Source organism: Hyperolius riggenbachi, chromosome 11 (assembly GCF_040937935.1).
Source record: "Hyperolius riggenbachi isolate aHypRig1 chromosome 11, aHypRig1.pri, whole genome shotgun sequence".
NCBI classification, from domain to species: Eukaryota; Metazoa; Chordata; class Amphibia; order Anura; family Hyperoliidae; genus Hyperolius; species Hyperolius riggenbachi.
The window spans coordinates 104,552,974-104,697,152 of NC_090656.1; the positions used below are offsets into that span (position 1 = coordinate 104,552,974).

A 144,179-nucleotide genomic window follows, 5' to 3' on the forward strand; every position below is an offset into this window, starting at 1 on the left:
TCTTAGTCAGAGTTCCTGCTTATGTCATATATCGGTTCATTGCCAATATATACATATGTTAGTCAGACGTTACGAATAGTTTCATTGATAGCTGTAATTGTAATACGCTAGGAAAACATACTTATTGTATATTTATCTGTGTTACGTTCATCTATCTCGATCCTGCTATTTCCTGTCTCTCCTGTCCTGTCTTTGTGAGGCACGCCATCGCCGCAACACATTGGCTGCCTCATTCCAGTCTGTCTGGTTTTGGACGCTTGCTGTCGCTAAGTAATCGCTAGCTAGCAAGCGTTCATTCTGTCTACCTGTCCTGATCTCCTCAGTCCTGGTTTATGCGCTCAGCGCTACCTTGCGCTGAGACGTTATTACGAAAGTGTTTGTGGCTGTTCAGATCTGCACCGGCTCTGTGCACCACAATCTCCTATTGGAGTCAGTCCTCTGCTCCACTAAACTGGGGATATCCTGATCCCTTGTGCTGGTGTGTGTACCTCCTTTACGTCAGCTTATGTGTTGTATGCTGACTGTGGAGATTACACCCCCAAGCTTAACACCTGGTATCACCGCTAGGTACCAGGGCTATTATGTCACGCTGCCTACCTGCTGCCACACTCACACCACTCCTCCATACCTCCTCCTCCTGCTGCTGCTGCTGCTGTCTGTCTGTGTTTCCCACTGCCAGGGTACACTACACAGATGATTTACCTTCTGCTGCCACTCTGCCACCAGCTATTACGTCAAACAATAGCTGCTCACATTACTCCTCCATTCCTCCTGCTGCTGTTGCTGTCTGTCTGTGTTTCCCACTGCCAGGGTACACAGAATTACCTTCTGCTGCCACTCTGCCACCAGCTATTACGTCAAACAATAGCTATATTGGTTGCAAAACCAAAACCAAACAAACCATTAAAAAAAAAAAAAAAAGGTTTAATTTTTCTGAGGTGCCCGGGTTGAAAACTGTGTTGTCCCAGTTGTGTATTGGACACAATGTGGGCTGCACGACCGCTGTCTGGGACCTCCTGTTGTGTTTATTTACAGCCCTGGTATCACCGCTAGGTACCAGGGCTATTATGTCACGCTGCCTACCTGCTGCCACGCTCACACTACTCCTCCATACCTCCTCCTGCTGCTGCTGCTGCTGTCTGTCTGTGTTTCCCACTGCCAGGGTACACAGATGATTTACCTTCTGCTGCCACTCTGCCACCAGCTATTACGTCAAACAATAGCTGCTCGCCTACTCCTCCATTCCTCCTCCTGCTGCTGCTGTCTGTCTGTGTTTCCCACTGCCAGGGTACACAGAATTACCTTCTTCTGCTGCCACTCTGCCACCAGCTATTACGTCAAACAATAGCTATATTGGTTGCAAAACCAAAACCAAACAAACCATTAAAAAAAAAAAAAGGTTTAATTTTTCTGAGGTGCCCGGGTTGAAAACTGTGTTGTCCCAGTTGTGTATTGGACACAATGTGGGCTGCACGACCGCTGTCTGGGACCTCCTGTTGTGTTTATTTACAGCCCTGGTATCACCGCTAGGTACCAGGGCTATTATGTCACGCTGCCTACCTGCTGCCTTACTCACACTGCTCCTCCATACCTCCTCCTGCTGCTGCTGTCTGTCTGTGTTTCCCACTGCCAGGGTACACAGATGATTTACCTTCTGCTGCCACTCTGCCACCAGCTATTACGTCAAACAATAGCTGCTCGCCTACTCCTCCATTCCTCCTCCTGCTGCTGCTGTCTGTCTGTGTTTCCCACTGCCAGGGTACACAGAATTACCTTCTGCTGCCACTCTGCCACCAGCTATTATGTCAAACAATAGCTATATTGGTTGCAAAACCAAAACCAAACAAACCATTAAAAAAAAAAAAAAAAAGGTTTAATTTTTCTGAGGTGCCCGGGTTGAAAACTGTGTTGTCCCAGTTGTGTATTGGACACAATGTGGGCTGCACGACCGCTGTCTGGGACCTCCTGTTGTGTTTATTTACAGCCCTGGTATCACCGCTAGGTACCAGGGCTATTATGTCACGGCGAGCTGCCTGCCTCATTGACTGCCTGCTGCCACACACTCATCCTCCTCCTCCTGCTGCTGAATTTACCTCCTGCTGTCTTTGTGTTTCCACTGCCAGGGAGCACATACAATGGCGCTTCCAACATGCGTGCGCCCACCAGCTATTTGTTACGCTCAAAAATAGCTGCATTTCTTTAAAAAAAAATTGAAAAGAGAAATACGTGAAGAAGAAGAAGACGATATTGAAAAAGGAGAAGGAGAAGATGAAGATGAAGAAGAAGATGAAGAAGAAGATGAAGAAGATGATGAAGAAGAAGATGAAAAAGAAGAAGAAGATGAAGAAGATGAAGAAGAAGAAGAAGATGATGAAGATGATGAAGAAGATGATGAAGAAGATTAAGAAGATGATGAAGAAGATGAAGAAGAAGAAGAAGAAGAAGATGAAGAAGAAGAAGAAGATGAAGAAGAAGAAGAAGAAGAAGATGAAGATGAAGATGAAGAAGAAGAAGATGAAGAAGAAGAAGATGAAGAAGAAGAAGATGATGAAGAAGATGATGAAGAAGATGAAGAAGATGAAGAAGAAGAAGAAGAAGATGAAGATGAAGATGAAGAAGAAGAAGATGAAGATGAAGATGAAGATGAAGATGAAGAAGAAGAAGATGAAGAAGAAGAAGATGATGAAGAAGATGATGAAGAAGATGAAGAAGAAGAAGAAGATGAAGAAGAAGAAGAAGAAGAAGATGAAGATGAAGATGAAGAAGAAGAAGATGAAGAAGATGAAGATGAAGATGAAGAAGAAGAAGAAGATGAAGATGAAGAAGAAGAAGAAGATGAAGAAGATGAAGAAGAAGATGATGAAGAAGACAATATAGAAGAAGAAGAAGAAGATATAGAAGAAGAAGATCGAGAAGAAGAAGAAGAAAGATAAAGAAGAAGAAGAACAAGTATATACAGTAACACTACTGAACAAAATTAAGGACACAACTTCTCTTTCCACATTTTTTTTTAAAGGAACATCCCCACATAATCACTTGCTGTTGTTACTTGGAAAAAAAGATGTTTCTTGCATCATTCACCCTCAAAACAAGTGTTGGAAGCTATTTAAGGCCAATTCGAATAGTCAGCTCGAATAGTGAGCTCGAATACCGACTCGAATAGTGAGCTCGAAGTCCGAGGTCGAATCGAATAGTAAAAATTATTCGACTCGAATATTCGACTGACCTCGAATAATTTACTATTCGAATTCGACCAAACTCGAATTTTAAAAAGGGGTATTTGAGCATCACTAATCAGCACTGGCTATTCTCAGGCCACGAAAATAGCACAAATTCCTGCTTCAGAATTCCAGCATCCAATAGCCACTACGGACCCCCGATGCCCTCCTGTGCCCACACAGATGCAAATGCCTCCTGATGTCCGGGATTCCACCCCATGAGGCAAAAAACCCAAACCTCTTGCATGATGGGGGCATCAGATAAGAATACAACATGTACATATATGAAGAGGAGTGGGGCCCAGATCTTCAATCTGACAAACTTGAGTTTAAAAAGAAAAGCATCCATATAGCAAAAAGTATAATAATAAATGCAAAAAGTACCGTAAATAATGAACAATTTATTAGGGACTTGTCCCTTTAAAAGCAAGTAAAACACATAGTAGGGGATACAGGTCAGATGTCATAATGAGATGACTCATACAATAATGATCAACATCCCAGTACAATACATAATCATAATATAATACATCGACTGGAAACCTGGGCAAGTAAATGTAACAACACCAATCTTTCAACACAGTGTATATGACTACAGCGTCCTGTTTGTACAGCCACTGCTATATAAGTATATGCATCACCCAAAGAGTAAGGAGATTAGAAGAAAGAAAGGAGGAATGCTTACCACCAGACCAGTGCTGACACCCTGCCTGTGCCCCCGCTAGACCTCACATGTATCGCAGACCCCTCTGCTTCATCGGAGATTACGGAATCTCCGACGAAGCAGAGGGGTCTGCGATACATGTGAGGTCTAGCGGGGGCACAGGCAGGGTGTCAGCACTGGTCTGGTGGTAAGCATTCCTCCTTTCTTTCTTCTAATCTCCTTACTCTTTGGGTGATGCATATACTTATATAGCAGTGGCTGTACAAACAGGACGCTGTAGTCATATACACTGTGTTGAAAGATTGGTGTTGTTACATTTACTTGCCCAGGTTTCCAGTCGATGTATTATATTATGATTATGTATTGTACTGGGATGTTGATCATTATTGTATGAGTCATCTCATTATGACATCTGACCTGTATCCCCTACTATGTGTTTTACTTGCTTTTAAAGGGACAAGTCCCTAATAAATTGTTCATTATTTACGGTACTTTTTGCATTTATTATTATACTTTTTGCTATATGGATGCTTTTCTTTTTAAACTCAAGTTTGATACTATATATCCATGGCACTGATGAATATAATTTGGCTCTTTTGCTGTTGTTTGCCTTCAATCTGACAAACTCGTATATTGTAACAGGCCAAGCTCTCAAATAAACCCAAACAGCGTGTCGCTGAAAAAGAGACAGTTGGGAGCTATGCTGCATACCAGGTCTGCTGCCAGTGTACCTATGGTACTCTAGCTGAAGGTACAGAAGGTTTATCCCTTGCCTGATATACAGTGCATGCTCTGTGTAGCTAATGCCTGATAAAGGAATATGGGAGTGTGTGGGTTGTCCTTACCCCAAACAGAACTGTTGCAATTGTTAAAAATAACTGCAACTTAAACTTACTATCTTCCCTGGAATTTCACAACCAGCTAGAAAACTGAAGTAGAAAAGAAAATTAATAACAGTAAATTACAGCAAGATTTGTGAGGCACTGACATATGTTTATAGCAATTCTAAAACGAAAGCGGAAATTCTTTTTAAGTCATTTACAGCCTGAAAGTGTATTTGGCCATGGGAATTTGCAATATACCTGAGGACACATTTAATCTAAGCCTTTAGCTGGAGATAAAATGAGTAATCTAGTTTTGCCATTAAGTTCCTTTGTTACTCGCCTCCAATAAATCTTAAGTCCCAATTGGCAAATTCTGCTCTCACATGCTATTTTTTATTGCTGGCCATTTCATCCTTCTTCATCTATCTGTGTTTGTAAAAGCAGGCACATCCCTAGGCACATGGTAAGGAATGTAATCAAGCAAGATTAGGCACCGCATTTGCTGAAAATGTTCTCACCATATTAACCTCTACTCCCCTCCACCTGATGTGCGATCACTATCTAACATGTAGCTTTCTCCGGGGGAAATACAGCTGTTAACCCCATCGTAATAGCCCAAGGGCTCGGTTATACATAGGCATTTACAAGTGCCAGGCGTTAAAAACGCCAGCTTTGTGAAGCATTGTGAACCATTTCTAAGTGGTGGGAAGGTCAATAGGATAAAAGGTAATGAAAAAGATAGTCCAAAATGCCAGTAATTAATGTGTGTGGTGCATGTAAATGGCCATTTATGAACATGCTTAAATAAACTGTGTGTCAGTATGCTAATGCCTGTGTGTGAACATGCTATTACAGTAACCTGAGGGCTTGTACACACAAAGGGCTGGTGCACACCAAAACCCGCTAGCAGATCCGCAAAATGCTAGCAGATTTTTAAACGCTTTTTTTTATTTTTATGAGGCGTTTTGCTAGCGTTTTGCGGATTGCTGCTGCGGTTTTCAGTATAGTAGATTTCATATATTGTTACAGTAAAGCTGTTACTGAACAGCTTTTGTAACAAAAACGCCTGCAAAACCGCTCTGAAGTGCCGTTTTTCAGAGCGGTTTGCGTTTTTCCTATACCTAACATTGAGGCAGAAACGCATCCGAAATCCAAAAAATGCCTCACCCAGGCATTTTTCGTTTCTGCAAAACGCCTGCCGCTCTGGTGTGCACCACCCCATTGAGATACATTGACCAAGCAGATCCGCAACCGCAAGCGGATCTGAAAACGCCCAAAAAGCCGCTCGGTGTGCACCAGCCCATAGGGGTGGATTTACTAAAGTTTTCGCAGCAATTTTACCCATTAAGAAAGGCATATAACATGCACAAATAATGTAAGCAGGGGTGCAGCTAAGGTTTTTGTGGCCCCAAGCGGACTGTAGGAAGTGGCCCTAGGCGAAAAGTGGGTGTGGCTATCCCGCATGAGTGGGCGTGGCCATGACATGTGGGTGGAGCTGGAGGGCGGATTGGGGCGGGGCTGTTTGCGGGGAAAAATGGATGTGGGGGTGATTGAGGCCGCTCCGAAAGATGGATTTGGCCATGACATTGTATGGGCGGAGCTTAACCGTAGCACAGCAAATATAGCCAACTATGACCATTAAATAATAAATGCAGCAACAGTTACCCCAGACACCAGAAAATAAAAACGCAATTTGTGCATTATTTCAACAGAAAACAAACAGAATTTGGGCCACATTTCAGCAGAAATCAAACGCAATTTGGGCTACGTTTCAGCAGAAATCAAACGAAATTTGGGCACATTTTCAGCAGAAATCAAACGCAATTAGGGCCACATTTCAGCAGAAATCAAATGCAATTTGGGCACATTTTCAGCAGAAATCAAACGCAATTAGGGCCACATTTCAGCAGATATCAAACGCAATTTGGGCACATTTTCAGCAGAAATCAAACGCAATTAGGGCACATTTTCAGCAGAAATCAAACGCAATTTGGGCCACATTTCAGCAGAAATCAAACGCAATTTGGGCCACATTTCAGCAGAAATCAAACGCAATTAGGGCCACATTTCAGCAGAAATCAAACGCAATTAGGGCACAGTTCAGCAGAAATCAAACGCAATTAGGGCACATTTTCAGCAGAAATCAAACGCAATTAGGGCACATTTTCAGCAGATATCAAACGCAATTAGGGCACATTTTTAGCAGATATTAAACGCAATTAGGGCACATTTTCAGCAGAAATCAAACGCAATTTGGGCCACATTTCAGCAGAAATCAAACGCAATTTGGGCACATTTTTAGCAGAAATCAAACGCAATTTGGGCACATTTCAGCAGAAATCAAACGCAATTTGGGCACATTTTCAGCAGAAATCAAACGCAATTAGGGCACAGTTCAGCAGAAATCAAATGCAATTAGGGCCCATTTTCAGCAGAAATCAAACGCAATTTGGGCACATTTTTAGCAGTAATCAAACGCAATTAGGGCACATTTTCAGCAGAAATCAAACGCAATTAGGGTACATTTTCAGCAGATATCAAACGCAATTAGGGCACATTTTCAGCAGAAATCAAACGCAATTAGGGCACATTTTCAGCAGAAATCAAACGCAATTAGGGCACATTTTCAGCAGAAATCAAACACAATTAGGGCACATTTTCAGCAGATATCAAACACAATTAGGGCACATTTTTCAGCAGAAATCAAACGCAATTAGGGCACAGATCAGCAGAAATCAAACACAATTAGGGAACAGTTCAGCAGATATCAAACGCAATTAGGGCACATTTTCAGCAGAAATCAAACGCAATTAGGGCACATTTTCAGCAGAAATCAAACGCAATTAGGGCACATTTTCAGCAGAAATCAAACGCAATTAGGGCACATTTTCAGCAGATTCAAACGCAATTAGGGCACATTTTCAGCAGAAATCAAACGCAATTTGGGCCACATTTCAGCAGAAATCAAACGCAATTAGGGCACAGTTCAGCAGAAATAAAACGCAATTAGGGCACATTTTCAGTAGAAATCAAACGCAATTAGGGCACATTTTCAGCAGATATCAAACGCAATTAGGGCACATTTTCAGCAGAAATCAAACACAATTAGGGCACATTTTCAGCAGATATCAAACGCAATTAGGGCACATTTTCAGCAGAAATCAAACACAATTAGGGAACAGTTCAGCAGATATCAAACGCAATTAGGGCACATTTTCAGCAGAAATCAAATGCAATTAGGGCACATTTTCAGCAGAAATCAAACGCAATTAGGGCACATTTTCAGCAGAAATCAAACGCAATTAGGGCACATTTTCAGCAGAAATCAAACGCAATTAGGGCACATTTTCAGCAGAAATCAAACGCAATTAGGGCACATTTTCAGCAGATATCAAACGCAATTAGGGCACATTTTCAGCAGAAATCAAACGCAATTTGGGCCACATTTCAGCAGATATCAAACGCAATTAGGGCACATTTTCAGCAGAAATCAAACGCAATTAGGGCACAGTTCAGCAGAAATCAAACACAATTAGGGAACAGTTCAGCAGAAATCAAACGCAATTAGGGCACATTTTTAGCAGATATTAAACGCAATTAGGGCACATTTTCAGCAGAAATCAAACGCAATTTGGGCCACATTTCAGCAGAAATCAAACGCAATTTGGGCACATTTTCAGCAGAAATCAAACACAATTAGGGCACATTTTCAGCAGAAATCAAACGCAATTTGGGCCACATTTCAGCAGAAATCAAACGCAATTTGGGCCACATTTCAGCAGAAATCAAACGCAATTAGGGCCACATTTCAGCAGAAATCAAACGCAATTAGGGCCACATTTCAGCAGAAATCAAACGCAATTAGGGCACAATTCAGCAGAAATCAAACACAATTAGGGCACATTTTCAGCAGAAATCAAACGCAATTAGGGCACATTTTCAGCAGATATCAAACGCAATTAGGGCACATTTTTAGCAGATATTAAACGCAATTAGGGCACATTTTCAGCAGAAATAATTAGGGCACATTTTCAGCAGAAATCAAACGCAATTTGGGCCACATTTCAGCAGAAATCAAACGCAATTTGGGCACATTTTTAGCAGAAATCAAACGCAATTTGGGCACAGTTCAGCAGAAATCAAATGCAATTAGGGCCCATTTTCAGCAGAAATCAAACGCAATTTGGGCACATTTTCAGCAGATATCAAACGCAATTAGGGCACATTTTCAGCAGAAATCAAAAGCAATTAGGGTACATTTTCAGCAGATATCAAACGCAATTAGGGCACATTTTCAGCAGAAATCAAACGCAATTAGGGCACATTTTCAGCAGAAATCAAACGCAATTAGGGCACATTTTCAGCAGAAATCAAACGCAATTAGGGCACATTTTCAGCAGATATCAAACACAATTAGGGCACATTTTTCAGCAGAAATCAAACGCAATTAGGGCACAGATCAGCAGAAATCAAACACAATTAGGGAACAGTTCAGCAGATATCAAACGCAATTAGGGCACATTTTCAGCAGAAATCAAACGCAATTAGGGCACATTTTCAGCAGAAATCAAACGCAATTAGGGCACATTTTCAGCAGAAATCAAACGCAATTAGGGCACATTTTCAGCAGATTCAAACGCAATTAGGGCACATTTTCAGCAGAAATCAAACGCAATTTGGGCCACATTTCAGCAGAACTCAAACGCAATTTGGGCACATTTTCAGCAGAAATCAAACGCAATTTGGGCCACATTTCAGCAGAAATAAAACGCAATTAGGGCACATTTTCAGTAGAAATCAAACGCAATTAGGGCACATTTTCAGCAGATATCAAACGAAATTAGGGCACATTTTCAGCAGAAATCAAACACAATTAGGGCACATTTTCAGCAGATATCAAACGCAATTAGGGCACATTTTCAGCAGAAATCAAACACAATTAGGGAACAGTTCAGCAGATATCAAACGCAATTAGGGCACATTTTCAGCAGAAATCAAATGCAATTAGGGCACATTTTCAGCAGAAATCAAACGCAATTAGGGCACATTTTCAGCAGAAATCAAACGCAATTAGGGCACATTTTCAGCAGAAATCAAACGCAATTAGGACACATTTTCAGCAGATATCAAACGCAATTAGGGCACATTTTCAGCAGAAATCAAACGCAATTTGGGCCACATTTCAGCAGAAATCAAACGCAATTTGGGCACATTTTCAGCAGAAATCAAACGCAATTTGGGCCACATTTCAGCAGAAATCAAACGCAATTTGGGCCACATTTCAGCAGAAATCAAACGCAATTTGGGCACATTTTCAGCAGAAATCAATCGCAATTAGGGCACAGTTCAGCAGAAATCAAATGCAATTAGGGCACATTTTCAGCAGAAATCAAACGCAATTTGGGCACATTTTCAGCAGATATCAAACGCAATTAGGGCACATTTTCAGCAGAAATCAAACGCAATTAGGGCACAGTTAAGCAGAAATAAAACGCAATTAGGGCACATTTTCAGCAGAAATCAAACGCAATTGGGGCACATTTTCAGCAGAAATCAAACGCAATTAGGGCACATTTTCAGCAGAAATCAAACGCAATTAGGGCACAGTTAAGCAGAAATAAAACGCAATTAGGGCACAGTTAAGCAGAAATAAAACGCAATTTGGGCACATTTTCAGCAGATATTAAACGCAATTAGGGCACATTTTCAGCAGAAATCAAACACAATTTGGGCACATTTTCAGCAGATATCAAACGCAATTAGGGCACATTTTCAGCAGAAATCAAACGCAATTAGGGCACATTTTCAACAGAAATCAAACGCAATTAGGGAACATTTTCAGCAGATATCAAACGCAATTAGGGCACATTTTCAGCAGATATCAAACGCAATTAGGGCACATTTTCAGCAGAAATCAAACGCAATTAGGGCCACATTTCAGCAGAAATCAAACGCAATTTGGGCACATTTTCAGCAGAAATCAAACGCAATTTGGGCCACATTTCAGCAGAAATCAAATGCAATTTGGGCACATTTTCAGCAGAAATCAAACGCAATTAGGGCACAGTTCAGCAGAAATAAAACGCAATTAGGGCACATTTTCAGCAGAAATCAAACGCAATTTGGGCACATTTTCAGCAGATATCAAACGCAATTAGGGCACATTTTCAGCAGATATCAAACGCAATTAGGGCACATTTTCAGCAGAAATCAAACGCAATTAGGGCACAGTTCAGCAGAAATCAAACACAATTAGGGAACAGTTCAGCAGAAATCAAACGCAATTAGGGTACATTTTCAGCAGAAATCAAACGCAATTAGGGCACAGTTCAGCAGAAATCAAACACAATTAGGGAACAGTTCAGCAGATATCAAACGCAATTAGGGCACATTTTCAGCAGATAAACGCAATTAGAGCGTTTATCTGCTGAAAAGTCCTATGCGCGCCCCAAGTCCCATAGGCTTTAATAGGCACTTCGCGCAGAGCGCACGTAAATTTTTACGCGCATAAAGTTTTACGCACGAAAAGCTCGTTTAGACGTGCTAAGGGGGTTTTCACAGGTGTGCTAACAGTTAGCACCGCTTTGTGAATCAAGCCCAATATGGTAGAAAAAAAACTGTGGATATCACAAGTAAATCATATAGCACTGGGTTCAAGCCACATTTGAACAGCATTTTTAAAATATAATCTGTACTTTCCTTATGCGGGGAGCATGGTCACTGAGGAGAAGACACTCTGTAGTAAACTGTAATTAAACTTCAAAGTCCAACAAAACCCCAAACTGAAGTTGTTTGTTTCTGAAGCACATATGCGGTTAAGTATACATTTTAAGTATTACATTTTGGCCTTGAAAATCTATTTTATAATTGTTCTTAGTACAGCTGTACACCTATCCAACTACACTAGATGCTAGATCACTGCACTGGTTTGCTTCCTGTTCAGAATGTGAAGTTATGCAATCCAACTTCCTGTAAACACAAGCCTACGGCATACACTGCCAGCTTAGTGACTGACACAAGCTCTTTTGCATAACCATGAATATGAATTAAGTGGGTGATAAAATATGTAGCATAGGAAACAAATGTGCAAAACATACCTATTCTACCCTCGCCACTGCCTCTGTCACATTACTTGCGTACACTTTAAGCTGCTGCACTGTGGGTTCACTTTAAAAACTACACTGAAGTGGTGTAAATACAGGGTAGCAGCCCCTGTAACTTCGGGGGGGGGGGGGGGGGGGGGGAACAGAGCTGTGAGGGGGCCCATACTAATCTTCCCTCCCTCCAATTAGAGCGTTTATCTGCTGAAAAGTCCTATGCGCGCCCCAAGTCCCATAGGCTTTAATAGGCACTTCGCGCAGAGCGCACGTAAATTTTTACGCGCATAAAGTTTTACGCACGAAAAGCTCGTTTAGACGTGCTAAGGGGGTTTTCACAGGTGTGCTAACAGTTAGCACCGCTTTGTGAATCAAGCCCAATATGGTAGAAAAAAAACTGTGGATATCACAAGTAAATCATATAGCACTGGGTTCAAGCCACATTTGAACAGCATTTTTAAAATATAATCTGTACTTTCCTTATGCGGGGAGCATGGTCACTGAGGAGAAGACACTCTGTAGTAAACTGTAATTAAACTTCAAAGTCCAACAAAACCCCAAACTGAAGTTGTTTGTTTCTGAAGCACATATGCGGTTAAGTATACATTTTAAGTATTACATTTTGGCCTTGAAAATCTATTTTATAATTGTTCTTAGTACAGCTGTACACCTATCCAACTACACTAGATGCTAGATCACTGCACTGGTTTGCTTCCTGTTCAGAATGTGAAGTTATGCAATCCAACTTCCTGTAAACACAAGCCTACGGCATACACTGCCAGCTTAGTGACTGACACAAGCTCTTTTGCATAACCATGAATATGAATTAAGTGGGTGATAAAATATGTAGCATAGGAAACAAATGTGCAAAACATACCTATTCTACCCTCGCCACTGCCTCTGTCACATTACTTGCGTACACTTTAAGCTGCTGCACTGTGGGTTCACTTTAAAAACTACACTGAAGTGGTGTAAATACAGGGTAGCAGCCCCTGTAACTTCGGGGGGGGGGGGGGGGGGAACAGAGCTGTGAGGGGGCCCATACTAATCTTCCCTCCCTCCAATAAAGAGGCCCATCCCTCAACTCAGGTGTTTTTGTGGCTACACTTGTGTATGTAAGTGGTTGACTCAGTCCTGACTCGCGAACGAACGCAAACTTTATGGTGGTTCAACCCGCCCCCTATACTATATCATTAGGGTCAACTTTGACCCTATACATCACAGTCAGCAGGCACAGAGTAGCCAATCAGGCTACACTCCCTCCTGGAGCCCCACCCCCTTATAAAAAGCAGGCAGCGTCAGCCATTTCACTCACTCGTGTGAATGCAGTAATTAGAGAAGGGAGAGGTGCTGCAGAGACATTAGGGAAAGCTTAGTTAGGCTACAGTTAAGCTTGTTAGGTTGCTCTTTTTTGCTGATACTTATTGCTAAAAAGCACTCCTCATCCTCAACAGCTCTTTTGAGAGCTAATGTTGTTCTTGTGATCTATTTTTTTGTGTGTGTGTGTCACAGACACTTGTGTTGCATATACAGCCCTGTCAGTCAGTCTTAGCTGCTGGACCTTGACCCCTTGGTAATTCCTACTGTGCCACTGCCAGACCCAGCACATTCAGTGACTACCTGTGTGTGTGACAGCTGCACATTTGTAATACCTATCACTGCACATACCTACCTGTTGTTCAGTGCACCCACCTACCTACGTGACCGCACGCAGTGTCACTGCACCTGTTCACGGTACCTGTGTGTGTGACAGGTGCAAATTTGTAATACCAATCACTGCATACCCACCTGTTGTTCAGTGCACCTACCTACCTATCTACATGAGCGCACGCAGTGTTATATACCACCAGTCACTGCACCTGTTCACGGTACCTGTGTGTGTGTGTGACAGCTGCACATTTGTAATACCAGTCACTGCATACCTGTTCACTGCACCTGTGTGACCGCACGCTGTTTTATATCCCAGTCCGTGCATACCTGTTAACTGCACCTGTGTAACCGCACATTGTTGTACCAGCAGTCACTGCAACCTGTTCACTGCACCTGTGTAACCACACATTGTTATACCAGCAGTCACTGCAACCTCTTCACTGCACCTGTGTAACCGTACATTGTATTCGCCAAGTCAGTGCATACCTTTCACTTCATCCCCCCCAATATGAACCAAACAAGAGGTAGAGCCAGAGGTAGGCCGCCTGGCAGGTCTGTTCGAGGTTGCGCTGTTGTGATTTCGTGCAGCCCTCGACCAAAGTACAGTGTTCAGAAGAAGGCACATGCCATCAACCCCCAATATTGTCAGGACGTACTTGACTATTTAACACAAAACACCTCATCTTCCTCAGCTTCCGCACGGAAGCGTGACAGATCTTCCTCCTCCTCCTCTGATTCTGGCACCCCACTTAACACTCCATAGGCAGCCATGACCAAAGTGCCATCATCCCAGGGCTCAGCGGTGTGAAAAAATGTTTGTGTATCTGCCTCAGATGAGAGCAATGCCATCTGTACACTCTGCCACCGAAAGTTGAGCCGTGGAAAGACGAAGACCCGCGTAGGGACAACTACCTTACGAAGGCACATGATTATAAAGCACAAACTGCAATGGGATGACCACCTGAGGAAAAGCAGCACACAAAAGCAAAGCCACACACCGCAATGGAAGATATCAGGCTGCAATTATTTTTCATAAAAGGTGATACCTATACTGTACCATGATGTTGAAAGGCAAGTGGTGACATCTCTGGCACACAGCGTTGGGTCAAGGGGTCATCTGACCATGGATGCCTGGTCTGCAAGGCATGCTCAGGCCTGCCCGAAGACTAAGTCAGTCCCCACACACAGCATCTCTGTGTGTAGGGGGGTCGGAGAAAAATGAGTTGAACTTACCAGGGGCTTCTAATGGTCCCCTGCAGACATCCTGTGCCTGCGCAGCCACTCACCGATGCTCCGGCCCCGCCTCCGGTTCACTTCTGGAATTTCAGACTTTAAAGTCTGAAAACCACTGCGCCTGCATTGCCGTGTCCTCGATCCCGCTGATGTCACCAGGAGCATACTGCGCAGGCCCAGTATAGTCTGTGTCTGCGCAGTATGCTCCTGGTGACATCAGCGGGATTGAGGACATGGCAACGTAGGCGCAGTGGTTTTTTCAGACTTTAAAGTCTGAAATTCCAGAAGTGAACCGGAGGCGGGGCCGGAGCATCGGTGAGACGCTGCGCGGGCACAGGATGTCTGCGGGGGACCGTTAGAAGCCCCGGGTAAGTTCAACTCATTTTCCCCGACCCCCTACAGTGTCCCTTTAAACATAAAATAAAATTGTGGAATATCTTAAAAAGTCATTTTTAGGACAAGGAAGATAGATACAATAATTTACTTAATTAGTTTATTTTCTCCTCGGGTGTCCTTTAAGTTCCAATAACTTAATATTTTGAGCCTCACAGACTTGCTGATAGCAATGACAATGACTTCAATGTCCAGACTAGACTTGTCTAATTGCTTGCTCCTCCAATTATCAAAGTGTCATCAGAAAATGATGTGAATATACCCTCTCAAATCATATATACTATATATATATATATATATATATATATATATATATATATATATATATATATATATATTTATATATGTATATATATATACATACACACACATATATATATATATATATATATATATATATATATATATATATATATATATATATATATATATATAGTTCCAGCTACTCTGCCCTATCGAGGGAACCAGCTTCATCAACACAGGAATGATAATAGTCTTCATCTCAGCACCATAGAGTCTTTGATAATGAATATTTATGCAAAACTACTGTTTTGCTCTTTAAAATTTCATCTGTGAAAAAATGTACTACTACTTTAGCAGCAACTTATCATCAAATATTTGCATTACCGTTTTAACTCCTAGGATTAAATGATGTTTCCGAGCTTGGCACAGTTTCCAGATCTGCCTTTCCCTTGAGTATCTCCTTTCATTCCCTGTGCTCCCCACTGTATATATTCTTCACTTGTAATGTTTGCAGTTCATTATTGCCTTTGTATCATTTTTCAGAATCAGACACTTGACTACAGGCTACGTAGGCTGACAGACCTCCACAAGTCTTTGTGGGAAGTGATGTATGGCAACCATGATGTGTTTTGAGTACCATACTAATGTTAGCTCCACTCTCAGTAATTATCTGCCATCATCTCCTATCTGATTGATTCATGGTGAGGGGGGGGGGGGGGGGGTTTGTTTGGATCTTTGTCAGTTGAGCATTTGCGTTGTTGGCTGTTCTTGAGAATAATGCATTGCAATGTTTAATTAAGCAGCAACATATAGCATATTCTATTTCAGTACCTATGAACATGTATTAAAAAGTAGAAAGTCAAAGTTATTTAGAAAAAAATAAGACTTGTGTATATAGTTAGTAGTGTTATTTTAACATGTGGATTTACATGTTTTTTTAAGCTTTTTCTATTTCTTGTCCACATAAGTAACTTGTTTATAAGGGGTGCCCCGCAAAACAGGTAAAAAAAAGGCTCCAGGAGCATCCTGGTCGACACAAAAGGTGGCAATGTTACGGTAATTGCACTGATTTGGGCACTGGAGACGGATAGGGTTAGGTGGCAGGGGAGTCTTTAGCGTTACACACCGGTGAGGGGGTCCTTAGTGCTAGGCATGGAGGGGGTGTTTTAAGATTAGGTACCGCCAGGGGAGTTTAAGGGCTAGCAAGCACCAGGGGGTCCTTAGTGTTAGACACCAGGGGTGAGGGGATTGATTATTGTTAGGCATCAAAAGGAAAGGATTAGTTGCTACATATTTTTACATTTTGCCTAAAAAAATGTAGAAAATCTAAAAAAATGTGTTTTTGTTTTGTTTTTGTTTTTTAAATAAATCTGCACACAATAACATACCTGAGCCTGGTCAACCACTGAAGCGGACGAGTAAAAGCTGTATTAGGAGCATCTCTATTAGATATGGCCTGAACTGTTCGTCCAGCAAATAATTTGCAGCAAACAAGGGGTGCTTGCGCTCGCATCGTCAGACAAACACTTGGCGTGTTTGACCTGCCCCCTAAACATTATAATGGAGCCAAAAATGTACCCATCACCCCAGAGTCAGCAGACACATGGCAGCCATTCAGCTATCCCTCTGACCTGGACCACTCCCTACCTATCAGAAAGCCAGCACAGCAGCCATTTTGCAGTCTGTGTTTGGCTTCTGTGCAAGGCAGATCAGGGAGAGTGTGCTGCTGACAGGAAGATCTTTAGGTAGGCCTGTGTTCTGTGTCCTCAGTGCAGATTATTGCTGCCACCACATTGTCCTGAACAGCTAAGCCCTTCTTAGGGCTGTTACATTGTTTTTCTTGCTATTGTATTGCTGCTCTGTGGCCAGTGCACAAGTTAGCTGTTGGAGACAGGTCTGCAGGTCCTAGTAGTGCACCAACCATAACCCAATAATCATTCACCACCACTACTGGCATCTAGTATCTACTACTGCCCCCTGTATAAGGCCTCAGTGCAGAATCAATGTTTTTTTTTTTTGTAACTTAACGGTCAATGAACTACCTTAGTCTGACCATAGAGGCTGAAAAACCACAATCGCCTGCACTTGAATGAATGTGCGCACTAGCACAGCAGTCACTACACACCACTACACAAAGATTGCCGCAGAGAGTACTAATATTTATGTCCTGCAGGTGTCAACTAGCAAAAACAATGATTTGCTCACCTGACGTTATCACTAAAGCTGTTTGCGGTGCATTAAATACTGTGTTTCATCCGTCAATGTGAACCGGGCCTAACCCTTACACTACCTTATCGCCGTGTGCACACGCCGGAGGTTTTAAAACACTTAATTCCACAAATTTTGGAATGTACTGTGATTTCTGCCCTTTAGAGATTAAAACACGACTCTGCGTCAACTCCGGCATGCCACTGTCCAGGCCCCTTGCAACAACTTTTCTATCACTTTTGTGTCCCTATAGGTTTTAAAATTCGCCTGCCCATTAAAGTCTATGGCAGTTTGCCAAATTTGCCTGTACGCAAAGATTTGCGGAAATTCCCATTCGAAGTTCATGAACGTGAAATTCGATGTTTGGACCATCACTAATCTCTATCTATAGGAAAGGTGGGTGACTTTCCCCAATTAACTTTTAACCCTCGAAAACGTACCTATTAAATCTAAAGTAAAAAGTGTAGTTTGCAGAGACCCCTCTGCATCCCCCAGGAAGAGAAGGAGATCATGAGCATAAAGGGAAACCTTTTCCTCTAGTTTACCTAGCTTCAGACCTCTGATGTCCTTCTCCGCCCAGATCTGCATAGCTAATGGCTCTACTGCCAACCCGAAGAGGTATGAAGACGGGGCAGCCAAAGCTACGTAGCACCAGCCAGAAATAGGGCCATTTGATGAGCCAAATGCCTTCTCGCAATCAATTGAAACTTAAAATCTTGATCCTGTGTTATCATGCGGTGCCCCGGCTTGGCATCAAATCTGTCTGATCCGCCTGGATACCACAGGACAGCCCCCAATCTAATTGCAAGAAAATGGTTCTTTATTATTTGACAAAAAATACTCAGAAATGTAAAAGCACTTGAAAAGATTAGATAACTACCTAGCATTTCATGCATCCGCTGTCTGATTGTCTGATGGTGTACACTCAGCACAGAACTGCCATTAACCCTCTGAGCCTTCCATGCTGCCTGTTTTAGTCTGTGAGACTGATTTTCACTGTTGGTTTGTATGTTTTCTGAAATTAATCTCTGACAACTGCTTGCAAGCCAGCCATGCTATTGGCACTGTCCTCTAAGTAACTTTCTCATTTGCAGTTCTCTGATGCTAACTTGACTAAGTCTAACTTAGGAGGGGGTCCATCTAAAAATAGCGCAGGTAGAAAAATGGCACACCGTTCTGCCGATAAATGTATCATAAAATGCTATTTACCATTTTAATGTAAATACATTAAAACTGTTAAATAGTGTTTTCTGATACATTTATTGCAGAACGGTGGGCCATTAAAAAGTGCAGGGGGCTAGTATAGGCAGCAGGGTCGGTGGGGAGAGAGGCAGCAGGACACTGGAGGTAATAGACTTCTTCCATTCGTTTGCTGTAGTCCTGCAGCCGGCCAATCACCATGTGGAGACTGAAACCACATGGTGATTGGCCGGCTGCAGGACTACAGCAAACAAATGGAAGAAGTGAAGGAGCGGAGGGAAGGAGTGATCTTCGGCCGGAACAAGGTAATGTATGCATATTACACACATCCTCCCCCGATGCGTATTCCCTTCAGTGTCTGCTGCCTCTCTGACCCCCCCTTCCTGACCCCGCCTGCATTTTTGAAGACTTATAACGCTATTTAGCGTTATAAGTGTAAGGCACACTGCCTGCGCCATTTTATAACACTTATAACGCTAAATAGCGTTATATAATGTAAGTCTATGTGGCGCCCTTTTCATTCTTCGTGCCTTATTTACCTTATCTCTTTTTCAGTGTCATTAGGGTTACATCAACCCTTGCAGGATGCTCTGGTAAAGATCAGTCTGAACTTAGATGCAGCTCCCTGGGAGAGCCCACACCAACTACCAGTGCCTGGGTCAATTATAACACCCATTGGCTCCCTTTCTATTTATCTCCTCTCTCACTCCAAATTTCCTTCAGTAATAACTCTGTCCCTCCCTGTTGATGTTCCACAAGGCTCATAACTTATGCCTGTGTTCTTTTCACAGCTCCTCCGTAGGCATATCCTTCTTCAGTCTACAATACTATTTCTATAAAGATAACACCCAAATTCACCAGTCTGCTCATGATATGTCATACTCTGTCTTGAATTAGGTCTCAAGCTGCATTTAAGTGACCTCATTGTGGATGAAGGACCCCCCCCCCCCACACACACACACACACACACACACACAAAATTCCCCCTTTAAGTAACACAGTAATTTTCCCACCCCTGCTCGAAAAACATCTTGCCGCTGGCTCCTCCTCTGTTTATTGACTCAAAAAGATCAAGTGGCAGGGATGCATGGTCAAGTCTATAAAAAGAGATAGAAACGGCAGTGAGCTTTTAGCAGAAGAGCTTGAATGGACCTCATCCAAACCTTTTGTAAGCAAGATCGAAGAATGCAGGCAAAATGAGACAAGCACTTTAACCACTTGAGGACCACAGTGGTAAACCCCCCTAAAGATCAGGCACATTTTTACTAAAATGGCCACTGCAGCTTTAAGGCCAAGCTGCAGGGCCGCACAACACAGAACACGAGTGATTCCCCCCCTTTCCTTCCACCAACAGAGCTCTCTGTTGGTGGGGTCTGATCGCCCCCAAGTTGTTTATTTTTTTTAAATAAATATTTATATCTTTATTTTTATATTATTTTTTAACTTTTTTTTTTTTTTACAAACCCTCCCTCCCTCCAGCTATCCAATTCTGGTGATCGTCTGTAATAGGCTTCTGCCTATGAGAGCGATCACTCAAGTGCCCCAGGGGGACAGCCAGGTCACACGGCTGTCCCCAGTACAGCGCTGCTGCTGTTCGCAATGCTGTACTAACAGAAACGCCGCTCGGAGACTGAAGAAGGGGCGGAACTCCGCCCACCATGCAGGAGATGCGCGCGCAGCCTGAGCACGATCTCCTGCAGTAGCCGGCTTCAGGATCTGACGCCAATTGGCGTTAGACGGTCCTGGGGCTGCCGCCGCGTTCACCCCCGTTGGCATGACGCGGTCGTTAGGTAGTTAAACATGACTGGGGCTATACAGCAATCAAGGCTGTTGATAAAGAAAGGTCCCAGCGAAAAGCCCCAGACTTCAGAATTAAATACTATTATGACTTGTGTGTGTGTGTCTATTGACACTACACTGTGCAAATGTGTATTGGCTCTATTGAACCCCCCATACACAGTAGCCAGAGTGTAGGTGCATAACTGATCACTTTTAGTTTCATGGAGATAAACTCTCATTTGTATAATTTCACAGGGATTTGCCAAAAGTGCCTTTGTGCCTAGCTATAGTAATGAGAAAGCACTTGAAAAAGGGGGACATGGTGGTGGAGAAAAGCCCCCCCAGCCTCACCACTGGGACTGGGAAGTGGGGCAAATGCTGGTAATAAGCAAAGTGTGAGTACAACCATATCATTTATAATGTAACTGGGAAACAGAGGTGCCAGAACAATAAAAATCTCTAAAGGGGAAAATGCAACGCATTTTACAGGTATGACCCAGCTTCATCAGGCAATAGGTAGGAGTAGGTACAGTGCAGGTCTGTAGCTGGGTCAAGCGCCTCTGTCATAATAATAATAACAACAACAACAACAAATAACATTTGTAAAGCGCTTTTCTCCCGTGGGACTCAAAGCGCATAAGCATGGCTCCGACCATCGTGGTACAGAGGAAGAATTTTATAAATCTGGAAATGCCAGGCTAAACAGGTGGCTTTTCAGTCTGGATTTGAATAGCTCCAGGGATGGTGCTGTCTTTACTGGGTGTGGTAGGGAGTTCCAAATAGTAGGGGCAGCATGACAGAAGGCTCTGTCTCCAGATTTTTTGAGGTGCACTCTGGGAGTGACCAAGTTTATAGAACTTGCTGATCTGAGGTTGTGAGAGGTGTGGTGCAGCTTCAGCAAATCCTTCATGTACCCAGGGCCCAGATTGTGCAGGGATTTGAATGTCAGCAGTCCAATCTTGAAGAGTATTCTCCATTCTACTGGTAGCCAGTGCAGTGAGCGAAGGATCGGTGTAATGTGACAGTGGCGAGGCTGGTTTGTTAGCAATCTGGCAGCAGCATTCTGCACTAATTGCAGGCGACGCAGGTCCTTTTTGGGGAGGCCAGCATAAAGGGCATTGCAGTAGTCCAGCCGTGATGTGATGAAGGCGTGGACTAGGGTTTGAAGATCCTCTGGGGGAATCAGATGTTTAATCTTTGCAATGTTCTTCAGATGAAAGAAGGAAGATTTAACTACAGATGAAATTTGGTTTCTGAAACTCAATTCCCCATCGATTAGTACGCCAAGGCTGCGCACAAGGTTGGAGCTGTTTATGTCTGAATTCCCAATCCTGATTGGTGTTGCTTTAGGATAGAGCTGTTTTGATGGCGAGCACTGGCTTTGGACAAACAGGACCTCAGTTTTGTCAGCATTCAGTTTCAACCAGTTATCATTCATCCATGCCTGAAGCTCAGCTAAGCAAGAGTTTATTTTTGGGGTAGGGTCTGTTCCACCAGGTTTGAAGGACAGGTATAGCTGTGTGTCATCGGCGTAGCAGTGGTACGTCAGGCCATGTCGTTGGATAAGTGTACCGATTGGCAACATGTAGATTGCAAACAGCAGAGGGGATAGGATTGATCCTTGTGGCACTCCGAATTGTAGAGGTGCAGGTTTGGACATTATAGGTCCTAGGGATACTCTCTGTGTTCTGTCAGTCAGGAATGATCTGAACCACTGGAGGACTGATCCACTGATGCCACAGTACTCCTGCAGTCTGTTAAGCAGGATTGTATGGTCAACTGTATCAAAAGCAGCTGAGAGATCCAACAGGATTAGGATGGAGCATTCCCCTCTGTCCCTTGCCATGAGCAGATCGTTGCAGACTTGGATGAGGGCTGTTTCACAGCTGTGGTGTTTCTTAAAGCCAGATTGTAGAGGGTCCAGGATGTTGTTTACTGACAGCCTGGTTTCAAGTTGCAGATAGACAGCCTTTTCAATAACTTTACCTAAGAAGGGGAGGTTGGAGACAGGTCTGTAGCTGCTCATAGCATCTGGATCCATGGAAGGTTTTTTAAGAAGGGGCTTGATGATTCCTTCTTTTAGAGAGGTAGGAAACCTCCCTGCTTGCAGAGAGCAATTTACTATTTTGTGAAATGCTGGACCAAGCAGGTCAGGGCATTTCAGCATATGTTTAGTTGGTCCAGGGTCCAGGTCGCAGGTTGTCTGGCGGAGACGACAGAGGATGTCTGAGATCTCTTCCTCACTAATACTTTTGAAGTCAGTCCAGGGTGTTAGGTTGTTTTTGCAGCTATTTCCATTAGTTGCATGAGTCTTGGGTGCTGTAAACTGAATGAGAGACCGAATAGAAGATACTTTGTCAGCAAAGTAGCAAGCAAATTTCTCACATAGCTCCTTTGAGGGAGTTAGGCCTCTTGCACACTGCAAGCAATTCAGATTCAGATTCCGCTTTTTAATCAGTTTTTACCTCCGTTTCAGATTCAGATTTGCAGTGTGCAAGGAGCAAACTGCAAATCTGAATCTGAATCGGAAGTAAAAACAGATTAAAAAGCGGAATCTGAATCTGAATTGCTTGCAGTGTGCAAGAGGCCTTATAGTGGGTTTTAGACAGGATGGATTACATAGTCTATCAACTGTGCGGAATAGTTGGGCTGGTCTGTTGGCGGCCTTTGCGATCTCCTGTGATAGGTAGGAGGATTTTTTCTTGGTGATCGCATTTTGGTAGCTTTCCAGGTGAGAGACAAGGGTGTGTTTATCTTTTGAATTCTGAGATTTTCGCCACTTCCTTTCTAGTCTGCGCACTTCTTTCTTTATGTCCTTTAGTGAGCTGTCAAACCACCGTGCATGGTGAAGTGGTGTAGATCGTTTGATGCGAACTGGAGTGAGGGCGTCATAGGCAGATGACACTGCATGGTTGTATATCAGGACCATGGAGTCTGGGTCTGCGCAATGATTGGTTAATGCGTCGAAGTTGAGGATATTCTGAACGTGCTGGGGTGAGACATCTTTCAGTGAACGGTATTTTATGAGTTCTTTCCCTCTGTGTTTTATCGCTGGTGCTGTCAGAGAGAAGTGGATGGTGTGGTGGTCTGACCATACCACTGGGTTTATATCCATGTGTGATATTAAAAGTCCGGAATGAAATATAAGATCCAGGGTGTGCCCTTTCGTGTGGGTGGGGAGGTTGACAGCCTGACAGAGACCCAGTTCACTCATTATGAGAAGTAGTTCACTTCCTAGCTGGGAGTCGTGATCATCCACCCATGCATTGAAGTCTCCCAGGATGATCCATCTAGGGTGTTCCACTGTTACGCAGGATAAGAGTTCAGATATTTCCTTAAGAAAGGCTGGACCATTTTTTGGGGGGCGGTATATGAGCAATATGTTGATGTTTACTTCTGCTGACAGTTGAGCTGCAAGACATTCAAAGGTTTCAGTGGGGCCTATGGGCAGGGGCCTTATGTTCAAAGAGGATCTGAAGCATATGGCAACCCCCCCACCCTTGCCGACTTGTCTCTCACAGTGCAAGATTGAATAATTGGCCGGCACGGTTGCTTCAAGAGTTGGGCCTGCATGCTTCCCAAGCCAGGTCTCTGTCAAAAAGGTCAAATCAGAGAGCTCTATTAGGTCATGTATAGTTGCAGTCTTATTATTTATCGATCTGGCATTGCAGAGTGTAGCTGTGATTAAGCTTTTCTGAGGGCAAATATGTTTTTTATACTTGGATCCACTACCTCTCCGCCCCCTTCTGCATTTCCTGAGTATCCCAAAGGATTTTAAGCGGAGAGCTAGTGAGGTGTTAATTTGTAATTGTTCCTTGGGAGGGCAGGCAGAGAGAAGGTCCTTTGATGAGTATTTGTATGTTGACATTAGAGACAATAGACTTGTTCAGATAGCTTGTACTTCTGGAGTCCTGCTGAGATCAAAGGGGATCTGTGCAAACTCCTTTCATTCCTACACAGAGTTGGATCATAGATTTATTTTAAGTAAAGTTCCTTGTTTTAGAGTTAGAAGATAAATGATAACATAAATGTGGAAAATAGTCACTTGGTGCATATGCCTTGGATAATGAATAAAGGATTACTCACAGGGTGGAGTGAGGGCAATCACAGGCAATCAAGTCTTCAGAGAGGTTGAGGGTCTTATTTCAGGTCACCTGTTAGAAGGCTTGGTGTGTTCAGCAGAGGTAAACTTCATGGAGGATTTCAATCCAGTTTAAATCTCTGCCATCCAAAGTAATCCGATTGTTCTGGTTGGTTGTAGTTGTAGTCTTGGTCGTGGTGGGTGGAATTCCTCTGTATTTTGAGTCCAGTTTCAGCACAAATAGGTTTAAGGGTGTAGAAATCTGAGACAAGGTCTGGAGCAGCTTAAGAGAGCTTATAATAATAATAATAATAAGTTACACTCTACCCCGTTATGTTCAGGGGCGGTTGGCCCATGACACCAACTGACACATTGCGTCTAGCGGCATGGGCCCTGTGGCGTAATTCGACCTGGTTTCCCTCCCCCCTGTGACCACCTCTCACCCCGTCCCCCCATGGCCGCGGATCATGTTACCTTATAAGCTGGCGGCCACTTCCTCCTTTAGAGTTCCCGCCGCCGCCGGTCCCCTCTCCTCTATGCCAGATCTGTCCTTCCCGCAGCAGCGCATCCTGCGGGTGCTGTGAAGCAGAAGGAAGCAGGACTGCAGCTCCCTTTATACCACGTTGCCCCTCTGGGCATTCCATCTGTTCTGTTGCTTTTTACTGCATCCATAAAACACTCACCTTAATTTTTATCTGACATGTTTATTTTTTTCAGTACAAAAATCTAGGAAAGCTAAGAAAAAAACCAATAATTGTTATCTCTTCAATTTGCTAGTTAATATATTGGACTCCTATATGTTGCACCACTGTGAGTGATAAAGGCTTGACTCACACATTAACCAGGTTTAATTGAGGATAATTTCAGCAACAGCAGCAAAAGCGAAAAATGCTTCTTTTACTGAAGAGATGCTTAACACCCATGTGAATGGCAAAACACATTTTACCTTACACAGCTGTGCAAAATATGATAGCAGATGGACTACATGCTTAACTACTATTACGGGGAGCTGGCTTCTGGGATGTTTCGAGTCTAGCACTCATCAAGTTGAATGAATAAAATAAGGAATGTATATATTCTTTAAAGCTAACCTGTACCAAAAACATATGCTAAATGTATGCATAAATTTGAAGTGTACCTGAGCCAAAGCTTAGGTTTAAAAGGAAAAACTTATCTAAGAAGACGGAAGTCTCTGGACCTTGTAAAGGCTTCCCACGGCATTTTCTAGCCCCCATTGCTGCTCATGGACCTCTCAAAGAGTACCAACAAAGGTTGATCGGGGTCATGCTCCTCTTCAAGCACATGCATGGCTGTACTGCACCAGCACAACAACTGCTGCACCTGCGCAGTAAGCCAGAGCTACTTGTGCAATGGTGGCTCCATGCTACTGTGCAGGTGCCGCATGGCCGCGCTCATGTTTGAAGAGGAATGTGGCCCCCATGTGTCTCCCAGGAAATTGCATGTGGGTATAGCAGGGAACATTGGTTTCAACTTCCCCCCCCCCCAAAAAAGAATACTTCAGAAGCAGAATATGGACTGGCATGCCATATTCTGTTGCTTCCACCAGGCACTGAAAGCCATTAAAAGTAAAGATGGGACGAATCCACAATTTCTTCGAATCCGAATCCGGATCCGAATCTAAAAAGGTTCTCGAATATCTCGAACCTTTCGAATCCCGAATCTAACGAATCCTGCACATAAGAATTGTGCGATCCATGGTATAGTTGCCCGCAGTATAGGTACCCAGGCATAGGTAGCGAGGTAAAGGTGCCTTCAGTATAGCTAGCTAGGTATGGGTGCCTTTAATATTGGTAGCTTTCAGTATAGGTAGCAAGGTATAGGGGCCTTCAGTATAGGTAGCAGGGTTTATGGGCCTTCAGTATAGGTAGCAGGGTATATGGGCCTTCAGTATAGGTAGCAGGGTATATGGGCCTTCAGTATAGGTAGCAGGGTATATGGGCCTTCAGTATAGGTAGCAGGGTATATGGGCCTTCAGTATAGGTAGCAGGGTATATGGGCCTTCAGTATAGGTAGCAGGGTATATGGGCCTTCAGTATAGGTAGCAGGGTATATGGGCCTTCAGTATAGGTAGCAGGGTATATGGGCCTTCAGTATAGGTAGCAGGGTATATGGGCCTTCAGTATCGGTAGCAGGGTACATGTGCCTTCAGTATCGGTAGCAGGGTACATGTGCCTTCAGTATCGGTAGCAAGGTATAGGGGCCTTCAGTATTGGTAGGTAACTAGGTATAGGGGCCTTCAGTATAGGTAGCAGGGTATATGTGCCTTCAGTATAGGTAGCAGGGTATATGTGCCTTCAGTATAGGTAGGTAGCTAGGTATAGGGGCCTTCAGTATAGGTAGTAAGGTACATGTGCCTTCAGTGTAGGTAGGTAGGTAGGTAGGTAAAGGGACCTTCAGTATAGGTAGCAGGGTATAGGGCCTTAAGTATAGGTAGGTATGTAGGTAGGTAGGTATAGGGGCCTTTAGGTAGGTAGGTAGGTAAAGGGACCTTCAGTATAGGTAGCAGGGTATAGGGCCTTAAGTATAGGTAAGTATGTAGGTAGGCAGGTATAGGTGCCTTTAGGTAGGTAGGTACGTATAGGGGGCCTGTAGGTAGGTAGGTAGGTAGGTATTGAGGCCTGTAGGTAGGTATAGTGGCCTGTAGGTAGGTATAGGGGCCTTTAGGTAGGTAGGTAGGTATAGGGGCCTTTAGGTAGGTAGGTAGGTACGTATAGGGGGCCTTTAGGTAGGTATAGGGGGCCTTTAGGTAGGTGGGTATAGCGGCCTGTAGGTAGGTAGGTAGGTAGGTATAGCAGCCTGTAGGTAGGTAAGGATAGTGGCCGGTAGGTAGGTAGGTAGGTATAGTGGCCTGTAGGTAGGTAGGTAGGTAGGTATAGCAGCCTGTAGGTAGGTAGGTATAGCAGCCTGTAGGTAGGTAAGGATAATGGCCGGTAGGTAGGTAGGTATAGTGGCCTGTAGGTAGGTATAGTTGCCTGTAGGTAGGTATAGTGTCCGGTAGGTAGGTAGGTATAGGTGCCTTTAGGTAGGTAGGTATGTATAGGGGGCCTGTAGGTAGGTAGGTGGGTAGGTAGGTAGGTATAGTGGCCTGTAGGTAGGTAGGTATAGGGGCCATTAGGTAGGTAGGTAGGTAGGTATAGGGGCCTTTAGGTAGGTATAGGGGCCTTTAGGTAGGTATAGGGGCCTTTAGGTAGGCAGGTAGGTGCGTATAGGGGGCCTTTAGGTAGGTATAGGGGCCTGTAGGTAGGTAGCTATAGCGGCCTGTAGGTAGGTAGGGATAGTGTTAGGTCGGTAGGTAGGTAGGTAGATAGAACCCCCCTCCCCCGCCAACCCCCCCATGGCCCCCTCCGTCCCCCGTGCCTCCTCCGTCCCCCGTGCCTCCTCCGCTCACCCCTGCATAATCTACTCACCTTTCCCGTGGAGCTCAGAGCGGCAGACCTCTTCGTTACTTCCTTGTTCCCTCTAGTGGCCGGACCGGCTCTTACTAATGACGTCATTGTAAGAGCCGGTCACTAGGGGGAACCAGGAAGTCGGCGAGAGGTCTGCCGCTCTGCGCTCCGCTATGGATAGGTGAGTGGATGCGGGCAGGGGGGGTCGAGCGGAGGAGGCACGGGCGGTCGGAGGAGGACGAGTGCGAGCGGCGGATGCGCGGCGATGCGGCGTCGGGATTCGGCGGATTCGTATAGTGGAAAATGGCGTCGGGATTCGAATCCACGAATCTCGAATATTTCCTAATATTCGAGGGATTCGTGGATTCGCCGGATTCGTCGTCCCACCCCTAATTAAAAGCCTTCCAAAGTCAGTAAAAGCTTAGTGGCTTAACGCTGGCGTTCTTTGAAAAAAAATGCCAGCGTTTGAACGCGGAAGTGGGGAGAATCTGGTAAGCCTCTATAGGATCCAGGGATTTCCCTCTTCGGTAAGTATATCCTTTTTCATCTGAACTTTGTTCCGGGTTCACTTTAAACATGTCCTTCCTCCCTTCTGACTCACAGAAAGATGGGCCCCCATAACCTTTAAAAAACACTCTGACAATCATTTATGAAAGTCCTCAACACTAATGGTCCAAATATTATTATGACTCACTGTGGTGGGTATAACTTTATTCAATGGGAAAAAGTCACGTTAAATACATATTTGACATGTATGGAGTGCATATTAATGTTACGTAATAACCGTTATGCTAATGAAATGAGATGCTAATATATGTATAGCACTTTCCTTTTATCAGATTCAAACTGCTTAAAGGAAACACAAAGTGAAAATAAACTGATGAGATAAACCATTGTATTTATCCTCCTTCTCCTAAAAATGACTTTTTAGATATCCAACAGTTTTATTTTATTTTTGAATCTACTTTTTAAGTTTTTATAGTCTCAGTGTCTTCGCTCAATGACACATGCATTGAATTATGCCAGACCTAAAATCTATGAACTACTGACCCCTTTTATCTAATTCCTGCTCTCTGAAGCCATTTTCTGCCAGGAAAGTGTTTTATGGCTGCAATTCCTTATCAGTGAGGGTAAAGTTATAGTCCGACCCAGATAGAAACTGTCACTTGCATACCTAATGTTTAACCCTTTCAGGCAGAGAAAGAAAAAAAAAAGAAACACAGCATAGTTATTTGCGTGCTTGTCATTGCACATACACATGTCTATCTCAGCATGTCTCATGTCACCTCGTGTATCCTTTGCAGACTCTAGGTGGGCCAACTTAGAGTGTTAAGCCTGGTACACACCTTTATTTTTAATTGGCCAATGACTGGCCAATTTTAGCCCCTCCATGGAGTATGAGGGTCAACAGACTATGAGCAGATTGTGTAGGTAAACTCTCATACTACATGGAGGTGGTAAAATTGGTCAATCAAAATTGAAGGTTTATACCAGGCTTTAGGCTTTAGTGCCTTGTGGTACAGTGCTCCTTCGTGCAAGAAAATGCACAGATCATATAAGCTAATTGTTGGGAGAAGATGTTCTTGCAGGATGTTTTGATACCATTCTTCACTCATGGTATTGTTCTTGGGCAAAAATGTGAGTGAGCTAACTTCATAGGAAAAGAAGCAACCCAACACATGGATTGTCTGAAAATGATTTACTGTTAGCATGACACAAGACTCGTAGTAATGTTCTGCCTATGTTTTCTGAACAATCAATATTCCAGAAATCCCAAACAGTTGGAAGGGGAATTCATCTGGGAAAATAGCTTTGCGCCAGTCTGTCCTTGATGTTTTTCTTAGCTTCTTTGCTGCTCTTCTTGACACAAGACTGTTTTTCAAAAGTCTGTGTCTTACTGTTGATGCAGATACACTCACACCTACCTACTGACAATATTCAGCAAGTTTTGCAACAAGATTCTGTAGCTGACTTCTCAGTGGGATGTTGGTCCTGGTGTTTGCTGGGCAGTCTTGGATGTCCTGAAGCCTTCTTCAAGTCCAAACAAAACAGGCAATCTCACTGCTTTAATTCTTTCACCAGGGACTCAACCAGTCCACACCCGGATTCACCAAAGATGTGAGAGTGCACTGAAATGTAAGGAAGATGACTGGGTCTCCACCTGGATTTATGCAATATATGCTTTCCTTCATTTAAGTACCATCCCTATTTATTGTCCAGCGCTGCGTAATATGTTGGCGCTTTATAAATATAATAAATAAATAACAAAAAGTGCACAAAGTTTCAGCCAAAAGACCTTTCCCAAGTGCCCTTTAAAAAGGCCCTCTGCTCATAGTATTCCATACATTGCTGAAACCTTCTTCACCCTAACTAAACCTCTCACTTTGAAGTTTTTGATGATCCAATCCATGATTTTTGTATACAATTTCTTGTGTATAAGATCATTTTGATCCAAAGTATTGATGACTGCATGCATTTCTTCAGAAGCAGCCATTGCTAACAAATAAGACAATAAAATAATGCATTAAAATTCAAATGGGGGCTGACTGGATCATGTAGCGTCCATTACCGCCTCTCCCACCTATGTGCTGTATTACAGCACTTTCAGTTCTGTGAACTCTGGAATCACAATGCTGCAAATGCAGCTCTGTGGTTGCCTCCGAGAGCACAGAGCGGTGGTTGACATGGAAGGAGTGGGGGGGAGAGGTGGGGAACAGGCAGAGGAGATCCATCAAGAGGCTCTTAGAAGCAGGGAAGGGGTGTTACGCAGGAGTTTCTCTCCTGCAAGGGATGCCCCTCTACTCCACCGATAAGCTCCTTGTCACCAGATTCAGGGGGGGGGGGAGGAGGGTAGTGTGGCATGGGCGTCTGAAAGTGGTGTGGAGGGCACACAGAGGCATGTTATTCTTATAGGAACTAGCCTCAGTGTCCTTTTTTTTACATTAAAAATTGCCTCAGGTAGGCTTTAACAATACCGGTTGCCTGGCAATTTTTGCTGTCACTTCTGTCATCGATAATGTATGAATCACACACCTGAAGCAAGCATATGGAAAATTTTGTCAGACTTCAGCCAGCCCAGAATCATCTGATCTTGTTGCTTGTTCTGGCCCTGTTCACAGTGGTCAGTTGCGTTGCATAATAATTCTACAAGGCAACTCACTGCCCATACAATTCTATGGGCCTGTTCACAGTACTGTGTTGTAACGGACTGCATTACTTTAACTTGCTGCATGCAGGATTTGCATTAAACTCTATGTCCAGTCTTCATTGCAGTTCACAGTCATTATAACACATTATAACATTTGCATTATTGCAACTGACCACTGTGAACCTTGCCCCAGGGTCTATGGCTAACACTATTAAAAGCAGAGGATCATCAGGAAAGCCAGGGAATTTGCATTTTCAGAAAACAAATACTGTATACCAGTCTCCATATCTTTCTTACTTCAGGTTTTATTTAACTTTTTATGCTAATAAAACTTTTTGCGCCTGATCACACTGTACAGTAGACTGAAAATACTGTGCTTTTCCAACACAAAAAAAACTCAAACCAAATGTTTTGTAACAACACTACCAAAATTTCTGGTCATATCTATAAATACAGTAGAATCAGATGAGATCTTAAACACTGGTAAAATGGTAGGACCCTGTTTTTGACCTACTAACTTGCAAACAGCAATTTAGCTCAGAAAATACAAAATCAAACTTTTACACAGCACTGTCTTCCCTATACGATGTTTGTGAGATCTAATAATGATATTACTACAGTACATATAATAATATACTATACATTTCACTGTAACTACGATGAATTCTGTGCTGTCCTTATTTAGTGACTAGGCTGCCCTTTAATTTTAGGCTGACTGTTGCAGCTAGTTAACTGGGATTCTTTTCTGGGCTGCAATGCCTTGACGTAGCGAGGCCATTACCATCATATTTCTCAATTAGTACCATCCACTTATGTTTAACAAGTTAATTTTGCAGCTTGTCAGCTTAATATGTTGACATGTCAGATTGGTAATTGCTTTCACACATACCGTTGTCAGGCAGAAAATATTGATGACAAACGTCCAACTGGCTAACGCGATAACATTCATTTAAAGAATGCTCTTTGACCTGTTAGCATTGCTGTCCAGCGCTACAAGCTTATTTGTAAAATGATGACACATAGCAGGGATTCGTCTCTGTGTTTTGAAGAGCTTTCACACGGGCAGTCAACACGACTGACACCACGTTGAGATACGGTATACAGAGAGCGAGAGTGGGTGGCAATTTTCTTGCATTGCTTTTTTCGCAGGAGTTGATTAACTTCTCCTTGGCCGGAAGAGAAAATGACTCAAGTGGGTTGATAAAAACTGCTTTCTGCATTAGCACATCTTTAATTCAAGGTAAGAGAAACTACGGAGGTCACACAGATGAAGTAAGTCAAGAAAGGTTCATGGAGTTTTGTAAGAAGAAATAAAAAGTAACTTTGTCTCTTCTTCCTGAAGAGTGGTAATCTTTATAATCATCTTGTAAGTAGGGATGAGCTTCTGAATTCTGAAGATTTCGAATTTCCAAGCTTCCAATTAAGTGATTAAATCAGTGAGCGGAAATCCACAGAATACCGATTTGCCAGGACCCAGAAATTTTAAGCCAATCAGAAGACTCATGCATAGGACCAGAACAGAGCATGCAGAATTTTACCAGGAAAATCAGATTACCATGGAAATTTTAGGCTAAAGACGTGGACGTTTTAGGTCAATCAGAGAATGCAGAAGTTTACAGCTTTTTCTGATCGGAAATGTGGAACAACCCTTATTGAGAAAAAAATGTAATATTCGGAAAATTCCAATACCAATTTCTGCGTAATCGGAAAGACAATTATCAGAAAGCGGAAATCCATCGGAATCAGAAATCGACATTTCCGCCCTTCCCTACTTGGGGATGAGGGATTGGCTGCTACTCGGGGCATAGCAATATCAAACTTGGTGGAAAAAGGAGTGGGGTTCTCATTTGTTCTTAATCTGAGTTCAGCCTGATCATTTTAAGTTTTTAACCCTCCAGCCATCAGTTAAGGCCCCCTTTCTGGTATACCTGGTTTAACTTTTGGCCAAGAAGACATGACATATTTTATTATTTACAACTGACAGGGCTGAATGGGTCACCAGGTTGCAATAGCTCAGCAATCTTAGATCTGAAATCTATTTTGCTTTTTAATGCACTATGGGAGCAGCAAACAAATACCTTATTTTTCAGGATATAAAACACACTTTTTCTGCCCCACAAATTTTGGGAGAAAAGTAGGTGTATCTTTTATTCCAAAAATATGGAAAAATGAATGCAATGTGTGCCGAGGGTCACGTATGACCTCCAGCGCAAGCATGCCGGTAGTGTACAGGGACAGCGTGGACGTTGCCAGCGGTATGGAGGACACGGCTGTTCAGCACAGCGGAAGGCGGCCTGTGCCTCTGCCTACTACTGCCACTGCCAAACTCATGTTTGTGGCTCTTCTGAGGGATCTGTTATGTCGCTATGCTTGTCCTTTTTTTTTTTTCCCCTTAAAAGCATACCATTACCGCTTTCACATACAGCAGTCGTACCTCCTGGAGAATGATCAGCCAATTAATATCAAGGGCAGATTCTTGGTCTTTTGGAGTTCTGTCTTGATCTCGCTGCCCTTCTGAAATCACAGCTTTGCAAAAGATTTACGTCTTTTCTTTTCATCAGAAGATTTAGAAAGAAATGTGAAGGCACTTTCATGAGCTGACTTTTCTGTCTGATTAATTAAATTACATCAGCAAAAAAAGTCACAAAGTTAGATTTGGTTTTCTTTGTTTCTCATTGCTGTAAATCTAAGATCTATAAATCTTGGACATAAATGTAAAATCTGGCTACCCCTCAGCTCTCTTACTGTGATAATTTATTAATTTGTATATTTCACGCAGGTTGCATAGTTTGCAATGACTAGTCGTGTTGCTGTCAAATATTGGCAGTTTGGCTTGGAGTGACCCAACCTGAATAATGCCCATATATAATAAGGCTGGGCTCAGAAGGCTGTGCCATGGGCCAACAATCATCACTGTGGAAAGACCAGGAAACGGTGTCCACCATCTTGTAGGTGGCAGCCATTTTATTGTTAAGATGCCAAAATATCACCTAGGAGAAAATGTAGAAGAAAAAGTGAATTGAATCTGGCCCAAAGTGTCTTAAGGTGGCCATACACTGGATGCTATGACCAACAAATAGGTTCCTCTTCGATCATTATCTGATCAGAGAGGGATCTATCTGCTTGAACTCACTACACACTACACACAGATGTTCAATCAATTTCTGCATGAAGTCTCTGAAAACCCCTGTGCACCTGTTGGGTCTCCCAATCCCCCCTGATCCATGTGGCGTAGCTCACCTGTCCACTGCATGTTCCCAGTCTCTGCTCTCCCCACACGCTGGTGTTGCCTCTCTCCCGGGTCCTGGGTACCTGTGTAATGTGAGGACAGACACTAGGGGCGGTGTTGCACGTTACTTACACTAAAGGCCTCTAGCGTTTTAGTTACATCACACAGGGGCCGGGGAAACTTTTATGGTTGTAATTTGCTTATCAGTGATGTTTACTATATTGCTGACAAGGTACCGACAAGACAGAAGCTGTCACTTCTATGCCTAAAAATTAGCTCTTTCAGGCAGCAAAAGAAAACAAGTAAAACAGCCTGGTTATTAATATGTTTTGTACTGTACATACACGTTTATCTCATCATGTCACTTGTTGCCTTGGGTACACTTTAGGTACCTTCCACACTTTTAGTGTTATTAACTTTTCTGCCTATTTGTCTATCCAGTAACAAATGGATATTTTCTAGGCCATATAGTACTGAACATTGAGAGCTTGATTTATGCAACACACTGACTTACGACAAGTCTACTTTTACATATTACTTAAAACTTTGCTAGGCTACTAATAGTAAATGAGAATTATACAGCAGTTGAATTGCACAGTGCTGGCTTCCCCTTTACGACCATGAAGCAGTCAGGTAGGACATTAGAGAGATTGTCCTCGGCACACTGATCTCGCAAGCAGACTCTATTTACTTATTGATGTCGCACCAGGAATTCACTGTAAGTGATGCTCTGGGGAGATCAAGTCTATTGAATGACACAGACCACACAGAGCTGCCATTGATTTCCAGGGGGCCTGATCATTCTTTATTGGCCATTGATCGTCTTCCTGGAGAACAGCACTTTACATTTGTCAAGGCTTATCACAGTTAAGTAAGAAACTCTCCAGTCCAAGATGGACTGATCCCATTTTACCCTTGCTGGGCGGTTTAACGCTTTTATCTCTCATCTCCTGACAAAGATCTGCAATCGTTAGGACATCATACAGGTTAATGTCTCTCTTTTATTAACAGAGCAGTTTCAATTAAAAGTTAATTTCCCAGCTGATCCTCTTGCAAGCTTTACTAGCTAGTAAACAAGCCGGACGTAAAAATAAAACAGATTTTATCTGGCTTGTTAATAATAACTGAAGCCTGGGCATCACTGATTGGAGAGTGAGGCGCTGGTTCTTCACCACTGAGAAAGTTACCAGGAGTAAATTCAGCATAAATATTGAGAAAATCGCCTTTTTTTGAAATTGTTGACAGAATTTGGTTTCTTATTATTGTCTGCAAGAAAAGTTTATGGTCAATTTGAGTTCTTTCAACCTAAACTAAAATTGAATCCATGCTGTATTGGGCAAAATTGAAAAAAAAAATCACACTTGTTAAACAGACCCATCTAACATAGGCCTTACTGTCCATGAAGTAACTTCTCATGAGGCCTGCAAACGAAAACAATTGTTGCATTTACATGATGGAAACAGCCATATTGGTTATGCTCCAAGGACCTGGGATAGCATCTACAGTGTTATGATGCACCCCATTTTTCTTTACTTTCTGACTTTGCTTCCCTAGTTTACAAGTTTAAAAGTGACATAGATGGTGCTGCCAGGGCCGGGCCGAGGCAGAGGCTGGAGAGGCTCCAGCCTCAGGGTGCAGTGTAGGAGGGGACGCACAATTCATTCAGCTGTCATTCCCAATTGGGTTTGAAGCAGAAAGAAACAAGAAAAGGGGATACATGACAGTGACAGCAAGCCAGATAACTAGAGATTAAGGTGTTGGGGAGGTTGGGGGCCTTGGGGCACCTATTAGTCTAATAGCAATCAGTGTGTGACGGCTGGGGTGGGAGGGATGGGGGGGCGCACTTTGGTGTCTCAGCCTTGGGTGCTGAAGGACCTTGTCCCGCCTCTGGGTGCTGCACTCCCACAATACTGTTGGGAGGTGGAGTCTGCCTCGGAAAAGCTCATAGGATGTTTTTTACTTATATCTGTCAGTGGATTTCTGCAGTTCTTGAATATGAGTAAATGCACCTCCTCCTCTCTGCAGTTGACAACTTATCCAGCACACACATTCAACATTTATCCTCATACGTAAGAGACTCAATTAGTCTGCTTAATGTACTAGTTGATTTACATACCCCCTCTGTAGCTCTCCTGGTTGGATTACATGTAGAGGTGCTGCCTTACTCCAGTGTTCCGTACGAGAAAGGTGCAGCTGCTGTTAAAGCGGATCTGAGATGAAAAACTAACTATTGCAAAAAGGGTGTGTGCATCAAACACCAAGTGAACCCTTATATACCTGGATTTGCAGATAAGGCCTAATTAGCTTATTCATGAGACACTGCTCAAGCAAATCTGCATTCGCTTTCGCATGCCAGGATATGCACGGTTTTGCCAACGAACTCACCGCAAATTTTTTGCCCAAATTAGTTTGCGCAGCATTTAGCACTTATCCAGGATCGCCACGTGGAGGCCCCCTTCCCCCAGGATCCCAGAAAAAGGGGGGCCAACAGGGCACTCCAAGCACACTCACTGCTCAGAGACCCTGCAGCCGCCCTCCTGGGGGGGAGGTTAAGAAGTGCGGGGCGCCCCCTCCCAAGCGCTGCCACCGCCAGGGAGGGCCGCCCGCACCCACCTCCCAAAGGATAGGACCTACCTTATTTCGTATTGCGTCCAAGTGCATTATTATGCCAGGCCAAAAGTGCGCGACTTGGGAGCACTCCGACAAGGGGGGAGTGAAGCATAGGTCACCCCAAGCCTGGTAAAAAAAAAAGTAAAACTAACTATAACAAGTAACTTGTCTATATATCTTATCTAAAGTTTAGATAGTTTACACAGCAAATCTAGCTGCAAATAGCTTAAATAGAATATGATTATTTCTTCCTGTGATACAATTACAGCAGCCATGTTGTTTGTAAATATTACACACAGGCAAGCTTATGTGCATCTTGAGCACTCAGCCTGTGAAAAAAACCTAATCCCCCCTCATCCTCCCCTCTGCCTCTGAAATCTCTGGCTAGTAATACCTCCCCATCCTTCTGCCCAGACTGAGATCCCATGAGCCCTTGCTACTGTCTAAAAATGCCTTGGCTCTCTGAAAACCTGTGGGTGAGGCTTGTTTAGTTTATAGGGAATAAGAGTATTAAAACAAAACAAAAAAGTATTTGGCTTGAGGAATGCCCTATAAACAATAGGAAAGGAACACAATTATGCAATGAGTAAAAGGTTAAGGGCCCGTTTCCACTATCGCGAATCCGCATGCGGGCAACGCATGTGGATTCGCACAGTCAGTACAAGTGGATGGGACTGTTTCCACTTGTGCGTTTCCCCGCACGTTTTTCTGTGCAGAAAAAATCTGCAGGGTAGGGGCCTCAGAATTCGCCTGCGTGTGGAATGCAGGCGAATCGCACGCAATGTATTTAATAGGGAAATCGCATGCGTTTTCCCAATGCGTTTTTTGCCGCGATTTCGCATGCGATTTCGCATAGGTACCCATGTTAATTCACACAGGCAGTGACATGGTTAAAATCGCATACAGCCTTACCTATGCGAAATCGCATGTGAAATCGCGGCAAAAAACGCATGCGGAATCGCACCCGCATGCGATTTGCCTGCGGTGATTCGCCGGCGATTTCGTAACGCTATAGTGGAAACGGGCCCTAAGACATTCTTGACTGAGATGGAGGCAGAGAGAAGACCCTAAACTCATCCATAATTGAATTACTTCATTTTGGCCCATGACTCTTGTTTTCAGTGAAACCCACTACCTCCAGGTGCATGGGGTGGCTATGGGCATGAAACGTGCACCATCTTATGCCAACCTGTACCTGGGGGGGGGGGGGGGGGTGGGGGAAAGACAATTATTTATGAATGAGGACATGCAAAAATATTTAAAGGGATACATAAGTCAGTTTAAAAAATGCAATTTTACTTACCTGGGGCTTCTACCGACCCCCTGCAGTCAGTCTGTGCCTGCCCGCAGCGGTACTCTAGGATTCTCCAGTCCCCCACCGCAGCTCAGTTTTGGCAACTGAGCCTTTCATCAGCCACTGCACATGTGGGGCGCTGGCCGTGTGCATCCTTGTTTACGCTCCGATCACCGGGAGCTTCCTGCGCAGATGAGAAAATCTCTACCACATCGACGCTGGATGCTCCAGGCACTAGGAACAAGAATGAGAACTCGCACGGCCCGGGCTGCACAGGTGCAGTGGCCTGTCATCGCCAAAAGCTAAACTGATCCGTGGCAGGGGACCGGAGCATCCTAGAGTACTAGTGCAGGCACAGGTAGACTGTAGGGGGCCGATAGAGGCCCCAGGTAAGTAAAACTGCATTTTTTAGATTGACTTAAATCTCACTTTAATCACTTGGCACAGATTCATTGATGATGTCCTGTTTATATGGACTGGGATGCTGGGTGACCATCAGGAGTTCATTACATCTTTGAATTATGGGTAATTTGGGCACCAAACTGCGACAACAAATATCGGGCGCACCCATGTTATCAGCGATTAGACATCAGCAGAGGGGTAGGGTCTTAGGGTTAGGCATCAAGAGGGAGAGCTTGTTTAAGAGTAAGGTTAGATTAGGCCATAGTAAAGTATTGGTAAAGATTACTAATATTTGACTACTAGAATTAAGTGGTGGAATATCAGTAATTTTACCAATATTCCACTAGAGGCTTTCTTCCGCTAGGTGCCCTTTTTAAATGTACAATGACAGACACAGTCTTGAGACCCACCTTATCACTGGCAGTTAAAGGGTTTGGGTGCTGCAGGAAGGAAAGATTGTGTATAGGCTGTTAGATATAAATATGACCCTGACTATATTGCTCTCAACCCATTTAACCCCCCCCAACCCTTTTTTTTAAAATATTTTTTTTCCTTGTTGCAGTTTTCTCTTATACTAGCTCGTTTTCAGAACATCAAAATGAGAAGACATTACAACTTTTTCATGCCTCCAACAAGTTAACAGTGATATAAAAGCACAATGTATCTTACTTGTCACATCAAGAGCGCAGTGCCAGCTAGGAGCCGGGACCACTACTGGCAGCCGTGGCATGTGACTCTGAACATCACAAAACTGCTAATGCTACACATTTCATCTTCACACCATTTCCATCAGAACCCCATTAAGCAGCACAGCTTGATCTGTCAAGGTTCCGATGACCAGTAACCGTGTGACTTTCTCTCCTATTTCAGCACAGGCAAGTGCAATTATGATTTAGCTCTGCGTGTGCCTTATAATGAAAGCAGAAGCAACGCTAAACAGTATTTTTAGGAGCCAGTTTGCATAAAAGATAATGGATTTCATGTTCAGACACCTAATCTGTTAGAAATACAACAGGGAAATACATAGGCAACATACTATATAATGTTTGTAGCTAATAAATAGTGATTATCAGATTTAAAGGGAGACTGTAATGAATAGTGACATGTCAGCTGTGGTGGATAGCAGTACCACCGCAGCTGCTTCTGGTTCTCTGCCTGCCAGTCTCCCTGCGCCTCGGGCGTCTAGCACGTCGAGGACGGGTGTGGGGAGTAATTGCATGTTGACTGCGGTGGACGGTGGGTCCACCGCGGTCATTGCTAGGTCCCTGCCTGCTAATTTTTCCCAGGCGTCTAGTACGCCGAGGATGCGTGTCTCTGCTGGGCTCTGGGGTACATTAGCGCGTGCGCACGCTCACCGTCAGGATCTTTATGCCAGGAGGAGGCGCGTCAGCTGACCGGCTGGTCGGCTGACGTCAGAGGGCACGCTCGCCGCTCCTGATTGGCCAAGGCTGTAGGGCTTGCCTTGGGGGGTCTCCTCCGCTTCTTAAGCCTCTTGGCTTCACTTGCTAGTTGTCTGCTGTCGTGAATACTTCGTATTAGCGCTCAGACCTTAGATAGTTCCGGTGTGCTTTGATCTGGGTGGAAACCAGGGATTTCACACAAGACTAGGAATTATTATTACTACTGTTATTACTGCTTGATTATCTGTGTATGACTCTGGCTAGTTCTGACCAATCTTACTTTCAGTGATTTTGTACCTCTGCCCATCTGACCTTGTTGCCAACCTTGCCTGATACTCGTTCTGTCTCTGTCTGTCGATTCTGTACCTGACCTGTCTGTCTGTTGCCGATTTGATGTGTCTGACCATTCTACTCTCACCAGGGACCCCCTGTCTCTGGTGAGAGGTTCTGTACAGGTAGTGCCCACCAGCTCCTCTGATGAGGTAGTGCAAATACTGCCAGTACTACTGTTACACTAATCACTACACTTAGTGCATTAAAGTGTGATTAGGTTACGTCACTTCTTAGTGACATATTAGCATTGCTTAGCTAACACTTCAGTATCTATATATCTGTATTATTGGTGATTCTGCAGATCATCATATAATCAGGTATATATCTGTATTATAGGTGATACTGCAGATCACCTGATAATCAGAAACTTTGTTCTTCCTTCTTGCTATTGTTCCAATCGTTACAGAGACTTAAGTGTAAAAAAAAGTTGTTTTAACTTACCTGGGGCTTCTTGTAGCCCCCTGGAGTCATCCTGTTTCCACGCCATCCAAGTCCCTCCGGCCAGCCGTGATGACCTGTTAAGCTGGCCGGTCGCTGCCAGTTGGGGGCCACAGCACATGCGCACCGTAATCACTCTTCTGCGCATGTGCAGTAGCGATTTCCGCTTACTACACATGCGCAGTATGCTCCTAGCATCGGGAGTGTGGTCAGGAAGCGCATGGGCGACCAGCTTTGCGGTGGCCGAAGGGACTGAGAAGGACGGCGATGGAACAGGATTACTCCAGGAGGCTGCAAGAAGCCCCAGGTAAGTTAAAATATTTTTTTTTAAACACACTTAAGATTTCATTTAAGTCAAATGTTTATTCTAAATATGGCAGCCGGATGATTGGTGCAATACATTTTGGTAAAATCTTTAAGCCATTCACAAATAAACTGAACAATATGGACTTAAAGACAAAGAGCAATTTTACTGAATGATAATAGTATCTAGGAAACAAAAAAAAAAGCCAAAGCAAAGTAAAAACTTCAAAAAATAGAAGATAGATCAAGAAATGATTGATACTTGCAGTGCAATTTGTTCTTTTTGTTTGATGCTTCGTGCACCTGCAGGTCATCATCTTTAGTGCTTGCAGGCATAAAAAACACAAGCAACACCAAATTCCTTTATCTGTAAACACACCCACTAACAATGTGATATTCTTAAAGGTTGTTTTTCATGCACAGGGGGAGGTACAGCTTCCTTGACAACAGCACATCATCTCCCACAATGCAACAAAGTTCACAGCCAGGAAATTATCATAGTCCATGTTAAAACATGACATCACTGCGGGAGGGATTTCACCTCAATATTACCCACACAGATGTCCCTGTCGAGTGCTTACACAATAGGTAAACATTTCTTGAGGGGAAGGGGGTATGTTGACATAAGGTTCAATCCCGGGTTGAAGTTGCTCTTAAATTCACTTATATTCTTCAGCGCCAAAGTACTGTGTATCTAATTAATCCAACAAACCTTGCTTGAAATTATTAAAGCCCCATTACATGCACACATTTTTTCTAAGTATTTCATAGGTATTTCATAGCAGAGCTGGTTTTCATCTGCCTGTAAGCTCCTTGATTTGCTGATGTCAAATAAAATACCTTTTAGGAGTTCTGAAACTGGATACTTTATGCATAACAGACTCTCAGTGCTATAAGCTGCAATCTTCCCAGGCATATTTAGTCTGTGCCTGCCCCCTTGCCTTCTTCACAGTGAGGTTGATGCAATCAAAGGAACAGCACACCAACAGAGTTTTACATTTACTAATCTTCTTTGCATTATGCAATCAACTTTTTAGCTGTAGAAGCCACACTTCTCACAAAAAAAAGGTATTAAAGGAAATGTTTAATTCTGTGGAGGAGATGGGTTTTTAAAACTGTATACTATTACTTGAAAAAGTTTTCAGCATTGGCGTAGCAATCACCATAGCAGCTTTAGTGGCTGCTATGGGGCCCATAACCACTGGGGTCCCAGTGTACATGGGCAGCTGTGAAATGGGGTTCCGCCATGGGCTTCGTATTGGCAGTGAGACTGGTAAGCAACAAGTGACTCACCTCTCCAGGCTCCACCACCAATATGCAGTCTCCAGGAATCCCCATCTCCATGACTACAGTGCTAGAGGGAGCTCTAATCATAGAGACTGGAATGCTTGGAGAAGATAGATTGTCAGCGTAGCCTGGAGATGTGGGTCACTTGTTGCTTCTGCATCCTGCTGCTGCTACTCTGCCCTTTGGGGGGAGGGGGCTATATTTGGCTACCAATACTGGGTCCTTCGGGCTACCAATACAGGGGGACTACCTCTGCGCTGCAGTGAAAAGTGGGGGGACTGAGGAGCGCATAGCGACGAAGACTGGGGGCGGGCCGAAAAATGGGCGTGGCAATGACATTGTATGGGCGGAGCTAACGTAATGATGTAACAGCGAGGCATAAGAAAGCAGTGTTTACGCTATGATGTGGTCAAACGAGACTTTGCATCATGGGTGTGCAGAAACTGTGTGAGGCTAATAGTATACCGTAACCACAAAGCAGCAAACATAGCCATCCATGACCATTAAATGATAAATGCAGTAACCGTTACCCCGGACACCAGAAAATAAACGCAATGGGCAACATGTCAGTACAAAATAAACGCAATGCGGGCAACATGTGAGTACAAAATAAACGCAATGTGGGCAAACATGTCAGTACAAAATAAACGCAATGCGGGCAAACATGTCAGCACAAAATAAAAGCAATTAGAGAATCATGTCAGCACAAAATAAACGCAATGTGGGCAACATGTCAGCACAAAATAAACGCAATGTGGGCAACATGTCATCACAAAATAAACGCTAGGAGGACACTGACTGTGTGGGTGAGGGTGACAATGACTGGGTGGAGGAGGGTGACACTAGGTGAGGAGGGTGGCAAGAACTGAGTGGGGGAGGGTGACAAGGACTGGGTGGGGGAGGGTGACACTAGGTGAGGAGGGTAACAAGGACTGGGTGGGGGAGGGTGACACTGGGGGAAAAGGGTGACAATGACTGGGTGGGGGAGGGTGACACTAGGTGAGGAGGGTGACAAGGACTGGGTGGGGGAGGGTGACACTGGGGGAGAAGGGTGACAAGGACTGGGTGGGGGAGGGTGACACTGGGGGAGAAGAGTGAAAACGACTGGGTAGGGGAGGGTGACACTGGGGGAGAAAGGTGACAAGGACTGGGTGGGAGAGGTTGACACTGGTGGAGAAGGGTGACAACGACTGGGTGGGGGAGGGTGACACTGGGGGAAAAGGGTGACAACGACTGGGTGGGGGAGGGTGACACTAGGTGAGGAGGGTGACACTGGGGGAGAAGGGTGACAACGACTGGGTGGAGGAGGGTGACACTAGGTGAGGAGGGTGACAAGGACTGGGTGGGGGAGGGTGACACTAGGTGAGGAGGGTGACAAGGACTGGGTGGGGGAGGGTGACACTGGGGGAGAAGGGTGACAACGACTGGGTGGGGGAGGGTGGCACTAGGTGAGGAGGGTGACAACGACTGGGTGGAGGAGGGTGGCACTAGGTGAGGAGGGTGACAAGGACTGGGTGGGGGAGGGTGACACTAGGTGAGGAGGGTGACAAGGACTGGGTGGGGGAGGGTGACACTGGGGGAGAAGGGTGACAACGACTGGGTGGGGGAGGGTGGCACTAGGTGAGGAGGGTGACAAGGACTGGGTGGGGGAGGGTGATACTAGATGAGGAGGGTGACAGGGACCGGGTGGGGGAGGGTGACACTAGGTGAGGAGGGTGACAACGACTGGGTGGGGGAGGGTGACACTAGGTGAGGAGGGTGACAACTAGTGTTGGGCGAACAGTGTTCGCCACTGTTCGGGTTCTGCAGAACATCACCCTGTTCGGGTGATGTTCGAGTTCGGCCGAACACCTGACGGTGCTCGGCCAAACCGTTCGGCCATATGGCCGAACTAAGAGCGCATGGCCGAACGTTCCCCGAACGTTCGGCTAGCGCTGTGATTGGCCGAACGGGTCACGTGGTTCGGACCCGAACGCGCTCTGATTGGCCGAACGGTCACGTGGTTCGGGTAAATAAATACCCGAACCACGTCATATCTCCGCCATTTGTCTGTGGGTTTAGCTTTGGGTAGGCAGGCAGGGTAGTTCGCGCTCCAGCCACGCTAGCCAGGGTCCCCCCTGTCATTGTGTCACTGCTGGGAACAGTAGTACACCGCTTGCTCAGCCACACTATATAGCATTCTGTTTACTGCCACTCTGTGTACCTCGCTCAGCCACACTATATAGCATTCTGTTTACTGCCACTCTGTGTCTGCTGGGAATAGTAGTACACCGCTTGCTCAGCCACACTATATAGCATTCTGTTTACTGCCACTCTGTGTACCTCGCTCAGCCACACTATATAGCATTCTGTTTACTGCCACTCTGTGTCTGCTGGGAATAGTGGTACACCGCTCGCTCAGCCACACTATATAGCATTCTGTTCACTGTTCTGTGTCTGCTTGGAATAGTGGTACACCGCTCGCTCAGCCACACTATATAGCATTCTGTTTACTGTTCTGTGTCTGCTGGGAATAGTGGTACACCGCTCGCTCAGCCACACTATATAGCATTCTGTTTACTGTTCTGTGTCTGCTGGGAATAGTGGTACACCGCTCGCTCAGCCACACTATATAGCATTCTGTGCACTGTTCTGTGTCTGCTGGGAATAGTGGTACACCGCTCGCTCAGCCACACTATATAGCATTCTGTTCACTGTTCTGTGTCTGCTGGGAATAGTGGTACACCGCTCGCTCAGCCACACTATATAGCATTCTGTTTACTGTTCTGTGTCTGCTGGGAATAGTGGTACACCGCTCGCTCATCCACACTATATAGCATTCTGTTCACTGTTCTGTGTCTGCTGGGAATAGTGGTACACCGCCCGCTCAGCCACACTATATAGCATTCTGTTCACTGTTCTGTGTCTGCTGGGAATAGTGGTACACCGCTCGCTCAGCCACACTATATAGCATTCTGTTCACTGTTCTGTGTCTGCTGGGAACAGTAGTACACCGCTCGCTCAGCCAGAGTATATAGCATTGTGTTTACTGCCACTCTGTGTACACCGCTCAGCCAGACTATATACCATTGTTTACTGACACTCTGTGTACACCGCTCAGCCAGACTATATACCATTGTTTACTGACACTCTGTGTACACCGCTCAGCCAGACTATATACCATTGTTTACTGCCACTCTGATTCTGCTGGGAACAGTAGTACACCGCTCGCTCAGCCAGACTATATAGCATTGTGTTTACTGCCACTCTGTGTACACCGCTCAGCCAGACTATATACCATTGTTTACTGACACTCTGTGTACACCGCTCAGCCAGACTATATACCATTGTTTACTGAAACTCTGTGTACACCGCTCAGCCAGACTATATACCATTGTTTACTGCCACTCTGATTCTGCTGGGAACAGTAGTACACCGCTCGCTCAGCCAGACTATATACCATTGTTTACTGACACTATATAGCAGACTATATAGCATTGTGTGTACACCGCTCAGCCAGACTATATACCATTGTTTACTGACACTCTGTGTACACCGCTCAGCCAGACTATATACCATTGTTTACTGCCACTCTGATTCTGCTGGGAACAGTAGTACACCGCTCGCTCAGCCAGACTATATACCATTGTTTACTGACACTCTGTGTACACCGCTCAGCCAGACTATATACCATTGTTTACTGCCACTCTGATTCTGCTGGGAACAGTAGTACACCGCTCGCTCAGCCAGACTATATACCATTGTTTACTGACACTCTGTGTACACCGCTCAGCCAGACTATATACCATTGTTTACTGCCACTCTGATTCTGCTGGGAACAGTAGTACACCGCTCGCTCAGCCAGACTATATACCATTGTTTACTGACACTATATAGCAGACTATATAGCATTGTGTGTACACCGCTCAGCCAGACTATATACCATTGTTTACTGACACTCTGTGTACACCGCTCAGCCAGACTATATACCATTGTTTACTGCCACTCTGATTCTGCTGGGAACAGTAGTACACCGCTCGCTCAGCCAGACTATATACCATTGTTTACTGACACTCTGTGTACACCGCTCAGCCAGACTATATACCATTGTTTACTGCCACTCTGATTCTGCTGGGAACAGTAGTACACCGCTCGCTCAGCCAGACTATATAGCATTGTGTTTACTGCCACTCTGTGTACACCGCTCAGCCACACTATATAGCATTGCGTACTCTGCCAGTCAGTGTGTATATTGCTGGGATCAGTAATACTCCACTCACCGTCAACCACTATATGAGCTCAACATGAGTTCCCCAGAGACCTCCGCTGTGAGCAGCACTCCCAACAACAGCAACAGCCAACGCCCCACGCAAGCTATAACATCCACCCCAGCAGCCAGTGGTCAGCAGCAGCCCTCCCCGGAGGAGAACGTTGTGTCCATCAGTCCGTCGCCAGAGCGATTAATGAGGGCTGCCATTGAGGAGATGATGGGGCCTGATGTGGAGGAGGAGGTCTGGCTCAGGCCAGCATCCCAAGTTAATGTTGAGGACGATGAGGGGTCTGTGTCTGGGGATGTTGGGGTGGCAGAGGTGGTGGGTGGGTCAGACTCAGGAGAAGAGTTGTATGATGAGGATGATGATCGGGACCATCTGTATGTGCCTCAGAGTCCGACCCCGGAAAACATGTTGTATCGTGTGTTTAGGTACTAAAATCTGCGTTCCCTCCCAGTAGTGTTGGGCGAACAGTGTTTGCCACTGTTCGGGTTCTGCAGAACATCACCCTGTTCGGGGTGACTATATAGCAGACTATATAGCATTGTGTTTAATGCCACTCTGTGTACACGGCTCAGCCACACTATATAGCATTGTGTTTACTTCCACTCTGTGTCTGCTGGGAACAGTAGTACACCGCTCACCCGCCACTGTATAGCATTGTGCTCTGTGTCACTGCTGACAATAGTGGTACACCGCTCACCCACCACTGTATAGCATTTCTGTACTGCCACTGTACTGCTGCCAGTCAGCGTGTACTTTAAGGATAAGTGAAATGAGGAAGAAATCCGGTGAAAGAGGGAGGGGCAAGGGAAGAGGTGTTTCCCCTGACGGTTCACGTACAGGCCACAGGGGAGCACCCAAGAAAACCCACTCAATACTGCCCATGTTGTCCAGGACAACAACCCTCACAGATCCAAAAGAACAGGACCAGATAATTACTTGGATGACCTCTCAAGCGTCCAGCAGTGGGTTAAGCAGCACCAGCACATCACGCACGAGGTCCGAGTCCTCAGCCAGTTAAAGTCTGGGCTTTCTTTGAAGACTGCACTGAGGATGTTACCATGGCGATTTGCAAGGTGTGCAAGACCCGCCTGAGCAGGGGGAAAAGTATTAACAACCTCTCCACCACCAGCATGAGCCGCCACATTCTATCCAAACATCCCACTCTGTGGGCAAACGCGGCAGGACAGGGTACCACCAGCAACACTGCCTCCCTTGGGTTCACCAGACTCACCACCAGACCCGCCTCAGCAGCAGCAGTAGCCCAGCCATTGCGTGGTTCACAACATTCACAAACATCAGACGATGCTGACACTGTCACTTTCCGGACTAGTGCTCTTGAGGTCTCCCAGTGTTCATCAAACACAACAACCAACAGCCCTTCGGTGTGCAGCGCTACGGTTGAGTTGTCTGTCTCTGAGATGTTTGAGCACAAGAGGAAATTGCCAGCAAATGACCCCCGGGCCGTGGCAGTAACAGCCAGCCAGCATAGCCAAGCTTCTGGCCTGCGAAATGCTGCCATATCGAGTGGTGGAGACAAACAGCTTCAAGGGCATGATGTCAGTGGCCATCCCACGTTACGTTGTTCCCAGCCGCTACCACTTTGCGCGCTCTGCAGTGCCTGAGTTGCATGAGCACGTGGTCAGCTAAATAACCCGAAGCTTGAAGAATGCCGTTGCCTGCAAGGTTCACCTCACCACTGACACCTGGACGAGTGCGTTCGGCCAGGGTCGATACATCTCCCTTACCGCGCACTGGGTGAACCTTGTGGAGCCTGGCAGCGATTCCTCACCTGCTACGGCGCGGGTGTTGCCCACGCCGCAAACAGCTGGATAACAACAGCAGCACCTACCTCTCTGACTCCTTCTCCTCCAACGCATCTCAAAGCTGTACCTCATCCGGAAATGCTAACCCAGCACCAGCAGCAGTAGGATCGTGGAAGCAGTGCAGCACAGCTGTTGGCATGCGTCAGCAAGCGTTGCTGAAGCTGATCTGCCTTGGGGATAAGCAGCACACAGGGGAGGAAATTTGGAGGGGAATAAAGGAACAGACGGATTTGTGGCTGGCACCGCTGGACCTGAAACCGGGCATGAAGCTAGACACCTGGCACGAACTGGCAATGTACGCAATAGAGGTGCTGGCTTGCCCGGCAGCCAGCGTTATGTCGGAACGCTGTTTCAGTGCTGCCGGAGGCATCATCACAGATCGGCGTATCCGCCTCTCCACAGAAAATGCAGACCGTCTGACTCAAATTAAAATGAATCAATCCTGGATTGGAAACGACTACGCAACACTCCTGGACCCCAACCAAGTAACATGACCGATGAACATCTGGGATGGTTTAGCGTTTCCGGTCCCTGTTTATTGAACCTCTCATCTGTATTACATTTATGACTGCATGGCGGCAAAAAGCATTGCTGCTATATCCGCACGCTTTTTGTCCTCATGCAAGGCCTGGGTTGTTGTGTCTCACAAAGCGTGGCCTTCTCCTCCTGCGCCTCCTCCTGTTCCATCACGTGTGCTGCTGCTGCTGCTGCTGCTGCTGCTGCTGGGTTACCGTTGCCGGTCCCTGTTTATGGAACCTCTTATCTTTATTACATTTATGACTACATGGCGGTACAAAGCATGCTATCCGCACGCTTTTTGTCCTCATGCAAGGCCTGGGTTGTTGTGTCTCACAAAGCGTGGCCTTCTCCTCCTGCGCCTCCTCCTGTTCCATCACGTGTGCTGCTGCTGCTGCTGCTGCTGCTGGGTTACCGTTGCCGCGTGGTCCCTGTTTATGGAACCTCTTATCTTTATTACATTTATGACTACATGGCGGTACAAAGCATGCTATCCGCACGCTTTTTGTCCTCATGCAAGGCCTGGGTTGTTGTGTCTCACAAAGCGTGGCCTTCTCCTCCTGCGCCTCCTCCTGTTCCATCACGTGTGCTGCTGCTGCTGCTGCTGCTGCTGGGTTACCGTTGCCGCGTGGTCCCTGTTTATTGAACCTCTTATCTTTATTACATTTATGACTACATGGCGGTACAAAGCATGCTATCCGCACGCTTTTTGTCCTCATGCAAGGCCTGGGTTGTTGTGTCTCACAAAGCGTGGCCTTCTCCTCCTGCGCCTCCTCCTGTTCCATCACGTGTGCTGCTGCTGCTGCTGCTGCTGCTGGGTTAGCGTTGCCGCGTGGTCCCTGTTTATTGAACCTCTTATCTTTATTACATTTATGACTACATGGCGGTACAAAGCATGCTATCCGCACGCTTTTTGTCCTCATGCAAGGCCTGGGTTGTTGTGTCTCACAAAGCGTGGCCTTCTCCTCCTGCGCCTCCTCCTGTTCCATCACGTGTGCTGCTGCTGGGTTAGCGTTGCCGCGTGGTCCCTGTTTATTGAACCACTTATCTTTATTACATTTATGACTGCATGGTGGTACAAAGCATGCTATCCGCACGCTTCTTGTCCTCATGCAAGGCCTGGGTTGTTGTGTCTCAAAGCGTGGCCTTCTCCTCCTGCGCCACCCTCCTCCTGTTCCATCACGTGTGCTGCTGCTGGGTTAGCATTACTGGTCCCTTTTCCTGGAACCTCTTATATGTATTACATTTATGACTGCATGCCGACAAAAAGCATGTTACCTGTGCAAAGAAAACAGACATTTCCCGCATTTAAAAGACAGTTTTCCCTTTGAAACTTTAAAATCGATTTTCTCAAAAACTATAAGCTCTTTTTGCTAAATTTTTTTTTCCTCTTGTACCCACTCCCAAGGTGCACATACCCTGTAAATTTGGGGTATGTAGCATGTAAGGAGGCTTTACAAACCACAAAAGTTCGGGTCCCCATTGACTTCCATTATGTTCGGAGTTCGGGTCGAACACCCGAACATCGCGGCCATGTTCGGCCTGTTCGGCCCGAACCCGAACATCTAGATGTTCGCCCAACACTAGTGACAACGACTGGGTGGAGGAGGGTGACACTAGGGGAGAAGGGTGACAAGGACTGGGTGGGGGAGGGTGACACTGGGGGAGAAGGGTGACAACTACTGGGCGGGGGAGGGTGACACTAGGAGCGGAGAAAACACTGACAGGGCACTCTCACCGATTTCTTCTCCTCGTGTAGCTGCCTGGTCTCCACGTGGTTGCCGGAGGGTGTGCAGCAGGTTGGGGACGTGCCTGATGCGGCCAGGCGGCCGCTCCGATTAGAGGAGCTCTAGGGGTGGAGCTGACAGGCAGGAACAGCACGCTGGCGGGCAGGGCTGATGCAGCCCGATATCAGCGCTGATTGGAGGGTGGGCGAGGAGCAAGCTGGGGGCGAGGCAAATGTAGCTGGGTGGCCGTGCCTACCAGAGTCCGTCCGACGGTGGCCAGAGTCCTGCAGCTGGGACGTCCCGTGGGCAAAAGCGGGACGTTTCCCGGGGCACAATGCTGCCCGGGACAGGGTACCCCAAAAGCGGGACGTGTCCCACCAAATGCGGGACGTCTGGTCACCGTACTGTCATAGATAGCTACAGGTGTCCCTTAGGATTTAGTAGTCAGAGGTACCCTCAGTATTAAGTAGCTGCCTACTGGATCCCCTGACTGAAGGGAGATCTCAACAGTGGAATGCCAAGAGCGGGGTGAGTAACCTCTCTCAAGAGTGCCTGCTTGGGACTCAGCATAGGGAAAGAGGGAGGGAGGCACTAGGGGAGGGGAGTGACCTTCCCATCATCAGGCACCTGTAGGCACGTGCCTACAGTGCTTTATAGTAAATACAGCCCTGGTCCTACAGGTTATTTCTGCTTTTATTTTTTTCCTTTTTTTTGCCTACATAGGAGCTGCCATTTTGCTGATGATGTCAGCATTATAAACAAAAGAGGATGGAGAAGTCACAGCCTGTCTGCCCTACCTGCTGTGTCGCCTCATACTCTCATCTGAAAAAGTTAAACATCAGAAGCAAAATACAATCACTACTTTCTTTGCACAAGGAACATTTCAATCTGTCCGTACATACAAAGTGGCCATAAGAACCGATGAGCTCTTAACATCTGAGAGCTACACAGCTCCATAGAGGCGCTCTGGCATTTACTGACCCACAATTGGTAAGCACCAAAGGTTTCTATTTTCTTATATACATGCCGCCGTGCATGGTCTATTGATTGCTTGTTTTATGTCACACAGTATGGATATAACTGAATTTAACCCTCATTAAGGATGGGGGCTATTTATACTTCAGCCACATATGACCAACCTGTTTTCAGGCAATTACACACCACTATTCCCATACCTATGCTGGTGTATGCGCATTGTGCACATGGACACATAACATTAGCTCCCTTGTGCGATTGGTAAGATGCACTGTCTTTCCCAGGAGAGGAAGTTAGGATGTGTGCTCCTAATCCATTGATAGGTTTGATGCAATGAATGTGTTTGCATGTCTGCACTATGCATGTTACAGGGCCAGAGTTAGGACACCTATGTTTACCTGGGTACTTCTGCGCAGTATAGGTGATTAAGCATAAGAATGCATTCTTCTGTGAACTAAAACCCTGGCTTTTAATTTTGCTGTAGGGATAACAGTGGTGCCTGGATGAGTGAATCTGTGAATGCAATTGTTTGAACATTTGCATGTGAGTGTGCGAAGGGTTAATAGATTTTTGCTGTTTTCTAGCCACACCCCCTTCAGCACCTTCCTTTCCCTAATAATTTATTTAATGTCCTAACTAGAGGCGATGTGCCTGGATATATGTATGTTTATTCCCATACCTATGAGACCACCCCCCCTCCCCCCACCCTAGACTCTTTATGGTAAAATTGGTATAGCTGGCTCTTACTGATATAAATAATAATTGATTGCTATTGATTGGGTATATATATTTTTTTGGTGGTAGATCTATGTGATATAGCGGTTTGGTCAATAGGTTTAGTTTTTATTTAATATAGACCACAACACCATTTGCTACAAACATTTTATTGGAATACGACATGTTGTTGATGAAATATCTGTGCACCTCCTAGTTTCGTTTTTTCTTTTTTGTTTCTTTTTTTCTCCATTGTTCTCCTTGTTCAATTGCCTGATGAAGCAGGATGTTAGCCCGTGAAACGGGTTGCATCATATTCAGAGAATTGTTTTAAATAAATACAGTTGTACTTTTAACGGCTTAATTTGGCCTGGTCATTTGTGTACTTGGGGAAGGTGAATCCACCAATTTCCCTCCTTTTAGACTGGTTTTAACTAATCTTATCCTATGTTGGCGCCTCTGTTATCCCTGTTTACTCTTAACATCTGTTCAGGAGTTGCACAAATATTAATTTGGGCACATTTCAAATGTATTCCTTTAATGTACATTTTACTTTAAGACTCCTTTTCGTGCACACTTAACACCTTCTGCCAATACATGGAAATGAGAAAATCACGAAAAAATAAAATAATGTGGTGGCGTGTGTGTGTGTGTTTGTGTGTGTGTGTAAGAGTGTGTGTGTGTGTGTAAGAGTGTGTGTGTGTAAGAGTGTGTGTGTGTGTGTATGAATGTGTATGAATGTGTGTGTGTGCGCGTGTGCGCGTGCGTGCGCGCGCGTGTGTGTGTGTAAGAGTGTGTGTGTGTAAGAGTGTGTGTGTGTGTGTGTGTGTGTGTGTGTGTGTAAGAGTGTGTGTGTGTGTGTGTGTGTGTGTGTGTGTGTGTGTGTGTGTATGAATGTGTGTGTGTGCGCGTGTGCGCGTGCGTGCGCGCGTGTGTGTGTGTGTAAGAGTGTGTGTGTGTGTGTGTGTTTGTACATGAGCAGGTGTTGAAAAATTCTCATCTCAAAACATTACCCAAAACCTGAGTATAAGTTTGTCAGTGTAGTTTGAACAAGTGTTATTACACACCATAAAGTTCTAATTGCAGGATTGTAGTATTCATCTTTATATTTTTTCCTATCATTGACAGAACCATGTCAGTGAAGAGTGTCATCATTGTCAAGTGCTGAGCCCTCCGTCATCAGGAGATTGGAAACTCCACAGAAAATCCATGGGTATGTGACACAGACATTCAGTGCTCTTCACACTCAAATGGGAAGAAGTGTTTCACCTGCATTTATCGTACATATTTTGAGACCGAAGAGGCAACAAGACCTGTGAGACCTTAAAGGAAACCGTAGATGGTAAATAATGGTGTATTTATACTTACCTGGGGCTTCCTCCAGCCCTCATGTGGTCTGTAGACTCCCTTGCTGCTCCAATCTCCCATTCTCTAATCCGTTAATCTGGCTGGTTGTGCTCTTCTACACATGTGCGGCTTGGCCTTGCGCATACCCCCTGTTATGCTCCCGCAGTCTGGAGCATTCTGTACCAGCACAGAGCGTTACTGGGTGTCTTCACATGGCAGCAGCCATCAGTGTCACTCAATTTCTGCACCTGTCTCCAGTGCAGAAGCCTCCTCTTCCTTTCCGTCTCCAATGCTGCCCAAGTCCATAGCCGCCGGCCACAATGCAAACGTGCACAGAGAGCAAGATAGCTGCTGCACAGGCGGCTAGCAGCACAGTACCGCGGTCAGGTGCTCGCCTGATCTCCCAGCATTGCAGCATTTGCAAGCTTGCAAATGCTGCACCAGTTTAGCCTGCTGCTTTGGTGCTCTTGCTCCTGTAATGCCCTAGGCCATGGCCTAGGTGGCCTTGGCCTAAATCCTGCCCTGCCATGCAGCAATGTAATTACTGTGTTTTTGGACTCAAGTGGGGAAAAAATTAACTGCGTCTTATAGTCCTAATGCAGAGATTTCCTGGCTTGTGAATACCTGCCAATACGAACCTCCATTCCGCCACAATGTTGGGGACTCCCTGTACTGTGCTCATTCAGAGAAGCACACAGGGGGACAAACGGAGGACACAAGGGAGACACAAAGGGGCATAGAGGAGGACAGAGGCGGACCCACGGGGCGACAGTAGTGATGTCTCAAACCTCCAATTTTAGGTTTGCGAACCTCGAACGCAAACTTTCGCAAAAGTTTGGGTTCGTGCGAACTTCGCAAACCGCAATAGACTTCAATGGGAAGACGAACTTTGAAAACTACAAACATTTATGCTGGCCACAAAAGTGATGGAAAAGATGTTTCAAGGGGTCTAACACCTGGAGTTTTGCATGGCGGAGTGGGATACACGCCAAAAGTCCCCAGGAAAAAAATCTGGATTTGACGCACAGCAGCGTTTTAAGGGCAGAAATCACATTGCAATGCTAAATTGGAGGCCTAAAGTGCTTTAAAACATCTTGCATGTGTATACATCAATCAGGGAGTGTAATTAGAGTACTGCTTCACACTGACACACCAAACTAACTGTGTAACGCACCGCAAACAGCTGTTTGTGTAGTGGCGGCCGTGCTGGACTGGTGCGCATCATGGCAAGAGTGCAGGCCATGGCGGTTTTCAAGCCCATATGGTGGCATGGCTGTGGTAGCTCAATGATAGAACAACAGTGACTGTCCAGCTGATCGAATTTGGTCTTTCCACAATGAAGCAACAAGCTTATTATCTTTGGTGTGCCCCCCAACACTTTCATATAGCCGGTGGTCATTGCTTCATTGTGATACGGAAGCCCCTTCACCGCGGCAAGGTAATGATCACGAAGAGGAATTGATTTTTTTGTTTTGTTTTTTGATTTTTTTGTTTTGTTGTTGCAGCCGCAGTGCAGCCAGAAAAATTAGGCAGGCATGTACAAGTACCAGAAAAATTATTATAGCAGCCGCTGCTAGCAGCGGCCTTAAAAATTCAGGAATCCACCTGGAGTCCTGGACCCTGTTGGTGGTGGCTGAGAAAAGGCAGTCAACCGGCCTGCAGGCAGAGATACTGTGTGGGGACTGACTTAGTCTTGGGGCAGGCCGTCACACGGCGTGCAGGCAGAGATGCTGTGTGTGGGGACTGACTTAGTCTTCGGGCAGGCCTGACTGTGCTTCGCAGACCACGTGGTCAGATGGACCCTTGACCCAACGCTGTGTGACAGAGATGACACCACTTGCCTTTCAACATCACGGTACAGTTTGGGTATCACCTTTTTTGAGAAATAATTGTGGCCTGGTATCTTCCACTTTTGTGTGCTGCTTTTCCTTAGGTGGTCCTCCCATTGCAGTTTGTGCTTTGTCATCATGTGCCTTTGTAAGGAAGTTGTCCCTACGCGGGTCTAGGTCTTTCCATGGCTCAATTTTTAGTGGCAGAGAGTACAGATGGCATTGCTCTCATCTGAGGCAGACACACAAAAAAATTTCCACACCGTTGAGCCCTGGGATGTTGGCACTTTGGTGGTGGCACCCAACTGGGTGTTATGTGGGGTGCCAGAATCAGAGCAGGAGGAGGAAGATATGTCACGCTTCCATGCAGAAGCTGTGGAAGATGAGGTGTTCTGTGTTAAATAGTCAACTATGTCCTGACAATCTTGGGGTTTGATGGCACGTGCCTTCTGAACACTGTACTTTGGTCTAGGGCTGCACGAAATCACGACAGCACGACCTTGAACAGACCTGCCAGGTGGCCTGCCTCTGCCTGTTTTGCCCATATTGGGGGGGGGATGAAGTGAAAGGTATGCACTGACTTGACTAATACAATGTGCAGTCACACAGGTGCAGTGAACAGGTATGCATTGACTAGTATTACAAATGTGCAGCTATCACACACACACAGGTACCGTGAACAGGTATGCAGTGATTAGTATTACACATGTGCAGCTGTCACACACACAGGTACCGTGAACAGGTATGCAGTGACTAGTATTACAAATGTGCAGCTGTCACACACACACGTACCGTGAACAGGTATGCACGGTCGGACTGGTATTACAAATGTGCAGCTGTCACACACGTGCAGTGAAAAGATAGTCACTGAATGTGCTGGGCCTTGCACAGTATAGGAATTAGCAAGGGCCAGCTGCGACTGACTGACAGGGCTGTATATGCAAGTGCCAGTGGACCACACACAAAAAAAAAAAAAAACCAGATCACAAGAACAACATTAGCTCTCAAAAGAGCTGTTGTGGGGTGCTTTTTAGCAATAAGTATCAGCAAGGAGCAAGCTAACAAGCCTAACTTTAGCCTAACTAAGCTTTCCCTATGTCTCTGCAGCAAACTCTCCCTTCTCTGATTACTGCAGCCACACCGAGTGAGGATAATGGCTGCCTTATATAAGGGGGAGGGGGGCTCCAGGAGGGAGTGTAGCCTGATTGGCTACCATGTGTCTTCTGACTGTGATGTAAAGGGTCAAAGTTGAGACTAATGATGTAGAATAGGTGCAGGTCAAACTCGCCATAAAGTTCGCGTTTCGACGCGAACACGAACCGGTGATGTTCGTGCGACTAAGTTTGCGGTCGAACCATTCGGGCCATCTCTAGGGGACAGAGGAGGACACAGGGAGACACAAGAGGTACAAGGGGGCATGAGGTACAAAGGGGGCATAATCCACAAGATGCCCCTTCACCATGGATGCACCAGGTTTAGTATATATTTTTTTCCCCTGCATTTTGTCCTCTAAACCAAGGTGCATCTTATGGTCAGGAGCGTCTTATAGTCTGAAAAATACGGTAAGTGTGACTGAAGCACTGCAATGAGAAGGATAGCCTGTTTGTAAGATTCCGGATTTACTGCCCCTTTAGGTGTGAGGCATTTAGTGGCAGTGCACAAGAGGCTGCTGGACCAGCCTTGAACCCCTGAGAGCCTCTTGTACAGGGCGTGAGTTCATTTGTTATGCATAACATAAAGGTGGCCATACAGTTAGTGCAATGCTAGGGGGATTAATGAAGCATCCCTTTATTTTTTTATTCTGATACCTAGTTTTTTTTAAAGTAAGGGCTGGACATTTAGGGAAGCGGTGAAAATATAAAATATAATATCCTCTTAGCCTCAGCTGCTTTTATCCCTAGCCAATCCTTAGTTTTCCGATATCAGTAGAATACCTTTATAGTACATTCTAAGGGACCAGGAAAAGTAGTTTACTATATTAGACGTGTATTATATCAGAATGTGTCATATATTGTATGTTTATACAGACGCATTTGCTGCAACCTGAGTTTACAATATCTATAAGGTTTACTAGATCAGAGTTTACTATAACAGGATTGTACTGTATCTGTAATAATGTTCAGCTTCCAGTCCCCCCATAGTGTGTTTAAGCTCGTTACTCCTTGTAGAGGATCAAAAAATGATCCCCTTTACCTACTTACCAGTGAGGGTTTCAGATTAACATTTAACATTTCTAACAATAACTAACAATTCTAATATACTTGATTCTGTAAGCAGTACCGGAGCTACCATAGGAAAAAATGGGCAATTGCCCCAGGGCCCCAGAGCCTGTATGGGCCCCCAGGGTGTCCCTCCCCCATCTTAACTGTTGCTCCCCAGGGACTCTGCAGAGTCTGTTAAGTTGGGAGTTGATTGGGGGAGGGTCAGTAGCCAGCTCAGGGGCCCAGGAGGGAAATTTGGCTGCAACAAAGGGCCTCCAATGACGCTTTTTGGTCGGGGGGTGTCTGTTGGAGGGCCCCCAGGCTAATTTTGCCCTAGGGCCCAATTGTTACTTGAACCGGCCCTGTCTGTAAGCCATTCTCAGTGATCTCCAAGCAATTCCAGTGGGGGTTTTATGAATGATCAAGCAAACATGGACTTTATTAATAGTTGATTAGCTATGAAATGGTTTATCTATGACATGGTTTTTATTTTGCACCATCACTTGGGCAATATTGGATCACAGTGAGGGGGAGATTGCAGTTAAATTTAAAAAGGAAAAACAAGGACCACTTGGATTTATTGAAAAAAAAAAAAAAAGTTCTAAATGTGGTTCCTGGCATGATACTGCAATAACTTCTGTTAGGAAACATCAAGTTAAAGAGATATGGAAGCTCACGTATTTATTTAAGTTTAAACAATACACATTGCCTGGCTGTCCTGCTGTTCCTCTTGGATCAGTGAATAATGGCGCACAGCGCCTATGCATAAAAATGGTGTCGCATTAAAAAGATACGCTTATCGCTATTTATCGTTAGTACTGCATAATAATGGCGCACAGGGAAAAAAAAAGATAAACGGCACACACTAACGTTATTTAACAATAGTGGCACACACTAACGCTATTTATCAATAGTGCCGTTCATTTGCCAAACAGCAGACGTTATTGCCCACAGTAAAATTATTTATCAATAGCGCCCTACATAAGCCAAACTGCAGATGTTATTTAACTGCAAAACGGTGAATGGATTTAATGTAACACTGTCAAGGTTAGGGTTAGGCACCACTGTGGGGGTCTTAGGGTTAGGCACCATCAGGGGGGTCTTAGGGTTAGGCACCACCAGGGGGGTGGTTAGTGTTAGGCACCACCAGGGGGGTGGTTAGGATTAGGCACCACCAGGGGGGTCTTAGGGTTAGGCACCATCAGGGGGGTCTTAGGGTTAGGCACCACCAGGGGGGTGGTTAGTGTTAGGCACCACCAGGGGGGTGGTTAGGATTAGGCACCACCAGGGGGGTCTTAGGGTTAGGCACCACCAGGGGGGTGGTTAGGGTTAGGCACCACCAGGGGGGGGGTCTTAGGGTTAGGCACCAACTGGGGGGGTCTTAGGGTTAGGCACCACCAGGGGGGTCTTAGGGTTAGGCACCACCAGGGGGGGTCTTAGGGTTAGGCACCACCAGGGGGGTGTTAGGGTTAGGCACCACCAGGGGGTTTAGGATTTAGGGATAGGTACAGAGAGGGTTCTGTGTGTTAACGCTAAGTAACAATAAGGCTTTAACGTTAAATAACAATAAGGCTTTAACGTTAAATAGCGATAAGGGGCAAACGGATTAGCATCAACACCGTGCGCCATTATTCGCAGGCGCCATTTTCAGATGGATCCGTTCCTCTGCCTCTAATACTTGTAGCCATAGACCCTAAACAATCATGTAGGTTACATGTTTCTGACAAAAATTCGACTGGATTAAAGAGACACTGAAGCGAAAAAAAACTATGATATTATGATTTGTATGTGAAGTACAGCTAAGAAATAAAACATTAAGATCAGATACATCAGTCTAATTGTTTCCAGTACAGGAAGAGTTAAGAAACTCCAGTTGTTATCTCTATACAAAAAAGCCATTATCTCTACGACTTTCAAAGTCCTGGAGAGGGCTGTTTTCTGACTTTTAGTATCTCAACTGTTAGTTAACTATTTACTTTTCCTCTGGCAGAGGAGAGGTCATTAGTTCACAGACTGCTCTGAAAGAATCATTTTGAATGCTGAGTGTTGTGTAATCTGAACATGGGTTAGGGTTAGGGTTAGAGAATGATGCAATGTTAGAAAAAAACACTATATACCTGAAAATAAAAATATGAGAATATTTTCTTTGCTGCTAATCTTCTAGTAATTATTCATAGTACACAACCAATTCATTATATCATATATTTTTTTTCGCTTCAGTGTCTCTTTAACTGCATGCTTGTTTCAGGTGTGTGACTCAGACACTACTGAGGCCAGCAAGATCAGCAGGGCTGCCAGGCAACTGGTAATGTTTAAAAGGAATTATGTATGGCAGCCTCCATATATCCCTCTCACTTCAAGTTCCCTTTAGCTTTCAGAAATTCCAGTCATGTTCTCAATGGACCCAGGAACAGGTTGCAATCTTTGGTCACATAGTTGCAGGCTTTTTTTCTAGTCTGCTCCAGGCTTGCTTAATCCCTTATGATACCCCCAGTCCCCCAGCGGAGGTGCTTGGAGATGTCTGGAGAAGCCCTTGTAAATCAGGCCTCGGAGTCCTTGTTTAAGTCACGGTAAGAGGCATTTGCAGTGTCATTGATGAGTTAGAAGTGAGCAGAGAGCCCTTCTATCAGCAGTGTCCACGTTCCGACTGCCTTCAGCCACGATCATTTCTCCAGCACTAGATTAGATTGTTTTTATTGATTCTTGAATCTCGTCTCATCGACAACAATCACGCCATTTCCCTTAATCCGCTGAAGCCACAGTTCATTTCATTCTTTGTCGTGCTGGCAGGGTCTGAAGATAGTGACAGAAATATGACTACTCCACTCTGTTATTTATTATTTTCCAGCCACATGCGCCTTATCTGATAATTAATTGCTAGTGAAAAGCCTGTGATCATATATGAAAGGCACTCTGCAGACCAGAATGAAAGTGCTTAAAGGGACACTTAAGTCAAACAAAAAAAATGAGTTTTACTCACCTAGGGCTTCCAATAGCACCCTGCAGCTGTCCGGTGCCGTCGCCGTCTCCCTCCGATCCTCCTGGCCCCCGCCGGCAGCCACTTCCTGTTTCGGTGACAGGAGCTGACAGGCTGGGGACGCGAGTGATTCTTCGCGTTCTCAGACACATTAGCACCCTCTATGCTGCTATATGGTATATGATATATGCTTTAGCAGCATAGATGTAGCTATTGTGGCCAGGAACGCGAAGAATCAATCGCGTCCCCAGCCTGTCAGCTCCTGTCACCGAAACAGGAAGTGGCTGCCGGCGGGGGCCAGGAGGATCGGAGGGAGACGGCGAGGGCACCGGACAGCTGCAGGGGGCTATTGGAAGCCCCAGGTGAGTAAAACTCATTTTATTTTTTTGACTTAAGTGTCCCTTTAAAGTGGACCCAAACTAAAAATACAAGATTTCAGAAATAAAATCTATTTTTTCTATTATTCTAAATTATAATAATATATAGCAGCCTTTTTTTCAGCTGCATGATGACAAATATAAAATATTTTACATTTATTGGGGAAACCCCTCCCTTCCTTTCATATTGCCGGCAAATAATCCGGCAAACTGGTGGAGTAGATGGTGTCCAGCAAAGGAGGAATTGCTAATGGCTGCCCCCTGTATAACCCTAGTTATGCAAAGAGAAGGGTGAAAAGCATGCACTGAAATGCTCATAGGTTTGAAAGAGTGTTTATTTATCTTTGTATGTGTCAGAGTGGTGCAACTAAATATTTTGAATAAAAAACTTTTTTGGTTTGGGTCCGCTTTAAATAAAGGGACACCTGAAGTGAGAGAGATATGGAGGATGCCATACTTATTGCATTTTAAACAATACACATTGCCTGGCTGTCCTGCTGAGCCTCTGCCTCTAATACTTTTAGCCATAGACCCTAGGAAAGCATGCAGGTCAGATGTTTGACTAAAGTCTGACAGGATTAGCTGCTTGCTTGTTTCAGGGGTGTAATTCCGACATGATTGCCAAGCAACCAGTATTGTAAAAAATGAAATAAATATGGCAGCCTCCATATTCCTTTCAGTTCAGGTGTACTTTAAGGCCCCTTTCACACAAGGTGCATCGCTTCATGTCGCAGTACGCTCCCTCGACACTCCCCCATTACAATGGCGATAAGACTGGCCACACTACCCATGTTGCAACATGATGCGGTGGAAACGGTACTGATGAAGCAGAGTTAATGCGGACTCTGCAGTTCAATGCTGAGCAGTAAGAGCGGTACCGGGAGGCAGGCATTTGCATTGGAGTGTATGGCTGTACGCCGCACATGCCCCAATTGGCTGAAAAACAGTGACGTTCTTCCTGTTCAGCAGGGAGCATGTCACTGTGTAGGGGGGCCCCGAGCTATGCTTATTACCCTGTCAGCGCACTCTGCCAATTGGCTGGAAAACAGTGACGTTCTTCCTGTTCAGCAGGGAGCATGTCACTGTGTAGGGAGGCCCCGAGCTATGCATATTACCCTGTCAGCGCACTCTGCCAATTGGCTGGAAAACAGTGACGTTCTTCCTGTTCAGCAGGGAGCATGTCACTGTGTAGGGGGGCCCCGAGCTATGCATATTACCCTGTCAGCGTACTCTGCCAATTGGCTGGAAAACAGTGACGTTCTTCCTGTTCATCAGGGAGCATGTCACTGTGTAGGAGGGCCCGAGCTATGCATATTACCCTGTCAGCGCACTCTGCCAATTGGCTGGAAAACAGTGACGTTCTTCCTGTTCAGCAGGAAGCATGTCACTGTGTAGGGGGGCCCGAGCTATGCATATTACCCTGTCAGCGCACTCTGCCAATTGGCTGGAAAACAGTGATGTTCTTCCTGTTCAAGATGGAGCATGTCACCGTTTGGGGAGGCAGAGCTATGCATACTACCCTGTCATCACGGGGTAATGTGCAAGGGAAAATGATGTGAGGCGATTGTCCTGCAACAATTGCACTGCAATATTTGCGAACCTAGCCTAAAGGAAATCTCGGTACTTTTGCTATAGATACATATGACTTTCATACCTGATATATACCTTGCCTTGAGTGACAAAAAAAGGCTAGAAAAGCCCCTGGTTAAGGGCATCACTGATTTGACCGAAATATCAATTGAACATTGATTGGGCGCACCCATTCTTTGTGCACTCTTTGTACTAGATGCCAATTCCCCTCTTACGACTTGTCTGATCAGATTACTCATGTCTGGGGGTCTGGATCATCTGTTTCTGGTTCAGGAGAGCAGAACTGACAGATGTATTTATCTGGTAATGCTGGCTGAACACAAGCCCAGCATGACTTGGCTAGTGACTTGCTATATCTGGACAATGGCTGGGCTGTATAAGCAGATCCAGCCTCTGTATGCAGATAACATTCTTCAAACCCACCTCGGGTTCTCTTTAAAGATGATCCATGTTTTGATCTTTATTTGGACTATAAGATTATTAACCACTTCAAGACAGGAGGTTCACATCCTAAAAATCCCTCCTGCAGCCTGCAGGACATGAAGCTCACATCTTGCATAAAGGTGCCACTGTGCGCTTGTGTGCATGCATGCACGTTCACCTGTTCACCTGTTTAGTGAATGATTGCTGCTATACGCTACAGCAGCAATCATTTTTTCCACAAACTATTGAACTGCTTGTTTGCCAAGTAGCTCAGCCGCCTAGCTGCTGGCCACAAGAGCCATTCGGCTGTAATCACACACAACCAAATAGAAGCATTTAGTAACACCGCACGTGTCACGTTTCAGATGCAGTGGCCTATCCCAGGGGTTAAGTCACATCTGAGCAGGGCACTTACCATGCTCAGATGCAAAATCATGAGGAAAGGAGGGGGGGTCACTAGTCCACTACCTGTGCCGATCACTAGCAAGCACCCAGCAGGTGACCAGGAGCGACAGACATCTGCAGTTGCTCATGGAAGGGAGGACTTAAGGTTTTAAAAAAAGTTTAACTAGTTCACCCCCAAGGGTTTTTACCCTAACGGACCAGAGCAATTTTCACCTGTCGGTGCTCCTCCCTTTTATTCCCTAATAACTTTATTACTACTTATCACAACAAAATGATCTATACCTCGTTTTTTTCGCCACCAATTAGGCTTTCTATGGGTAGTGCATTTTGCTAAGAATTATTTTTTATTCTAAATGCGTTTTAACGGGAAAAATAAGAAAATAATGGAAAAAAATTCATTATTACTCAGTTTTCGGCCATTATAGTTTTAAAATAAAACGTTATCCTGTGGATGAAACTGGCACATTTTATTTGCCTAGTTGTCCGATTATTAAACCGTTTAAATTATGCCCCTATCACAATGAATGGCGACAATATATTATTTGGAAATACAGTATAGGTGTTCTTTTTTTGTTTAGATTTTTTGTCCGGTCCATAATTACAAGCCCATATGTAGTAAAGTAAAAGTAATTTTCCCTCATAAAATATAGATTAAAAAAGCTGAGTCCCTAAGGCAACTATTTATGTATTTTTTTTAAACTGATTCTTTTTTACAAGTGTTTTTTTTTTTTTTTAAAGGGGAGGGGGGCTTTGGAAGTGTAATTTATTTGTTAATAATGTTATTAATATTGTGTATATATGTATGTGCCTGTATGTGTTATTTTACTTTTTGGCCACAAGTTGGCGCTAGTGAACACTCTCCCATTTTATAGGAAGTGTTCACTTTTTTTTTTTTTTTTACATCTAACTACACTGTGACTGTTTCCTGTTTTATGAATTGACGTGGCCGCTGATCGCGGTCATGTTCATTCATTCCAGGCATTGCGATAAAAAAATTACTGCCAAAACAAAGCCTTAGGGTGTCCTGGAAAATATATATATATATATATATATATATATATATATATATATATATATATATATATATATATATATATATATATATATAATGTTAGAAGTAATGAAAAAGTTATTTCTGTATCAATAGTGACGTAGCTGAAGTGACAACATGGTCAGAAATCTTAAGGGGCAAAAACCCAGGAATGCATAGTGCCCATTAGATAAAATGACCTTACATGAGTGCCCATTAGATAAAGGACACTTTAAAATCTTCAGTACATACCCTTCCCAGTTCCCACTGTACCTTTTGTCTTTGTGTGATCTCTTTCCTGGGAGAGCTCATTTGGAACTGAGCAGCTTAAAAAAATGCAAAGAGAATAATGTTTCTTAACTCAAGGCACTGTAAATGGCGAAAGGTAGCTTACCCAGATGGATTGGTGATGGAGCAGCTAGACCAGCAGCAGAGTGATTTGTACGGCTGAGCGTGTCCGCCTTCATTAAACAGGCTTTAAATAGAATGTAGCGAGTAGTCGCTTATGAAGTAGAGTGAATTCTGACTCTGGTTTTCAATACCAAGAATGGTGGCTGGCCATTTACACATTCACACAATGCTGTTCCTTGTTTGCAAAATGCCCCCCAAACTAGAAACGAAGTAACAAATTTGGAAGCAACATCAGATACTATCCATAAGGCCTGGAGCCACAGTCAATCCACAAAGGGGAGTTTGTAAACTGGCGGAGAAGCAGTTATTAGATTGGTGAGGTATCCTTGTATCTGATACAATAGCTCAAACGGATTCTAGAAAACAAAGTTTCCCATTTAGAGAGGAGCATTTGCCAAAATATATAAACTGCTGGATTCCTCTTGTACAGGGTACGTTCTTGTAGGAATTCCAAGGGTCCAGGTTGAGGACAAAAAAATGAATGTTGTCTCTAGCTCACTATTAGGGCTAGGGGGAAGAGCAATAGCCCACTCATGGCATCTTTGAGACTCCACAAAAACAGTAAGTGGAACAGCTAGGCAGTAGGCACTACTGTTTTTGTTAAGTTAGAGATGTGATCTGGATTCCAACTTGCCATTTTTTTTTTTTACTTTTAAATAGCCGGAATTGCCATAACCTTTGCCCAGGGCTAATCAGATTAGGAAGTCTAGTGACAACCTGACAGATTGATTCATTAATTACCTGTCAAGAAATAATTTTCTTTCCAAATCTAATTAGCAGAGCCGGAACAAGGTCCTCCAGCACCCAAGGCTGAGACACCAAAGTGCGCCCCTCCATCCCTGCCACCCAAACCATCAAACACTGATTGCTATTAGACTAAGAGGCGCCACAGGGCCCACAACCTCCCCAACACCTTAATATCTAGTTATCTGGCTTGCAGTCACTGCCATGTATCCCCTTTTCTTGTTTCTTTCTGCTTCAAACACAATTAGGAATGACATCTGAATGAATTCTGCGCCCCCTCCTACACTGCGCCCTGAGGCTGGAGCCTCTCCAGCCTATGCCTCGGGCCGGCCCTGCTAATTAGCCATGTGCTATATAATTGGATCTGGCTAATAAGATAGTGTTACTCATGAGTGTATTAAATGCATTAGGTAGCTAGCTGATTTATACTACAGAAGTAAGGACTAGAGCAGGCATGGACAAACTTGGCCCTCCAGCTGTTAAGGAACTACAAGTCCCACAATGCATTGCAGGAGTCTGACAGTCACAGTCATGCCTCATAAAGGCAAATGCATTGTGGGACTTGTAGTTCCTTCACAGCTGGAGGGCCAAGTTTGCCCATGCCTGGACTAGAGAAAGGGGAGTCCAGTGCACTAGCAGGATAGTACTGCAGGCAGGGTCTGTGTCTGTGTCAGGGAGGGGCTGTAGTGTGTACAGAAGGATTGTTCATTCATTGCAGTTAGAGGTCCATGGTCAGATAAGTTTGGCACATATATTACCTATTTGCACAAAAGGGGTTTGTGAGTTGCTTAGGCAGGGAGCACACTTATTTGAATCGTATGACTTTTGTGACACATGGCAATGAAGCACTGGCCATTGTAGTCTAGTCAATAACCTGCTCAGGAATCACACATCATGTTTAAAAATTACACAACGTTCTGCTTTTTTCTGCATAACACAAATGCTCCTAATTATAATATGTTTTGCAATAATCTGAAAACTGTGTGCGGACCACAAATGCAGACCACCACAAACCCTGAAAGCACCTGAAAAATTGCAACTACAAGCCTGCCTGCTCCTACTCGTTGCCGAGTCCTCGCTCCCGCTGATGTCACCAGGAGCGTACTGTACTGCTCAGGCACAGACCATATTGGGCCTGTGCAGTACGCTCCTGGTGACATCAGCGGGAGTGAGGACACGGCAACGCAGGCGCAGTGGTTTTCAGACTTTAAAGTCTGAAATTCCAGAAGTGAACCTGAGGCGGGGCCGGAGCATCGGTGAGTGGCTGCGCGGGCACAGGATGTCTGCGGGGGATCATTAGAAGCCCCGGGTAAGTTAAACTCATTTTCCCTCAACCCCCTACAGTATTCCTTTAAGCTCATTTAGCTTCCTTTTATCCTTTTGGCACCTCTGTTCTGCATATTATTTGTGATACGTTCATCAAGCATTTCAGCACTGTTTCCATCAAATGGCTATCAGTAAATAAAGCCTTACTAGTTCCACACTCCTAATTCTAACCTCCTCCATCTAAAGGTGGCCACTAACTGTCCAATTTCTAGCGAAAAATCGTTTGAGCGATCAGAAATTCTGATCGGATTGGTTGTAAATAACCTCCATTGATGGACACAATCAATTATGAATGAGTGAAAAAAATGTCATCTGAATGAATTTTCGTCGAACCAAAATTTGGATTTTCTTGTTGGTTGTGATAGATAGGAAGCAAAGATTGGTTAATAGAGGGTGTAGTGAACGATGTATTACAATATTTCACTTCCAATCAGAATTTCCGATCGCTTGAATGATTTTTCGCTAGAAATTGGATCATTCGTGGCCACCTTAAGGGTTAGTTCACACTGGGTGATTTTTCAGCGATTTGCTGATCACTGGCGATCATCAAAATGCTGCTGCTAATGCAAGTCAATGTTAGTGTTCACACTGGAGCGATTGCCAGTGATTAGCGATTTGCTGATGGTGCATGCAGAATTTTTGGAGTGTTTTTGGAGAGATTTTGGAGCGATTGAATTTCAATGTTATAGAATCACAAAACGCAATCACTCCTAAATCGCTTTCCTGTACGGTGAAAAAACAGCTAATTGCTGACAATCAGCAAAACGCTACCAAAGCGCCCAGTGTGAACTAGCCCTAACAGTAATTCCTTCTGGACAGCTAACCCTAACCTCTTCTTCAGACCTAAGTTCCTTTCTAAACCTCTGACCCTAACCTAATCAATTATCTAATCTTCCCCTTCCCATTTTGTAAAAAGTTTGTGATTTTTCGTATTTTTCACGAATTTTTATTGTAAAAATTACAGATTTTTCAAGGATTTTTTTCCAATTTTCACATTAAAAAGAGAAATTTGCTTTCTTTGACCATATTGTCAATGTACAATGTATCTTCGCAAATATTCTTTCAAAATCGAAAAATCGATGCAAAAAACGTTTTTGCAAAAATTTGCAAGCAAAACCGCCCTGAACCCCATTGCCACAACTTTACATTCTGGTCTTTGGTGCAAACAGATGTAGCCAGACATCCCCGAGTTCAATTAAACTGATCCAGTAAAGATGTTTATAGTAATTACTTATTTTATTCAAAATCACAATTCTCCTTGGTAATTCCAATATGAATCCTGCAGATTTCTATAATTTTTTTTTTCTTAGAGGACCCCTTTAAATCTTGTGCAGCTGTAGGGATACACTGCTGTCACATTTGCAGTATTTATTTGGCTTATGTTTGACAATATCTCAGCACTCGTTTCTTTTAGAAGTTTGCCTTGCATATAGAAGTTTAATGTATCACATAAATTACTGCAGGCTCAATCTTTCATGCATCTCTACCAGAAAATCACTTCTTCATAAAACCCATTCCAAGCCAAGTCCACAAATCTCCAGAGACGTGCCATTAACTATGACTAAGTTAGAATATTTTCATCAATTTCTAGCAGTAAAACATTTTTTGCCAACTTATGCAAGGAAATATAAAACTCAACGACAGGGAAGTTATATATGTAAAGGAGCTATTGCTTATCATAATATATATATATACTCTGAAATCATAATTTCGGGGAAATCCGATTTACCACAACTCGGTAATTTTAGCCGGATCACCGTTGTAATTTTAAACCAATCACAACACTGATTTTCCATTTGTTTTGATTTCCATTTCTGCAATTTTATTCTCACTTTTTTACATTCTCAAATTCTGTAGAAAATTTCCGACCATCCCTAATATACACACTAATATATATATATATATATATATATATATATATATATATATATATATATATACATACATACACAAAGGGATGAGCAAATTATATGCAATACCATGCAATGCATGCACGCAGCACTGGAGATCCCTAGTCTCTATAAGAAATATGTAAATACAGAGGAGCTGCAGCACACAACAGGAAAACAGTGACAGGGGCTCTTGGTTACGCTTTAACACGCTTAAGCTCACCAACTGTGCCAAAGTGTCCCCAATCTGGTAACAGAATCTAAAACCCCTTAGATTCAAATCTTGAATCTAATCCCTTTCCCACCACCCGAAGTGAGATGTGACATGATGAGATAGACAAGTGTATGTACAGTGCCTAGCACACAAATAACTATGCTGTGTTCCTTCTTTTCTTTCTCTGCCTGAAAGAGTTAAATATCAGGTATTCAAGTGGCTGACTTAAGGTGCGTACACACGCACTACAGCCGCCAAAGATGAGTCCGTCAGACCCTCCCGCTGGGCGGACTTTCAGGCGACAGTAGCGCATGTGTACGCACTGTCGGCAGACTGATAAGACTGTTTCTGAGCAATCCGCCCGGCTCAAACTATAAAACACTTTCTTAGCAGCAAATGGTTTCTGAGAGCAAGAAAGAGCTAAAAATGGGAATTTCTTATCAGTGAGGGTCACACTGTAGTCACTTCCTGTCTGAGTCAGGACTGAGTCAGCCACTTGATATTTAACTCTTTCAGGCAGAGAAAGAAAAAAAGGAACACAGTATAGTTATTTGTGTGCTAGGCACTGTACATACACATGTCTATCTCATCATGTCACATGTCACTTCAGGTATCCTTTAACTTTAACCTCTACCTCTCAGAAAAAAGCTGTGAAGAATGGCTCTGGCATGCTGTACTTTTTGTCTGCACAGTGCGGCTACACTTGTAAACCGTGGGGAGCACAACTGCATGCAATATACAACTTTAATGTCGATGATTGTTCAGATGGTCCCAACACAGTGCAGGAGGGGCAAAGGAAGACTGAGGAAGCATCAAAATGTAAGCACACAAGAATAAACTACAAGCACACAAAGTCAGATCCTTACCTAAAGAGAGGGAAGCCTCAGGTTCCTATTGAGGCTTCCCTCTCTCTTCTAACGTCTCCCGTCACCATGCAGCTCTTCTTCCTTATTTATGGCTGTGCAATAGCAAACTGAGCCCACCCGTGCATGCGCAATGAGCCATTGCTACTGCGCATGAGCGGGCGGGCTCCCACGGTTACGGCACGCAATGAATAAGGAAGTGGAGCTGCATGACCCTGATGTGGAGGGGGGATGTGCTTTGCAACGGGGGACTGCCGACAAGGGAGGGAAGCCTTAACAGGATCCTGAGGCTTCCCTCTCTTAAAGGGAAGGTTCAGGGACTGTCTAAAAAAGAACTACTGAGCCTGCGCAGTAAAGCCCGGAGGACGTCCGATGACGTCAGCGCGCCGCCGTGAGGCGCATTTTGGAACGCGGAAGGAGCCCGACCTGGCCGCCGGCCTGGCCAGGTCGGGTGGCCACCGGAGACCACCGGCAGCCTGCGGAGCGGCGCCGAGGGCACCTCCTGCCTGCTACGGGCTGGAGGAAGCCCCAGGTAAGTGGATGCGGATTTTTATTTTTTTTAGACAGTCCCTGAACCTTCCCTTTAAGGGTAAGTTCTTGTTTAGAATGGCTCGGGTGCACTTAAAAAAACAAAACAAACAAAAAAAAAATGTGTAGGTACCCTTTAAAGAAATGGTCGATTGACATGGCAGATGTTTTTCATTTATAAATCACAACTAGATTTAATATCTGGATTCTGAAATAGTTTGGAACCTTAAATCCAGTGGATCAATTAAAAGGATCTATTTTATCAATTTGCTTTGAAAAAACAATTAATCAATCACTAAAAACTGCACCATTCATGGGCACCTTAAGTTATTGCATACTGGACATCTTTTTGCGACTCTACACAGGATATATGCCAGCAAGGTAATGTGGATTGTAATAATCCTGTTAGCTTCATTTTAGCTCCGGGAACATGGCGGGTCACTTCCAAATATTCCATTAAAAAGGGCATTGCAGCCCTTCTGTAAGACACAGCTATGTACGGGCCACCTAGCTGGCAGTTATAAACTATAATCACCATAACGTCTATAGTCCCAGAAGAGAGGTGCAGGAGCTGATTAGTTTTATATCCAATTAGATAGGCATAATTGAATGCACTGAGATAATCCCACGTTGCAATAAATATGAGACTCCAGTAGCCGGCTTTGGGATGATTGAAAGCTAATGGAACTCTAATACGTTCAGGGTGGAATTTTAATGTGGAAAGGCTAGGGAGGCTATTTTACATGAATGATGACTTGAACATGTGCTTCCTCTCCTCCCTCTTATTCTGCAGTTGTCCCTCAGCGATTGAGAACACTAAGCCATAGCTCAGGCTGTGGGTGTCACCTGCTTTTGTGCACATCTCAAGGGAGAGCTGTGTCTTCCCCGTCTGTCTTTCATTAATCTGCACTGATCGGAAATTAAGGTACAGCGAGAAGAAATATCTGACTTAGCAGTTGTCAACTCCAGCATCAGCCAACATATTAATGGATGGCTGGTATATTTTTATAGAGTGCTGACAGGCATTCTAATGTATGAGTAGCTCCGTTGCAAAGAATGGGAAAAGTTTAACCCTTTCCAATCTATTTTTTTTTCGACCGCCCACATCCCCCAAGTACTTAATTTTTTCTTCTGGGAACGTACAAGGAAACAAAAGACGGCACATCAGTGAATTACTGCCACTTTTAATGCAGGCAGAGTCCAGTTGTAACGATTACTAAACACGTAATCAGGAAATGACCACAAATTGCAGATACTAAGAGAAGAACCATAGTGTGCAATAGGATTTTATTGCAAAGCAATATAGTGCAGAACGTGCATACAAACATAGATGCAAATTAAGTGCAAACCACATGCAGTCACTGTAATACATGATATATACAAGGTATCTCCCACAAACGAAACATGCAGTGTATACACCTTATCCACCAATATCCTATCTATCTACTTATGAGGCAATATACAGGGGATATATACAAATATATACAACATACAAATATGTACAAATATACACAGTATCAAAGGAGCAGGCAGAATCAGAGTAAAACAAGAGAGCAGGGTCAGCAATAGGCTTAGCAGATCAAATCACAGTACAAAAGAAGCAGGTTAATAGCAAAGTCAAGGACAGGATAACTGGTTCAGTAACAGGTTAGCAAGATACAGGCAAGGTACAAGATCAAGGAGCAGGTAAATCAGATACAAACTAGAAACAGGTGCAGGAATGACTCATGTCTGAAAATTACTACAACGTTCTAGTAATTAGTAGGAGGAAGAGATAGTTCTTAAATAGTCCATGTGATATTAGCAAACACAGGATGCAGCTGTTGGTGAGCAATCACAGTGAGAGTTCTTTTTAAGCCATCCACAGGCCAAACAGGGAACTGTAAGTCTTTGCAAAAACAGTAAAAGCTCAGACACACCATAAGCACTTTTCTGAGTGCTTTTTAGCCATCAGAGCTTTCTGAGAGCTTTTTTAAAAATGCTCCCATTAACTTACATTAAAATTGCGGTAAAATCATGATCGTGGTAAAATCTTGCCATTTTACTGCAATCGCGATCTTACTTAATGTAAGTCAATGGGAGCATTTTTTAAAAAGCTCTCAGTAAGCTCTGATGGCTAAAAAACTCAGAAAACCACTTGTAGTGTGTCTAAGCCCTAACAGGCCACCTGCTTGTGGATGGTAGAGGTGCAGGATGGTATTGTAACAATTGGTGTAAGCAAATAACAGAGTTCTGATTATTAGGTGATCTGCAGTATCACCTATATTACAGATATATACCTGATAATGGTGATCTGCAGAATCACCAATAATACAAGTATACCAGACAGCTAATGTGATAGCTAAAGCAAAGTATAGTGCTTGGTGCAACGGTAGTACTGATAGGTTTAGCTATACCTCACCAGAGGAGCTGGTGGGTACTAACAGTACTGAGCCCCTCACCAGAGACAAGGACCCTCTGGTGAGAGTAGAGGTGTCGGACTAATCGAGTTGGCAAAAGACAGACAGATACAGTACAAAATCAGAAGGCAAAGGCAAGAAGGTTTTAACAGGCAGAGTCGGCAGCAAGATCAGATGGACAGAAGTACAGAATCACTGAGCGTAAGAGTAGTCAGAACAAGCCAGAGTCATACACAGATAATATACAGTAGTACAGAATCACTGAGCGTAAGAGTAGTCAGAACGAGCCAAAGTCATACACAGATAATATACAGTAGTTCAATTATAATTATAGCTATCAAACAATTCCTATCACTGTGTGAAATCCCCGGTTTCCTCCCGGATCAAAGCACACCGGATCTATCTAAGGTCTGAGCGCAAAGTATTCGCAACAGCAGACAAGTTGCGAGTGATTCAGCAAGGCTTAAGAAGCAGAGGAGGCCCTTCAGGCACGCCCACTCCCATCAACCAATGAGGAGCGGCGAGCGTCTCCTCCGACGTCAGCCGACCGGCCAGTCAGCTGACGCGCCTCCTCCCCGCATAAAGGTCCTGTCTGTGCGCGCGCGCACGCGACAATGCAACCCTATGTGCTGCTGACAAACCCGTCCTCGGCGTGCTAGACGCCCGAGGCACGGATGCATCGCTAGGCAGAGAGAAGGAGGCAGCTGCGGTGGTATCGCTGTTCACCGCAGCTGTCTCATCTATGCTTGTTACAGGTCCTCAGAGCCATTTGCTGGTAAGATAATAAAAGTCTAGGGCAGCCCAAGTTAATACCACCATAAGCAGGCAGGCAGAACATAGTTTGTGACACCAGTATACACAGCAATTAATAGTAACATCCATGCAGTAAAACCGCTAGTGCATAACAATGTACAAAGATATGATGACGCGGGAGAGGAGGTAGGTGCCGTGGCACTGAGTAACTAAATGATGGCCGGTTCGCATCCTGTCGGGACATTTGGTCACGTACAAGTCCTTTGGAAAAGCCCTTTTGTCAAAGAACTTGACGTGACAAAGTGTCCCGAGGTTGTCGTGTACACTGAGTCTGCCTGCATTAAAAGTTGCAGTATGTCACTGATGGTGCCCATCTTTTGCTTGTGCCCGTTAAACACCTTTCTTCCTTCTTCAATTACGAAGCACAATAATGGCCTCAATTCACTAAGCTTTATCAAACACTTTATCAAACGTTTGATAATTTACCTCATGGGTAAAATCTAATCTTGAATTCACTAAGGTGTTAAAACGTTCAATAAATTTATATCAATAAAACATTAAATACATTTATAACACCTTAGTGAATTCAAAATTAGATTTTACTCATGAGGTAAATTATCAAACGTTTGATAAAGCTTAATGAATTGAGGCCAATGGACACCTGTTCAAGCACAAGCTGCTAGACATGGTGAAATGCCTTTAACACTTTTCTCGCTACCAATAATGGACTGCGGGCAACACATGCTTTTTGCTTCTTCATGTCCGAACGTACTTACTGTTTTCTGCTGTGCAGAGGGGGGACAATGGATGATTGCTGGGTGCTGTGCACAGTGCAAGGAGGTGACCTGGCATCAGCGAGGGGCCGGCTCCAACTCCTGCAGTACAGCTCTGCCCCATTACATGTTTGCCAGCATAATTACACACTGCAGCGTGGTGATGAAGGGGATCAAATCCACAGAGAATTAGGCCCACAGTTATCAAAGTGTCAGACGTAGGCCAACACTTTTATCCAATGGGGCTTATCTGTCAACGGGTGCCACTTGCGGCAGCCATGTTTTCCTGCCAAAATAGTGGGACAGTCATTTATTCTATGTGGCCAGGCTGAGATCTAATATTTTATTACCATTATTAGCTATTATGTTTAGCCTGCTCTGAAATTTTTAACTTCCTTCAGATGTATCCTGTATTGCCATTTCCTGTCCTGCTGCCTGACACCTGTTCATGCCTTTGCTCCATTAGAAAAGATCAGGTCACACAGTTGAGGTAAGCATACACTACACAATGGGCCTGATCAAATTTACATTGTCTCCTAAGTTTTTTTCCTAGGAGATTATTTATCATCTTCTGTTTAAACTACCTTTCCAGCACTCTGCAATTGAAAAAGTACCAAGTAGTAGGTGAAAAAGTACCGTCAAAATTATTCTGAGGATTGTCTTGCTTGTTGGTAGCTTAAAAGGCATTTTATTTATAAGATCTGGAAATATTAGCTAGGAGAAGACTTAGGAGAAAAGCGGAATTGGATCAGGCCCCATATGTTTAATAGATTGGACATCAGATTCAATATTAACATTGCATCTAAAATTAATCTATAAAAACTGTGGCATTTATGATCCATATTGTAGCTTTGCACTGCATCACATGGTACAAAGCTTGAAGCTGCAGCATTGAGATCAATGGGCTTGATGCACAAAGCTTTGGTAAAATTGCAGGCAACACATGGCAATTTTACCGCCATTAATGCTAGGGCAGCAAGGCATGTTACACTACTGGTGCAACCCATGCCGCTCCCCTGCGGTTAATAAGTTCCCAATGTGTACCAAATTTATTGGCTATTTGTGCACCAGGTCCAATTTTAGAGGGGATGTCTAATGAAATCTTGTTAAATACTGAGTGGTGCAGAGTGACAGAATAGGTTTAGAATGATTATCTGGAATATACTGACTTTTTAACCTGATCTACCACTAATCTAAAAATATACGGTACTAGAAGTTAATTGCAAGATTATGGTGACTACATCAATCGCCAACTTACAGTCATTGCATTGGCTTTACAGTATGGTTGATTTTATTTTAATATCAAACTATTTGGCATCCCTGCAAAAAAAGAAATGAGCAAACTAATGAGGAACCAAGGATTGAACTTCATCCCAATCAGTAGCTGATTCCCACAAGAAATCTTTACCTTTTCTCAAACAGATCGCCAGGGAAACCCCTCCTACAGTGTGATGTCATGACCATGGTCCTGACAGTTTGCTGTCTGTGAATTTCATTGCATTGTGGGAAATAATGGCTTTTTCCAACTCCCAAGCAAGCAATATCTCCCTCTGTGCATAGAACTCTCAGTAACGAACATTCCGTACAGATCACCTGGCAGTGCTAAAGATGTCACCACCAGTCCATTTCAGAATGTAAGTCAGGGTGAGGAAAGATTTTACAATTGGCAAACAGTGGCTAAATAATCTATAAATGAATATTGTAAAAATAATAAGACATTTTATCCATTATGCTATTTTTACTACATAAAGATGACACTTCTCAAAAGAGCAATAACATAATCACCTAATTTAAACCGGCTGATTGAATGGTTTCCTTGATAATCTGAAACAGTAGTTAACACCCAACCAGCAGGAATGATTTGTATGAATGCCTGTATATGAATTAAACCATAGAGAAGTATATATGAATTCACATATACAGAGAGTTGTAGTGTTTGTGATGTTCATTCTGCTCTATTTCCTGCTTTTCCCGATTTAATAAATATAAGCTTTATTTATTCTTCTTCGCTAACCATTTTAGTGGAACCTGCTGATGAAGGCAAATTATTCTCTAGGGGAGTTACTAAAATAATATAGCTGATGTTGGCGAGAACAAAAAATCTATAAAAGTATAAGGTGCTATACATTATTAGCTATACACCAGAGTGCTATCTCTTGCCATTACAACTCTCTCTGCCTCTTATCAGAGCTGAAACAGCTATTATAAAACAGGGGGGACAGGCATGTAGTGGAAGCAGTCCTAATGCCCACCGCTCCCCCATTCTCTTCCGTCCCACTCCTTTCTTACTTAAATCGCTGCCGCAACTCAGTCCTGGTCGCTCGGGTTGGGTGGTAGAGCACAGGTGCTCTCAGCACGGGGCACTCTGTATCTGCACGACAGCTCAATGACGTTATTGAGCCTAGGCAGAACGCTTCTGGCCTATGGACTACCACCCAACCTGGGCAACCAGGACTGAGCTGAGGTGGAAAGTTAGGTGAGGGGGACAGAGAAGAACAGGGGGAGCAGTGGGCATGAAGACTGCATCCAATACATTCCTGCTTCCCCTGTATTTAATAACTGTTTCAGCTCTAGTATCCATTAAAGGGACTCCGAGCTCTGAAGAAAAACGAAATTGGTACTCACCTGGGGCTTTCTGCAGCCCACCTTAGGTCGGGAGGTCCGACGGCATCCATCCGGCTCTTCTCCCAGGGCCTGGTCAGAAATGGCTGCCCGGCGGCTCCCGGTGACACTTGGCCCGAGTGTCGGGCTCCTTTTTCCTCATACGTCACGTCTGACGTCACCACGGCGTCACAGTACGGCGCATGCGCGATTAAACTGTGCATGCACAGTACTGGTATGCCGGCCGCCGTGATGACGCGAGGCGGCCAGCGTGGTTACGTCAGACGTGACGTATGAGGAAGAAGGAGCCCGACACTCGGGCCAAGTGTTGCCGGGAGCTGCCGGGCAGCCATTTCTGACCAGGCCCTGGGAGAAGAGCCGGATGGACGCCGTGGGACTTCCTAACCTACGGTGGGCTGCGGAAAGCCCCAGGTGAGTACCAATTTCGTTTTTATCTAGAGCTCAGAGTCCCTTTAAGCTTATTCATGGTCTGTGGCTAAACGTATTAGAGGAAGGGAATCAGCAGGACATACAGGCAATTTGCATTGTTTTAAAGGAAACAAATATGTCAGCCTCCTATCCCTCTCACTTCAGGTGTGCTTTAAAGACCAGGGAGTTTCAAACATATCTCCATGGGGACACACCATCAGGAACAACCTAATAGAAGTATAAAGTACCACCACTTATATTAAAATTATTAATACAATAATTAAGAAGAAAGATTTAGCTGAACATTGGCCGTAATGAGCAAGTTATTGTTGTCAAGAAGAGGTTAACATTTCTTCGTAGCTTGCCATTGAAATCTCCCATGTAGTTTAGTCCTTATCCGGAGAGAACACATTTTGTTAACCTGTGCCAGGCATACACGTGTATTTGAAGTAAATTATAATTGTTAATGCAAAGTAGATATTTGCCTAACCGTTAATTACTCGGAGATGCTTACTTTTCTTGGCTAGGCAGAATTAATTAATCTTTCAATTATTGATGTAAACATTACCAGTTATGTTTTGTATAACATGAAAAAAAAGAGGAAACTCTACTGGTTTTTACTTTGGAATTTTTTTCACAATTGAATACAGAATTGTCATTCAAATACCATCACAGCATGGAGACAAAATGGTGATAGGTTCGGTGTACAGATGGCAGAAAGTACAGTTTGCTGTTTGGACACTAGATATCCCCATAGCTAGCATTTGCCCTGGCAAATTGGAGTAGAGAACCTCCGATTTTAGGTTCACGAACCGGGTTTGCAAACCTCCGCAAAGGTTAGCGAATTTGCGAACTTTCGCGAACCGCAATAGACTTCAATGGGGAGGCGAACTTTGAAAACTACAAACATTTATGCTGGCCACAAAAGTGATGGAAAAGATGTTTCAAGGGGTCTAACATTTGAGTTTTTGCATGGATGAGTGGGATAGACGCCAAAAGTCCCCGGGAAAAATCTGGATTTGATGTAAAGCAGCGTTTTAAGGGCAGAAATCACATTGCATGCTAAATTGGAGGCCTAAAGTGCTTTAAAACATCTTGCATGTGTATACATCAATCAGGGAGTGTAATTAGAGTACTGATTCACACTGACACACCAAAATCACTGTGTAACGCACCGCAAACAGCTGTTTGTGTTGTGACGGCCGTGCTGGACTGGTGCACACCATGGCGAGAGTGCAGGCGATAGCGGTTTTCAAGCCCATATGGTCGACAGGCTGAGGTAGCTCATTGACAGAACAACAGTGATTGTCCAGCTGATCGAATTTGGTCTGTCCACAATGAAGCAACGACCTTATTATCTTTGGTGTGCCACCCCCCGAGACACTCATATAGCCGGCGGTCATTGCTTCATTGTGATACGCAAGCCCCTTCACCGTGGCAAGGTAACGATCATGAAGGGGAATTGACACATATACACGCCTTTTGTTTTGTTGTTGCAGCCGCAGTGCAGCCAGAAAAATTAGGCAGGCATGTACACACACCAGAAAATGTATTATAGCACCCACTGCTAGCAGTGGCCTTAAAAATTCAGGAATCTGCCTGGAGTCCTGGTGGACCCTGTTGGTGGTGGCAGAGAAGGCAGTCAAGCAGCCTGCAGGCAGAGATGCTGTGTGGGGACCGACTTAGTCTTGGGACAGGCAGTTACACGGCGTGCAGGCAGAGATGCTGTGCTTGGGGACTGACTTAGTCTTTGGGCAGGCCTAAGCGTGCTTTGCAGACCAGGCATCCGTGGTCAGATGGACCCTTGACCCAATGCTATTTGCCAGAGATGTCACCACTTGCCTTTCAACATCAAGGTACAGTTTAGGTATCGCCTTTTTTGAGAAAATATTGTGGCCTGGTATCTTCCACTGCGGTGTGTTGCTTTGCTTTTGTGTGCTGCTTTTCCTCAGGTGGTCATCCCATTGCAGTTTGTGCTTTGTAATCATGTGCCTTCGTAAGGTAGTTGTCCCTACGTGAGTCTTGGTCTTTCCATGGCTCAATTTCCTGTGGCAGAGAGTACAGATGGCATTGCTCTCATCTGAGGCAGACACACAAAATAAATTCCACACCGCTGAGCCCTGGAGTGATGGCACTTTGGTGGTGGCAGCCAGCTGAGTGTTAAGTGGGGTGCCAGAATCAGAGCAGGAGGAGGAAGATATGTCACGCTTCCGTGCGGAAGCAGAGAAAGATGAGGTGTTCTGTGTTAAATAGTCAACTATGCCCTGACAATATTGGGTGTTGATGGCACGTGCCTTCTTCTGAACACTGTACTTTGGTCGAGGGCCGCACAAAATCATGACAGCACGACCTTAAACGAACCTGCCAGGTGGCCTGCCTCTGGCTCTGCCTTTTGTTTTGTCCATATTGGGGGGGGATGAAGTGAAAGGTATGCACTGACTTGACTAATACAATGTACGGTTACACAGGTGCAGTGAACAGGTTGCAGTGACTGGCAGTACAAATGTGCAGCTGCCTGTCACACACACAGGTACCCCGAACAGGTGCAATGACTGGTGGTATTAACAGTGAACAGTGAACAGGTGCAGTGATTGGGATTACAAACGTGCAGCTGCCTGTCACATAGGTAGTCACTGAATGTGCTGGGCCTGGCAGTGGCACAGTAGGAATTAAGGTGCCAAAGGCCAGCTGCGACTGACTGACAGGGCTGTATATAATGCAAGTGGGCCACACAAAAAAAAATAGATCACAAGAACAACATTAGCTCTCAAAAGAGCTGTTGAGGGGTGCTTTTTTAGCAATGAGAATCAGCAAGGAGCAAGCTAACAAGCCTACAAGAGCCTAACTAAGCTTTCCCTATGTGAGTCTGCAGCAGCTCTCCCTTCTCTAATTACTGTAGGCACACGAGTGAGTCCAATGCCTGACGCTGCCTGCCTTTTATAAGGGGGGTTGGGGCTCCAGGAGGTAGTGTAGCCTGATTGGCTACAATGTGCTTGCTGACTGTGATGTAGAGGGTCAATGTTGACCCTAATGATGCACTATGGGGGCGAACCGAACCTCCACAAAAGTTTGCGGTTCTCCACGATCGCGAACCACGGTAGTTTGCCGGGAACCGTTCGTCAGCGAACAGTTCAGGCCATCTCTATGCCAGAGCTGTCTGCAAAACTTCTATTCTATCACTAGTGGTCATCTGTGGCATAACTACAAATCATGGGGGTCCCCCAGCAAAACTTTGCTGGACCCTCTGTGTTTACACCCCTTCCCTTGCCTCCCCTTGATGCCTTTCATGGCCTTGGGGCCCATCTCACAGGAATCATAAAACAAATTAGATGATATATACAATGTACAGTATACCATCTTTGGGTGCAAGTGCTTCATTTGGGCAACAGGGCTAAGCGCACGTATGGCCTTTAGGTATTTTTACACTTGCATTGTTTTACTGCAGGATAACACCACGGTAATGCAAGTCAGCAGGGCCGAGCACACTTACTGCACAGCAGTTAGAGATATCTGAAGTCCCCGGGTATGTTGCATGTCCTGCATACCCCAATATCAGTTACAAATACGCGAACTCTAAATTTTAACTTCGTTATATCGGCTGTGATAACCAGAATGCGGTCCAACAGATCAGGAGAGAGGTTTCATGGTACATTAATAAAACACACACACACACACACGCACGCACGCACGCACGCGCACACACACACACACACACACACACACGCACAGTACACAAACACACACAATACACACACACACACACAGTACACACACCCAGTATTCAAACACACACACAGTAAATACATACACAGAGTATACACACATAACTACCACCCCATTTTGCTAACCCCAGCTACAGGGGCGTAGCAATAGCTATAGTGGCCATAGCAATTGCTATTGGGCCCTGGAGCCTATTGGGACCAAGTGGTGAGTGACTTTACCTTGGTGCCCATAGACCATTTGCAGTGTAACTTGCATAGGAATGCATATTGCCCAGTCAATTCACATCTTAACGGGTAGGGACAGGTGGCATTGCCAAAGAGTGCCTAAGTTGAGGCCCTATAATCCCTAGCTACGCCTCTGGCTAGTTATGTTTAAGTGCCTGAATATCCATAATAAGTGAATAGAGATGTGTTTATTCCTAGCACTAAGGGAAAAAAACTAAAAAAAGTTTCAGAAGTTATCAAATTATTTTCTCTGCCATCTGTTGTGAAGGTGGGGGAATATAATAAAGAGAAATTAATACCTTGGATAGTGTCTAGGCTCCATTAACAGGTATCAAAATGCTGTTTATTTCTGTAACAAGACAACATGTCATTTGCCTAGCAGCTGCTCATAGCCATGACCAAAGCCATCATCTATAACGGCGATAATTTACCTTATCATAAAATATTTCCACCCAACTCAAACTCTCCCCATTTCACGATGTCCCAGCTCATTACCCCCGCATTACTTTCTGTGTTGCATTTTATTTGTTCTACCTGAGCTGGGAACATGATTAAATAAAATATATTCTACTTTTCCCCCAAGGGGAGGGCTGAAAGTAATAGATAACTTCAAAGCAGACACGAAAGGAAGTGCAATGAACCATGCGTAGGATTCTCAACAATTTCTGCTCATCACCTTGACTGATGAGGATGGGGAAGAAGCAGCTATCGTAATGTATAATCCTTTTTACTTAGTCGCTTCAAACACATCCTGTGTTTTGAAATTCCTTGATAGGCTGAAAATGGAGAGTTATTAGATTTTGAATGATGGAGTGACTTGAATAAGGTTATTGCTTGAGCATCGTCTTCAAGAAAAGACTCGGCTTCTAATTATATTTGACGTATGTTCTGTGATCTTCTGCACAAAGCAGATGTACTTTTTACAGATTTTGTGCAGCTTTTGGTTTTAGCCTTCTTTTTTATATATATCAAAATCTTGAACCCAGATTCCTGAAAGGTGCTGTGTAAAATGTAAATAGAAACAACGTGTGGTGATTTGCAAATCATCATTTTAAACCCTATGTGCAAAGGGAAAATTGCAAATTCAAAAAGACATCAAATGCTGAAACAAAAATGGTGTTGTTTCAAAATAAATAAATGGTGTGGTGCAAGCAAGATGAAGCTGGTATCTCAAGCCAGCAGTCCGTAGCTCTGCTCACCTGTATGTACGTTCCTGATCAACACATTAGCTCTCCACTAGTGTTGATCGAACACCCAGATATTCAGGCTCGGGTTGGCTCGGCCGAACATGGTCCAGATGTTCGGGATATTCGACCGAACACCGAGCCTAATGGAAGTCAATAGTAGTGTTGGGCGAACAGTGTTCGCCACTGTTCGGGTTCTGCAGAACATCACCCTGTTCGGGTGATGTTCGAGTTCGGCCGAACACCTGACGGTGCTCGGCCAAACCGTTCGGCCATATGGCCGAACTAAGAGCGCATGGCCGAACGTTCCCCGAACGTTCGGCTAGCGCTGTGATTGGCCGAACGGGTCACGTGGTTCGGACCCGAACGCGCTCTGATTGGCCGAACTGTCACGTGGTTCGGGTAAATAAATACCCGAACCACGTCATATCTCCGCCATTTGTCTGTGGGTTTAGCTTTGGGTAGGCAGGCAGGGTAGTTCGCGCTCCAGCCACGCTAGCCAGGGTCCCCCCCAGTCATTGTGTGTCGCTGCTGGGAATAGTAGTACACCGCTCGCTCAGCATTCTGTTTACTGCCACTCTGTGTACCTCGCTCAGCCACACTATATAGCATTCTGTTTACTGCCACTCTGTGTCTGCTGGGAATAGTAGTACACCGCTTGCACAGCCACACTATATAGCATTCTGTTTACTGCCACTCTGTGTACCTCGCTCAGCCACACTATATAGCATTCTGTTTACTGCCACTCTGTGTCTGCTGGGAATAGTGGTACACCGCTCGCTCAGCCACACTATATAGCATTCTGTTCACTGTTCTGTGTCTGCTTGGAATAGTGGTACACCGCTCGTTCAGCCACACTATATAGCATTCTGTGTACTGTTCTGTGTCTGCTGGGAACAGTAGTACACCGCTCGTTCAGCCACACTATATAGCATTCTGTGTACTGTTCTGTGTCTGCTGGGAACAGTAGTACACCGCTCGCTCAGCCACACTATATAGCATTCTGTTCACTGTTCTGTGTCTGCTGGGAATAGTGGTACACCGCTCGCTCAGCCACACTATATAGCATTCTGTTCACTGTTCTGTGTCTGCTGGGAATAGTGGTACACCGCTCGCTCAGCCACACTATATAGCATTCTGTTTACTGTTCTGTGTCTGCTGGGAATAGTGGTACACCGCTCGCTCATCCACACTATATAGCATTCTGTTCACTGTTCTGTGTCTGCTGGGAATAGTGGTACACCGCTCGCTCAGCCACACTATATAGCATTCTGTTCACTGTTCTGTGTCTGCTGGGAATAGTGGTACACCGCTCGCTCAGCCACACTATATAGCATTCTGTTTACTGCCACTCTGTGTACCTCGCTCAGCCACACTATATAGCATTCTGTTTACTGCCACTCTGTGTCTGCTGGGAATAGTGGTACACCGCTCGCTCAGCCACACTATATAGCATTCTGTTCACTGTTCTGTGTCTGCTTGGAATAGTGGTACACCGCTCGCTCAGCCACACTATATAGCATTCTGTTTACTGTTCTGTGTCTGCTGGGAATAGTGGTACACCGCTCGCTCAGCCACACTATATAGCATTCTGTTCACTGTTCTGTGTCTGCTGGGAATAGTGGTACACCGCTCGCTCAGCCACACTATATAGCATTCTGTTTACTGTTCTGTGTCTGCTGGGAACAGTAGTACACCGCTCGCTCAGCCAGAGTATATAGCATTGTGTTTACTGCCACTCTGTGTACACCGCTCAGCCAGACTATATACCATTGTTTACTGACACTCTGTGTACACCACTCAGCCACACTATATACCATTGTTTACTGACACTCTGTGTACACCGCTCAGCCAGACTATATACCATTGTTTACTGCCACTCTGATTCTGCTGGGAACAGTAGTACACCGCTCGCTCAGCCAGACTATATACCATTGTTTACTGACACTCTATGTACACCGCTCAGCCAGACTATATACCATTGTTTACTGCCACTCTGATTCTGCTGGGAACAGTAGTACACCGCTCGCTCAGCCAGACTATATAGCATTGTGTTTACTGCCACTCTGTGTACACCGCTCAGCCACACTATATAGCATTGCGTACTCTGCCAGTCAGTGTGTATATTGCTGGGATCAGTAATACTCCACTCACCGTCAACCACTATATGAGCTCAACATGAGTTCCCCAGAGACCTCCGCTGTGAGCAGCACTCCCAACAACAGCAACAGCCAACGCCCCACGCAAGCTATAACATCCACCCCAGCAGCCAGTGGTCAGCAGCAGCCCTCCCCGGAGGAGAACGTTGTGTCCATCAGTCCGTCGCCAGAGCGATTAATGAGGGCTGCCATTGAGGAGATGATGGGGCCTGATGTGGAGGAGGAGGTCTGGCTCAGGCCAGCATCCCAAGTTAATGTTGAGGACGATGAGGGGTCTGTGTCTGGGGATGTTGGGGTGGCAGAGGTGGTGGGTGGGTCAGACTCAGGAGAAGAGTTGTATGATGAGGATGATGATCGGGACCATCTGTATGTGCCTCAGAGTCCGACCCCGGAAAACATGTTGTATCGTGTGTTTAGGTACTAAAATCTGCGTTCCCTCCCAGTAGTGTTGGGCGAACAGTGTTTGCCACTGTTCGGGTTCTGCAGAACATCACCCTGTTCGGGGTGACTATATAGCAGACTATATAGCATTGTGTTTAATGCCACTCTGTGTACACGGCTCAGCCACACTATATAGCATTGTGTTTACTTCCACTCTGTGTCTGCTGGGAACAGTAGTACACCGCTCACCCGCCACTGTATAGCATTGTGCTCTGTGTCACTGCTGACAATAGTGGTACACCGCTCACCCACCACTGTATAGCATTTCTGTACTGCCACTGTACTGCTGCCAGTCAGCGTGTACTTTAAGGATAAGTGAAATGAGGAAGAAATCCGGTGAAAGAGGGAGGGGCAAGGGAAGAGGTGTTTCCCCTGACGGTTCACGTACAGGCCACAGGGGAGCACCCAAGAAAACCCACTCAATACTGCCCATGTTGTCCAGGACAACAACCCTCACAGATCCAAAAGAACAGGACCAGATAATTACTTGGATGACCTCTCAAGCGTCCAGCAGTGGGTTAAGCAGCACCAGCACATCACGCACGAGGTCCGAGTCCTCAGCCAGTTAAAGTCTGGGCTTTCTTTGAAGACTGCACTGAGGATGTTACCATGGCGATTTGCAAGGTGTGCAAGACCCGCCTGAGCAGGGGGAAAAGTATTAACAACCTCTCCACCACCAGCATGAGCCGCCACATTCTATCCAAACATCCCACTCTGTGGGCAAACGCGGCAGGACAGGGTACCACCAGCAACACTGCCTCCCTTGGGTTCACCAGACTCACCACCAGACCCGCCTCAGCAGCAGCAGTAGCCCAGCCATTGCGTGGTTCACAACATTCACAAACATCAGACGATGCTGACACTGTCACTTTCCGGACTAGTGCTCTTGAGGTCTCCCAGTGTTCATCAAACACAACAACCAACAGCCCTTCGGTGTGCAGCGCTACGGTTGAGTTGTCTGTTTCTGAGATGTTTGAGCACAAGAGGAAATTGCCAGCAAATGACCCCCGGGCCGTGGCAGTAACAGCCAGCCAGCATAGCCAAGCTTCTGGCCTGCGAAATGCTGCCATATCGAGTGGTGGAGACAAACAGCTTCAAGGGCATGATGTCAGTGGCCATCCCACGTTACGTGGTTCCCAGCCGCTACCACTTTGCGCGCTCTGCAGTGCCTGAGTTGCATGAGCACGTGGTCAGCTAAATAACCCGAAGCTTGAAGAATGCCGTTGCCTGCAAGGTTCACCTCACCACTGACACCTGGACGAGTGCGTTCGGCCAGGGTCGATACATCTCCCTTACCGCGCACTGGGTGAACCTTGTGGAGCCTGGCAGCGATTCCTCACCTGCTACGGCGCGGGTGTTGCCCACGCCGCAAACAGCTGGATAACAACAGCAGCACCTACCTCTCTGACTCCTTCTCCTCCAACGCATCTCAAAGCTGTACCTCATCCGGAAATGCTAACCCAGCACCAGCAGCAGTAGGATCGTGGAAGCAGTGCAGCACAGCTGTTGGCATGCGTCAGCAAGCGTTGCTGAAGCTGATCTGCCTTGGGGATAAGCAGCACACAGGGGAGGAAATTTGGAGGGGAATAAAGGAACAGACGGATTTGTGGCTGGCACCGCTGGACCTGAAACCGGGCATGAAGCTAGACACCTGGCACGAACTGGCAATGTACGCAATAGAGGTGCTGGCTTGCCCGGCAGCCAGCGTTATGTCGGAACGCTGTTTCAGTGCTGCCGGAGGCATCATCACAGATCGGCGTATCCGCCTCTCCACAGAAAATGCAGACCGTCTGACTCAAATTAAAATGAATCAATCCTGGATTGGAAACGACTACGCAACACTCCTGGACCCCAACCAAGTAACATGACCGATGAACATCTGGGATGGTTTAGCGTTTCCGGTCCCTGTTTATTGAACCTCTCATCTGTATTACATTTATGACTGCATGGCGGCAAAAAGCATTGCTGCTATATCCGCACGCTTTTTGTCCTCATGCAAGGCCTGGGTTGTTGTGTCTCACAAAGCGTGGCCTTCTCCTCCTGCGCCTCCTCCTGTTCCATCACGTGTGCTGCTGCTGCTGCTGGGTTACCGTTGCCGCGTGGTCCCTGTTTATTGAACCTCTTATCTTTATTACATTTATGACTACATGGCGGTACAAAGCATGCTATCCGCACGCTTTTTGTCCTCATGCAAGGCCTGGGTTGTTGTGTCTCACAAAGCGTGGCCTTCTCCTCCTGCGCCTCCTCCTGTTCCATCACGTGTGCTGCTGCTGCTGCTGCTGCTGGGTTAGCGTTGCCGCGTGGTCCCTGTTTATTGAACCTCTTATCTTTATTACATTTATGACTACATGGCGGTACAAAGCATGCTATCCGCACGCTTTTTGTCCTCATGCAAGGCCTGGGTTGTTGTGTCTCACAAAGCGTGGCCTTCTCCTCCTGCGCCTCCTCCTGTTCCATCACGTGTGCTGCTGCTGGGTTAGCGTTGCCGCGTGGTCCCTGTTTATTGAACCACTTATCTTTATTACATTTATGACTGCATGGTGGTACAAAGCATGCTATCCGCACGCTTCTTGTCCTCATGCAAGGCCTGGGTTGTTGTGTCTCAAAGCGTGGCCTTCTCCTCCTGCGCCACCCTCCTCCTGTTCCATCACGTGTGCTGCTGCTGGGTTAGCATTACCGGTCCCTTTTCCTGGAACCTCTTATATGTATTACATTTATGACTGCATGCCGACAAAAAGCATGTTACCTGTGCAAAGAAAACAGACATTTCCCGCATTTAAAAGACAGTTTTCCCTTTGAAACTTTAAAATCGATTTTCTCAAAAACTATAAGCTCTTTTTGCTAAATTTTTTTTTCCTCTTGTACCCACTCCCAAGGTGCACATACCCTGTAAATTTGGGGTATGTAGCATATAAGGAGGCTTTACAAAGCACAAAAGTTCGGGTCCCCATTGACTTCCATTATGTTCGGAGTTCGGGTCGAACACCCGAACATCGCGGCCATGTTCGGCCTGTTCGGCCCGAACCCGAACATCTAGATGTTCGCCCAACACTAGTCAATAGGGACCCGAGCATGCCTGCTTTGCAGGCCTGAAAAAACTTGCAAAATAAGGGAAACTTCTGCAAAATGGGTTGGAAATAGTGGGGGGGCATTTACACATAGATCTTAGGCTCAGAATAAAAACAGATCCTAGGCTCAGAATAAAAGCAGGGACTCATGTTTGCAGAGCAGTGCGTCAATTATACTTGACTGCCAATAAAACAAATTATAAGTGTTTTTTATGGGCACAACTGTTTCCAGCTGGCACTGAAAGTACTGTTTTTTTTTTCAACAATAAGCAACAGTAAAATTCAATAAACTGTGTTTTTTTATGGGCACTTTGGCTGCTGCCAGTGGTGAGGCTGGGGCACTGTGGCTGCTGCCAATGCCTGGTAGTGGTGAGGCAGGGGCTCTGTGGCTGCTGCTGGCAGTGGTGAGGCAGGGGCACTATGGCTGCTTCTGGAAGTGGTGGTGAGGCTGGGGCACTGTGGCTGGCCTGGCTGGCAGTGCTGGCACTTAACCGCTAGCTCTGTCTCCTACCTACCCCAAGCTAAACCCCAATGCGAATGGCAGAGCCAGCCGCGCGTTCGGGTATTTATATATCCAACCACGTGACCCGCCCAGCCAATCACAGCTATGGTCACAGCCAGCTAGGCTGTGTGACCATAGCTGTGGAAAAAGCATAGTCGCCGCTTATTGGCTGCCTGCAAGGCGCCAATAAGCGAGGGGAGGAGACCGAACAGTGTGGCTGAGCACCGTGCGGTGCTCGGCTGTGCTTGACCCGAATCAGGCGAATGTTTGGGGAATAACGAACAGTGCCAAACACTGTTCAATCAACACTACTCTCCACATCACAATCAAGTTGGAAAGATACTGTTGGTTTCGCTAAAGGAGGCATTGGTGTTTATATGAGACTGTCACTATATTTCTGATTACCTCATCATTGCTGGACCATGTGGCCACTACAGGTTGTGTGTTTCCCTTATGAATCACAGCAATTTAAAATGTTTAGCCCTTTTCCCATTAATTAGCCAATAACCTTAACACTACTTATCACAACTAAATGGTCTATATCTTGTTTTGTTCAACACACATTAGGCTTTTCAGGTAATATTTTTTAGCAATTACTCTACTCTCTATGCATTTCATTTGGAAAAATAAGGAAAACAAGGGAAAAAAAACAAAAAACAAAACATTATTTCTTTATTTACAACCACTATAGTTTTGAAATAAACAATGCTACTGTAAATAAAACCCACACATTTTTATTTGCCTATTTGTCCTGGTTATAACAACATTGAAATTATGTTCCTAGTACAATGTATGGTGACAATATTTTATTTGGAAATTAAGGTTTTGTTTTTTTTTTGTTTTCTCATTCATAATGAAGTATTACATTTTGTCTACTAAGAATGCTGAATCACAGTATTCTGAGTTAACAGGAAAGTAAAGTGTGTAAGCTTTTACAGACTTCCAATGATATATCACTGCTGTTGGTTACAGCAGTAATCATTCAGGAATCATGCACTTTAATTGGCTTTGGGAGCACATGTTCCTATTCACGAATCAATGCTAACGGGCAGCGATGGGGGCACATGCACACAACACCCATTGGAACAACAAGATGAGTATCTACACCCCTGGGACTTTAGATGAAGTCTCAAGGGGCCTTGATATACTGCCCCTCATACAGTAAGTAGTTAAAGTTGAAGATTGCTCGCTGCTGCTGCACTCCCCTTGATTTACGAGCAGGGATGCACTGCGCAGGTGCAAAGTACAGCCTGTGCAGTAGTGTAGAGCTACTCATGCATGATTTTTTCTCTGTGTATGAGTGGCTCCAAGCTACTGCACAGGTGCGAACCCACTGGTGCCTGTGCAGTGTGGACACGCTCGTACAGGAAGGGAAGCGTGGCTGCAAATCTAAGGAGGGTCCTGCCCAGCAGCAGAGGGGTCAGGTAGGATCAATTGGGAAAGCCTCTGTATAATTCAGAGGCTTACTTCTACTGACGTAATATATATGTAACTTTATTAATTACAGGTTTACTTTAATAAAGTTTTAACATATGATACTTTTTTCTGATTTCTGATTTCCAAGACACCAAACGTGGATATATCAGTTTATGTTTTACCAAAATAACTGTTACATGGGTTAATGAATTTTGGTGTCAAGCGCTATAAGAAAAATTATTTATAAATACTAAGTGAGCTGCATTTTATTAACACATTTTTTTACATTTTACGTTTGTTATTCCTTTCTCATTTTAATTATTTACTTATAGAACAAGTTTATGCATCCCACAATATCAATTAGGAATAAGGTCAAAACATTAATCATTGCACATAATTACATAAGGTATGCACACCAGAAAATGATTAAATTGTGTAACATTTAAAATTATACAATCAATATTTGATCAAATCTTGAATTCCTGAAAAGGTTAATGAGCAATTTAAGTGTAATGAAATGATTCACGATGTTGCCAAACGCTATATAGTGGGCTACAAATAGCCCAGCAAGCTCATGAAGACCAGAACTCTGAGTGTGTAGGGGGCTAATAAGGGCCAAAAAACGTTCTTACTGATATAATTCCATGCAATCAGTCCATTATTGTAGTGCAAATGTTTATGTAGAATGCATATCACAATCCTGGCATTGGCTATAGTATTCAATCCGTAGATTTGGCTTCTCTTGTATGTTAGTGGCCAAGACTACAACATATAACACATGGACATTTCATGAGGCGGGAAAGGCGCATCGCCACCTGGGGTCCAGTGCCGGTAGGGCAGCCGCAGGAGCGTGGAGTGAGGGTACAGTATGTCAGGCATGTGCAGAAAGAGCACAGTGGAGCGAAGGAAAAGTAACTCACCTTTCAGGCCAAGAGAGACGCACAGGATCTGGCTTTCTTTTTGGTATCCTGGTTAGAGTTGGGCCGAACGGTTCGCCTGCGAACGGTTCCATGCGAACTTCAGTGGTTCGCGTTCGCGTCCCGCAGGTGAACTTTTGCGGAAGTACTGTGAACCCACCACTGCATACCTGTTCAGTGAACCCACCACTGCATACCTGTTCAGTGAACCCACCACTGCATACCTGTTCAGTGAACCTGCCACTGCATACCTGTTCTGGGTACCCACCACTGCATACCTGTTCTGTGAACCCACCACTGCATACCTGTACTGTGAACCCACCACTGCATACCTGTTCAGTGAACCCACCACTGCATACCTGTTCAGTGAACCCACCACTGCATACCTGTTCAGTGAACCCACCACTGCATACCTGTTCAGTGAACCTGCCACTGTATACCTGTTCTGTTCAGTGAACCCGCCACTGTATACCTGTTCAGTGAACCTGCCACTGCATACCTGTTCTGTGAACCCACCACTGCATACCTGTTCTGTGAACCCTCCACTGCATACCTGTTCTGTGAACCCACCACTGCATACCTGTTCTGTGAACCCACCACTGCATACCTGTTCTGTGAACCCACCACTGCATACCTGTACTGTGAACCCACCACTGCATACCTGTTCAGTGAACCCACCACTGCATACCTGTTCAGTGAACCTGCCACTGTATACCTGTTCTGTTCAGTGAACCCGCCACTGTATACCTGTTCAGTGAACCTGCCACTGCATACCTGTTCTGTGAACCCACCACTGCATACCTGTTCTGTTCAGTGAACTCGCCACTGCATACCTGTTCTGTTCAGTGAACCCGCCACTGTATTCCTGTTCAGTGAACCCGCCACTGCATACCTGTTGTGTTCAGTGAACCCGCCACTGTATACCTGTTCAGTGAACCTGCCACTGCATACCTGTACTGTTCAGTGAACCCGCCACTGCATACCTGTTCAGTGAACCTGCCTCTGCATACCTGTTCTGTTCAGTGAACCCGCCACTGTATACCTGTTCTGTTCAGTGAACCCGCCACTGTATACCTGTTCAGTGAACCTGCCACTGCATACCTGTTCTGTGAACCCACCACTGCATACCTGTTCTGTTCAGTGAACCCGCCACTGCATACCTGTTCTGTTCAGTGAACCCGCCACTGCATACCTGTTCTGTTCAGTGAACCCGCCACTGCATACCTGTTGTGTTCAGTGAACCCGCCACTGTATACCTGTTCTGTCATTCAGCTACATCAGCCAGGCGACCATATGGGCTGTAAAGCCACCAAAACCTGCACTCTCGCCATGGTGCGCACCAGTCCAGCACGGCCGTCACTACACAAACAGCTGTTTGCGGTGCGTTACACGGTGAGTTTGGTGTGTCAGTGTGAAGCAGTACCTTAATTACACTACCTGATTGATGTATACACATGCAAGATGTTTTAAAGCACTTTAGGCCTGTCATTTAGCATTCAATGTGATTTCTGCCCTTAAAACGCTGCTTTGCGTCAAATCCAGATTTTTCCCGGGGACTTTTGGCATGTATCCCACTCCTCCACCTGGGGGGTCCAGGTGTTAGACCCCTTGAAACATCTTTTCCATCACTTTTGTGGCCAGCATAATTTTTTTTTTCAAAGTTCGCATCCCCATTGAAGTCTATTGCGGTTCACAAACTTTTCGGCGAACCGAACTTTCCGCGAAGGTTCGCGAACCCGGTTTGCGAACCGAAAATCGGAGGTTCGGCCCCACTCTAATCCTGGTTTCCATGGCTGCAGGACATCAGTCATTACGTGACCCCAAACAACTGCGTTTTTTTGTGATGATTGACACTGCTGCAGGGCCAGATTTATCAAAGCATTACTGACAGATTTTCCTTCTTAAACAGTTCTAACCAGCAGGGGAACTGTTTCACATGATAATAAGAAACTTCTTAAATCCTACTTAATAGTGGCAGTTAAGAGTGAATTTATAGAACTGTACTATGGTTAAGAAAAGTGCAAGTCCATCTCTAAACTGCTGCAGATTAAGAAGTGCTTAATAGCACTTCTAAAGGTTGTGCAGCAGTGCAGGCTAGGCATGCGATTTTTGATTTATAAAGGGCTCCTCCCCCTTCTGAATTTCTCACTTAGAGCCTGTATTGAGGGCTCCTCCCCCCTGCTGAATTTCTCACTCAGAGACTGTATTGATACAGGCCATATCAATACAGTAGGTGTATTGGTGCCCTAAGCAACAGCAATTTCCCTCACACACTGCACTGTATGAGAAACCTTCCTAACTCCTACTATATTACAACAGTTTAAGAAGGAAACTACACTATCTAGTGATTTCTTAAGATGTCTGAGACAGATCTGCATGTAAAAACGTACCAATATTTTGTCTCAGACACTCTTGATAAATGTCCCCCGCAGTTAATAGAGTACAGGAGCTCAAAGAGGAAGTCAATAAGCCAGCTGAATGAGAAGGCTGCTCTGGCCCCAGAGCATCAGGAACACACGGCAGTGAGTAATTGAAATCTACGCCCTGGCTGGAATAACAGTAAGTAAACAGGGCGTAGATTTCAATTATGCCTGGAAATGGTTAAACTATACCAGTTCTACCCAAGCATACAGTATGTTGTCATTGTACTTTGCATAAGCTATATTGTATTTGTGTTTAGGTCCTCGTATTGTTGGATTCTCCTATTGCAATAGGTATAAAAAATACATATTTGTTGTTACCCACTATTGTCTAGATTTGTTTCTGTGGCAGATAATGAAGCTACAGTAATGTATATAAATAATAATAATAATTTCAGTTGCAATGAATGTACAGTAACTGCTAGGAGAGCTTAGGCCAACATGTCCATGGTTCCCAGTGAACTTTTTCCATGAAAGCATAGTTCTTAGAAGTCCCTAAAACATTACATATTCCTATCCCATTGTTTTCTATAAAACAGCTTTGTACTGTAGTGTAGTAACTCAGTATGGAGAATCAAGGTTTAAAGCATATACACTTTATAAGGTTTACAAGGTTTCCACTAACAGCCACTTTGGCTCAAAGACAATTACTACAGCAAAGAGCTTGTCCATTGATATATTTACTTCAAGCCACGGCTATAAATGTTAATGAGCCTTTGAGGCCAAAAGGGTAGAAATATTCCACACTCCAGGGCTCAATGTATTATCTGTATATGGTCACTGAAGGATACATGAGGTTTCCTGGAAAACCACAGCTCTGCAATGGGCTCCTGGTAGATAAACGAATGCAATATGTTTCATATGATCCTTAAAGGGAATGTCCAAGCAAAATAAAAAAATGAGTTTCACTTACCTGGGGCTTCTACCAGCCCATTGCAGCTATCATGTGCCCTCGTAGTCACTCACTGCTGCTCCAGTCCCCCGCTGGCAGCTTGCCGACCTCGGAGGTCGGCGGGACGCATTGCGAACATTTTTACGCATTCCCGCTAGTGCAGGAACATTAACACATACATTTGTACGCATTACTGGTTCAATGCGTAAATTTTTACGCATTGAACCAGTAATGCGTAAAAATGTATGTGTTAATGTTCCTGCACTAGCGGGAATGCGTAAAAATGTACGCAATGCGTCCCGCCGACCTCCGAGGTCGGCAAGCTGCCAGCGGGGGACTGGAGCAGCAGTGAGTGACTACGAGGGCACATGATAGCTGCAATGGGCTGGTAGAAGCCCCAGGTAAGTGAAACTCATTTTTTTATTTTGCTTGGACATTCCCTTTAAGCCTTTAAATGTCTATTAAGCTACCATGCAATGTTGCCACAGGATATAGGATCTGGAATTTCTTTTTTATTTTCTTCAAAATGTGTTTTGCTTTCCTCATCTACAGAACAATATATCTGCGATGCATTTATCACATCCCATATAGAGGATCACATAATTGCAAAGTAGTGGCAAGGCTGTGTATCTTCCACTATTGCCACCTCAACAGGGCAGGCTGGGTGAACATGGTGCTTTGGTGCACAGGGCTTTTTGGCGCAATGTAAGCTGAATGATGGCTCATCCGGCTGCCGTACAATTTTTTTTTTTTTGGGGGGGGGGGGGGGGGGGGAGAGGGGTTGTTAAATACTATTTCCCTCTGAGTCGTCGCAACTTGGATGGAGAAGTAATTTGGGGTCCTGCAAATGACGGATCCCCGAATTGCCTGTGTGCAGGGTGCAGACTACAGCATTACTGCTATAGCCGCACCAAGCTTCGGTGCTATAGAGAGCGACAGTGCCAAAAAACCTTGCTTCAGCAGGCTGGTGCTTCCAATAAGGTTCTGTATTTTGCTGTTCTTCCTAGCTCCACAGCTCAAAAACAACCCATCCTGTCACTTCACACCTCCTTGTGCCGCTGTCATGCCCTGCATCACATGCCAGCTACACCTCCTTCAGTGGGTAATGTCATGGTTTGGACTAAGGATAGCCAACTCTCAGGTGGGCAGACAGGAAGGAGCTGCTAGTAGAGTCCATGAATGGACTCTCATGTGACTATGCGGCGGGCACTCAGCAGGGCTCAGAACGCTGTCAGCAGAGGTAACTAGGCTGCAAAGTATGTAGTCTTGTATGTAGTATGTTACTGCCATATAAGCATGTAGTGACCTACTACAGGGTCAGTTGGACTTCCAACGATTAAATATGATAACAATTAAATTCCAACAGTTTCTTGTGTTGATTGTTGATCAGAATGATAAAATAGCTGAGATAATCTTGGCTTTTTTTAGTCTCAGTAGAGGGTTTACACATGGCATTTAGTGCAAGCACAAAGGTAGATCATGGCACTATTTGCTTTATGCATTTGGTCAGGAGCATAACTACATTGTGCTGGCCTCGCCTCTATAACTGCTGCTCCTGTACTTACAGCAGAGCGGCAAGGGAAGTGCTTCAGTGTACATGTCCTGGACAGCAAATAATCATGCGGCTTCCATAGCCGCGTGCTGATTGGCTGCATGGCGCTTGTACACTGAAGAGGAGTGTGGAAGACATTCCTGCATCCAGAAGCAGGTAATGTATACAGTTCCACTGCCACTGCTGCTCTCCATTAAGTACAGGAGCAGTCCCCCTTAAGTCACTGCTCCCCCCCCCCCATGCAACCCCCACTGTTAAACTCCTACATTTGGTTGTAATAAGTACTTACAAGTTAACACACAGGGTACAATGTGTCTGGAAGACGTAGGGCCATAACCAGGCTAAGGTTCATGGTGACCCATAGAAAAACAGGTCAGGTACTTTTACAGTTACAGATCTCCAAGCTAGTTCCCCGAGGCTTAATTAATGAAATGGGCCTGCAGGGAGCATCCATTCCAATGCTTGCCTTGCCCTATTACAAACAGCAAATTACATCTGAACTACTGCAGAAGCTGCTTTAAAAAAATGGGAAAAAAGAAAACATATTGCCGCCATTAAGTGAAAGCCAAGCTCCTCTGCAAATTTGTTGATTGTTAGGAAGAGAAAAACATACATTCCTTGTCCTGCAGATATGCTTTAACCACCACTGTTTAGGCTTCAATGAGACTTTGTTAAAGAGAGACATTGACCTCTTGCCGCTGGCTATCTGTTAGCCAGCAGGAAACGGCTGATGGAGCGCTTAGTCCCACTATTGATCTGCACATGAACGCTGTGTTATTTCAGAGAGACTGGTCTCCACTTAACAAAAATCAAATACCTATCTACGGGGGAGAAGAATAGCCCGATACAGTTAATGCTACAGCTGGCTATCTCTTCAATGAATTACTTTGAGTGAAGGATCACTTCATTTACTATGATCTTTATTTTAGCTAGAAGAGTGATTTTAAAGACAATCAATAGTCTGCCTAAAGTTTTAGTTACATATATGAAGTTGTGGGGAAATAGTAGTGTGCATCTAATGGGTGGACATTCTTAAAATGCTTACTTAAAGGGAAACTCCACTTTTGTTGGAAAAAAGATCAGCCCTTTACAAAACAATACATTGGACTTATGTAAACATGTATTTAGATGCTTACCATGTTCTGTTGTCTGTAAAAAGACAAATTGGTGTGTATGTAAATAATCAACGCTGTGGCCCATATGCAATTAACTTTTCTGAGTTTTCTCCTAGGAGATAATTTTTCATACCCTTTCAGCACTTTTCAACTGCCAAAGTATAAAAAAGTAAGTGTAATAAAATTATTATAAAAAAAGAAAATATTTTTTGATTCTGATGGTTGTTTTTTGTTTGTTTGTCTGTTTTTTTTTTGTTTTTTTTTTAAGAAGAATTTCATTTACTGACAAAATGTTACTAAATTTTGCTGAATCCAACTATACCAGATATGTACTGGTATCCCACATTTCCTGTTCAGGAATAGGTGCACCAGTAGAGATGGCCGAACGGTTCGCTTCGGAACTTCGGAAGTTCGATTCGCCCCCTTAGTGCATCATGAGGGTCAACTTTGACCCTCTACATCACAGTCAGCAGGCACATTGTAGCCAATCAGGCTACACTCCATCCTGGAGCCCCACCCCCCTTATAAAAGTCAGGCAGCGTCAGGCTTTTCACTTACTCAAGTGCCTGCAGTAATTAGAGAAGGGAGAGCTGCCCCCCTGGATGATGCTGGTGTAACACACACAGCAAAGGACAGCAATTTGAAGTCTGGAAGACTCCAGGGCAAGGGTGGGAAGGATGAAAAGCTAGGTGACCATGCAACCATTCCTGCTTACCTAAAGCTTACTTGTGGCTTACAATACATTGGCGTCAATTCGCTAAGATCATGCTGGAGATAATAAGGCAAGAGAAAACTTGCCACGACACAGTGAGAGAGTTATCTTATCTCTTCATTACTGAAGTTACCTCCTCTGTAGTTAATTTACTTCCTCTGTAGTTAATTTACCTCCTCTATGGTTATTTTCACACGCAGTTAATTAACAGCCTGTCTTTAACTCTGTGTAACGATCGGTGTAACACAGAGAGGGTCTGATTATTGGTGATCTGCAGTATCACCAAAAATACAGATATATACCTAATTATTGATGATCTGCAGTATCACCGATAATCAGATATATTACTAACCTCTGGACACCTGAGAGATATGAGTGTTTGGTGCAACAGTAATACTTTGAGAACAATACCAGGAGGACAGGTACAAGGCAGTAAGGAATACTGCTGGAACAAGTACCTTCCAGCAGCCTGAGACTCTCCAGCAGGGAGGAGTCAGACTGGGAGAGGGAAGGACCAGAGCGTGAGTGACACCAATAGAAGGATGCCACTGACTGATCTGTGAACTATCTCTTAACTGGAGAGATAGCTCTCATGGTCGGACAAGCCAGGTCGGCAACACACTGACATACAAAGTACAAAGACAGGAGGCTGATTTGGTAATCCTAAGGCAAGCAGGGTTTGGCAACAGAGTATCAGATATAGCGAAGTACCAAATCAGTGAACAGAAGAGTGGTCAGGAAAGCAGGAAGTCATAACAGATAATAAACAATGCCTAGTCTTGGGTGTGAGCTCCGTGATCATCAACACCCTTGAACTAGTCTGAAGTATAACAGAATGGTAACACAAGTCCCTAATCTGGGGTGTGAGGTCCTTGGTCATCAACACCCTGAAACTAGTCTGAGGTATAACAGAATGATAACACAGATTCCTAATCTTGGGTGTGAGGTCCTTGATCATCAACACACCCTGGAACTAGTCTGAAGTATAACAGAATGATAACACAGATTCTGACAATAAGGTCTGAGTGCTTCCACGTAGTGATCGCAACGGCAGACAACCAGTGAATGACCAGCACCCAGTATATATAACCCAGCGCTCTCCAGCGCCTCCCCTAAGTGCTGGACCAATGGCAACTGGTACAATCGTCAGCTGATCGGCTTGGTCAGCTGACTCCCTTCTGGCTGTCATAAAAGTTCTGCCTCTCAACGCGTGCGCGCTTCCTTCTGAACCTGTGTGGACTATCAGTCCCAGCCACACCAGACATGTCTTGCGTACCACCCGCCGCGCTGGACGCAGAGCCCGCCGCACCGCTATCAAGGCATGCGGCGGTTTCTCCGCGTTCAGCCATACTGGCAGATGTAGGCCTATGCCTGCAACCCGCCGCATTGGACGCGGAATCAGCCGCCTTGCTCTGAGCGCACGCGGCGGCTTTTCCGCGTTTTCTCACACTCTGGAGTTATTTTAAGGATTGAAGAGTTAACTTAAAGACAGAAGAGTTAACTTTAGGTTTGCCTGAGGTAAAATGTATCCTGAATACTACATGCCTCATTACCATGGTGACAACTCTAGAAACGTTATTAAAGACAGGAGATAAGCTTAGTGAATTGAGGCCATTGGCTTAAGACTTTACCAAATCCAATGCTCCAATATGGGGAAGCTTCTCTGTTTGCTGTTTTTTGTTGGTTTTTTTTTTTTTTTGCGGTGTCACAGTTCACTCATCTCTTCAACTACAAGAAAGGCCCAGGAGTAGTCTTAGCTACCGTAATATCTATGTTACAGCAGGGCCCTTATTACACTTTCTCTTGCAGGGCTATGGAAACCATTTTGTCCATGCGATAAAGTGAGGTGCAAAAATGAAATCTTGCCTAGCAGAGGATGGTTTCGATCCATCGACCTCTGGGTTATGGGCCCAGCACACTTCCGCTGCACCACTCTGCTTACATTTGTATATAACCTTCAAGTTTAAGAAGGGTACATTAGTTGAAATAGTTACACTACTATCTGTTATAATTTAAGTAGGCCTCAGTTACTTGGCCTGAGTTTTATGTAAAAGGCTTGTCCGCAGTGTATGCCTTTAAAATAAATAGAGGTTTTGTGATGCAGGCAGAGGCATCTCAGGGTCTGCGTGTAGCAGAGGATACACGCAGATACTGAGAACATGTTCCTAAAAGAAGGCCATCGGACTACTCTGACCTCAACACTACACCACAGGAACAGAAAACATTGGCCATATTTACTAAACATCCACGTTCCTGTATATGGGTCAAAGGCCTCATTGATTATTAATCAAGTAGGTGTGTATGATGACACCACGAGTGAGTCCACCAATAATCTGGTCTAGGGGGTGGCGAAGATGATGTCATATTTAACTCTTTCCTAGTCAGTATTAAAGGCTGAGGGAGCTACGAGAGGTCACTTCTGCTTCTGCTTCTTCCTTCTGCACTAGCTAGCAAGGCTGACTGGGACGACTTCTAAGCATGTTCTTCCTTTCTGTAATCTGATATAATGTATGCTGTACATAGGTAGTTTAGTGTAACGTAGTTAGGAAGAAGGTACCTGATAGACTCCAGCAGGGAGTCTAATCATGAGCTTGTAATGCCACATGAAGATTGGCATGGCTAGGATATGATGTATGTATCTATCTGTATTCCTGTTTCCTGAATAAATAACGTAAACATTGAAGAAGCCTGAGAAAGTCTATATCCTGTTTGCGGTGTGGAGAGTCAAGTGATCTCACAGTCTGTGAGACGATGGTGTCGAAGCAAGGTGATTAGAACAGTTTATAACACTATCTATGTTACAGCAAGGCCCTAATGACACTTTCTCTTAAGGGGCTATGGCCACCGATTGGCCCATGTGGTAAAGCAAGGTGCAAAAATCAAAGAACACCTAGCAGAGGATTGTTTTGATCCATCGACCTCTGGTTTATGGGCTCAGCAAGCTTTTCATCCTTCCCACCCTTGCCCTGGAATATTCCAGACTTCAAATTGCTGTCCTTTGCTGTGTGTGTTACACCAGCATCATCCAGGGGGGCACATGATCTTTCTGAAGTCTTGAATTGAAGCCTGTAAGCAGTATCACCATGTGTCCCACTGGTTTCATCTAGCAAATTAGGCAAATAAGCAAGCTCATTTTTCTCTTATCGCAATGGTACATGCTAGGTTGGCTTCAGCATGCAGTGTTGGTGGTATAGTGGTGAACATAGCTGCCTTCCAAGCAGTTGACCTGGGTTCAATGCATGTGAGCTTGCTTTTGAGACCCTACAAATCCCTGGAAGACAAGATCCGAGGAGGAGGAGAGAGAGATTTATTCCGTGGAATTTAGAAAAATTCCGACGGTATGTAGCAGTTATGGAATTTTGTGCTAGCGGAATTTCGCAATTCCGGCGGAACAGAAATTGCACTTTCCGATCACCCCTTAGTGCCCTCAGTTAAGTTAGCCAGGTATAAGAGAAGCAGGTTATTTTGGCGCATGGCACTTACCGCTGAGTGCCGTCATAGCAGCACTGCTATGCCGCCCGCCCCGAATAACTGTAATTCGGGGCTCCGGCGGTTGCCAGACCCTGAATTACATCTCCCTCCACATTGCGACAACTCAGAGGGGGAATAGTATTTAACGCCATTGGAGAGTTTAGTGGCAGCAGGGAGAGCTGTCATTCGGCTTGCCCTGCGCTGAACTGCCTGGCGCCCAAATAAGATGTACTTAGGTATAAGTGCCACTGGGTGGGAGGAGGTGAGTGACACTGCGTGGAGGGGTATGACATCATTTCTCCCTCTCTTACTCCATGCCCCGCCCCCGTCTTCCTGTAGAGTGGTGCAGCAGTGGGTTTTGTAAATGACTCACCCATCCCTGCTCCATACGAAGCGTCTGTCTGCTCCAGCAGTCGGCTCCTCTCTGCCCACCCACTCTCTGTATAATGTGTGTATGATGAGTCCTGCAGGGAAACAGTAAGTAGAGATGAGCCGCCTGCCGGAGCAGATGGAAGCGTCGCATGGAGCAGGGTGAGTAATTTTTAAAACCCAGCGCTGTGCCTCTCTGCAAAAGGACAGGGGGAGGGTCCATGGAGAGGAAGGGAGGAATGATGTCAACCCCTTCCCTACTTCTGCCATGCACCCCGGTCCCCAAGTCCACACCCCACACTCTGTCACTACAGGCGTCTCCACTATGTAAACACAGCATGAAGCAAGTACTTCAGACTGTGTCATGGGAGCTCCGGTCCTGGAAACGCAGCTGTCATAGCCTGCTCTCCACCTTTGGGATATAATACAGTAGTTGGTGCTTACACAGGGCTGAGCTAGAGCTATTATTCTTGTTTCTGGCTGTTTCATATGGGAAAGTGGTGGCTCTATGTGCAGGTGGTGACACGGGTATTACCTGTACTTTGTAAATCTTTCTTCTCTCTTCAATAGATAGTTGTTTTTCCATGAGGGGCTTTTACCTAAGTTGCAATCTCACGATTGCTACTTTAATTGTGTTTTTGCATTGAACTGATGAGTATATGTTTATTATTGTGTTTATTATAAGTAGGGGGTTACCTGAACATTATTTTTTTTACAACCACACCCTAATAGTTCCAACTAAAGTGGGTTTATGCTCCCAAAAATAACATTTCAGTAACTAAAATAAAACCTTTATTTTTATGGCAGAGAGCAGGAAAAGCTTTCTGATCTCTTTTTATCAGCAAAGGCAAATGCAATAATTGCCAGCTGAAGCTCTCTGAGGTGTGTGCCTTCACTCTGCCTCCTCCCTCTGCTGAACAGACACATCACCCTGGCAACAGCTAAGTCACTTCAACAGAAAATGAGGAGGCCGAGAGAAGACACATGCCTCAGAGAGCTTCAGACGGCAATTATTACATTTGCTGATGAGCACAGATAAGCAAGCCTGTATTGCTCTCTGCAGTGAAAGCAAACATTTTTACACACGGGAAATGCGTGGGAATGCTTTCAATTTTTTTTATGTAACTAAGGGTAATTACTGAAATTTTAGTTTTGGGAGTGTAATCCCACTTTAAAAAATGCCCATTCAGGTCAGGAGCAGATCTACATAAAAAGACTTCCTTCACCTCTGGAGCATCACACAAAGTATCACTCTGTGCAAAAGGTTAGACAGCCCTGAGCAAAATGGTAAAATATAACTTTATCTGCAGCTAATAGGTTTGCAAAAAGTCAGCAGTGAGCGATTGTTCTATTGGCAGGTGTTTGTAGAAATATAATTGCTGCCATTTCCCATAGCCGGTTACTCTGCAGCCTTTCTGCACTTAGTTCTCACTAGGCTAATTGGAAGTATCTCAGGTTTGGTTACCTCAGGCTCCTGCCTGGACAAACTGTGTTATTATGTTCAGTGCAAATCATCTCAGTACCCAGCAGCAACAAGTTTATATCATTTGATAGCCTTATGCTATGATGACCCTTTCTCTGACATGGCAAGTCACCCTCTCTGTGAAATTCTTATATTATTATAGACAGGGAATAATAATAATGACTATTATTATAATTATTATTACTGGTACTATTATTATTATGTAAAACTTGCCGCCTCTTCCTGTAAAAAACAAAAGTCAGTGGGGCAGAAGGAAGTGTCGAGCTGTAGTGCTTTGGGGGAGTCAAATTGTGCAGCTTGAATTGTAAAATCCACTTCTCTGCTGTTTATAAGTAGCTTTGCATCCATTTAAAATTTGACCAGTTCTTGAGTGCCTGTGTCTCATGCCATTTAGGGCCTCTTTACACAGGCAGTTGACAGTTGTGTGTCTACATCCTGCAGGGGCTTTACAACAGATGCCTGAGCCTCCTGGCAAACAAAAAGATCCCTGGTCCAACTGCAGTAGGCCCCGCCCCTAACAAAACAAGCAGCTCCCCCCTTTCCTTTCTCTGAAAGAGTATTAGCATGTGCAAGGTCAGATTTATACTTTTTCCGCCTCTAGGCCAAGTATGTTGGGGCTCCACTTCCATACGCAGCAGTTCCCCTCCCATTCCATATGTAGCCCCCTCTTCCATTGGTACCATCCATGTTCTGCAGCACTTTTCTTTCATATTCAGTTCCCGCTTAGGCATCAGCTTCCCTTTTTCATATGTTGCTTCCTATTTGCAGTCTTCTCTTCCATATGTAGCCACCAGGGGCGTAGCATTAGGGGTTGTAGAGGTTGCGACCGCATCAGGGCCCTTGGGCCAGAGGGGCTCCGAAGGGCACTCCCTCAATTGCAGCAATTGCAGTATTCTCTCTCTATTGGTCCTGTGCTCATATTAATCACTTCTATAGATACTTTGAATAGTGGTAATCATTAACAAATTGTTCCCCATCCTCTTCTTGCACCTCTGACACTGTAGTTGCCATTGGCAGGTTTTGGTGCGCCGTATCAATTGTTATGTATAGAGTGCTTGGGGGGGCCCCAAGTAAAACTTGCATCGGGGCCCACAGCTCCTTAGCTACGCCACTGGTAGCCACCCCTCTTTCACATCCAGATTTCCCCTTGGACTGCAGTCGCCCAAGGCACCGGCCTTTCCAGAAACCCAGTACTGAGCGTGTGGAGCTAAGTGACTATATTTACCTGGTCATGCTACCTCCCGACAGCCACTCGCTGTGCTGCATACACGCCTCCTGATCATGTGTGATTTCATGTAATTTTTGTGTAATTATGCAAAACTTATGCAAAATTATGAGTTATTACAGATGAAATTAATTACAATTTGACCTGAAATTTTGCATTACGATTTTGCATCGTAATTGCGAATTTTAATTCAAAATGACATCTATGCGAAATCTGTGCTAATCATTACTAGAGATGAGCCTGTCTAATTCCCCCTCATCTTCAAGTAATCACAAGTGTAATTTGATCTCTCAGCTGCGTCAGCCCAGAAGTTTGGCCGTCTCAGCAGACAAAGCTAATATGTACACACAGGATGTTAACCCTTTGTCTTCTTACATGAAAGAAGGAAGTAGACACACTGCAGGCAGCCTGTAAGCTGTAACACTGGAAGAATTTACAATGGAAAAACACTGAGCAAATCAGGAGTATACATTAACACTGTGAAAAATAATCATTTTTATTTATTACCTTATTTTCACTACAGTTCCTCTTTGGGTCCTTCTGCACAGATTTCTGCCGCCTCCTCCTTTGGAGAACCCTCTGCATATGAGCTGGAGTGAAGTGCTGTCCTAATTACTCCAAATTTGTACCAATAAGATACTGTACCTTCATAGTGTTGCTCGGATACCTCCGATCACGGATTCAAATAAATCCGGCCACGGCAGTCCCAAAATCCGGATAAGCGGTGATTGTGATCCGGATTTAAAACTGACCGACGAATTTGACTCGGATTTTATCCGTGACTGCCTGTAAAATCTGTGATCACGGGTTTGTGATCCGGATTTGACTTTAACGTTAATAGCAAAGCTCCCATACATGCTACAATCACCAAAATTGCTTTGATTATAAAGGTGATCAGTGGCTACAACTTAAATTTTTCAAAAAGACCTTATAGTTTTGGAGAAATCGAATTTAAAGTTTCCAATAATAAAGTATTGGTGATTAAATGTAACAGACGAGGCAGCTGCGGCGAACAGCGCCGCCGCAGCTGCCTCCATGCCGCCACCCGTCCTCCCGGCGTCTAGGATGCCGAGGACGGAACGTACATTTGGTAGGGGGGTTACCGTCTCGCGCGGGCACAGACGGGACCTTTATGCTGGGAGGAAGCTGGTCAGCTGATTGCAGAGGAGACTCACGGCGCCCAGGATTGGCTGTGCGCAAGGGGGCGTGCCAGTGAGTTCTCCTCTGCTTCTTAAGCCTCCGGGCTTCATTCAGAGGTTGTCTGTTGTCGTGAATACCTCGTGTGTTAGCGCTCAGACCTTAGACTAGATCCCAGGTGTTGATATCAAGGACTTCACAACTAGCCTAGGATATTGTTGATATTGTACTGATTACCTGTGTATGACTCTTGGCTATACTCTGACGATTCTGTACTTCTGCCTATCTGCCTTAAAGTTGCTGAACCTCTGCCTGATTACCGACTCCTCTCCTGCCTCACGATTTTGTACTGATATTTACCTCTCTGTTGCTGAACCTCTGCCTGATTACCGACTCCTCTCCTGCCTCACGATTCTGTACAGATACTTACCTCTCTGTTGCCAAACCTTGCCTGTCAGACCATTCTACTCACCAGTGGGCCCTCGCCACTGGTGAGGTGCTAGCTTCACCAGCTCCTCTGGTGAAGTTATTCTTTAGTGCAGTACTGTTTGTGTCTCCTGCTCATAGGCTGCAGTACACTCTGAGTCACCCGCTCCTCTGGAGATTCGGTCTCTTCAGTATTGTATCTCCAGCTTGCTGGAGCTTGAACCCTATTACACGGTCAGTGTTCCGATAGTACCTCACCAGCCCCTCTGGTGAGGTCTCATAAAACTATTAAAGTTACGGTTGCACCAAACACTACACACTCAGCTCTTTGTGTTGCTATACTGGTATTATTGGTGATTTTGCAGATCACACATAATCAGGTATAGCGTCTGCATTATTGGTGATTCTGCAGATCACCAAATAATCAGACACCTGAGTTGCTACACCCAACCGTTACATTAAATACCGCCAAATCCCACCGACTTAAGCGGTTAATAGCAAAGCCCCCTTACATGCTATAGACACCAAAATTTGCAGAATATGTTAAGTAGAACAGTGAGAACAAGGGAGAAATTTTTACAAAAAGACCTTATAGTTTTTGATATCATCAATTTTAAATGTTCAAAGGAAGTTTCAAAGGAAAAAAGTATACATGTAAATGCGGTAAATACATTAACTGTCATTTACCGCATTTATTTGTATACTATTTTCATTTGAACCTTTAAAATCCATTATCTCAAGGTCTTTTTGAAAAAAAAATCCCCTTGTTCTCACTGTTCTACTTAACATATCCTGCAAATTTTGTGTTCATATCAGTTTTAACCGCTAAAGTTGGCGGGTTTTCAGCTTATAATCATGGATATTTTTCCCGTGATTACGGGCCGAATATGCAAAATAACGGCCGCATTCCCGATCACGGATTTGGATCACAATGTTGGATAGTGAAAAAATACTCACAGATTGTACCCAAACACCATTGTACCTTCATTCCAAAGAGCAGACACAGGACTTTGCTTGCAGAGCACCCATGCCCACTAGCGGTTGGAAAGAAACTCTTGGAATGGAGGGAGTACTATGCCACTTCAGGAGCCAATGCACCTCTGCTCTGGGGACAGAGTTCTTGGGGGGAAGAGAATGTCCCCAGACCATATCAGAGCCCCACCCCTTTTTGTTGGCAGGCCTGGGACTCTTTCTGGGGGAGGGGGGATTTTCATTTATTCTGTTATTTGCAAACAGCATGGTAATCTATTTTCCATGAAGAAAAGCACTGCTCCACTGGTATGAGTTATCACTGAACCCCCGCTGTGAGCAGTATATTAATAGCCATTAAGCCAGACATGCCAGACATGGAGACAATTAATTGCTGCACGATTTCCACATATGTGTTAATTTGCAAACTTAATTAGACTCTAATTAACGCAAAACTTTGCTCAAGCCTTTTTATTGTTAGTGAATAATGAGATAAGCCAAAGCCAGTAAAATCCTATAAAAAATAGATAAAAAATGAGTTATGCTGCACTAAAAATCCCATATAGGATGTGAATTTGAGAATAATTTTTTTCCAGCCAGACTGTATCTTTTCTGACCCACATTAGCTAACATTTTTCATATACCAAGATACGTGGATCCAAATATGGGCAGAGATAATTAAACTGCACCACATGAGGTATTCACCATTTTCTGTTGTAATTACCACTAAGTTTCACTGTATCTAGCTATGTTCATCCCTTAGGGCCCGTTTCCACTAGTGCGACGCGATTTCGCCGGCATTCCGACGCTTGTAAAAACGCATGCGGGTGCGTTTCCGCATGCGTTTTTACCCGCGATTTCGCGTGCGATTTCGCATGGCAGGGTGCCATGCGAAATTAACCATGACACTGCCAGGACAAAATAACATTGGGAAGGGTGCGAAATTGCACGCGAAATCGCGGGTAAAAACGCATGTACCAAACGCATGCGTTTTTACTATTAAATACATTAGCGGCGATTCGCACGGATTCCCGACGCAGGCGAAAACTGTGGGTCCCGCCGTGCAGATTTGGCCCGCTGCCAAATCGCTCCCGCACGCCGCTCAGGTGGAAACAGCCCCATCCACTTACATTAGCTATGCGAATCCGCATGCAGTGCCCGCATGCGGATTCGCCCTAGTGGAAACGAGCCCTTAGAGGTGTTGCTATAGAAACACCATTTTCCTATTTTTTTCTTGGTAAATTACCTCTTGGATGCAATAAACATCTTCTTTAAAGAATTCATGAAAATGTCACAAGTTCTGTTTACTTCACTTACCTCAGGATTTGTAACGCAAACATTGAGCTTTCTTCCATACCAGGTGCACATAATGGGGCAGAGTCATGAAACTATGGTATAAGTTACATATGCACAGAGTGCACACAAATTTTACTGGTGTGTGTGCAAAATACTGCATGGGTGCTACGCAGATTGTGCAAGTCTTCTTACGTATACAGCATGCATGTATAACATGGGTTATATGCTATTTGCATGTCTGCATTGAGGGTATAATGTGAGTTGCGCAAAGGAAATAATGTCACCTGGACAGATAAATACCACTTTCTTATCACAGAATGTGGTAATCTTATGGATGAACATTAAAGGACCACTATCGCAAATAAAGTAGGCAGTTAAAATCTGACAGGACCAACAGGTTTTGGGCCAGTCCATCTCCTCATGGGGGATTCTCAGGGTTTTCATTGTTTTCAACAGCATTTCCTGAACAGCAGTTGCAAAGTCTAACTGACAAAATAGTGTGAAAGTGAGTAGGGAGGCTGGCTGGTATCTTACTATTTTGGCAGTTAAACTGCCATTCATGAAATGCTGTTGAAGACAAAGAAAACCCTGAGAATCCCCCATTAGGAGATGGACTAGCCCAAAACCTGTCGGTTCTGTCAGATTTTAACTGCTTACTTTTTTTCGCGACAGTGGTCCTTTAAAGAACAAATATAAAGCCAACCTGAAAAGAGAGGAATATGGAAAGGGACAGATTTATTTTCTTTTGAACAATGCACATTGCCAATGCCTGGCTGTCCTGCTGATCATCTGCCTCTAATACTTTTAGCTATAAACCCTGACTGAAGTCTGACTGAATTTGCTACATGCTTGCTTCCGATGTTTGATTCAGACACTACGGATGCATGAAAGATCAGCAGCATGCAAAGCAACTGGTATTGTTTAAAAGAAAATAAATATAGCAGCATCATGTCCCCTTTAGTTTAGATGTCGATTAACATAAACCTGCCATTTCCCCACAAGTAGGGATGCTCATTCGGATTCCGCGGAAATGCAATTTCCGAAATTCCGATCGGAAATTGCATTTCCGCATCGAAATCCGGAAATCGGTAATGCAAGTGCCGTAGGCGGATTTCCGCCGGAAATCGCGGAAATTTCCGCCGGAAATCGTGGAAATTCCACCCGACTTTAACAGCGATTTTCTCAAAAACTATAAGGTCTTTTTGAAAACTTTTTTTTGCATCGTGTTCACAAGTTTCGGTTTAATAAACGCTGAAAATTTGGTGTTTCTAGGACTTAAGGGGGATTTTCTATTAACCGCTAAAGTAGGCAGATTTTTACTGTAATGTAAAATGCAGAAAATCTGCATCTGCCTATTTTCTGCATTTTACATTACAGTAAAAATCTGCCGACGTTAGCGGGTAATAGCAAAGCCCCCGTAAGTCCTAGAAACACCACATTTTCAGGGTTTATTAACCCTCTGGGCGATACAATTATATCGCCCAGGAGGTGGCGCAGCACTATTTTTTAAATTTTTTTATTTTTTAAATCATGTAGCGAGCCCAGGGCTCGCTACATGATAGCCGCAGCGCAGCGGCATCCCCCCACCCACTCCGATCGCCTTCGGCGATCAGAGTAAGCAGGAAATCCCGTTCAGAACGGGATTTCCTGCTGGGCTTCCCCGGTCGCCATGGCGACGGGGCGGGATGACGTCACCGACGTCATGGACGTCGTGACGTCAGAGGGAGTCCCGATCCACCCCTCAGCGCTGCCTGGCACTGAATGGCCAGGCTGCGCAAGGGGTTGGTAGGGGGGGGGCTGCACGGCACGGCGAGCGGCGGCGGATCGGCGGCGAGCGGCGGCGATCGGAAGTTACACGCAGCTAGCAAAGTGCTAGCTGCGTGTAACAAAAAAAAATTATGCAAATCGGCCCACCAGGGCCTGAGAAATCCTCCTGCGCGATATACCCCGAGCTCAGCTCGGGATTATCGCTCAGGAGGTTAAACAGAACCTTCTGAGCAAGATGCAAAAAAGTTTTCAAAAAGACCTTATAGTTTTTGAGAAAATCGATGTTAAAGTTGGGCGGAATTTCCGCGATTTCCGGCGGACATTCCGCCTTGGAATGCGGAAATTGGTAGCGGAAAGCGGAATCGGTAATCGGTACATGACGGAATGCGGAATTACCGCGGAATTGGAATTTGGCATTCCGACCATCCCTACCCACAAGTGGCTAAATCAGTCCAGATTAGTAGTATGATACATGACATGACACTTGATCATGGGGAACCAATCAGAGATTTCAAAATTGATCACATGTGTTACTTTTGAACACACTTACCGTTTCCTGTAAATACAATCACACAAGAGAAGTTGATTACTAGTTCAAAGAGGAACTGAATATAGTTTATTGAATAAAATTGCTTATTTTCAACAATATTACTTTATAAATGATTTAGTCAATGGTTGCTCACTGTAAAATATTTTCTATATCCGATTTACATTCTTACATTTTTTCACAGGTTGCTGCATCTTTACTGCTGATAGGTGCATTATTGTAGAAGTAGTTTGTTTACTGTGAGTTACGAATTCAATAGAAACAACATCTGGTCTCCCAGAATGCTTTGGGGGGAGTATTCTGCATAACTAAAAAGCTTAGGCTAAACATCACTGGGAGGGTGGGGTTACATGCCAATATAAAACTATATATAGATAATGGAAATGTTTCTGATGCTGAAGCCTTGATAATTGAAATACAGGAGGGTATCCTGAATAATGTACTACATTCTACTATATGTCACTACAGTGCCTCTTTAAAGCAGTGACTGTCGCTCGAATTTTTGCTGCATATTTGTTTTGTTTACCATGAATTGGTCAGATTCCCTCCTAACCACCTTTGTGGGAATAACTTGTTTTGATAGATGTCCCCCAATAAGGTCTTTTCATCTTCTCCAGAATGACATCAATATGCTGTAAGATGCAAGCATCATCACTGGCTGCTGTTCATTGGCACATATTTCACTATTATTTGAGACTGGTAAGTAAGTATAGCGCCTGTACATTTTGTTCAGCGTATCAGGAACTGCAGTTAGACAGCTGGTATGTCTCTCAGGCTACCTGGGACTCAAGCTCTTGCATCTGGCTTCTTCTGTCGTTAGAACATCAGCCCTGAGGATATTTGCTAAGTTACCACACTCTAGTGGAAACAGATTTTTAATATGACGTTCACTGAAGAGTCTCAGAATAGCTTTGGCATGAAATTCGCATGGAAATTACATTGGGCAATCAGAAAATGCAGATTGTGACCAGAGCATTTACAGTTTAAATTAAAAAAAAAAAAACAGCAACGAACATTCCACATAAAAATCTGAATAAATAGGGAAACAAGCCCCACAAACAATTATGCAAATTCTGCATGGAAATGTATACAGTATGAAAAAGGAACAACTGAATTCCAACCAGGCGGAACCTTGGCAGGATTTGATTGGTTTATTTTTAAAGCTGCATACATTTGCATACATAACTTGCATCAGTGGCGTAACTACAGTACAAATCAAACGTTCACACTCCTTCCTTTGCCTACCCCTGGTGATTCTCACAGTCTGGGGGCCCATCAACAAGTGTGGACATCAGAATCTTCACACCCCTAACAACTGCAGCCATAAAAACACCTTATCTGAGTGATTGAGTGAGTGAGTAAGGTAGAAGTTGGAGCCCCCTTACAGCTCTGGGCCCCCAGCAGTTACGCCCCTGACATCTAAAATCTTTTCTCAGCTTGGCTTTATTGGCTTTATATGGGCAGCATGGTGGCATAGGGATAAGCGCTCTTGCCTTGCAGTGCTGGGACCAGTTCGGATCCCGGCCAGGTCAACATCTGCAAGGAACAAAACATACAGATAAGTGAATTGGCTTCCCCCTAAATTGGCCCTAGACTATGATCAGGGCCGGATTTCTGCAAAGGCCACAAAGGTCACGGCCTAGGGCGGAAAAAAATCAGAAGGATAAAAGGGCGGCAGGACCTGAGAGAGATAAGAGGCTGCATGTCAAAATAAATCATTTCTCCTGTTCCAAAGTGCCCCGGCTTTGCTGCACACACACAGTCAGAATTCCAGAGCTCCGTGTATTTTCCTTACTTCGTGGTGTGCGATGAGACAGTGCTATCTACTGAACATACATGCTTCAGTTTATTGCCAGGGGTGAGAGAAACATGGATCACAATGTAGACAATTTCTGATCCAGTAAAAGTAAACATTTTAACAGAATTATTTCCACTTTACAACTCAAGCTGGGCTAAACAATGTATTGCTGGTCAGATTCTGTTAATGACTTGAGCCATTCCTTCTCCTCTCTCCCCCAGGATTGTAAATCTTAAACAGATAAGGGTTTTTTTCCTTAGAGAGATTTATGGCAGCCCCTTCTAAGCTAAATCTTAACCCCTTGCTGGCTCATTTTAAAGGCAGCAGTAGTCTAGTATGAGATAGACAACTTCTCTATAATTATAATTGCAAATGTACTGTTGTATACTTTTGTATTGTTACATTCTGTTTTGTATACCAAAAGTAATAACATACACTAAAAATTAAAAAAATATATATTTGTACCGTGTTGGCAAACAGTAAAAAAAAAACACCTTTGAAAGAATCAGTACAATAAATACTATAAAATAAATGCAACAGATCTGTGGTTACAGAAGAGCAGAGAGGGAGATGATTGCTCTGCTACTTCATGCCTGGTACACACCATGCAATTTGCCATCAGATAGATGGGTTCAAATTGATTATTTCTGACAGGTCTAATCTGATTTCTGATCATTTTTCTAATCGACTTTGTATAAGTGATCGGAAAATCGATTCAACCCATCTATCTGGTGCGTACCAGGCATTAGGGACTCACTGCTCTGACAGGAAAACAATCATTCATCATTTTTCAGAGAGAAAACATTCATAGGTATCCTGCAAACAAGTGATCGTTAAGGCTCATACACACATCAGACTATAGTCTTTGGAAAAAGAAAGATCACAGTCCAATCTTACCACCCTTCCATGTAGTATGAGAGCCATACCTTCACAGTCTTTTCTATGGAGCTGAACTCCCCATCAGACAGAAATCTTACCCCCTTCCATGTAGTATGAGAGCCACACCTACACAGTCTATTCTATGGAGCTGACCTCCCCATCAGACAGAAATCTTACCCCCTTCCATGTAGTATGAGAGCCACACCTTCACAGTCTTTTCTATGGAGCTGAACTCCCCATCAGACAGAAATCGTACCCCCTTCCATGTAGTATGAGAGCCACACCTACACAGTCTATTCTATGGAGCTGCACTCCCCATCAGACAGAAATCTTACCCCCTTCCATGTAGTATGAGAGCCACACCTACACAGTCTATTCTATGGAGCTGCACTCCCCATCAGACAGAAATCTTACCCCCTTCCATGTAGTATGAGAGCCATACTCTACACAGTCTATTCTATGGAGCTGCACTCCACATCAGACAGAAATCTTACCCCCTTCCATGTAGTATGAGAGCCATACCTACACAGTCTATTCTATGGAGCTGCACTCCACATCAGACAGAAATCTTACCCCCTTCCATGTAGTATGAGAGCCACACCTACACAGTCTATTCTATGGAGCTGAACCCCACATCAGACAGAAATCTTTGCAAGATGCTGCACACACAGATGCTGTGCAGACACAAAAGATCAGTATCTGCAAAAGATCTGTTCCTGCCACAGATCCGTTCCTGCAAATTGCATTCATAGTCTATGAGATCTGCAGATCATCATACACACCTTGTTTAACTGACATTCATCTGCAGATCAGACAATCATCTGCAGATCTGAAAATCCATCCTGGTGGATCGGATCTGCAGATGAATGTCTGTTAAACAAGGTGTGTATGATGATCTGCAGATATCATAGACTATGAATGCATTTTGCAGGAACAGATCTTTTGCAGATACTGATCTTTTGAATGTGTACAGCATCTTTGTGTGCAGCATCTTGCAAAGATTTCTGTCTGATGGGGAGTTCAGCTCCATAGAATAGACTGTGTAGGTATGGCTCTCATACTACATGGAAGGGGGTAAAATTGGTCTGATCGTTCATTTTCCTAAAGGCTCATACACACATCAGACCACAGTCTTTGGAAAATGAAAGATCACAGACCAATTTTACCCCCTTCCATGGAGTCCGAGAGCCATACCTACACAGTCTATTCTATGTAGCTGAACTCCCCATCAGATAAAAATCTTTGCAAGATGCTGAACACGTTCAAAAGATCAATATCTGCAAAAGATCTGTTCCTGCAAAAGATCCGTTCCTGCAAAATGCATTCATAGTCTATGATATCTGCAGATCCTCATACACACCTTGTTTAACAGACAATTATCTGCAGATCAGACAATGATCTGCAGATCTGAAGATCCATCCTGGTGGATCTGATCTGCAGATGAATGTTTGTTAAACAAGGTGTGTATGAGGATCTGCAGATATCATAGACTATGAATGCATTTTGCAGAAACGGATCTTTTGCAGGAACAGATCTTTTGCAGATTCTGATCTGTTGCATGTGTACAGCATCTTTGTGTGCAGCATCTTGCAAAGATTTCTATCTGATGGGGAGTTCAGCTCAATTGAATAGACTTTGTAGGTATGGCTCTCATACTACATGGAAGGGGGTAAAATTGGTCTGTGATCCTTCATTTTCCAAAGACTATGGTCTGATGTGTGTATGCACCCTGAGTGTGTGTGTGTGTGTGTGTGTGGGGGGGGGGGGGGGGGCGGTTGGTGGTACCTGCTGGAACTACGCGTAGTTTTACTCAATTACGCTTCGCCAACCTACGGCTTCAAAATCAAATATTTGTTTCGTATGCATTTCGTAGATTACGCGTTATAATACGCTATTACGCGTAGTGCGTAGCGTAGGACATGCGGACGCATATGCCATTATGCATAAAAATGTACGCATGAATCCCCCCCCCCCCCCCGCAAATGCTTGTACTAGTAACTCTTCTATGCGTACATTCCCCTTTCCAATGCATAATTTTGTATGCATACATTCGTACGCGGAAAAATAGACGCGAATAACGCATTCGTAGTTTACTTTGCAATACATATGAAAACTACCCGTAGGGGCGTAAACTACGCGTAACGGTACTTCGCTACACGTAAAATCGTAAGCGTAGTTTTGAGACTTCGCCTACGAACAACGATGTGTACATGCGAACTACGATGCGTAAATTCGCACTGGCGTAGTTTCTGCTCATCCCTGGCCCCATCAAAGTTTTTTTTTTCGGGGGGGGGGGGGGGCACCATTTGGTGCTATGCCACTGCTTCAAAGAATGTCTGAAGTCTTTAAAAAATAGATAATGGGTAGGATGGAGGCGCCCAACGTGTGTCCTATGTCATGATTTTAAAATATAAAATAAAAAAAATAAATACAAATCGCAGGGAATTTTGAATAAAATAAACGCTACTGCTCCGGCCCACGTGGCGGTGATTGACATCGCGGATCGCGCAGGCGCAGTACAGAGCGACCTCCAGGTCGCTCTGACGTCATCACCGAGGACCGGGTCGGAGCTCCGGCAAACGGCTGCTTGCAGAGATGCGGCGAGGGAGGTCCTGGGAGCTTGGGGCTGGAGGAAGCCCCCGGTAAGTAGCGTTTATTTTATTTAAAATTGCCTGACAACTCCTTTAAGGGATTTATTTGTACATATATTTACCTCTGACATTTTACTGGGAGCAGGTTGTCTGAGAGCATTCAGCTTTGGGAGCAATATTTTATTTCTGTTTTATGTGGTTTTCATATTTTTGTCAGCTTGTGATTCTAAATAAAATTTGCATTATTACTCATCTTCCTTAAAGGAGTAAGTACGGAATCAGTTGAAAAGGGCTCCTCAGCCATCTGTATTAAAAGGGCTCCTCCATAGACTTCAATGTTATTTCTTCAAATATGGGCTACAAGGTGGTGAAAAGGACTCCCGGGTTTTCTTTTGGCTACAAGGTTTTCGATTCAGCTACAAAGTGGTGCCCCTTTGTAGCCCATATTTTTAATTTGGGTACAAGGTATTCATAAGGTTGGCATATGGGCTACACCAGGCATCCTTTGTAGCCGAATTTGGCATATGGGCTACACCAGGTGTCCATTGTAGCCGAACTTGGCATATGGGCTACACTGGGCACCCTTTGTAGCCGATTATGGCTTTTTTTGTCTATATCAGGAGCCCTATTTTCCAGGAGGGCTTTTCAAATGTACCCGAGTAAGCTTCCTTATGTGTAGAATACATTAAGGCAACTTTTTTTAGTGGTTTAGTGTCCTCGTTCCCTCGCAGGCTCCTCTGTTTGAATCTCACACTGCAAGCGACTTCGGCAGTCTTCGGAAGCACTCGGGCTCCCGAAAAAGGGCCACTCCATACTGTGCAAGCGGCCTCTCTCGTGCACTCACGCATGTGCAGTACAGAGCCGCCGGTCTTCGGAAGCCCGAGTGTTGCTGACAGGCAGGAGATTCAAAATACAGGGGCATGCGGGGGAACGAGGACACCGGGAGGAGAACGGGAAGGCTCTATGAGACCCAGAGCCTTCCCTCTCCTTCGGTGAGTATCTGTTTATTTTTGTGAGGAAACACGGAAAAGCCGCCGCTAATACTCAGAGTGAGGCGGCTGACTCCGCGTTCAACATGGCAGCTGGCGCGCAGTCGGAGCGCGGAGAAACCGTGTCTGGTGTCTGGTGTTGCGATCACTACGTGGTAGCACTCAGACCTTGTCAGTATCTGTGTTATTAGACAGTTTCGTAGGTGTTGATGATCACGGAGCTCACACCTTAGCCTAGGAATTTTGTTATTATCTGTGTACTTATCCAGACCAGTTTCCAAGGTGTTGATGGCCAAGGAACTCACACCTTAGTCTAGGAATTCTGTACCATCTGTATGGTTGTTATTATCTAGTCCAGTCCCTGGAGTGTGAGAATCTTGGAGCTCACACTCAAGTCTAGGCATTGTTGATTATCTGTTATGACCTTCTGCTTTCCTGACCATTCTTCTGATCTCTGATTCTGTACCTTTGTCTTTCTGATACCTTGTTGCCAAACTCTGCTAGTCTCAGGAATCTGCATCTCCCTCCTGTCTCTGTACTGTATCCGTCCGTGTGTTTACAACCTGGCCTGTCCGACCTCGAGAACTATCTCTCCTGTTAAGAGATAGTTCACAGATCTGTTAGTGACACTGCCCCTTGGTGTCACTCACGTTCTGTCCTTCCCACTCTCTCAGCCTGGCTCCGCCCCTTAGGGAGCATCAGACCTGTGGAAGGAATCTGATCCAGAGCAGTATCTCTTACTGTCTAGCACCTATCTCACAGGTGCTTTCCTCAAAGTATTACTGTTGCATCAAACACTCTCATCTCTCAGGTGTCCAGAGGTTAGAAGATATATCTGATTATCGGTGATACTGCAGATCATCAATAATCGGGTATATATCTTTATTCTCGGTGATACTGCAGATCACCGGTAATCAGACCCTCTCTGTGTTACACCGATTGTTACAGAACGCCAGACCCAACCCAAATGGACGCACTGTATAGCCATGTTGAAGTCCTGACCACCGCGGTAAACCAACTTTCCGTGGCAGTTTTGAACCAACAGACCCAGACATGTCAGATATTTGGGGCTATTCAGGAACTTCAATCAGTGTGATCTCCTCTTAGCACAGACATACGTATGCCTGTACCTGAAAAATTTTCTGGTCACAGATCTGACTTCCGAAATTTTAGGAGTACCTAATTCTTCAGGAACTATGGCCCAAAGAGTTACATTTATTAAAACTTTGTTATCAGGTGATTCTCAGACCTGGGCGTACAGTCTGCCTGACGGAGACTTGGCCCTAACCTCGGTAGAGGAATTTTTTAAAGCCATGTCTATAATTTACGATGATCCAGATATTGCCTCGACTTCTGAGCGGAAGCTCAAACAGTTACGTCAAGGCAAAAGCCCGGTGGAAGATTATGCTCCTGAATTTAGGAAGTGGTCAGATCTCAGCCAGGTGGGAGACCTTTGCCCTTTTAGATTGCTTCTTATCAGGGTTGTCAGATGAGGTTTCCGATCTTATGTTGAGTCAGCCTGAACCTAAGTCCATCGATGAGGCCATTTCATCGGCCATCAGGATAGATCGCCGGCTGCGCTATCAGAGGCAGACCCGGGGTAGTAGCCATGTGAGAACGGTATCCCACGCAGCGTCCCCTGTGACTCCACCTCCTCCCGTCTCGCCTCCTCCTGAGCCAATGCAGATTGGGGATAGTACCCTAGGCATGCAATTTTTACCCCTAGAGGATAAGCGGTTACTTCTTCCTTGTATGATTACATGGGGTGATAAATCTGAAGTCTCTGAGGCCTTAATTGATTCAGGCTCAGCGGCTAATTTTATGGATTACTAATTTGCAAAGAGACTGGGTATTCCGCTCACCCCGGTAAAACCACCCCTCTAGGTTACGGCAGTGGATGATTCACCCCTGCAGCGTAACCATCCTCTGTCCCAGACACCAGAGGTGGAAGTCACTATAGGGGTGCTGCATAGAGAGAAATTGCAGTTTTTTGTATTGTGCATGACAACCTTCACAATCATCCTTGGCATGCCGTGGTTACACCTTCACTCCCCTCAGATAAATTGGGCTACCGGTCAGCTAACGAGCTGGTCAGCCCACTGTTTTCGTCATTGTTTAGTGAGGGTGACCTTAGGCCAGGCCAGGATTCATGTGGAGGGTGTTCCAGAACAATATGCAGAGTTTTCGGACGTGTTTTGTCCTAAAGCTGCCGATAAACTACCTCCACATCGCCCTTTCGATTGCCTGATTGATCTCCGATCAGGTTGTATGCCTCCTAGAGGTCATCTCTACAATTTGTCTGGGCCAGAAAAGGTGGCCATGCAAGAATATATCCGTGAAAACGTAGCTAAGGGTTTCATTCGTACTTCCCTGTCGCCTGCCGGAGCAGGGGTTTTTTTTTGTAAAAAAAAAAAAGACGGAGGCCTTCGGCCATGCATTGATTACCAGGGACTGAATAAAATCACAGTTAAAAATTGTTATCCGTTACCTTTGATAGACAATTTATTCACTCAAGTCACCAATGCTAAGATTTTTTCAAAATTGGATTTGCGAGATGCATACAATCTGGTGCGGATCAGAGAGGGCGATGAATGGAAGACGGCCTTTAACACACCCGACGGGCATTACGAGTATCTGGTGATGCCCTTCGGGTTGTGTAACGCCCCGGCAGTCTTCCAGGAACTCATTAATGAAGTTTTCAGGGAGGTGTTAGGTAAATTTGTCCTAATATACCTGGACGATATATTGATCTTCTCAGACAACCTCTCTGAGCACAGGGCTCATGTCAAATTCGTGCTACACAAGCTAGCTCAGACAAAACAGGCTTTATGCTAAATTGGAGAAATGCATTTTTGAGGTGACATCTGTCGCTTTTCTGGGATACATAATTTCCACCTCGGGCCTTTCTATGGATCCCGCCAAAGTCTCTGCTGTCCTGGAATGGCCCCAACCAGTAGGACTCAAATCTCTTCAGAGATTTCTGGGGTTTGCGAATTACTATACAAGGTTCATAAAGGGGTACTCCACAGTCATAGCACCCCTCACCAGTCTCACTAAAAAAGGGGCAGATACCAACCATTGGTCCCCTGAAGCTCTGGCCGCTTTCTCCACTTTGAAAGAACTGTTTTGCTCTGCACCCATATTGAGACACGTGGACACCTCTTATTCATTCATTGTAGAGGTTGACTCCTCAGAGGTTGGAGTAGGGGCTGTGCTGTCTCAACGCTCTGGGCTGCAGGGAAGATTGCACCCGTGTGCCTATTTCTCCCGGAGGTTTTCTCCAGCAGAGAAAAACTACGATATAGGCAACTGGGAGCTTCTAGCCATTAAGTTGGCCTTTGAAGAATGGCGTCATTGGTTAGAAGGAGCAGAACATACGATGACAATCTACACTGATCACAAAAATTTGTAATACATTGAGGGGGCTAAGAGATTGAGTCCCCGTCAAGCTCGGTGGTCACTGTTTTTCTCGAGATTTAGATTTGTAATTACGTACACTCCAGGTAGTAAAAACATTAAGGCGGATGCCTTGTCCAGATGTTTTGAGCCGGAGACAGCACAGCCCTCAGAACCTGAAACCATTGTTCCACAGAAGGTAGTACTGGGAGCCACAGAAACTTGGAAAGACTGGATGGAGACTTTCGGTCCCTTCCAGCAGGATGTCTCTGAGGGAAAGCCCGAAGGGGTTATGTTTGTGCCACTGCCCTTTCGTCTCCAGGTTTTGCAGATGTTTCACTCACACAAGAATGCTGGGCACCCAGGGGCCTCCAGAACGCAAGACTTGGTTGCTAGATGTGCTTGGTGGCCTTCTTTGGCAACAGACTGCAAGGAGTATGTCAGAGAGTGTGCAGTGTGTGCAAAAAGCAAACCCTCCTGTCTGGCACCTGTGGGAACGTTGCAGCCTTTGCCCACTCCGAGTGAACCATGGACCCATCTGTCCATGGATTTTGTAGGTGAGCTTCCAAGGTCTGAAGGCATGTCGGTCATTTGGGTGGTAGTCGACCGCTTCAGTAAAATGGCCCATTTTGTGCCCTTGAAAGGACTCCCCTCGGCCCAGGAGTTGGCCGATCTTTTCACCATCCACGTTTTCCGACTTCATGGCATTCCGGAAAACACAGTGTCAGATCTGGGAGTCCAATTTGTCTCCAGATTTTGGAGGGCATTTTGCCATCAAATGGGAATGGAACTGTCATTTTCGTCGGGCTACCACCCACAGACCAATGGTCAGACGGAGAGTTTTAATCAGTCATTGGAACAGTTTTTGAGGTGCTATGTTGCAGAGGCGCAAACTGATTGGGTTAAGTTCTTGCCATATGCAGAATTTGCGCACAATAATTTGAAGAGCTCTTCCTCTGGGTTCTCTCCGTTTCAGGTGGTAACTGGAAAGTTGCCCAAGTTTTCCCCATTGCCAGTAGCCTCCACTCCGTTTCCAGCTCTGGAGGCTTGGCAAAAGTCGTTCAAAGCCATTTGGGGGATTGTGAAAAGCAATTTGGAAAAGGCTTTTCAAAGTCAGAAAGGTCAAGCTGACAAGAAACGATCCTTTGAGTGGAAGTTCCGACCAGGAGACCTGGTCCGGGTGTCCACACGTCATTTAACCCTGAAACAACCCTCGCCCAAGTTAGGTCCCAGGTTTGTGGGTCCTTTTTCTGTGACCAGGAAGATCAACAATGTTACTTATGCCATCGATCTTCCTGCTAGCATGCGTGGTGTAAGATCTTTTCATGTGTCCCTGCTTAAGCCAGCAGTCCATGTGGATACCACTCCTCCTCCTCCGGTCATGGTAGACGACCAACCTGAGTATGAAATAGAGAAAATTTTAGATTCACGAGTAGTGCAGAACTCACTACAGTATCTAGTGCACTGGAAGGGTTATGGTATGGAGGAGAGAACATGGGTACCTGAGTGTCGCATGCATGCGGACAAATTAAGAAAAGAATTCCACACTCGATATCCCGAGAAACCTGGTAGGAGTTGTCCGGAGTCCACTCCTCAGGGGGGGGTACTGTGAGGAAACGCGGAAAAGCCGCCGCTAATACTCAGAGTGAGGTGGCTGACTCCGCGTTCAACATGGCAGCTGGCGCGCAGTCGGAGCGCGGAGAAACCGCCGCATGCTCAAGCAACAGGGTGGCGGATTCCGCGTCCAATGCGTCAAGTTGCGCGCAAAGGCCTGCTCCTCTCAGTAATGCGGAGCAAACACCGCACGTACGGACAGCGGTGCGGAGGTTTCCATATCCGAATCAGCAGAAACATTACAACACATGACTGGTGTGGCTGGGACTGATAGTCCACATTGGTTTAGGAGGACGCGCGCGCAGAGAGGCAGGGCCTTTATGGCAGTCAGAAGGGGGTCAGCTGACCAAGCCAGTCAGCTGACAATTTCAGCAACTTTCATTGGTCCAGCACTTAGGGGAGGCGCTGGAGAGCGCTAGTGTATATATACTGGGTGCTGGTCATTCATCTGGTGTCTGGCATTGCGATCACTACGTGGTAGCACTCAGACCTTGTCAGTATCTGTGTTATTAGACAGTTTCGTAGGTGTTGATGATCATGGAGCTCACATCTTAGCCTAGGAATTTTGTTATTCTGTACCATCTGTATGGTTATTATCTAGTCCAGTCCCTGGAGTGTGAGAATCTTGGAGCTCACACTCAAGTCTAGGCATTGTTGATTATCTGTTATGACCTTCTGCTTTCCTGACCATTCTTCTGATCTCTGATTCTGTACCTTTGTCTTTCTGATACCTTGTTGCCAAACTCTGCTAGTCTTAGGAATCTGCATCTGTCTCCTGTCTCTGTACTGTATCTGTTCGTGTGTTTACGACCTGGCCTGTCCGACCTCGAGAACTATCTCTCCTGTTAAGAGATAGTTCACAGATCTGTTAGTGACACTGCCCCTTGGTGTCACTCACGTTCTGTCCTTCCCACTCTCTAAGCCTGGCTCCGCCCCTTGGGGAGCATCAGACCTGTGGAAGGAATCTGATCCAGAGAAGTATCTCTTACTGTCTAGCACCTATCTCACAGGTGCTTTCCTCAAAGTATTACTGTTGCATCAAACACTCTCATCTCTCAGGTGTCCAGAGGTTAGAAGATATATCTGATTATCGGTGATACTGCAGATCATCAATAATCGGGTATATATCTTTATTCTCGGTGATACTGCAGATCACCGGTAATCAGACCCTCTCTGTGTTACACCGATCGTTACAATTTTTTTTTTTTTTTGCTTTAAATCGGCTTCAGACTCACTTTAAGGGAAAGCTTTCTACTATTTGGGACCTGAGGAAATGGCACAGCTATCCACCCAGTATACTGGTAATGATGTATGGATGTGTGAAATAAACCAGGTAGCACTGCCACAGGTTACACCCACTTTATATTCATTTACGATGCCTGCAGAGTTACCCTTTTAATTATTTGTCTTGGCTCAGTGTCCCTTTAAAAGGGAAGGTCCAAGCAAAATAAAAAAATGAGTTTCACTTACCTGGGGCTACTACCAGCCTCATGCAGCCATTCTGTGCCCTCGTAGTCACTCACTGCTGCTCCAGTCCCCCGCTGACAGCTTGCCGACCTTGGAGGTCGGCGGGCCACATTGCGTACACTTTTACACATTCCCGCTAGTGCAGAAACAATAACACATACATTTTTACGCGTTACTGGTTCAACGCGTAAAAATGTACGCATTGAACCAGTAACGCGTAAAAATGCCAGCGGGGGACTGGAACAGCAGTGAGTGACTACGAGAGCACAGGATGGCTGCATGGGGCTGGTAGAAGCCCCAAGTAAGTGAAACTCATTTTTTTTATTTTGCTTGGACCTTCCCTTTAAGTAGAGTGACCAGACGTCCCGGATTGCCCGGGACGCGTCCCGGATTTGGGGTCCGCTGTCCCAGGCAGCATGAGGTCCCGGGAAACGTCCCGCTTTCAGCAGCGGGACATCCCGGCCTCGGGACTCTGGCCACTTTATACTCATGAACTGGCAGCAGCGTCTATAGACGCCGTGCCAGTTCATTGCCCACAGCCCGGCTCCAGCCTCCTCCTTCCGGTGTCTGTTCCGACACCGGCAGGCGAGCAGGGCTACGGCAAGATGGCTGCCAGAGCCCTGTACTGGAGACTATATGTGTCTCCAGTACAGGGCTTCGGGCGCCATCTTGCCGTAGCCCTGTCAGCGCGGGAGAGAAGATCAGCAGCAAGATGGTCCAGGGATCAGCGCGCCAGAGGTCGGAGACTTCTGCCAGGTGAGTAAATGCTTTCTTTTCCAGGTGAAATGTTTGCCCGCATTGCGTTTTTTTTCCGGGTGAAATGTTTGCCCGCATGCGTTTCTTTTCTGGTGAAATGTTTGCCCGCATTGCGTTTTTTTTCCAGGTGAAATGTTTGCCCGCATTGCGTTTCTTTTCCAGGTGAAATGTTTGCCCGCATTGCGTTTTTTTTCCAGGTGAAATGTTTGCCCGCATTGCGTTTCTTTTCTGGTGAAATGTTTGCCCGCATTGCGTTTCTTTTTCAGGTGAAATGTTTGCCCGCATTGCGTTTTTTTTCCAGGTGAAATGTTTGCCCGCATTGCGTTTCTTTTCCAGGTGAAATGTTTGCCCACATTGCGTTTTTTTTTCCAGGTGAAATGTTTGCCCGCATTGCGTTTCTTTTCTGGTGAAATGTTTGCCCGCATTGCGTTTCTTTTCTGGTGAAATGTTTGCCCGCATTGCGTTTCTTTCCTGGTGAAATGTTTGCCCGCATTGCGTTTCTTTTCTGGTGAAATGTTTGCCCGCATTGCGTTTCTTTTCTGGTGAAATGTTTGCCCGCATTGCGTTTATTTTCTGGTGAAATGTTTGCCTGCATTGCGTTTATTTTGCACTGACATGTTGCCTGCATTGCATTTATTTTGTACTGACATGTTTGCCCGCATTGCGTTTATTTTGTACTGACATGTTTGCCCGCATTGCATTTATTTTATACTGACATGTTGCCCGCATTGCATTTATTTTGTGCTGACATGTTGCCCATTGCGTTTATTTTCTGGTGTCCGGGGTAACTGTTACTGCATTTATTATTTAATGATCATAGATGGCTATGTTTGCTGCTTTGTGGTTACGGTATACTATTAGCATCACACAGTTTCTGCACACCCATGATGCAAAGTCTCGTTTGTCTTATGCCTCGCTGTTACATCATTACTTTAGCTCCGCCCATACAATGTCATGGCCACGCCCACTTTTCGCCACTTTTCGCCTACGTGCGCCACCCCCCACGCCCCCCCTCCCCGTCCCAGGTTGGACCCACAAAAATCTGGTCACTCTACTTTAAGCAAATGTCTTATGCAGAGACAGCTATAAGATTAGCCACTAAACAACTACACATCGCCTAGACTTTCAAAGAAGTACTCTACATGGATATGATATATGTGGCCCCCTATCTCCTCTTGCATCTGCAGCTCACGCTGCACAGTGATCTTAACAGGCAACTTGTGATCATCAGAGCTCACACACAAGCATACAGACTTTATTTGTTTCAATGAAATGCTTGCCCTACTGCTAATGATCTCAGTTGTTTAAGCTTCAGGAATGACTGAAATAATATCAAATAAAAAAGAAATAATATCAAATAAATGCCCAACACTGGCCAGAAAGCAATCACGTCAGCTTTCCAGAGCTCTGTCGCTTGAATGATACCCTTGAGGTGGCTACAGAAGTGGCATTAAAATAGAATTATAATTTGTTCAGAGGCTGAAGGGGACTCTGGAAATGTAATTATCATAATAATATCTTAAGGAAGATTTGTATGGATTTACTGCTCCTAATTTCCACTCTTTCACTGGTATTTTTTTTCCTCTTTCCATCTAAGCATCTGAATGCTGCCCTTTAAAAGGGTTTGACCTGTTTTCTCCCCTTTTAATTTATACGCCGTCCTCTCCATTTCATCCTTCTACTAAATCTATTTGACTTTTTTCTTCTTCCCCTGCAACTCAATAACCACTCAAATGCAAATGAAATATTTGTTAGGATTGCCCTTGAAGGCTTGTAAAAGGGCTTCGTCCTTGTGTGGCCATTCCGTCCTTGGGTTTAATTCATTTAGTTTTTCCAATAAAAATGCAATACTTGTAATTTGCTTAGTTTAGGCTTTTTTCGTGCTCTTGAGCTGTACTCAAGTCACAAAGGCTGCATACCGCAGATGGATTAGACGTGACTGATGGGAGCAATGCATCACCGGAGCCGATTATAGGCTGAAATATTCACTGCTGTATGTGCTCTCACTAGATATAGCTACATAGATAGATAGATAGATAGATAGATAGATAGATAGATAGATAGATAGATATGGTAATGGCTGGTTCTGACAGATTCCAGACACGGCACCTTTTGCCTCCAACTGTCTCATGAATAGAAGATCCTGGCCTGCATCAATTAGTTTTGCAAATTACTAGCAAATTATGAAGTGTCTAGTATAACCCCCTCTCCTCCCGCCCCTGTGACCGCCGTCAGTGAGCATCCACGTACCGCGCACGTGCCCGCCTGGCCCCGACCTCCTCCTGTCCCAATGGCTGTCCATGCTACACATGCGCAGTAGCGCAAATGCACGGACACAGGGACAGGGGATGCAGAGACACTTGCTGATTATTATATAGGATACAAAAAAATTATGTTTATTATTATTTTTTCTCTCCATAAGTTTGTTAACGATACACAGACATGATGGTCCTGGACATGATTGGTGACATGAGTTAGATAGTAAATAGACCATTACTGGTGAACATTGTATGCCAGCTCTTTTTAAGGAACAATTTGTGATTGGTATTTTTATAAATTCTGAAGTGGAGTAGTTGGATATTTTGGGGCCACAGAGCAAAACCTTCATGGGGCCATCAAATATATGTGCTCTTGAGCAACGCCATCTGCTCCTATTTTATGGATAAAAGTTAACCCTCTTGGTGTTATGATTCTTTCCGGATTTTAGGGTCAAAAAGCAGTGCAATTTCTTTGCATGCTTTTAGATCCTAAAACCTGGAAAAAATAATGCTGCTAAGGAGTTCTGCAGCAGCTTATCTCTCACTCACCTCCCTGGATTCCAGCACTGTAGTTTTCCCTCCATCCTCTGGGTAGCACTGTAACCCTTTAGTGAGATTGCCAGCTATCGTCATGATGACAGACGGCGATCGCACCAAAGGGAAGCAGAGCCTCGGAGGAGAGGAAATAGAATGGGGGCCGACAACGGGATTCCCCGGGAGGTGAGTTAAAATGCCCACTGCGCGCTATACTCTGCAGTAACGTCCCGGTGGCTTTGTGATTACCGCTAAGGAGGTTAATTGAACCATTTACATTCTCATGCAAACTATACTGCATATAGTCCATGGGCCTTCTCGCACATGCGCAGTATGGAGCTGCCTGTCTTCAGGAGGACTCGGCTAACGAAGACTTCCGAAGTCCCCCGCGTTGAGGGATTTAACAGAGGAGCTGCCGCTGCAACGAGAGCACCAGGAGAGGAGAGGGAAGGCTCATTAGGACCCAGAGGTTTCCCTCTCCTTAGGCAAATATCTAGTTCCTTTAAAAAAAAGACTCCTATTAGCTTTATCAGTGAATGCATCAAGTACCACCTGGGCCCCCTCTACTCCAAGGGCCCATAGCAGCTGCTATAGCTATTTGTTAGGGTTGTGTGTTTATCTAGCAAGTCATCACAATACAATTTGTCCTATTGTTAAGGCTTTTGAAGGCATACATGTAATAAAGGCATCTGGAAAAATGCGTAGGGCATTGCCGGTGGTAGAATATCACTGAAATTAGCGGTATTCTACTGCTGGATTTCGATGTTTACTGATATTTTCTATAGCTTAACCCAACCCTACTCTCACACAGAACCTCCCTCTACCTACGCCTAACCCTTAGACCCTACTGGTGGTGCCTAACCCTAAGACTCTCCTGGTGGTGCCTAGACCTAAGACCTTTGGGTGTCGAAATTTGCCCTGCTTACCGCTAATCAGGCACTTATGTGCACAAAAATGTACGTTCTTTGTCTGCTTGCCGCTAATCAGGTGCTTCCGGGCGACAACATTTACCTTCTTTGTCTGCTTGCCGCTAATCCTGCGCCTGAAATTTAGCCACGATTTCCGGCATTGCAAGTAAATTTCGGCACCCTCAGGCACCTGATATCAGGTGCTGCCTTGTGCCCAAATTTCCCTTGTTTGTCACTAATAGTAGCTTTTATAATAGGCGCCTATGGCAGCGCTGTTTTTTCCATAAGGGCTCATGTGCCTTTTACTGTAAAGAATGCGGGGAGGGAGACTTGCTGATCGCTCTATTGAACATCCAACATTGATGGTAACGAGGATGGGGCTTCAGTAAACAGGAGATGATTGGTAAGTCATTTTCGGAAAAGCAACAAGGGAGGGACAGATTACTCATCTACAAAATATCTGGGAACTGACTGCTGACTCTGATCTTGAAGTAAGAAACACTTCTGAAGTCAGAAGTAAGTACACTCAGTATAGTGCAGGCCAAGCATGTCTTTGATGAAGAGAGTAAAAAATGCAAACCAAATTCAGCCTCAAGTCAGTTGGTTACATGGCTCTGGAATCAGCAAGGAAAGCTGTCCTCTGTTGGGGATGCTATTTATATATGAATCTGTTTAAGAATAAACTGTTCACTTTAAGTTTTTAAATATAGTAAAAAGTTGTAATTCAGCAAGCTTCTGGCAGAGCTTTTTTTTTAAAATTATATAGATATAGTACAATGAGTGTGCCATTCTTGCATTATTATCTCCAGTGGTGTAGCTAAGGAGCTAAAGGCCTCAGTACAAATTTTACATTGCGCCCCCCGCCACCCCACCCCCCAAGCACTCTACATAACAATTGATACGGTGCACCAAAGCCTGCCAGCATATTACCAACACAAGACCAGTAGAGAGATAATACTATGGTTGAGGGAGGGCCCCTTTGGTCCAAGGGTCCAGTTACAACCTTTGCATCTCCTATTGCTACGCCACTGATTGTATTTACTTATCTTGCTCGACGTTTGGGAACACAGAATAGCAGAGCCGGGACAAGGTCCTTCAGTACCCAAGGCTGGGACAGCAAATTGCACCCCTCCATCCCTCCCACCCCAGCCGTCACACACTAATTGCTATTAGACTAAGAGGCACCCCAGGGCCCCCTACCTTAATCTATATAGTTATCTGGCTTGCAGTCACTGCTATTTATGCCCTTTTCTTATTTCTTTCTGCTTCAAACACAATTGGGAATGACAGCTGAATGAATTGTGCGCCCCCTCCTACACTGCGCCCTGAGGCTGGAGCCTCTTCAGCCTCTGCCTCGGCCCGGCCCTGCAGAATAGCGTAGATGTATTAGGAGATTGAGTGGATTTGTTTTCCATTACAAATAAGGTTGAAGGAAAACCAGACAAAATGTAATCCCTCTTCAAATAACATAGTCTATTCAAGCAGACACAAGCCAACATTTTGGGACACAGAGGTCCCTTCTTAAGGGAAAACATGGCTGTCAAATAAATGTATAGTAATAAAAAAAATGGCACCTTATCCAGTCCACTCGCTATCAAGCCATGTGATCCATACAGTGGCTGCAGTACACTGGTGACCCGACCAACAGATGGATAACTTCACTTCCTGGCTAATGGGCAGACTAGGTGCTACTTACTATAGATATAATCCTTCAATCCTCTAGATCCTAGGTTCTCAACATGTGGTACGCGTACCCCAAGGGGTACTTCTGATGGTTCCAGGGGGTACTCGGGCTTGATATACATAACCAAGAATAACACATTTAGAGTTTTAGAAAATTATGAATCTTATTTAAACAAAGCCAAATTAGTATTTTAGCTAATTAAAAGTTATATTAAATGTTTGTAAATTGTTTAGAACCAATTGTCATGTACCACGATTCAATATATATTTGTCAAGGGGTACTTGTGATAATGTTTGCTATGATTGGGGGTACTTGGTGAGTACAGGGTTTCAAAAGGGGTAGATACCAATAAAATGTTGAGAAACACTGCTCTAGATTGTAAGTCTTTGGGCAGAGTCCTCCTTTTGTATCCTACCTGATCATGCACCTCCATTACTCTGCACCCATGCTATGCATCTGAGTGAACCTAACTTGCCTAATCTCCATGCTCCATCCAGTGACTGACTAAGCATTACCTTGTACTCATACTGTACTGGCAGTGGCTGGATGGTGTACTGGTTAAGGGCTCTGCCTCTGACATGGGAGACCTGGGTTCGAATCTCGGCTCTGCCTGTTCAGTAAGCCAGTAATTCAGTAAGGAGTTCATTGGGCAAGACTCCCTAACACTGCTACTGCCTACTGAGTGCGCTCTAGTGGCTACCTCGCAAGCGCTTTGAGTCCGACAGGAGAAAGGCGCTATACAAATACTGCCATTATTACTGTGTGATCTGGTTTTCTTGTATTCCTGTATTGTCATATTGCTGTTTGTCACCCCTAAATATTGTCTGTAACCTAAATTAATGTCCAGCTCTGCGTAATATGTTGGCGCTTTATAAATACAATAAATAATAATAATATAATGGACAGACTTTTTTGCCCTGATGACAGGACCGTTGTGTCCTGAAACATTGGCTTGTGTCTGCTTGAATAAACTTATTTAAGGAAGTGCCAGTCTTGATGGATTGTTTATAGATTGTTAAAGGGGGTGTGAACAATCAAAATTCTACCTTGTGCACTCCAAATCAGTGAAAAACGGCGCTTAGCGCCAATGGTATAAAAACGGCGCCTCATAGACCTTTATTATAAAACGATATTTATCGTTTTTATGAATAAATAACGGCGCAGGATGTCCGTACGAATTTTTTTGTTTTAAACCTCTTCTTCTTGTTTATATTAACGTTATTTATAGTTTAAATTGTCATCGTCACATGCAATTGTAAAAGTTTAGTTTTATTTAATAATAGTGTTATACCTAATAGCCCTAACTAAACCGCCGCATTCCCGGCGCTCTAATCTAACTAATTGCCCCCAAACTCCCCGGGGGGGCAGTCCGGGCTTTGTTTCCCAATGAGGCGGGGCTATGAGCAGCAGCCTCGCCTCACATGCGTCTGTCAGCGGCGGATCTCCACCTCCGCCCGTCCCTCTCAGTCTTCCTTCATTGAGAGGGGCGGGCGGAGGCGGAGATCCGCCGCTGACAGATGCATGTGAGGCGGGGCTGCTGCTCATAGCCCCGCCTCACTGGGAAGCGAAGCCCGGATTGCCCACCGGGGAGTTTGGGGGCAATTAGTTAGATCTGAGCGTCGGGAATGCGGCGGTTTAGTTAGGGCTATTAGGTATAACACTTTTATTAAATAAAACAAAAAACTTTTACAATGGCATGTGACAATGACAATTGAAACTATAAATAATGTTTTATAAACAAGAAGAAGAGGTTTAAAACGAAAAACAATAAATATCGTTTTTAAACAAAATATCGTTCATAAAATGGCGCCGTTATTCGGCCGACGCCATTTTTAACTGTACCCTGTGCACTCTGCTTACCGTTGTATGGCATATACCAAGGGTGTTGAATGTTAACATAAGATTGGACCGCTGTCCTGAAATTTGGTTCCCCACTATCTAACCTACCCCTATGGGCCTAAATGAGTTCTGGTCACCTCTTGGGGTTTTTGTAGGTAATTAGAGTTGTCCCGAACGGTTCAGCCGCACACTTATTCGTGCAAACATTGGTGGTTCGCGTTCGCGTTGAAACACGAACTTTATGGCGAGTTTGACCCGCCCCTATACTACATCATTGGGCTAAACTTTGACCCTCTACATGGCAGTATGGTACATCACAGTCAGCAGACACATGACAGCCAATCAGGCTGCACTCCCTCCTGGAGGCCCCCCCCCCTTATATTAGGCAGCAGGGTCGGCCATCATCTCACTCGGTGTTGCTGCAGTAGTGAGAGAAGGGAGAGGAACCTGCTGCAGAGATAGGGAAAGCTTAGTTAGGCTCTTGTAGCTTGCTCCTAGCTGATATTTGTTGTTGAAAAGCACCACAAAAAGAGCTCTTTTCAGAGCTAATGTTCTTGTGAAATGTTTTTTTTTTTTGGTGTGTGTGCCACTGACACTGCATTATACAGCCCTGTGTGTCGCAGCTGGCCCTTGCTAATTGCTATACCGTGCCAGGCCCAGCACATTTAGTGCCTACCTTTTCACTGCACCTGTGTGTGACAGCTGCACATTTGTAATACCAGTCTGACCGTGCATACCTGTTCATGTTCATTGCACCTGCGTCACAGCATGCAGTCACAGTGTTATGTACCAGTCACTGCATAACTGTTCACTGCACCTGTGTGTGTGACAGCTGCACATTTGTAATAACAGTCCATGCATACCTGATCACTGCACCTGCGTGACAGTGCGCAGTTTTATATACCTGTCACTGCATACCTGTTCACTGCACCTGTGTGATTGCACATTGTTATACCAGCAGTCACTGAATACCTTTCACTGCATCTGTCACTGCACATTGTATTATACCTGGGAGTCAGTGCATACCTTTCACTTGAATGGATGGCAGACTTGCCCTCCATAACAGATTCTCGTTAAAGGCAAGTGGTGTCATCTCTGGCACACAGCGTTGGGTCAAGGGTCCATCTGACCACAGATGCCTGGTCTGCCAAGCACAGTCAGGGCAGGTACATTACTTATGCAGCACATTGGGTCCTTCCTTGGATGTGTGGTGGTAGCCATTTCTCAGGCTCCCACTCCAGACTGGTATCAAACCCTGATTCCCGGCTATTACCCATGGTCGCATGGTGCAGAAAGTACCAAAAGAGTGGTCACATGGTGCAGAAAGTTGAGAGTTGACCACACAGTTGAATGAATGGCAGACTTGCCCTCCATAACAGATTCCTATTCAAGGATTTAAAAGTGTACTCATCATTATACAGGGCCTCGAAAGGTCCTGTATTATTATTTTTCGTCACTACCTCCCCGAGTCGGGACTTGCGTGCCGTGCCTGCTGCCTTCCTTGGAGGTGTGGTGGTAGACATTTCTCAGGCTCCCACTCCGGACCAGAATCTAAACCGGATTCCCTGGCCGTACCCTTTCTTTAACAATGGTAGAGAAAGAACCATCGACAGTCTGAGCAGCGATGAACCCCTGGACTACTGGGTGCGCAGGCTTGACCTGTGGCCAGAGCTGTCACAATTTGCCATCCAAATTCTGGCTTGCCCTGCCTCAATCGTCCTAGAAAGGACCTTCAGCTGGAGGCATTGTCAGTGAGAAGAAAAGTCGCCTAGGTCAAAAAAAGTGTTCAGTACCTCACCTTTATTAAAATGAATGAGGCATGGATCCCAGAGGGCTACTGCCTGCCCAAAGACTGAGTCAGTCCCCACACACACAGCATCTCTGCCTGCATGCCATGTGACTGCCTGCCCCAAGAGTAAGTCAGTCCCCACACAGAATCTCTGCCTACAGGAACTTGTACTGACACATAATTGTTTCATGGCAGATGGAGTGATGTACAGACAGACAAGGGGGACGTCGATGGGGGCAGCATGCGCACCGGCCTATGCTTGCCTACATTTAGGAGCCTGGGAGCATCAGGAGGTATATGTGAGGCGTGATTTTGGTGCACATGCGGCCCTCTGGCTGAGGTATGTGGACGACGTCTTTCTTGTCTGGAGAGGACCCCGGGAACCCCTGTTGCAATTTTTGGGCAGAATTGAATGACAATGCACGGAATTTGAGAATCACGTATACTATAGATGATGATTGCATCTCTTTTTTGGATCTCACGATCAGAAAGGGGAAAGGGAGATTAGAGACCGAAGTCTATAGAAAAGAAACAGCTAGGAACACCTATCTGCATGGGGACAGTTTCCACCCTAGAACTCAAAAATGGGAAATCCCATATGGCCAAATGGTGAGGGTGAGGCGTAATTGTTCTAAAGATGATGAGTTTCAAGAAGAAATAACAAAAATGAACAATAGATTTAGGAAACGGGGCCACCCCGAGGAAGTTTTGGAGAAAGCAAGGGAGAGGGCCATAAATTTGGATAGGCAAACATCTTTAAAGAAAAAGAGAAAACGTGATGATAATAATCAAGTTAGGTTAATAACCAGATATGGGTCACATTGGCCACAATTGAGGGAGATTCTGAATAAACATTGGCACATAATGGGACGTGACCCAGTGCTTGCAAAAATTGTAGGTCCCTATCCCTCAATGACAGCGAGGCGTGCACCAAACCTAAAAGACGCTCTCGTTAGGACTGAGATTAATTCAAGGCCACAGAGGTCAGGTTTGGAAGGAAGGGTTTTTTAGGCCCCAAACCGGTTGGGATGTACCCATGTGGTGGGTGTTCCTACTATAAATTAGTACATAAGACTAAGACCTTTGAAAATGCTAAGGGTGACAAACAGTACGAGATTAGGACCCTAATTAATTGTAACACAATAGGAGTAATATATATGATCACCTGTCCATGTGGCCTGAAGTATATTGGCAAGACAGGAAGACTCCTAAAAAAACGTATAGGGGAACATGTTGCTAATATTAAAGATGCTGAGGAGGATAGCCCTTTGGGGACACATTTTGCTGTGTTTCACAACAGTGATCCTAGTTTGATGAGGTTTAAGGGGATTGTTAAGCCTAGGCAAGGTCGAAGGGGAGGGGATTATGACAGATTATTATACCAGGTAGAGAGCAGGTGGATATATACTTTAGGAACCCTATATCCGGGGGGATTGAATACTGACTTCTATCTGGCAGTGTTCCTGCCTGATTGATTGATATAGTAGATCCTGTCGTGTCCGTGTACTTGGGGCCACATTTGGTATATGTTCACTATATTAGTGATTATGTCACTGGCCCTTATGAGCTTGAACTTATTGTAGAATGAGTCACTAGAGAAAGAGTTCTGTGTTGGTAGAATAATGAGCACAATATGTGAATGGCAATCATGAATGCTGATAATTATATATCTGTGTCTAGCCCCCTATACAGATGTGTGGTGACCTGAGCAAAGGATAGAATTTATATCAAGAGAGAAGTATTTCCAACAGTAACGGTACAACGTGGAGACTAATATGATGTAATTTGAGGATAATACAAGGTCGTGGGATGTGATCAAGGTGATGGAGGAATGATAGATGTGTATGGTGGACAGTTTGAAGCTGGGATCGTAGGACATGACAGCCTGTATTTACAATGTGAACAGCGGAAGAATGGAAACGCCTCTCCCCCGTGCGTGTAAGCCGCCGAATAGGATGGTAATATGACGATAAAAGGGCTGCGTAACGCCCCAGCTCTTAGATCCACAGCATTGGCACTGAGGAAGCCCACGTGACGTTGTGAGCGTAACGCGTATGCAGGCGTGGTTACAAGCCGTCTCAGAGAGAGCATGGAAGTACGGCGTTCTCTCACCCGCTCATGCAGATATGTCTGGCCGGCCAGAGAAGACCCCATGATCCGCATCACCAGTAAGTGTGGCAGCATATACCGCGGGACGCCGCGGATATAAGCCTGACTGGATCCTAATGTGGAGGGAAATGAGAAATGAAGATTTGGTGAGTGCTGTCTGACAGCGTTGATTCAAATGGACATTGATTGATGTAAGAAGCGTGTGATCACGCTGTGCCAAGCACAGAAACAAGCTAACTTACTTTGTATGCAGCAATAAGAAGCAGGCTTCACGTGAAGAGTTGTCATTCTAAGTAGCATTGAACAAAGCTGGCTGGTTAGCGGTGCTATTTTTGGAGGACTGGTTCTTATACGAGGAACTGTGCAGTCCATTGGTCACGTTGTTCCCAGCAAGTCTCATCACTTTAGTTCCTGGCCAAGACAGTGTGTGCATGGATATGGAGTGAGTGTATGCAAGGAGTGCTCTTCTTGAAGTAGGCATTGTTTTTAGGGGGGAGGGAGTTGGGTATGGGGGTTTTTCTTGTATACTTTGGATATAAATAAATTAATATGCACTTTGAGAAGTTGTTTCCTCCAATTTTTGTATTAGCCTTATTGGTTCAGCTGCTCCCCCTTTTGGGGTCTGTGCCTCATTAATAATCTGTTCACCAGTATTAATTTCTCATTCTGCCTACAGGCCGCTTGACTGCCTTCTCCGCCACCACCAACAGGGTCCAGGACTCCAGGTGGATTCCTGAACAAAAAGAATAATACTTTTTCTGGTGCGCGTACATGCCTGCCTAATTTTTCTGGATGCACTGGGGCTGCAACAACAAAACAAAAAGGCATGTACATGTGTCAATTCCCCTTCGTGATCGTTACCTTGCCGTGGTGAAGGGGCTTGCGTATCACAATGAAGCAATGACCCCCGGCTATATGAGTGTGTTGGGGGGCACACCCAAATAATAAGGTCAGTGCTTGATTGTGGACAGACTAAATTTCGATCAGCTGGACAGTCACTGTTGTTCTATCATTGAGCTACCTCAGCCCGGCGACCATATGGGCTTGAAAACCGCCAACACCTGCCCTCTTGCCATGCTTCGCACCAGTCCAGCACAGCCATCACTACACAAACAGCTATTTATGGTGCGTTACACAGTGAGTTTAGTCTGTCAGTGTGAAGCAGTGCACTAATTACACTACCTGATTGATGTATACACATGCAAGATGTTTTAAAGCACTTTAGGCCTCCAATTTAGCAATGCAATGTGATTTCTGCCCTTCAACCCTGCTGTGCGTCAAATCCGGATTTTTCCCCGTGACTTTTTGGTGTGTATCCCACTCCGCTATGCCCCTCTACAGGTGTTAGACCCCTTGAAACATCTTTTCCATCACTTTTGTGGCCACAATTAGTCTTTGTAGTTTTGAAAGTTCGCCTGCCCATTGAAGTCTATGGCGGTTCAAAAAGTTTGTATGTTCGCAAACTTTTTGCATGTTCGCGTTCAAGGTTCGTGAACCTAAAATCGGAGGTTCAAGACAACTCTATAGGTAATTAAGTTACTGAAGATTACATTGATGTTCTATCACCAAATCCAGCTGAAAAACTGGTATCTTGTTCATCATCTTCTTTTTCTGCTGGTGCTGCTGTGGTGGTTAAACTCACTCCGCAGAGTCTGTTTAGTTCATGATTTACTGGAATTGAAGAACAAAGGAGAGCTTAAAGAGACTCTGAAGTGAGAATAAATCTCGCTTCAGAGCTCATAGTTAGCAGGGGCACGTGTGCCCCTGCTAAACCGCCGCAATAGTGCCGCTAAACGGGGGTCCCTTGACCCCCAAACCCCCCACTGCGACACTTGGTCGCAGACTTGGTCGCTCCTGGAGGCAGGGCTAACGGCTGCAGCCCTGCCTCCAGCCGCGTCTGTCAGTGAAGGAAGACTGAGAGGGGCGGGGGAGAGGCGGAGATACGCGCTGACAGACGCGCGTGGGGCAGGGCTGCTTCGGTTAGCCCTGCCCCAACCAGGAAGCGCTCCCCCGCATTACGGAGGGGATTTGGAGGATCAGGGACCCCCGTTAAGCCGCGGGATAGCGGCGGTTTCGTGTGCCCCTGCTATCTATGAGGTCTAAAGCGAGATTTATTCTCGCTTCAGACTCTCTTTAAAGAGAAACCGTAACCAAGGATTGAACTTCCTCCAAATCAGTAGCTGATACCCTCTTTCCCATGAGAAATCTATTTCTCTTCTCAAACAGATCATCAGGGGGCTCTGTATGGCTGATTTTGTGGTGAAACCCCACAAATGTGGTGAAACTCCCACAAATGGTGTCAGCGCCTCACAGCACTGAGATACTGACATCACACTGTGGGAGCCTTGTTGCATTTTGGGAAATAACAGCTGTTTACAACTGCCAAAAAAGCAAGCAGCATCTCCTTCCAGTGACATCACCTGCCAGCAGTAAAAATGTCACCATGTGATAAATGTCTGAATGTAAATCAGAGAGAGGAAAGATTTTACAATGGGCAAACACTGACTAAATCATGTATACATAATTATTGTAAAAATTAGGCACTTTTTTATTACATCATTTTCACTGGAGTTCCTCTTTAAGTGAAACATTTATTATACATTGTCTGCTACTAAGTAGCAAATGTTTGTAATCTTCACATCAGAATATAGGATCACATCAGAACATAGCGTTGCATCAGAACCTAATCACAGTTTCATTGAAAAAAAATATATCCTTCCATCAAGTTCAACAAGGAGAAACAGAGCCATGCACCCACCCATATCCCAGTTGATCCCTTAAATGGTTTAAAAATGGTTTCAGGTACCTTGTGAGACCTAGATATGTTGAGTGGCACTCCCTTCTTACAGATCTGCAGAAACGTGTGTGTGGCATAAAGCAAACAATTATGTCTCTCACCCTTCCTCCGGTGACCTTGCATCCACCTGCACAGACGTGTGCTCCTCGGATCGTGGCAGGAACAAAGACTGTCAGTACATATCAGGGAGAGAAAGAAAGAAACATCCGGGCACCATCCGTCTTCAAATGCGTGTCAGTGTTTATTAATTGTTTCAGGTCACATACCATTGGAGCTGTCAGCTAAACATCAATGTGATGGGGGTGGTGAGTTGGAGGTGGGGGTGCCAGGTATCAGTCGGGGCTTGCGACGGCCGTTTCGCGTCTACTAGACGCTTGGTCACGCTGCGCTCCTATTGTCAAGGCGGGCTGTAAGCATCCGGTATATGCGGGAGATAGCCCCGCCTCTTCCGGGTGTTACGTCCGCCTGTGTTTGGAGAGGTCAAAGGGAGGGATTGCGGGAAGGGCACAGGCGCGCATCATCTAGCCGGCCGGACTACATTACCCATAGTACGTTGCGGGAGGGGAGCGGCAAAGGTGCGGGGATTCCCGTCCTCTACGTGGTGACGTGTACCCTCGTATGCAGAGGACGTGAGGTCAGAGAAAGGGCGGAAGTACCACAAGGGTACTACCGCTGAACCGCCCGCTGCCCGGCCTCAACGCGTCCTACTCGGACTTCTCCTACTCACTCACACCACAGTGCCAGCCAGCCACTGAAGGTACTATTGAACTTTACGGAAAATTTTTGTATGGGGAAGCGGGCAGAGGGGGGAGCGCTAGCGGAGGAGGTGGCGGGAATTTCCTCCCCCCCCCCGCGACCGGGGCATGCTCCCCCCTTATGCCTGCGACCCCATAGGGCCCCCAAAAGCGGGATGTTCGGGGGAGTTCGGGGTTCGGGCCGAACATGCCGAACATCTGGCCCATGTTCGGCGAACGGACCCGAACCCGAACATCCAGGTGTTCGCCCAACACTAGTGCTAATGTGGCATGAACTAATTCCCACAGGGAGACCGCTTTGCGGTATTCGTTTTTTGACCCTGCATAGTTTGGCGTGCGAAAGCAAATGTATATTTGCATTAGCAGTGCCTCATGAATAGCCAATTGAGCCAGATTTGCAGAGCCAGACTTGCTAGGGTTAAAACTTGGTGTTAGAGCACGCATACATTTTCCTCAGGTAAGCAAAAATTATTTCATTCCCCCACTATCCATGGCGGCCTGTAGGGGGAATAGTAATTAACACGGCCCGGACTTGTGCGGCAGCAGGATCAGCCATATACTGGCTGTGTCCTGCGCCCAAGTCTCCGGCGCCGTTCTCTCTCGTATGCTGGTGGGATGCAGCAGCTCAGCGGCTGTCATGTAGCTAGCGCTAGGCTACATGATTTAAAAAAAAAAAATTATAAAATAGTGTTGCGCTGCCCCCTGGTGGTTTTAATTGACTGCCAGGAGGGTTAATATGAAGGAAAATGAACTATGGATAGAAAGGACCAGTGTGGTATGAAAAAAAACAACATATTATTCTTATGAAATTTTTATGGTATGTGTGTCTAGGGGTGTGATGGGGGCATGGCCAGGGGTGTGGCAGGGGCGTGGCTTTAGTGTCCCTCTTTCTAATCTCAACAAGTTGGGAGGTATGCTATTGCATTAATCTTTGACCAATACTCCTTGACTTCTGATATCCCCCAAGTAAGGGCCGCAAACCTTTGCCACCTAAGAGACAAAATATCCATCCTAGGTTTGCTAGAACACTCACGCAGACACTAATGTATTGTGGTTCAAGAGCAGTGAAGAATGTAAAGACGCTAGATTGAACTCAGCCTAGGTAACATTTGGACTGGATCATCTTGGCCGAGAGTTTAGCATGTGTACAGGTGTCAAATCAATTCAAATCAAATCAAAGATAGCTTTATTGGCATGACCAAGATTCATTACAGGTATTGCCAAAGCAAGGGGAAAAAGGGGGACATGGGTGGGGGTGGGGTAGGGGGACAGTGGCTAAGCAGTCTGTGGACATTTTTTTTAGGTTTACAGTTCCATTATGCTCCTCTCAGTCTGTGGCATGCTGTGACATAGTGTGCAGCGATTGTCACTGTGGATTCCTCTTCTCCCAGTAGGATATATGTTTGTCTCTCGTCTTCTAGTGTGAGAAAGTCTGGGAATAGTTCCAACAATTTCTTAAAGTAAGTGTCCCTGGTTGCAGTATATTTGGGGCAGTGCAATAGGAAGTGGCTTTCATCCTCAAGGGTCTTCTGCTCACAGTGTTGGAATAGTCTCTCCTCCCTGGGTTTGTACGTCTGTCTGTGTCTCCCAGACTCTATTTCGAGGCTGTGAGCACTCAGTCTGTAGACACTCAGGATTTTCCTCTCTTGAGAGTTTTGCAGCTTTTCCAGGTATGGGGCCATTTTATATTCTCTTTGTAGAGACTGGTATATGGTTAGCTTTTGTGACTGTTTTATTTCACTCCTCCATTTTTCCACATAGTCTTCTTTGCTCTTAGCTGTGGTGTGTTTTATCTGGACTTTTGTTACGACCTGTGGGTCGGGGGTTGGAGGGAGTATAGAGCTGACCACGACTTTCAGTGCACACGGCTTTTCTTGGTCTTCATTGTGCAGCATGGCTTTGTAGTGGGGTGAGTCGGGGCTGCTGCTCTGTAGGTGGGCCCAGAAAGACAACACTCTCTTCTGTATCTCAAGCAGTAATGGGAATCTCCCCAGCTCAGCTCGGCAGGCATTGTTTGAGGTACTCCGATGGACATGGAGAAGGTGTTTGCAGAACTCGAGGTGGAATATTTCTGTTGGGCTGGATTTCCATTTTGATTGGTCTGGGTAGGTGGTGGGGCCCCATACTTCACTTCCATACAGTAGGATTGGGGTGATGACACTGTCAAATACTTTCAGCCAGACCTTTACTGGTGGTTTGATGTGGTACAGTTCTTTCCTGATGGCATAGAACGTTCAGCATGCTTTGGCTTTTAGGGCCTCCATGGCTGACTTAAGGCTTACTGATTGGTTGATTTCCAGACCAAGGTATGTATATTTATCAGTTCTGCTGATTTCACAGTCATTGAGTAAAAAGGATGGGCTCTGGGCTGACCTGTTTTTCCTCTGGAACACCATGGTTTTGGTTTTTGGTTTTGGTTTGGTTCATCTTGAGGTGTCCCTCAAGATGAACTGAGAATGGGGTAGTAGGAGCACAGGAGGGAGAAAGGAAGTGCAAGGGCAGAATAGGAGAAGTATAGGGTACCCACTACCAGCCGGCTTCAAAGCCCATGTCCCTGCCTTACACAAACAGACAGCAAAAAATGTCATTAGTTTTAACTCCCTCCCCCTCCTCCCACAACCGATTTTGTGACCCGGGAAGTGACATCCCGCTGCTAGAGTGCAGTGTTTCTATTTCTCTATTTCAGTGTTTATAGATGATTTTTAAATGAGAGGTGTTTGGAAATATTAACAGTCAATCCCAAAACATCCAAGAAGAGAAATGTTGATGCTGAAGAAAGATATTTTAAAGCAAACCAGAATTGAGGAAACTCAGTTCTAGATGAGCCAATCTATACTGCACAGTGGGGATTTGCTTGTCCTCAAAATTACTCAGGGACATGAGTAGTTTGCAAAAAATTGCCCAAGGAGTGTCAAAGGACTATTCCACTGAGGACTCTTTCACATTACATAATTCGTGCACAAACCTGATTTCGTGCATGCATTATGACCTACGGTGTGATGTCAAGAAGTTGCGGTTGACATTGATAAGCGACGTTAGTTTTAATTTACCTGACAAGGAAGCCCCTGCAGCAGATGATTAGAAGCTCCCAGAAGCGCCACAACGTAACGCTCTGGAACGCTTTGTTTAATGTGAAAGGTAACAAAAAAGTCAATAGACTTCCATGTTACCCCTCTTACAGCATCCTAGGAGCAATCCGTCAAAAAGCACGGATCAGCTTCTTGTGTGAAAGAGCCCTGAGCAGGTCAAATAGTTACACTCAGTTACGGTGCTGGAACAACGGCAGGCAAGGGACAGGAAGACTCTATGCCAGGGGTTCTCAAACTGGGTGCCGCGGCACCCTGGTGCACCTTGGTTACCTTTCAAGGTTGCCTCGGCATGCATCCCCATCCTTTATGCAATACCATCAGGTAATGCAACCACACACATTGATATACAATGCGGCTGCATTACTCGCTAGCTAACTTTTAGTTCCCACTAGCCTTGCTCTCCACGGGTACATCACAAGTGTTTCAAATTAGCTCTAATTGCCGCAGCTGAGCGGCTACATGCGGCAGGGTTAATTACCCACAATGCCGCTCTCTGCCCAGCGTTTCCGAGGTGCAAGTGTCCCAATAGACGTGTTGCAAGCCTTGTTATGGAGCAATGAGGAAGTGCTCCATAGTGAGGCTTGTAACATGTCCATTCGGACGCTTGCACCTCTGAAACGCTGGGCGGAGAGCGGCATTGTGGGTAATTAACCCTACCTCATGTAGCCGCTCAGCTACAGCAATTAGAGCTCATTTGAATCACGAGTAACCACCGTGGTTACGCGTGATTTATCAGTGGAGAGCAAGGCTAGTCCCCGCAACCATGGTTGAAGTTGAACATGAGTAGGGATGGTCGGAATGTCAATTTCCAATTCCGCGGTAATTCCGCATTCCGTCATGTACCAATTACCGATTCCGCTTTCCGCTACCAATTTCCGCATTCCGATGCGGAATTTCCGCCGGAAATCGCGGAAATTCCGCCCGAATTTAACATCGATTTTCTCAAAAACTATAAGGTCTTTTTGAAAACTTTTTTTTGCATCTTGTTCAAAAGATTCTGTTTAATAAACCCTGAAGATTTGGTGTTTCTAGGAATTACAGGGGCTTTGCTATTAACCACTAAACTCGGCGGATTTTTACTGTAATGTAAAATGCAGAAAATAGGCAGATGCAGATTTTCTACATTTTACAATACAGTAAAAATCCGCCGAATTTAGTGGTTAATAGCAAAGCCCCCTTAAGTCCTAGAAACACCAAATCGATGTTAAAGTCGGGTGGAATTTCCACGATTTCCGGCGAAAATTTCCGCGATTTCCGGCGGAAATCCGCCTACGGCACTTGCATTACCGATTTCTGCATTCCGATGCGGAAATGCAATTTCCGATCGGTAATTCGGAAATTGCATTTCCGCGGAATCCGAATGAGCATCCCTAAACATGAGGAATTGCGGTGCCTAATAAGCATCACTAGCTACTTGGAGTGGGGCGTTGCCTGATAAGGGTCATAACGGCATTTCTGTATTTTTTGCCGAGGGGTGACTTGAAAAAATTTCAAAGCCTTCAAGGGTGCCCTCACCCAAAAAAGTTTGGTAACCACTGCTCTATGCTATCCAGAGCCTTCCCTCTACTTAGGAAAGTATCAAACCTCAAGCCAGTTTCCTCAGGTTTACTTTAATGAAAGATGGGAAAGCAAATACATGTTCGGGCTTTGCGTAGACATACTGGTACGTATTTTGTGTTATGAAGCAAAGGTGAAGTTATACAATATATGCTGACATTTTGACACCAAAAATGAAGCTAAGTATGCTAAATATACCCTTCAAGTAAAACATACAATTGTCCAAGAATTTAAAGGGAACCTGAACTTAGTAAAATTATTTTTACTCAGAAATTGTGTAGCCAAGTACAGCGCCTGTCAGGCTTGTCTGATTATCTGCTATAAGTCAGGCTGTATGCCCATATGACTGACCTATAGCCCAGCCTTAACGCCTGCGTAGACTCCCGCCTAATACAAACTACAATACCCTGCAGGCAGATGTAGCATACAATCTAACAAACAGCAATCACCAAACACAGCAATGAGCAATGCAAACGCAGTATACTTAACCTGCTGGGCGGTATGGACGAGCTCAGCTCGTCCATTACCGCCGGAGGCTGCTGCTCACGCCCTGCTGGGCCGATTTTGGTCAAATAAAAAGGAGCACACGCAGCCGGCACTTTGCCAGCAGCGTGTGCTACCTGATCGCTGCCGCAGCGCGGTGATCCACCACGTGCAGCGGTGAAAGAGGGTCCCCCCAGCTGCCCGAGCCCAGCGTAGCCGGAACAAACAGTTCCGGCCAGCGCTAAGGGCTGGATCGGAGGCGGCTGACGTCAGGACGTCGGCTGACGTCCATGACGTCACTCCGCTCATCA

General features: G+C 45.0%; 1 long non-coding RNA gene across 2 annotated transcripts; it reads left to right on the top strand.

Moving 5' to 3' along the window:
• The first annotated feature begins 53,601 nt into the window (after positions 1–53,601).
• Positions 53,602–111,248, top strand: LOC137538246 (uncharacterized). Of its 2 annotated transcripts, none has more exons than XR_011024717.1 (3): positions 53,602–53,665; positions 97,291–97,343; positions 111,160–111,248. It is a non-coding gene; the product is annotated as an uncharacterized lncRNA (long non-coding RNA). The 2 variants fall into 2 exon arrangements; XR_011024718.1 differs by lacking the exon at positions 53,602–53,665 and adding an exon at positions 53,715–53,794.
• The last annotated feature ends 32,931 nt before the right edge of the window (positions 111,249–144,179 follow it).